The sequence below is a fragment of the Halichoeres trimaculatus genome, unplaced genomic scaffold (assembly GCF_033239565.1).
Source record: "Halichoeres trimaculatus isolate MK-OKI-2021-1 unplaced genomic scaffold, fHalTri1.1 fHalTri1_scaffold_5, whole genome shotgun sequence".
Lineage (NCBI taxonomy): Eukaryota > Metazoa > Chordata > Actinopteri > Labriformes > Labridae > Halichoeres > Halichoeres trimaculatus.
Genome location: NW_027437183.1, coordinates 10,544,659 through 10,665,607, shown reverse-complemented (window position 1 = coordinate 10,665,607; position 120,949 = coordinate 10,544,659). Strand labels below are relative to the sequence as shown.

General features: G+C 39.5%; 2 protein-coding genes across 3 annotated transcripts; both read left to right on the top strand.

The window, feature by feature from the left end:
- The first annotated feature begins 8,660 nt into the window (after positions 1-8,660).
- Positions 8,661-24,128, top strand: mccc2 (methylcrotonyl-CoA carboxylase subunit 2). The gene is made up of 17 exons (XM_074671394.1): positions 8,661-8,879; positions 10,374-10,440; positions 10,632-10,716; positions 11,035-11,136; positions 11,642-11,769; positions 12,117-12,229; positions 13,129-13,242; positions 13,801-13,865; positions 14,427-14,526; positions 14,629-14,724; positions 16,038-16,110; positions 17,475-17,551; positions 19,734-19,800; positions 20,992-21,148; positions 21,774-21,888; positions 22,571-22,656; positions 23,730-24,128. The coding sequence occupies exons 1-17, from the start codon at positions 8,748-8,750 to the stop codon at positions 23,845-23,847; spliced, it is 1,695 nt and encodes a 564-aa protein (XP_074527495.1). The 5' UTR covers positions 8,661-8,747; the 3' UTR covers positions 23,848-24,128.
- Positions 24,129-25,330: 1,202 nt separating this feature from the next.
- Positions 25,331-96,404, top strand: tmem8b (transmembrane protein 8B). Of its 2 annotated transcripts, none has more exons than XM_074670874.1 (13): positions 25,331-25,439; positions 36,231-36,420; positions 36,928-37,135; positions 43,434-43,567; positions 45,299-45,567; positions 53,000-53,382; positions 67,800-67,896; positions 69,565-69,688; positions 73,722-73,864; positions 75,329-75,507; positions 78,315-78,461; positions 87,382-87,498; positions 94,147-96,404. In XM_074670874.1, exons 2-13 carry the CDS (start codon positions 36,338-36,340, stop codon positions 94,480-94,482), a joined length of 2,220 nt encoding a protein of 739 aa, XP_074526975.1. In that variant the 5' UTR covers positions 25,331-25,439; positions 36,231-36,337; the 3' UTR covers positions 94,483-96,404. The 2 variants fall into 2 exon arrangements, with proteins under 2 accessions (XP_074526975.1, XP_074526974.1); XM_074670873.1 differs by lacking the exon at positions 25,331-25,439 and adding an exon at positions 30,056-30,263.
- The last annotated feature ends 24,545 nt before the right edge of the window (positions 96,405-120,949 follow it).

Below are 120,949 nucleotides of genomic sequence, written 5' to 3'. Positions count from 1 at the left end.
AAATTAAAAAACAAGCTCAAGTAATTTAGTATCACTTTTTGTACTTTAGAGCACTAAATACTTTAGAAAAGTTGACACATACCTGTGTCACCACCAAGGCTTGTACAGACTTGTGAGTTCACTTTCATTGGCTGATTTCCCAGTGAAAAACAGACAAGTGTGTAACTCCCATGAAAAGGACACGAGTACCACACAGTCTGCCATTTGTAAGGTATTTTAGTGCTATTATGAATTGCCGAGTGAAACTGTTATACGAAGAGGACAAGAAGCATTAAAACGCTATTCCACAAACCAATGGGTGACATGTTGGCTTCTCATTTAAAGCATGTGATCAAATCATTAATGTCCACAAAGGGCTCCTGAAACCACAATAACTCTTCTTTTTAACCATTAAAGTAAAGTATTAAAAACATTTCAGCCAAAAAAAGCTTCAATTTGATTCTGAGTGTGTGGCCGGCTTAGTCCACATCCATATTAAGTAAGCTAGGAAACAACGGCTTTGAGTGTCTTAGCCTGGCATTTTAGTGCAAGCTGACGGGTCACCACTAGTCTCCGTCTAACCTCCTCTGGTGAACGTGCTGTGCTCACACAGAGCTCAGCGCTGCACTGCTCGAGTGGATTAAGTGATGTAAGTGAGGACTGTGGAGGAGGACGCTCCACCATTACAGTGAATGATACTCCTGTTACAGCTCTCCAACCAGCACTTCAAACAGCCCAAAGTGGGAGAGAAGGAGGAAAGGTGGGGATGCAATGTGGGAACGAGCCACCCTACTTCAACATTTTATATTAAGGGCACTTGTGAATTGCAAATTGCCCACTTTCCTGACAGACACAGAAGATGGATTAAACAAACAGGCCACAGAATGGAGAGACTACATTAGCATGCATGCTCTCATCACATAGCTGGTAGAAATGGCTCATAAAGCCAAAAAGAAAGAATGAATTCACTTTAAAATGAGACCAAACACTTTGATGTTGAACGTTTGTTTGTAACTACTGCAGCCACATGTGTTGTCCAGCATGACCGTGTGAGTAACCTCACAGTCTGTTGGCATAATGTTTGCAAAGTGCCACTTTACAGAACCATTACAATACTTGGCTAACTTCAGAGCACTGTCACAATCGCTCTCCATTAATTCACTTTTGAAGCACTGACATGCAAGCTTCTGAGCCTCCTGAAGAGGATTACAGATACAACAGAGGGAATATTTACTGCAGTTCAAAACCAAGAATGTAAAGAAGCTCTTCTTTTGATCTCAGGTCAACACTGAAGCATTGGACAAGAGTACACAGCCACACTAGCAGCTAGAGAGGCTAAACTGTGATAACTTGTTGAGTTAAACGCTAGTGTCAAAATGTTTGCATGGCAATGCTACTGTGCAGATGTAGTAACTATAACATCCCATCATTTTAATAACCAAATAAATTTGCCTGTAAACAATTGTATGTCTCTACTTTGAAGTAAATTAACAATGTCTGCCAGAATGTAGCTTGGTAGCTTGAAGCATACTAGTATGTTAAAGCCTGTATTTAACCTGTTGTTGAGCTAAGGCTGCTGATCTCACTTCTTTTTTAAACTATTCTGTACATTTAAATGAATAAATAAATAAGTAGTCATATTAGCAATCACTCAAACTGGATTTACAGAAAACTATTTTACGCAACAACAACAAAAAAAAAGTTTAGCCCACCAAAATTAATATAGTACATCAACTAATAACATGGTTAAATAAAAGTACAACATCCATTAATGCCTTGATAACGTAATTTTAAGTCACTGAATACATTTATGGTAAAAATGATATTAAAAGTAGATTGAGTAAAAAGTAAATTTTACCAAGGTAACTGAGCAACCTCTGCACTCAAAGTCTGCTAACTAGCAGCTGCCTGCCAGCTAAAGTTAATGTTAGCTTGAAGCTTAAGTCACCTTACGTCTTTTTACCATTTTTATCAAGAGTGCTAGGCTAATTTTAGCTAAAGAGTTAGCAAAATCCCCAAAACGTCCGTCAGACCTTAGAGATAACCTTATATTTCTTTCCAGCACAGTGACAATATGCTGTTTCAAATACTAAGTCAGCTTACCTTGGAATAGATGTGCACATCCTTGTTCGCTGTATTCACGCTAAGTTGATGTTGTGGTCTGCCGCACTACTTAATCGAAAGAAGATACTTTTGACGTTTGTGGCTTAGGAAAGGGTAAACAACTACATCCCGTCGCCTTGTCTCCCAGTGTAACTTGTTTTAGAGTTGTATTTTTTTCCCATGAACACAGTCTGAAAATTTTTAAACTTTAAATCTCACAAAAAAAAAAAAAACTTAATAAAACTGAAGGTAAAGTGGCTTTCTGCAATGCACTTCCATGGACGTCTGGGCAGAGAAAGTCCGAGTGCATGGGAACGGCTATACTCACTGTGATTGGCTTATCGCGTTTATGGGCGGGGCTAAGGTCAATTTTCTCTAATACTGGACCACAAATCTTGTGATTACACTGGGTTTTTGTTGAGTTAGTTCTGACAGCTGCACCTGACTGATTTTTGGGTGTGGAATCCAAAACTGATCTTAGTTTTTCTCTATCACGTCAAGCTTTTGAACTATAAGATCCCCATTCTGATAAAAAATCTTCAAATATTGACATACCATGAAATATGAAAGAAACAGGGATGAATGCAATGTTTATTTAACATTATTATGTTTTTACAAAGGATATGGCTCTGGAGGAGCTACAGGAGCAGGCATGATCTGGAATAAAGGAAATATACCTATGTAAATAAAACACCAAGATGAAATAGTTACAAGCTTGGGAAACTAAAAAAAAACAAACAACAACAACAACAACAAAAAACCCCAGCATAAAACAAAATAGAACTCATGACAGTATGCTCATGGTTACAAGGTTAAGAGAAAAGCCAGCACAAATCCTTCTAATTCCTACTATGCTAGCTCCCTGTTTGTAGATTTTGATAGCACTGACCTATTGGGAGCTGCACACCATGCTGTCTCAGCTGTTACTGCACAAACAAGTTGCCATGTAGCTGTAGATGAGTCCAATTGTAATCAGCTGGAAAGTCCTCCTACAGTTATCAGTGGAATTTTGCTTATCTGGAGGGTAAGCTGTGGAGGAAAAACTTGACGAGCAACAACTGAAAGAAATAAAATAAATAATCTGACTGCAGTTTTTGAATCGGCATGCCAATTTTAGTTTTAATCAGCATAAAAATCTAACTCAACAGCTTTTTTTTTTTCAAATTGTTCCCCAGTGTTATAGCTGCCTATTCAATAATCTTTGGTTTAGAGCTATTTCCCTTTTAAATCATGAATTATTTTTCCAAAAAACATTTAATCAAAAGTCATCAAAGGGATGGGCACATAAATGTCAGCAAGAATCTGCTATCCCTGAGTAAGAATTTACATAGCTTGAAAAGAGAAATGACAGCAAAGAATCTTAAAAATGATCAGCCAAATAACTAACGATTAGTGGAAGCCAAAGGGGACAAAGCATGAAAGAATCCAATGTGAAACTGTAGTAAAGCTCCTGTGAGTAAAGCTTGTGCTCCCTCGAGCAAAGTGGTGCCCCTGTCAAAATAAACAACAACTCACAGTTATATATTTTCCATAAACAGTCATTATGATTCAAATGCTACATCAAAACCAGTCATTGCCTAGTTAGTTATATTTTTCACCCAGTGACTTAATCAACAGAGCTGAGCTGCCCCACAATTTCTCTTTTCTTTCAGCACAAAACCAATACTGGCTTCCAAGAGTTTTTAACACCTGATAGAGGAGAGGTTAGTGAGCTGCAGTGTTTATTTTTTTATTTTTCCTTTTATTCTATTTCATTTTCTTTTCTTTACAGCTACAGTGTTTTGATCATGGAACCACAGCTAAACTTAAAACCAGTGGTCAATCTTTTGATGGGAAATACAAAAGCCTGGGAGCCAGCGGTGGACACACTGCTGCATGTCTGGTGTCCTTTATTGCCTCAGAAGACACATCCTGCACAAAGGGGACAATTACCTCTGGAAATGCTACTATTTTTCTTGTTCTTTGATAATGAATGTAGATGAATTGGTAGCATTTGACCAGCAGTAATGGACGGCTTTTATACTCCTTTATTACTCACAAGTATTACCTGTGAGCACAAGAACACTGCAGGACATTTAATAACTCTGCCAAGTACAAGATGTTATCTTATAACCTGGGATCAGAGAAAAACTGCTCCAGTAAAAAGAAGCCATGGATACCTACGGCTAATATGCACCAAAAGTATTTTCCACAAAGAGAACAAACAAATAAACAACTAACGAGCAAGACAATAACTCAGCGTGGCATTCTGCAGCAAAGTTTATCTCTGTGCAGAAGTTTCTTCTCATCTCGATCCACATTATTGGAACACTATAGGATAAAAGTTAATTTCCTTGAGCGCATGCCCCCCACCAAAATATAAGAAAGATAAAATGATACTTCCTGTGCTGCAGAAATATTTCTTCTTTCAAAGGAAGGATATGAAATGCATTGAAAAATGATGTGATTGTTTCTTTGGTATTTAGAGGGACAGGGTTTGTATTCAGGATGTGCTCTCATAATCAGATAACATCACAGCTAAAAGGCTAATAGGATTCCCTTTTATATCATTGTATTGCATTTAAACTCACACAAATCCATTCTTGTTATATCTGACTTACTAATTTTACCCAGCCGGTCCTATCATGTCTGTGAAAGAGAGGGAGCACGTCCATCAGCATATCTGCAGGAGTAAATCTGATGCTGATCCTCTAATAAGATGAAAGATTTGTAAGGAGCTTTATCCTCTGGAGTGATTCAAAGGGGACATTTCTCACAACAACTGATGCCGCTAATCATTTCTGGCCCTATTACAGGACGGACTGATGATTAATTCATGTCTCAGGCATCTTAACGAGGTTGTGCCCAGTAGTGGGTGAGGAAGGGATTGGAGGTAAGGTGGAAGGGGGGAGTGAGGGGGGGACTCTGAAGCTCTTTGATATCCTTCGTTCAAGGCAGTGTCACACATTAATGACTTCTTTGAGCTGAGAAACGAGCATCATTATGTCCTTTCAAAAAAGGCAGGAGGGGAGATTTCAGGCAGGGGAAATTGGTCACTGTGTGTGTGTGTGTGTGTGTGTGTGTGTGTGTGTGTGTGTGTGTGTGTGTGTGTGTGTGTGTGTGTGTGTGTGTGTGTGTGTGTGTGTGGTGTAACTGAATGACACTTGAGAAATACCCTTCATTGTAACTAGCAGCTCCGGTATGTCCTGTCAGCCAGCAGGTTTTGTTTTAACAGGTGTGACAAACTGAAACAAGTCATGACAGAAAAAAAATATGTGAAAGATTTTTTTTTTGCGTTTTATTTTACAACCTGATAAAACTGGAAGATATGATACATAGTACAACATTAAATATCAAAAACTATTGTACAGATTTCCTGATTGTCACTTTAAGAACAGCTGGGTCCTACATTTTTCACAATGAATGCTGGCGGCATCTTATTACAGTGCACCTGCCTCCACCTCCTAAATAAGAGGCCCAACCAATGACTGTACATCAAAAACAACACTGCCCCTCCATCTCCTTCCATGTTATAGCTTAAATTAATGCCTCCACTGACTTTGCTCGTGTGGAGCATGGACTATATAGAGCTGAGGCATAAGAGACCTGGCTGTTAGACCTGACACAACTCCCCTTTCCACTGACTAAAACATACTTTCACTAATAAGGTGTCACCGATCCCTCAGGCAGTCCACAACTGAACAAATTCTTGCATTGGCTTGAAGCAGACACTTAAAGTTATGACTCCAGTGATCATGTCTGCTCTGTTATTCCTACTCAACCCCAGTAAAAAACGCTGCTGGAGCCCACATTCATCAACAGGACTGTCCTCTTTTTAAAATTAAATAAATAAATCAAACTAAGCTTCCTGGGACAAAGTGCACTTGAATATAAACCACTGGGTTGAGAACAAACTATAACGAAAAAAAAACAAAACAAAAACATTACTCCGGGTGAATTTTCTGTATTCTCAATTGTGTCATGTTCTATCTGTGTTATCTTTGTGTGTTGAGGGAACTCTTAACATTCCTGCTTTCCTTCAGAAAGAAGTTGTTCTGTCCATGTTTTAAAGTTGTTTAACGCAACCATCTTTAAGGTGTGTTACTGCCACCTACTGCAAGCACACTACATCTCCACTGTCTTTCAAAATAAAAGTAAAACAAGGACTCAGAACCACTGGTTTTCAAGCACACATACGTAACCCACTGAAAATGGCTTTGCAACTAACTTTTTGGTCGTAACCCAAACTGAGAAGGTTTTATTACATCTTTCTTACCTTGTAAAAGCTTTTGAGACACAAGGATGATAATCTATTCCACAGTAAGGAAGAATGACTTAAATTCACTCTATGTGTAGAGTGACTAAAGTGCCTGTTTGCTTTAAACAAATCTTAAAGCTAAAGAAGTATTCCAGTTTTTATACATAAAAGTTTGATTTTAAAAGTGTAAATATTAATGCCACATAAATTAATGCACAAGTTTTAAATTTTAGATTGAATAAAAATCATAATAGCATGTAATTCAGCAGAAAATCACATTGAGCCTTGGTGCTATCCTTGACATGACCACCAAAGACAATAAATAAAGAACACTAGTTGCACGCTAGATAAAAGTCACATTATCACGTTATATGCAAAGCACTCAATGGGTAGTTAAAGTATGCACTGTTGAAAGTGGCTGCTTGATACTCCTTTATTTTGGGAGGTTTTAATAAATTCCTTTTCTGACCCTTTGATTTTTCACAAATTTCAGGATTATTGCTTTTCTCTCTCTGTCTTTGTCATCGCCCCATGTGTGCTTTCCAACCACTTTCCTGCACTCTCCTCCCAGTCATCAAATACTTTATTTATTTATTTACTTTTAAGAGGCTTTTGATACCTCTACCTCTATCTATTCTATCACTTCACACCAGAAGCGGTGAGAAGGGGTCAGGGGTCAAAGCAGAGTAGAGAGAGCTGTATGAGTGAGAGGGGTGGAAGTTCGTGCAGAGAGTGGAGGATGGTATATTTCCTAAGAAAACAGGAGCAGTCATTTGAGTGCAGGTCATGGACGTTTCTATGCATGCTGATAGAATAGGTGGAAGCGTTGGAGGAGAAAGGCCTCTTAAAACTAAATGAACTAAAAGCTCTTGGTGTGAATGCTCTTCAGCACATACTCTGCTAAATGTACTCCAGCTCCAATAAAGCACTCGGGTCAGAAGGGAGATGTACTAAAGCTTTTAGGCTAACTCTGATTCCCACTTAAAACCTACTTTAGTTCCCATTTCTACACGAGACAAAGGCTCTTCATCTCCAACAGTTTCAGTGTAAAAAGAGACATTTTCTTCTGCCTATTTTAAGGCACTTGTGACTGAAAGGACAGGTGAGTTCAGTGTGAAACATTCAACTCTGAGAATTTTACACAAGTTTTATACTGAAGCTCCAAACCTTTGTATATGATGAACAAAAAAAGAAAACATTTCTGCCCTTAAGTTAAATTAAGGTAGAGTCAGATACTTTTTAAATTATGATCTAATTTTGTCAAATAATGTTTTTTGTAAGCAAAAGTAAAATTATAAACTCTAACTTGAATACAAATGACCCTCTGCATACTCCAAAATACAGCAGTAAAGCCAGAGTGGTTATTGCTTGATACGTCCACAGGATGGCAATATGGGTCTGAATTTTCTTTTGTTTCCTTTTTCTTGTTTGAATCCTTGGTTTCAAGCCAAACATAAACTGTGACCAAAAATTTGAATAATGTGCTTGAAAAGATCATTTTTCTTTATTCAGAAGCTCTCACTCATTTTATTCTATACAAAATTCCATAGTTAGGCCACAAAAAAATCATAGATGATTTTTAATTTATTTATTTTAGTCAGAGAAGGGGAAACACGTGTTTGATTCTTGGTGTTTACTTTTGGGAAAAGCATTTTTTTTTCTCTTTGGGACTTTATATCACACATTATTGCCTTCATTTGCACAATTCAGTAGGTGGCTGGGATTAGTTGTATAATATGAATAAAAAAATAACAAAAAACAACAACAACAACAAAAAGTATTCTCTGTTTTTAATAGAGATAGGTATACCAAGGGTTTATTGTCTAAACACTGTATTAAATTTTACTACATACATGCACAGTATATTTAATACATACATACATACATACAATTAAAAAATTAAAGATTAGAGTTCAGTTTTTCATACACCACCCCCTCCCCGGTGTATGCATACTTAGAAATATGATAGACAATCTGCAGCTAAAGACAATCCAACACATTGTTTCTCTCGCTTTTATATCAGTTGGAAGGAAAAAAAATCATGAACAGGAAAAGTTTCAAATCCGACTGCTACACCACATAATTTGGCTTGCAGAATTTTTTTAAACTTAATTTTGATGAAAAGTACATTTTAACTCACTACAACTTAAACAAATAGGTAATGTTTGGGTTTTTTTTTGTCTGACTAATACAAATAAGACTTGTTTTTCTTCCCCACTAGTATTCATTTAAAGTACTTTGCTAATTTGTGTTATTGGGAGTTATGTAAACTTCTATTAACTGGAGCAAACTGTAAAACAGAAACTTGTATCTCCCCTATCAAGACAGCAGGTGGCAGTGTGAAGCTGAACTTACCACAGAAGAAGATCACTGCTAGAGTAGCTAGTAAGTTAGCAAACTGTTCGTTTAGCTCGGCGTGAGCATCAAAATGCTTCTCCAGAAAGCCAGACCGTGGTTGCTCCGATGCAGGAGTCTACCTTTAGCTGCTTCAAGGTCTTACCACGCCGATAAAGTGGCTCGACTCGGCTCTCAGCCGGATAAACAGTCCTCTGAATATCAGGTATGCTAGCATTTTGCTCATTACAGCTAGCCAAACATCACCCTCACAGCTTCTCTCGCTGCTAATGTCAACGGTTACTGACAGCCAACAATGTGAGGTGACTCACCTGACATGCAAGAGTAACATTACGGATATGTCGGCTAATGTTCACAAGCAGGCAGGCAATTGATCATTTGGTGATTGTAACGACTTTACTGGCTGCAGGAGGTCAACCTTGAGCTTTTTCTGTGGTTAGCATCAGCCAAGGTCTGAGCATCATCCTGTTAGCCTGACAGCTGGATACACACCTTCCTTCTTGCTGACTGGAGCTCGCTACAAGAGCAGCTACACAGAGCTTTTACACAGCACTGGTAGAGGGAATAATTTTTTAATTGTTTTATAATCAAGTCCTTTTTTATGGAGTTGATATGCAGTTTCCGAGTAATGCAATGCCTCAACTTTTGATCAAATGTGTGCCTTTCAACTATTGGGTTCATTATTTTATTGGTGAAAGATAGCATAACAGGTGGTCTCGAGTTGATTTCAAGTGCAGCCATAGCGGGGATGTAACATTTACAGCTTATGTGGCGTTTAAGGTGGAAAGCTTTGCACAGCATGTGCGAAAAAAGGAACAAAACAACCCTTTTCTTAGTTACTGCCTCTGAAAATGACTTGTTTGTTGTCCGCATCACTTCTCAACGGTGAATTTGGAGAACATATGCATATTATTTCTATGTAAGCAGGAATTACAATCTATGATTTTTTGATCCACTCTCTCAGAAAAGGTACACTGTGTTCAAAATCAGAGTACAACAAAATGCAACAACAAAAAATGTCACTGGATGGCACTAAAGACCCGTTCTCTTCGTTGTTTCTCTTCAACCATTTTCTTGAGACAATTGTGTGAAACACACCAAAATAATCCCTTTTTTATGTCCACATCAAGTAATTATTACTGCAGCAATATTCTACCTTTTTATTTCCTCTTTATTAATGCAGGCCTATGAGAGCAGGAAGGATAAACCTTGTCCAGATTTGTTCTGAGTGACAAGAAAACAGTCTCTCAGTCCTTGTTTGCTCTGACATTGATAAGAAATTATTGCAAGTCAAGGGCACTGATGTATTTGTGTGCTTCATAAATCTTCTTAATGAGTAAGTGGCCACATCATTTAGTACATGAAGAAACTTGATGTTGGGCTGGGTTAATGTAAGGGCTGAGTGGTGTTTTTATTATGCAACCTGCAATTAAAGTTTACTGGACCTGCTGTTAAAGAAATGTCCCTCTTTTTTTTCTTAACATGCTTTTTTACACTTCTCTGCTCTTTAAAAAAAACTTAAGTACTTCAGCACTCTTTATGACTTTAACACTTTCCTGCCAGCTGTTTGTTTGAAGCTACAGCAGCCAACCTTAACTTGATCATCATTTTCTTGATGGTGTGATAAAGCTGCCCCAAGTGGAATATCATACACAATGGCAAACCATTAACATCTCCATGTCCTCGTCTTGTTTTTCAGGAGAATTATGATCGCATGAAAGCGCTGGTTGATGAGCTGAAAACTCGGACAGAGAAAATCAGATTTGGTAGGTGTGAGCACAGAACAGATCTCACAGGACTATAGTGTTATTTTCTGTTTTTGAGGAGTTGATACAATATAGTAGAGATTTTCAGTTTGAGAAAAAATTTATGCCTTTGATTCTTTCTACTCAGGTGAAAACAAATCGATATGCTGCCTGTTTATTTCTTAACATTCTTTATGTTTTGATGAATCTAGGAGGAGGTGAAAAAGCAAGAAAACTTCACACTTCACGAGGGAAACTCCTGCCCAGAGAGCGAATAGACAGACTACTTGATCCAGGGTACTCCCAACTTCTTCTTTTTGTCTTTTTACAGATCATTCCTTCATCAATGGCTGATACTCTCATATCAGGCAGACTAGATTCAAAAGCTTCATCCACCATGTCTTGGTGTCATTACATAGGGCACAGCTTGGGTAGATATGCTGTAAATTATTCACTCTACACTGAGAACAGTGCAAGGAGGACATCATTGCTGTCATCTCCAGATCAGCTAAACTGAAGCACAGCACATTACTGTTTTGTTTATGCCGTGGGGCTTTTCTCTACATTTGAAAGATAACCTTGTGGTATGATTCTTCTTATTTCGTTGTCTCACAGGACCCCTTTTCTGGAATTCTCCCAGTTTGCTGCATATGAATTGTATGGGAAAGAGGAAGTTCCTGCAGGTGGTATACTTACTGGGATTGGTCGAGTTTCAGGGTAAGCCTTGTGAAAACCTTCTTATCTCTTCAGCACTGTGTTTAATCGTGTGTACTCAAAAAAATTAATTAATTTTGAAATTAAATATAACAGTTTTTCTGTGTACAAAAATGTGAATTCTACTCTGTGTTGCATGTTGCTCATTAAATTAAATGAGTCAGGGTTTGGACAGTTGGTTGGATGAAGCATGATATTTTAAGATAACACCTTTGAATCAGTTAATTATTCCTTACATTTTAATGACTGGATGGTGACCCAATTGATCTAAATACCTAGATGATGAAAAGAGTCATAATTTGCAATCCAACTTAGTTTGAATCCTTAATGGATGCCTTTCTTGATACCAGATAAAGATCCTGAACTGGCTGCAACAAAATGGAACAATGATAATAAAATTGTGTTTTAACTTTATCTTCAGTTTCAGTTAGGGTTTTTATCAGTGTTATTTGAATGTGATTGCTTTAAGCGCTTCAAATCTTAACAGATTGTGTTTTTTCTCATGTAGAGTGGAGTGTGTGATTGTTGCAAATGATGCTACTGTCAAAGGAGGGACGTACTATCCAGTTACAGTCAAGAAACATCTTCGTGCACAAGAGATAGCCCAACAGAACCACCTGCCTTGCATTTATTTGGGTGAGTTCTATTCTTGTAGCAGAGCAAAAAGGGGGATTTAGCCTTCGGATATAAACACCTAAATGAGAAAGTCATGCAGGACAAAAGGAGAGCAGTAAGATATCAGCTGCCATATATTATGCGCAGACTAAATTTTCACAGTGTTTTATTAAATCCAGGCAGTTTGTTTACAAGGTCTGCAGTTATTTCAAAGTCAGAGGGCCCTTGGGGAAACATATTTTTAAGTGTCAGTGCAGACTTGAGGCTTTTTGCACCTCAGTTAATGGAGTAAGAAAATAAAAGTTTTCTGTACCAAGGCCACATTTTAATAACAATCTCTTTTTTTGAAATATTCTTGTTGCTTTTAGTGGATTCTGGAGGAGCCAATCTACCCAGACAGGCTGACGTCTTTCCTGACAGAGATCACTTTGGACGTATTTTCTTCAACCAGGCCAGGCTCTCTTCAGAAGGAATAGCACAGGTGATGCTTATGTTTGGTTGTCAGCGTAGTACTTCACATGATGATCATATTTCACACTGATTGTCTTTGTCTCACAGCAGCCTATCAGTGTTTTTCTGGAGGGTTTATTTGATGTATTTCCATGACTCAGAGTTGATTTATGAATCAGTTCTTAAAAGCTGAGAGGGTTGTCTGAGAAATGACACCAGAGAGAGCAGAAGTAGTAAATTTAAATGAACTGCACTGCTGTGGGTTATTCATCTTTTCATTGTCTGCCAGCAAAATAAACCCCATCTTGCTATCGACTGCTGAAGGAGAGACCTCCTTGTGTTTTGAAAACAAGTCAGTGCATATGAGAGCTGATAAATGTGATGGGTAGTAGAAGAAGTCGGGTCGTGCTCTCTTGTCTCTCCAGTGGACCCAGGAGTGATAAACACGGCTGAATATATTCTCCCAGCTTCATCAGACTGAAAGCCCTTTAATTTATGCTAATATTGTCTCTGCTGATTATTTAGATGATTCATTATTCAAGGCTTTTCATTCTGTGGCACATTTTCTTTCCCCTCTAGCCATATTTAATTTTGCCCCTGGACTTACCTCTGGGTGGCTGTATTTCAAATTAAAGTCCAAGTTGAGTACGGTCATTATGTTGTTGCTAATTGCATTGACAATCCAGATCTTTATTCATAAGGGTTTTTAAGGACAAATGCAAGGTAAAGTTTGAAAAAGGAACCCTTAATCTGAATTTCTATTGGATGAAAAACTTTCCAGAAAGTTGAGCAAAGCTAAAAAGGTTTTTGTAATATTTCTTTCTGCACCCACGCCATTATCGAAACCTGCTTTCTATTGTAAATCAAGGTTTCTACGTCTTTCTAGTCTTGAACTTCCATTCAAAGCTGACCTTTTTAAAACCCTTTCAGATTGCTGTTGTGATGGGCTCCTGCACAGCTGGAGGTGCTTATGTCCCGGCCATGGCAGATGAGAGCATCATTGTCCGGAAACAAGGGACCATTTTCCTTGGAGGGCCTCCGCTGGTTGGTTTAGTAGTTGTTATAGTGTTGTAAGAGCGTTACATGAAATGTTTGAGAGGTAAATTTTCTCTGTAACAGGGATAACGCTTCAAATAACACCTAAAACTGTTAGCAAAATCCCAGAGTAAAAAGGAAGAAATAAGAAATAACTGTTATACTTTCTGAGAGGAGTGCAACAATTAGTCTGTGGTGTTGACAAAAATGGATGACAAGATTAGTTGGTTCATTAGTTAGTTCATTAAACATGTTTTCCATGCATTAACATCACCATGAATCTTGAGAGGATTTGAAGAGAAAGTATGTTAGATGTCACTCATTTCAACACCAACTGTGACATTTTTCCTAGAACACTTCATCTTTTCTCCCCTTCAAATCTCCTTTTCTCCCTCGCCTCCTGTCCCTAAACAGTGGCGCAAACTCAGACTATGTTACTGTAGTAACCGTGTTGGAATAAAAATACAAGGTCATCAATCTCACTTCTACTTTATGCTGTTTAGAATTCAAACGGCAGGTTTTGAGCTTGAAAGAGTGATGTCTTGAGGTTTCATCTTGTATTTGCAGGTCAAAGCTGCCACAGGTGAAACAGTTTCTGCAGAAGACCTTGGTGGTGCAGATCTTCACTGCAAGTATGAAATAAACAAACTTTTATATTTCATTGTATGCTTAGGTTTCTGACAATATTTAAACTCAAAGTCATGGAAAAACATGCGTTTTATATGCATAACCAAAGCATTATTCACAAACCCAATGCAGAAGCTTAATATCATATTATATATGTAATGTGAGATGTTGCGTTATGAGATTAGGTTGTTCTTACACTTTAGTTGAGTGGTGTCACAAAAAGGCAGCACTTTGGAATTGATTTCCTTTATTCAGAGGATAATTATCAGCTCTAATGAAAAGAAATTTTTCAAATGTGTTGAACCTGCAAATACCTGAGTAGAATCAAAACATTTATTGAAATTCAAACATTAATTGCTTAGTGAAGTCTGTGTGCAAAAAAAAATCTGGTAGGTTAAAATAGAGTTCTCATTCTTTGCGCTGGTTTAAATAAAGTGTAAAACTTGAGGGTAAAAAAAGAAACAAGTTTTATTTCATTAACATCAATATAATGTTTGTGTATCTGTTTTTACTTTTATCTCAGTTATTTTTTTTACTTACCCGCATTTTATGTTTTTTCTCGGCAGAAAATCTGGAGTGACAGACCACTATGCTTTGGATGATAACCACGCTCTGCATTTAGCAAGAAAAGCAGTGAGAAGCTTGAACTACAAGAAAAATATTGAGGTCAGTTTGACGACACCTACCATAAAGAGTCACCTTTAATTCTCTGAGTGGAGGGAACCTGTCAGTGCTTTCTGTTGACGTACAGTTTATTTTATATTCAAGGTCACCACAGAACCAACTGAGGCCCCGCTGTACCCTGCAGATGAGCTGTACGGCATCGTTGGAGACAATCTGAAACGCAACTTTGACGTCAGAGAGGTATCAGTCCAGTTTCCAGTTCTCTGTGAAGTTATGCACTTAGGAAAAAATGCTGTTATTGTTCTAAATGTTATTTGAATCATAAAACCACACATTAAATGTATGTGTGTGTGGTTGTTTTCAAACTACCTGACCAGTTTTAAGTTCCTCTTGATTATAACAGTTTTATATTTCAGGTTTGTCTAGCAGGCTATTGCCATAGATCAAGTTTCTTTATTCTAACATCATCGCACCTAAATAAGGTTACTAACCACCACAACCTCACCACCTCTAGTTCATATTTGAGATGCACAACTGACACAAACAAACCTCTATAAATGATGTTTACCTGTCAGGTCTCTGTCTTTAGAGCTGAGTCAATCGACAGGTGGTATCTGCCACTCTGTTTTGTTTTCTGGCTGTCTTCACCAGGTGTTTTTTTTTATTTTGTTTTCAGCTTTGGATTCCTGGTGTAGACCTAGGAGTAAGAGTAACTGTTTGCTGTCAAAGCATCAGAATAGTGTTGCTGGCTTTCCATGTAGGGTGCAAGGTCAACTGTCTGCTCCCTCTTTACTCACAGAGACTGAGCTACTAAAGTAACAGAAGTAAAGAGAGTAAGGCGGTAATGAATGATCATGTATTTGGAATGATTTCACCTCTTTCTTTTTGTGAATATGTATTAAGTTGTTTGGACTGTAAAATTTAAAAGAAGGAAACACTCCACACACCCTCCCAAAGCACAAAGTGACAACTGTTATTTTGTCCAACATAAGAACTCCTCATTTGATGTTAGAAATTAAAGAAAAACAACAAATCTTTATATTAGAAGCTGGAAAATATTTGACAGAGTTGCTGAAAAAAAATCCTTACTAGAATAAACTAATTATTAATACTCTAAACTGAAAATAGTTTTCTTTCAAATAAAAGACCAAAAGCAATACTGGATTGATCCTTCCAACAGCCTTTCAGTGCTGTCAAAGCCTTATGCTAAAGCACCCTGTTATAAATCTCCACTGATGTCTTAAAGCTGTAAAAGCCCTTCACTGAGTTGCTGATTGATGTGATTTTCTATTACCATGGATGTTGTGGTTGAGTTTCTACTCTCCTGTAGCCACACATGCTCACATGCTCACATATGCTCATCAATAATAAGTGCAAGTCTATTAACAGTTTGTCTTTTAATACTGGTTAAGTAGAAACTGTAGTGCCTGGTTATTTGAGGAGATCACAATCTCACTGCTTCAATCAAAGAATTAATGATCATTAGAAAAAAATTACCTCCAGCCTTATCCAGTAAGAACAAAATAAAGAAATTAAAATTTGTATGATTGCAGGTCATCGCCAGAATTGTTGATGGCAGTAAATTTGATGAGTTTAAAGCTTTCTATGGAGACACCCTCGTAACAGGTATGTCATAAAACACATTTGTCCATTTCTGTTTGTGTTTGTATTTGTGGTTCATTTGTTAGGGACAGAGATAAAAATGTGTAATAAAATAAAATAAGCATCAGGTGAAAATATTGTACTGTTTATCACAAATGCTACCCTGCAGCACCTGTCCAAAGACGGGCCTTTGGGAGAAAAAAAGAAGAACACAGAAAGCTAAATAGAGGAAAACTGTCAAACTGACTAAAGTAAATACATGAAAGTAGAGGTGGGCGATACTGGGAATTTTGATATTGATCCGGTACTAAGTAAATACAGGGCCAGTTGTCGATACTGATACTGATACTGATACTTTTCAATACTTATACTGGATGTATCATCAAACTGCTGAACTTAAGGTGTTTTGTGATTTTTTCTTTTGGTATGTTGTTAAAACCTTGGACAGAATTTGGGCAAAGTTAAAGGTGATTACAAAAATACTTTAGGGTCATGATAAACATTTATGTTCAGAAACAATAGAACAGTAACAAAACACATTTCCCTAAAACATTGTTTTGTGTGGAATTCTTTTCTTAAGAAAAAAAAGTATCACTTTACGGTAAAATTAAAACAAAATCTTTTTTTGAGGTACAGAGTTGAAGACTGCAATACGGAAAATAAATCAAAGTTCTCCCATGATGACTATTTTTTTAATAATTAAACATAAAAAATTACCACACCAAAAAAAAGTGTTTTAAAATAAAAATCAAACAAATTTCTATTTTCAGGTGAAACTGCTTATTGAAACAATTAAAGAATTAAGACTTTTTTTTTTTTCATCTAGTGCACTTCTGTTTTTTCTTAAATAAAGGGAAAAATTATCACTTGAGAAGAAAATAAAAAGAGCAGACACAGTCAGGTTGCCACATTAATAAAACCGCTGCAGACAGTGCATGCAGGTGAAAAGAATAAACAAGGAACCATCTTTTTACACTGGTATCATTCAATATCAATACCAACGTTGGTATCGATATTATTGATATTTGGATCAATCTGCCCACCCCTACATGAAAGTAAACATGAATAGAAGTTTGTTACTGTTTGAACCATGATTTTGCAGCTCTCTTGAAAGGGTTTACATTTGCAGTAATTTTAAGTGATCAGACAGTAGTGAGTTTTAGGACTTTGCTTGTGCCACACAAAAAGTGGTTTGAGCAAAAGATGTTTTAGACTGAAACTTTTCAACACTCTCTTGAAGCTGCAGCAATGGATCGCCTGCAGCTCTAAGGTTCTTTATGAATTCGCAGAGAGGCTGAGGGTCAAGTCTTTTTAGACACTGACACAACACACTTTCCTCCTGTACAATGAATCTACTAACCATACACTTTCAATGTCTACCCGTCCAGGATTCTCCAGAATATTCGGTTACCCTGTTGGAATCATTGGCAACAATGGAGTCTTGTTTTCAGAGTCTGCCAAGAAGGTAAACACCCCATGTGCACAAAGATATGTGATAATATTGGAGCACTTATGAACATTTTTGTTATGTTACGCTGACAGGTGTACAGGTAGTGAGTTATCAGATGATAATGTTGTGTCCTTCACACCTTGGTCCAGCAGGTGGCAGCATTCACTTCTCATAGTGTTGGGTTTTGGCATGTTCATGTGTCAATTAAAGGAAAACTCTTTAATTTTCAAAGTCATTATTCACACTGGAAAGCATTTTATGTCTATATCCGTACAAAAAGTATGATACAAACCATTTAGCTCTAGGAGTTTGATTCTTAAACTTGAGAGTCTTGAAGTTCCCTGTAATCTAGTGAAAGTGAGTAAGTGTACCATCAAGAATATTAAAATTATAATGGTATGATGGATGTTGACAAAATCCACGTTGTGCATCCCCAGACTGTTCTTCAAAGACTAAATATGGATCTCCAAAGTCTCTTCACAGTTTATCCACAGTTTTATAAGCTAACCTAAAAATGCCCTCCGGCTGCATAAAACATTCAGACTCTCTGCACAGCTTCAATCCTGTCATCTCATAAGCAGCCAGGCAACAGCTGTGTGAAGTGTAAAAAGCTAAGCATCCCAGTCATGTAAAATTTTTAAAGCAGTAAGCATTGTGCTGGCAATGTGTCTCTCTAAATGTCAAGGACTAAAGCGCTACACTGAAGCAGTTCACAAATGATTCTCCTCTTGAGATTTGCAGCCTACAACAGCAGCAACCAATATTTCTCTCTTGAGGGAGCTTTAGTCTTCGTTGATGGTTATTACTGACCTTCCGTATTCAAGGTGCTCTCATACAATCAGCTCTCAAATTGCACTTGTCAGGGCCAGCTCATGAGCGCTCTGATGAATGGCATCGTCATAAGGTAGCATTTAGAAACCACGGGTGAGAGACAATCTTGGTTTTCATTCGATGTAATTCACTTAATTTGCGAAGCGATCTGCTGTGAACAGGGTTGAACTTTACGCAGGCTCAGAAAAGATGAATTTTTGATTATAGGCTAATACATTTTTCAAACACATTTTAAATTAGATTACAAGCTTGACCTGATAAGGCTTCTTTGATTATTTTTTTTCTGTGAGATCTCAATGTTACAGCATGAGCATTTGGTATCGGAGCAGTGAAATCAGTGAGATGGGGCTTGATGCTGCGATTCAGACAGACTAAGATGTGGAACAGACATGCTCAGAGAACATATCAAAGAAAAATCAATACAGCTCCTGCATTTTGAGAAGTGTTATTCAGACACGCCATCACCACTTGAGGATTGGGCCTGGGCTTCTATTATGCCAGCTGTTAAACTGTAAAAAGCCTTCCTTAGGTATTTGTGTTAGTCAAAGGGAAAGCTAACAGAAACAAGATTGGCTTTCTCTTGTTGTTCTCCTTCATAGAAACAAGCTGATGGATTATTTCTCACCTTGCAACGTCTTCCAATAGACATCCATTGTACACAAAGTCTCCACATTCTGTTTACACTTTGCCATGCAAGGCAGGAAGCTCGACTGAGAGAAAAAAGCAGCAGACGTAACTGCCACAATAAAGAAAACACCTGAGTAATTCATCAACACAAAGTGTATGGAAATGAGATGTCTCCACACAGGACACAGCTTTTGTACTTGTTTTTCTATGCAACAGTTTTCTGGCAGCTTTCTGTTGTTGTGTATCTTTTCCTGGAGGCTGGAGGCCATTCAGCTCCTTCATATTCAAAGTCCAATCTAGCAAACACAAAAGCCAGAGTGAAGCCTGATAATCTTCCAAGTTGATAATTTTCTAAAGCGTCTGGTTTTGACTCAGAAGAAGGTGAGGCCAACAGCTTAGAGTAACACTTAATGGCTTTCAAAACCAGCCTCTCCACAAGTTTTAAACTTCATACACTGGCACAAACTGCAGACGTGACCAAGACATGTTTGTTTGTATGCAGCGCTGCAGACTCTTGTGTGGTACCCCCAACAAAAGCTCTGCCTGTGTGCTCGTTTTCTCTCTCACATATTTATACCTCGACAGGAATAGTATACTACCTGGTCCACAAATATAAATAATTCCCATCCTGTCATTGTTTTTTTATGGTAGTGATTGTACGTGTTTTCATCCTCCGGGTAGTTATTCTGCAGGAGCTGCAGAAAAACAGATTCACTGAATATTTACTTTTTCTTTTCAGGGGACACATTTCATTGAACTATGCTGCCAACGAAACATACCACTTATTTTCCTCCAAAACATAACAGGTCAGTGGGATTTTTTTTATATCAGAAGTTCAGGGACCTGTAACAGTTTGTATTTTCTTTGGTTGCTGTGTTTTTATTTTATGTCTACATTTTCACCAGAGTAGCTCAGAAGGGATAAAAAGAACATTGAAGAACAGTTTCCAAAGATTTATGAACCAAACCCAGATGTGTGTATGTGATCCACAATACGCTTTATAATACCTTATTTTAAGAACATGAAATGTATGTTTAACAGTTCTCTGGTTAACCCCTCCAAGGAGATTACATTTTTGGGAGAGTTTGTTTGTCTGTGAACAACTTAACTGAAAAAGTTATAAACAGATCTTGATGAAATTTTCAGGAAATGTCCAAAATGGGATAAGGAAGAAGTGATAAATTTTGGAGGTGATCCGGTTCACTGTCTGGATCCAGGATTTTTTAAAAGAATTCTTTATCATTGTGAGATAGGGCCATTTTCACTTGATGTATTTGACAGATGTTAAAGTGTGATCCAGATCCTGGCAGTATTCTGGATACTAAGATCCAGAATATGAAATACACACTTGGTCATCATAATTTTCAACACTGTCAGGTAACAAATTATCATACAAACCTGCAACTAACACTAAATTGTAGCAGACAGTCTGCTGAAAGGGAGTATAACATTAAAGTAGGACTAAAGTGTTGCGTGACAATCACAATATGCTTGGCGGAGGTCTGCGCTCTCTGAGTGCTTTTCCAGTTGATGTGATGAGGTAGTCCTCAGATCAGAGGGTGAGGGTGTTTAAGAAGTCGATATATTCCTAAATAAAGTGAATATCTAAGAAGACAGCTCTCTGGTACCTTGGCATTACCATAACTGAACAAAATGGGTGGATCATCCTTGTGTCTACTTTTGTTCCAGCTCAGAAGTTCCCTTTGTTGACTGCAACATCAATAATCTGTTCAGTTTTCCTCTTTAAGACTTTGTGTAATTGATTGGTGCCAATTGATGTGGGATGAAAAGCAAAGTAATAACACAGTTTACATCATAATCAGTTTATAATCTGATTCATATTTAGCTTATATGAGTGGACATGCGACACATTATCATCATCTGCTGTACATTGAATACTCTTTTACTTAAAAGCCTCTGCAGCTGACTTTGTGTTACAGGGAGAAAAACAAAGTAAAGTTTTTGTTTGCTGTCTCCTCTCTCCACTTTCATCTCAGGCTTCATGGTTGGCAGAGAGTATGAAGCAGGAGGAATCGCAAAGGACGGAGCCAAGATGGTGACTGCAGTAGCCTGCGCCAATGTTCCCAAGATAACAGTCATTATCGGCGGCTCCTACGGGGCGGGAAACTACGGCATGTGCGGCCGAGCCTACAGGTATGCAGAGGTCAATGAGCAGTCTGTGTTGACTACAAAGTTAACATCTCGAGCAGACACCTGTTACACAAATGAGAGGATAATTAACTTTGTCTGAGTTGTTTTGCATCATGTTCAGGAGGCAGAATAATAAACTTCAGGCAACCATTTAGGTGGAAGTGACCTTTTGTATGCAGCAGACATTCAGATTTGAACCTTTTCAGTGCTAAAAGCACATTTTAGAGCAACAACAACATCCATTTTAATTAGGCACACAAGCTAACTCAACACGAGCAGTTGTCAGAATGAAGGATTGAATGAATTAAACTTTTCTCATCTTTCTCACATTCAGCTCTTTCTCCTTTTTGTTTTCCATCAATTTGCATACATTTGGAAAAATAGTGGGAGCGTTCACTTGTAAAATTCAAATACAGAGAGTGTGGATGTTGCTTTTTGGGTAATTGATGCTGTTACTCACCTTTGGCTGGACTCTCTGTTTAAGTCATCCTCAGATTGTTAAACTGTGACCTCAGTGTTAGATCTTAGTTTCCGTATTGTTTTACTTATCATATCATTAGTAGTTTGCCTGTGATTCAGCAAAGCATTCTGATGCCAACATTTGCACGGCTTTGTTTTCCTCTCACAGCCCTCGGTTCCTCTACATGTGGCCAAACTCGAGGATCTCTGTGATGGGTGGTGAGCAGGCAGCCACTGTTCTGGCCACTATCACTAAGGATCAGAAGGCTCGTGAGGGAAAGGAGGTAATGATTTACATATAACATCTACTCTCAGCTTCACAGGCCCTCCTGCATTCATTTTGAGTGGATTTAACCTTTACGTAGCTGCCATAAAATGGCTAATGAACTGTTAGTAACCTAAAAATGAATCCTCACATTAACGCCCTGATGGCAGAAAGTTCAATCAGGAGTGTTTTGGTTATACAAGGAATGTAAAAAGATGCAAATACTTACCTTTTAATTTGTTTTGAGCATCATGATTCTCCTATTTTAAGTCTAACAAGCAGTTTTAGGCAACATGACCAAGCAAAAATAAAACATAAAAAGCAAAACATATGCCGGAAAATTAAATTAATCTTGACAAACTCCATAGTGTCTCATTTTTCCTGCCAATGCATCAGCTGAAATGAAAGTGACAGTAAAACAGCAGTAAGGCCATATTTATCTTCCATAATGTGATATATTTCTGAGTAAAAATAGAGGGAAGGGGTTGTTACCAGATGGTTTTAAATCAAATCTTTTTCATGATTCGATCAAATGTTCTCAGATAGAGCTAATACAATGACACAGCGGCCCTGCGCTGACTCCAAACTTTACAGATTGGACATCTTTTAAAATGCTGAATGCACACGTCCTTGTCGAGTGTAATTTTCTGTTTTTGGCACACCTTCAATAACAATTCCTGTTTCCACAAATTAATGCACAGTTCACAGCCGAGCAAGAGGCCGCCATGAAGGAGCCAATAGTGCGTCGGTTTGAAGAGGAAGGCAGTCCTTACTTCTCCAGCGCCAGGTGAGGATTTGTGTGTCTCAGGCAGGTGTGGGTTTGAATGACTAACTGATGTCTGATGTATCATCACTGTGAGACACAGTTTTTTGTGCAGTGACAGTTTGATTTGTGCAGGCTTTGTTTTCTATTCATGTGAAAAACATCATGTGATTCAGCTTTTCTAAGAAGCGAGAAACCACAAAAAAACCAAACACTCTTTGTGTGCGCTGTAAAGTGCTTTATCTTCCATTAGTTGTCTTGTTGTTGTTCAGAGACATCTCTGCTTTTATGTAGCTCTGTGGGCTGTTTTCTTGGTGTGTACGATGAACAGGAGACGCCTGCGTCATGTGGTGAAGAGTTGTAGTTTATGATTTTCAAAGAGCAAGAGTAAACATTGAGGAGAAAATCAAGACTTGTACAATAAAAGTGTAAAACATGCAAAACATGGAAAGTGATATCAGTCCTCCTCATGATTGTGTGAGTGACTCAACAGTTGGATGATTTAACAAACAGATCCCTGCATTAGTGAGCACCTCAGGAGTCATTTGTTTAACTTTGGTGTTCTAACAAGCTTTGGAGTCACGATGTGAAAGCAACATGGGAGCTTTAAATAAGTTGTTTTGCTTAATGAGTGTTAGTAACAGAGACATAAAATCATAGCTGATTTTACATTTGAGAAATAAACTCATGAGTAACTGAGGATGTGTCCAGTGTCTTAACATCAACCAACCATAAAGTTTCCTGCATAATTTGACATTAATTCTGCAAATTTGGCTTTGAATTTTAGGTTTATTGTCCAGACTGAAGAGGTGTTAACCAAAAAAATGTTACTTTCGAAACTTCGTTCAAAATAACATGGATTCATGATTGGTAAAGAAGTGATCCAGACTGAGACAGTGATGAGAAGAAGAGTCAATCTGTCAATCACACCACTGAGCCGACAGACTTTTCTTTGTTACCCAGAAGAAAATGAGCTGAGAAAAGAAAAGAGGAGAATCTCTTTTTCGGGAACACATAATCTAGATCACAAACTTTCACAGGTGCCACAAAAACGTCAGATGTTGAATTGAAATTTGCTTTTCTTTGTTTTTACACAGACTGTGGGATGACGGGATTATCGATCCTGCTGACACACGACTGGTTTTAGGTCTGAGTCTGAGTGCAGCGCTGAACGCACCGATGAAGAAGACACGGTTTGGAGTGTTCAGGATGTAACTCACACAGATGTGGGCCTCACACCTGTCTGTCAGAGTTTTAGATGTACTGTATGAAAAAATGTGTTTGTAGTTTTACTTAACAGAAGTGAGAAAGAGGAAAAACACTACAGCTGAATCACCTGGCTTTGGATCCACGTGATTGGATAGTTTGGGACATTTCCACCTTTAAACTGTGCCTTAACTGTTACTACTCCAGTGTAAATGCAAACTGTGGTGAACTGATTTTTTCAGAAATCATTTGCTGTAAATGATAAAATAAAAAAAAAGTAAAATTAAAAACGGTGGCCGTGTTTTGTTGTAGAATATTCCAACTATTTAAAATTAAAACATCACTTGACGGAGAAAATATCACTGAGAAATGTCTTCATTAGGGGGTGCTGTTTAGCTTTAAATACCTTCATGTTTAAAGGATTGTAGACACACTCTTCTATCCTAAGTTTCATGCCTTAGACGACACAGAAAAATACCAGAGGAACGTTTTTGATGAAATCTTAAGAAAATAAGTTTGATGAAGAAATAAAAGTTGAGTTTGTGCACATTTAAGTCAAATCTAGTGAAAATAGAGAGTTTATTTTGTCCTCTGAGCCAGCTGGCTGTTTGCTTTAAATGTTTACAGTGTATAGATGATATACATTGTATTGTGTTAAAGCAGGTGGGGATCAGATGTAGAGTAATTCATGGCATGCTGCAGACAGAACGTACTGTGTACCAACGCTGAGCCACAGAGGAGGAGTGTTTAACTTCACCAGCTGGCCACTCTTCTCTGTTTTGTCAGTTTATCTTTTTAACCAAACATGTTGCACACAGTTGGTTTGCTCACATCCTGGTATGGACCATCTGAGTTTTCTCTGGCGACAAGTTCCACTTCTCCCTCTGTAGGACTCTAAGAGGGCCCAGGATTAGGAGCAGCAGTGGATTTAAATGTTTGAATGTCCTCCTATGAAGCCAGCTGGTTAAAATGCTTAACTGGAGCTCTTCATGCTCCTCTCTGTGTATGACCGTGCAGCTGGTGGAGAGCAGAAATAACTCGGGTTGCAGTGTGCATATGTGTGCATGTGTGTGTGTGTGTGTGTGTGTGTGTGTGCACCACCCACATACACACATCCTCCCACCACCACCAATTTTTCAAACTGGTTGCTGGTTTCGCCTTCATCTTCTTCCTCCAAATGTGACTGTGGGAGGCATTACCAAACAGTATGAAGCAGATTCAACAGTCGAGATTTTAATGAAGTAAGCAAAACGTGACAGAGATGCTGAGATTGAATCATGAAGAAAGTTTTCAAGGTCAGGAAAGAGACACAGGGAACTGCTTTGTGTTGATTTGTCAGGTATTTGAGGTGATTTATGCTTGAGTTCTTGTTAAATCTCTTTCAGTCTTTCTTGCTCAACATGATTGCTCTTAATTGCTGTAATGACCGGTGTCTGGGCGGCTTCCAGGTCTCCTTTTACAGAAGGGTGAGCTTGTCTTGTTGTCTGGACAGAGTATCTGGCAACCTTTCCATCGGATGTCGAGTATTTTGGCTTTGTGGTTGGACAACGCTTTGTGACCTGGAGGATGACAGCCTTACCCTGGAAACACTGGACTGAAAGGTATTTGGATGCTGTTGCCAGATGCACAGACAGTCACTCTCATTAACACCTACGAGCAGCCAAACCTGAGCCTCTCCGACCTTTTAGAGGAAGCGGGAGTCACTTGATAAAGCTTAAAAGAAACTCAAATCAGTAATTCCACAATCAAAAGTGTCCATCCTGGCTCAAAGGTAACTCTAAAATCCATTTTTTCTCTGTGTGCTCTGACCGCTGTGCATCTTTAAAGTGTCATTAAAGGGATAAATTGTGCCTGCAGCTGAAAGGACTCACCAGGCCGTTTCAATTAGACCTAGATAAGCTGCATTCTAGCAGAGCTGATTATTGCAGCCCAGCAAACACTGTGGGTTGCTATGCGTGGGTCGTGGGATCAGGGGATCTGGCAATCTTTACAACTTTTAATAAAACTTCAACTGCTGCCAAGAGTATGCCAGCTATTCCCTGAGTTACAGAGACACAACAAAGGCTATTTTCTGATGTATTCTTGGTGTATTCTTCCACATCCACTTTGAAAACGGAGGAATGCAACACTAAACAATCCTCAAAGCCAGGATGTTCACTTTGTCCCCCCAGTACGTTTATCTTGATTTTTTTAGCAAGACTACAGATTTCTATTAGCTCTAAATCATGATTCCCTAATCATCTACAGACATGCTGCAGCCTCCAGTTTCAACCCCTCAGACACAGTTTATCACTCTGCTCTCAGACTCATTACTAGTGATCCCAATGGATCTCATCATTGTGCTCCTTTTAACAAAGTTGGTTTGTGTTCTCTGGCACAAAGATGTGATAAAGCCTTTGTGTTTTTATATCAATCCCTTTAGCATCCCAACAACATCAATGCCCAATGCCCAACCCAAGCTCTGATGCTCCAAAACCTGCAAGTTAACTTTTCATTCGAAAAACCTGCCTGTAATGCTCCTGCCTCAGACTTATGGAAATACATACACAAAACAGTCTCACTTTTAGATATTTGCCTGTTCATAAACAATGATTTAAAACTACATTATCAACACCAGAACTGTTTATTTCTAAATGATATTTCTCAGTATTTGTGGTTGGTTTGGTTGGAGTTGGTAGATGATGCTAAATTAACAAAGTTTGCGTGTTGTCTTATTTCAAACAATAGCGCTACGTAGCTACAAATATATGCATCACCTCACTGATTTGTCTTGGCAAGAGTCATTTCCTTAAAACAGTGGGTGATGGTGCTCATGGGAAATGGTGTCTTTACCCCGGACACTACAGATTCCAGCCAAAGGTTTTGCTGCAAAAAACTGAAATCTCATCAAGTGATTTTGTCTTATTTTTTAGTAGAAAATGTCTTTTGAGACTTAGAATGAGCCGCATTTACCTGACAGTTTTTGAAAAATGTCTTATTTCAAGTTATTTAGAGACAAAAATGAGGTCTGAATTAGGGCTGCACGATTATCGTATTTGCAATCGCAATGTCAGCACATGCAATTACGTAATCGCAAAAGACGATATCGCAATCGCAATTGCAATGTCAGCACATACTATTCAGATTTTTCTCCATGATAACCAAGCAAGTCTGTAGACACATCATGACACAACTGTTTTTAATAAATCGCAAGCACAATCGCAATATTGTCCACCTAATCGCAAATCGCACCTTTTCCCCAAATCGTGCAGCACTAGTCTGAATTGCTTATAACAAGTTTAAAAAAATCTGCCAATAGAACAAGAGAAAAGTGACTTTTATTAAGACAATATTCTAGTTTCTAGCAAATTTTCCCCATTCCATTGGCAATTTTTTTCACTTGTTACAATCCATTCAGACCTAATTTCTGTCCTCGAACAACTTGAAACAAGACACTTTTCCGTACTAATCAGTGGAATGTGGTTCATTGTGGTTTAAGTATGATAAGACAACTTTTACTTTACTTATCAACACAGTCTTTTATTTCCTATACCAAACCTTTGTTGTGCATGTGATCTTTGTGGCTGTCACATTGTCTTTTCTTTCTTTTTTTCATGTAAATTAATTGAAATTCACAGGCAGAATTGATCGTGCTAAAAGTATTCTACAGTCTGTGGTTGACTGGTCAGTTTACCTGGCAGACAGATGGTGTTTACTTGAGGTTAATATCTTCATCTAACTGTCCTAGTGTGAACTCGGGCCTCTTTATCGCCTGATGCTTCTTGGCGTCTCCCCCCTTCCACCAGTCATTAGTTCTTCTTTCCAAGCCAGTGTTTCAGTATAATGATTCATTAATGTTGAATAAATCATACCCAACCTGACTCAGGAGCTCATTCACTGTCTGACTGATCAGCTCGGACAGTTATGACTCATGTTGAAGTCACCCGCAGCCTAAAAATAATCACGTCTGAGAATTTGGGTCAGTCTTAATGTCCAGTTCCTGAAGGGAAGAGGATTAAAGTGTGATACGGAGATTTGTGCAAAATCTGTTTGGTTTTTTCTTTTCTTCCCAAATGGGTCTGCTGTCACCTGCTGAACACGGGAGGTCCTGTTGATAGCTGTGCGTTCACTTGAGAAAAAGAAAGGCTTGACTTCTGCTGTTTCAATACCACCAAGAAAAAAATGTGGTAAATTTGATTGTCTTACTTTCTCCTTGTTTAGGCTCAACAGACACCTTTCCTGTTTTAGCAGAGAAATGTGAAAAGATATTGAAGTGGACAGCTGTGCCTTAGCTGGTAGAGTGGGTCATCTCTTCTTGGCAAAGTGCCCAAAGGAGGACATTGGTAGGTGAAAGTGAAAAAGCCTCAAAGAGTTGGATTTTGAAGTGCCTTTTCTATGAAGCTTGACTTAGAAATCTAATCAAACTGACGAAATATGAGAAAAGGAACCGTTAAACAATGTTTTGATCTGATCTTATCTGTGTTTACTTAAGCTCTAAAGATTTGTGATACAAAGCTCCTCCAGATTGCATGTCATAGTGTTTGTAGTGTATGTTATGGATGCTGATGGGATAGCAGGCCCATCAGTGTATGACAACGCAAGTTCATGATATTACTGACACATGTATGAACTTGAAGTGGACCAGAAAGATGCATTGTAAACTAAGTTAACCATTTGTTTTGCTCAAGTCAGTGAAGTCAGTCATGCTGGAGTCCCAGATCACTCTCGCTACACTTATGCTGTGCTTATGCCGCACTCCCATATCACTCATACCACATTCATACTGCACTCGTGTCGTAATCACGTAGCACTCACGCTGCACTCTCAACTCATTGAAATCACATGAAATGGCTGCACATATGGGAACTTGAAGTCTGTAAATGAAGACCCCTATAAATTTGAGTTGGAGACCCAGTTCTTTGCTGAAGATTCATCAAAGAATTTAGCTCTAGTCTCAAACCAATAATTTGAAGTTTTGCCAACTTAATTTATGAACTGAGACCAGAGATAACTAATTTGAAGTATTTTTGCAGTACAGTAGAATATTTTGTGTTTACTTAAGCAAAAAAAATTACTTTCAGTCCAGTAATTTTAAGTTATAATTTTTACAGTGTGGAGATTGAAGAGTTTATTAAAAATATTCCTTTAACAACCCCAACTCAAAAAAGTTTGGACAAAATAATGAAAATGATAAAGTTGATAAAGAGATGTTCCTTTGATTAGTCTTTGAATATTGGCTCATATGAAGTTTCTGACAATCAAAATTTATTTTTTTACGAGTAAAAACAGCTTCCAGGGGTTTGTAAATTCTTGAAACCCTTTATCCTCCAGATAATGAAATCCCCATGAGCTACGCACTTCACACCAGGGGACATTATTCTGAAAGTATTGAACTTTTTACTGAAGAAGTCTCACAGAAAGATGAACTTCTCCCTACTTGTGTCTTTTTAATACCTTGTCATACCCCCAACCTGTCTGGGTTATGTATCTCTGGGTGTTTGTATGCCCTTACACAACATCTTAAGTGTTTTGTTTACCTTGCCCTAAACTTTTATGAAATAACTTGCTCACATCAATCCAAATGTGAGCTTATATTTTTCATATAAGCTAACATTTTTTTCAGTTTCAACATTTGATATTTAGTCTTCGCATCAGGGTTGAAAATAAAATGCACCTACTTACAGTTACAGTAATGCAACACTTAAACCAGTGGGATTAAGTTAAACTTAAAACACTAAAGAGTCAAATAATAAGAGCAATTCTCACAGAAAAAAATGTTTCAGAGTGATGAAAAGAAACTGTTCTGTGTCAACTTTTACAGAGAGCATGCCGGGTTTTATTAAATGCTTGTGTTGAGAAAAATCTCACTGATATAAATCTGAGTCTAAACACCAGTGGCTTATCAGTTTAGTTGCACATGAATCACACTGCAATGCAGATAGCAGATATCTCTGTGCACACATGTGTATCCGAGATCAGATCAGGTCAGCTGCTCTTACTCCCCCTCCAGCTCCTCTGTCCCGGGTCCTGGTTGTGGACCCTGAGGGGGGTGCAGCTGCAGCCTCTGTGCGCGTGTGTCGTGTGGTGGCCCGGACACCCGAAGTGACGGAGCCTTGTGCTGCAATCTACGTCCGCAGCGTCCGCGGACTGACAGGGCCGGAGGTCCAATGAAAAGCAGCCGACATATTGAGGCTGTCAAATCAAAGCCAAAGAGGAGGAGCTGCGCGGTCGTCGTCTCAATTACGTCATGCACAAACAGCTGGTCGTTGGCAAAAAAATCCTGAAAAAATGTAGACCAGCACAGCGACGGAGAACTGCACCCGGGCTGGAGCCCCTTCACTGAGGATTTTGGCTTTTAACGATGTGGCAGCTGGAGCGCCGGGGCTCAGGATGTAGCCCTCCGAGGCTCCTCTTGCTGGTTTACACCTCTGTGTGCGCGCTCGGAGGTGAGTGTTTCCATCCAGTGTGTGTGGCTGTGTGATTCACGGGGAGCTGTTCCTTTTGTCGAGGTGCTGAAATCCTCCACCAGCGAGAAGCAGCATCGAGTCCAGAGTCCCTGTAACATCCACAGCTGCTGCTGCTCCAACAGAACCGTTTTCATGAGAAGTCTGGCTTCGGTTACGTGACGCATGGGGAAGGTTGCTGTTAATAATGGCACGCGAACACACTGACAGATGCTCCTGTAGGTTGTAAGACAGGATGCTGAGGGGGTGAATGTGGAAAGCCATCAGGTTGGATGATCAGGATGTTGTTGCCTCTGGTTGTTTGTCGTTGTTTTGATTTGTTACAGGAGGTGGAGACAAGTTGGCATGATTCAAACAGAAGCAGAGAGTTGAGTTTACCCTCAGTGTTTCTTGTTTTATACACAGCCTAACTGAATACTGAGTTCAATGAAAAATGTCATCTGAAAATGTGACAACTTAAGCCAAATCATAAAAATCTTTTTAACTTAATCTTGTTTTGTTGAAGGATACACTCAGAAAGTAGAGTATCTTCTTTCTGTCTTTCTTTCTTCAGGCAGACACAAAGAGTGTTTTTCTTAAGTCCCATCCTCAATGATACCTCTGCTGCTTCAACACAGAAGCGTGAAACAAAAAAACCTCAGCTGTAAATTGTGGGACAGTAATGAAACCTTACCCTACAGCACACCTTGTACCAGCTGTGGTCATGGAACAGCTCAAAGGTCCGTCTCAGGATGTTGCAGTCCCCTGACAGGACTTGTTGCTGTTTTGCTCCATCAGTTCTGACAAATCTTAAAGCCTTGGATGAAGTCAGAACGATCAATTTTCTGTCTCTAAGCTCTTGTTGCAGACTTACTGGGGATGTTTTTTTTGTCGTTTATGTCACAAAGAAGAGGAATAAAGTGGTGTTATTAAGAGGGAAAATGCAGGACTGGGGTTTGTGAAAAAGGAAGGATTGTTGTTTTGATGGGTCATTTTCTTTGTTCAGCTGGAAGTCAGTTTATCCACTCGAGATGAGAATGATGCTCCGTGTTGTATTGATCTGTTAGTGTTTCACGTGACAGCTCTATTGTTGACGTCTTTGTGGTTGGAAGAAGAAGGTTCATAGTTTTCACGAATGTGTTCGATTTTTTTGTTCTGTTCGAGGCTGCGAGGAGCACAAAGCAGATGATTCCCTGAGTGAGATGTATACATAAATCACCCTTTCTTCTTTGTTATTACACATTTCCCTTTTTTTTTACATCTGTTTCATGTTAGTAGAGGAGGCATTGTGGTGTGTCCCTCCATAGAAATATAAAGTGTAAAGAGGATCCAGCTCAGCGTTCAAGGCTGAATCTGTACTTGAGATGACAAAAAGCAGGATTATGTCTGTATTAAGCCTCTCACAGAGTAAAACAGTGGTTAGGAGGTGCTCATTGAAGAGATTACTGAATTCAGAGTTGTGCTGTAAGAAAGCCTGTAAGCATTCTGCAGTTTTTATCTCCAAATGAGAATGCCTTTATTTAGCTGGCAAACAAACAAACATATTTAGATCAATTGGCAGCTCTACACCTTCACAATAAGTGCAGTTGGAGTGTGAAGGCTGGTTTCACACTGAGATCTGAGCTGGTGGATTTTTTGTTTCATTTGCAGAATGTTTTTGTTTTTTTTTCTTTGCACAGCGGGGATATGAAAATAGATATGCAAATGTTTTATTCAAATTAATGACTTAGCATGTGGGTTTCAGACTTGTTTTTCAGTTTGTGATAACAAGCTAAGGGCTGATATGTATGAAATGTACCATGTCTTGACAATTGATTGTGACTGTTTCCACCACATGTATATTTATAAGATTCATAAAGATCAATTATGGACTGATTAATGTGTCAAAACACAGGCTGTGCAGTTACCATTTAATGTTTTTTTTTTTTTTTACATTTAAAAAGCAGTGATGTTAAAGAAACCTTTGCATGAATGCAGACAGGTGTGTGGGAAGATAAATGGCTGAGATGTAGTCCAGTCTTTGGAGACCTGGCCTAGGCACTGGAGGGTCATCAGAGTAGATCAAAGAGTGGAAGTTGGGGTGGCGGGTGAAGAGGTACGCTTCAGCAAAAACCTCAAAGCACCTGAGTTTATAAACTGAACTCTCTCCGTAGTATGTTTTCTTCTTTCCCTTTTAGCTAAGCAGCCTTTGTTGCTAATTTTGATATAACAAAACAGCTAATTAGACCATTCATGCCTCACTCATTTTTGTTTTGTTAACCCTTTGTGCAAAGCTATGATGAATTGCAAACTGCACCACATTGTTGGTTAAGCTGTTGAAGGAAGATTTTCCCTTTCTTGAATATCGGAGGCATTCTATGAAACCGAGGAAAGTACAGCTACAAAAAAAGAAAGCACACACTAATAGCAAAGTTTTAAAACAAACATTTTGTTATAAAGATACACTTTTGAGACAAATGTCTGAGTTGTTTTTCTGGAATATAAACACTGACCTGCTGATTAGTCTGAAAGGTAAAATTGAGATAAGTATAGGCAGAGCTAGCAGTAACAATCTCCTCATTGGTCATGTGCTGGTTACACATCGCTCCAGTTAAGTGGTTATATTCCAGTTCAATCAAACGCAAGCTTTACACAACTCTGTCTCCATTTCGATCATATTTGCCAGACCTCAGTGCGCAATATGGTGCTAGCTGTTGTCTGTGTTTGTTTACATCCATGTAGTAGAGATTTGTGGCAGTAACCTTTGACTTGCTTTCAAAAAAACACAACACCTACATTTCGAGCCTTCATTAATAAAAATGTGAATAATTTGTTGATCCCTTAGCAAAGGTGATGACCTCTAAATGTTCCCATTCCTGATTTTTTATATTGCTGGAATGTTATTTTCTTGGTTTTTTGCCCCCAGTTACATTTTAAGACCCTTACGAGTGTAAACCACAGCTTTTTCGGATGCTGTGCAGCTGTAAATGTTGACCTTCTTGTCCGTGAGGTCATGATAATGAATTAAAGGTCTAAGGTCAGTGAGGTTGTCAGTTCAGCCTGAAGTACAAGCTGCTAAACAGGACAAAGATTTATTCTGAATGCTGTTGTCGGGGTCCAAAACGAGTCTAGTATCTTGACCTCAAGGAGGTTTTGTTGCTTGTGTTTCTCTTTAATCAGTCACGCGGAGCATACTGTATCAGCAGTATTGGTGCCTCAGTCAATAACACTTCTATCAGTGACATGTGACCAGTTCTCCTCCCTGCCATTAAGGGCAAAGACGACCCTTCATGTGAGAGTCGCTCACACGCTCCACAGATAGAGCACCAGAGGAAGGAAAGAATGAGAGTAAAATCTTGACTGGGAGCTTTTTGTGTGTTCAGGCTTTACCTCCTGACAGCAAGATTGCTTCATTCTTCTGTCTCTCTGCCTCCTTATTCTGCGCCTTTAGTATTCAAGGTTGCTTCCATAGGTGAGAGGCAGCGCGAGCTTCGAGGGCTGGTAATAGCGTGGGGGGAGAAGAGCAGAACAGAGCCATTTTTCTCTTCTTCCCTGACGCACATTGGAACATAATGCACATTGAAGAAAAGCTTTTTGGCTTCACACATCCACGTCACAGCACCCCTGTCACTGTAGAGGCCACTTGGTTTTCTTTACTCTGTGCCATCATCAAGGTGAAAAGAGGCAGCAGTAATAAAAAAGAAGGTGTAAATGACAGCATTAACACAGTGAGCTCGCTTACTGCCTCGCTATAACTCCTGGATGGATTGGACCCTTGCTGTTAAAGTGGCACAGACTGTTCATTGCAGCCTTGGAACTGTTGTGTGAAATGTACTATTTTTGTACAAATTATAGTTGAGATTAATTATCCCTTACACAAGAAAAAAGCAGTGAAAGACATCGCCCCAGGTATCCGAGGTACAGATGGTGGAAATGGTTATAAAACAGAGGAAGGTTTGTGTGACAAATGGAAAACATTCTCCTCGAGTAAAACATCAAAGTGCCTCCACATTGTTCCTGTGAAATACCGCTGCCATCTTTCTTATCTACTTGTTTGCAGTCTAGATAACTCTTATCTAACAGATTCAATATGTTCCAGTTTAGCAATTATGTGACTCACACACAATTTCCCCCAGATTTTGCCCACCTGCTGTGTGTGCTGGATGCCAGCAAAGCTCATGTAGGTAATATGAGAGATTACACCTGTCACTTGTTCTGCAGCTTTTATATGCAGAGCCTTCGGTGGATGTAATCCAAGGATTTAACATCATGCAGGACGTGAGTGAGCCTGCATACATACATGCATCTCACTCGGCTGCTTTAAAAGGAGCTGAAGTCTGTGATCACATATTTAGATGATCTGGCTCTTCAAAAAACAGTTGGTGGGGTTCAAGGAGAGGCTTGTCTGCATGGGATGAGATGGAGTCTGTTTGTGCCTTCATTCTTCTGGGAGACGTTAGGATTTAGTTTTTCAAAGCAAAAGTCGTAACTTCTATTTCACAAAACAGCACTGAAGTGTTTCCTTAACTGTTTTAAACATACTCTAGATCAGGGCTATTCAATAAGAAATTTGGTCGGGCCAAATTTTCAGACGAAGGACACCAGCTGGGCCACACATTTATAGCAGCAAAGTGAAGCTGCTGTGGCCCTTTCCTGCGCTATGCAAGTCTGCTTTATTGTAGTGCAGCTCCAGTCGTAAGGTGCTGTCAAACTCTGAATTTTAGCGGCCCCCTCATGAGATCCCTCGGGGGAGTTTGTCCAAAACGCGACATGTTTTTTAGTGTGGTGTCTTCTGACATTACAATCTTTCAGCATTGCATCTCACTTGTTGCAGAGCAAACCAATATATATCCTTCAAGTGAATTTTTAAGACTAAGATTTAATTTTGACAGAAATGAATGTATCTTTTGTAAAAATGAAGTGGAAACCATGTCATATTTTTTATGAATGTAAATGTGTTCGAAACTTTTGGTCCCAGATCCAGCTATGGTTGAAGAGAAAGAATATACCAATTAAATTAGAATCACATGTAGATATTTGGTATTTTGGTTTTGGAAAACCAATCAGACAACTTGCTGGTTAATGTAATCCTTATACTGGCAAAACATTACATACATAACTCTAAATTTTTCAAAATTTTTCTAAATCAAATACAAAATTATAATGTAATTGACCCTTGAATTGAATAAATGTTTTTTTCTTTTTTTTTCCTCCTTAATTTATTTATTTCTTTATTAACTATACACTGTTCTGTATAATGTTTGCTTAATTTTACCTTTCCTACTCAACCGAAGGTTCACAATGTGATTGGATATGATCTGTTATGTGCCTTACAGTTTGTAACTAAAAATATATCAATAAAAAAAAAATGTTGCAGAGCAAACACATTGGTTTGGTTTCTGGACTGGATGGTGAAAAAAATAAATACTTTCCAGTCCACCCAAGATTAAATTGACGATTTTCCTTGCTAATTTTTTTTTGTTTTAAGGTACACAGACATGCTATTTTCACTGCTAATGCTTAATGGCACAATGCATTGAGTTATTTAATAGGTTACGATAGGTGTTGCAGTCAATATTTGTAATAACATTGGAATTTTTGTAAGAACTTGTCAGAATTAGTAAAAGATGGCAGCCTCTTTCGGGCCACTTGGGGGTTACTTTTTAGTTATTATTCATTACCCAGCTTTCTTACTTATTTTCTAGGTGTGTAAGATGCTTGATTCTGATTGGTCAAAACCCACTGACAACCCCGGTTATTACCTTTCAGTATCTTGGGCTAACTCAACCCCGTCTGCTTTTTTCTAAGAAAAAAAAAAGCCTGCAAAACAATTTACACCTCCTAAACATTTTACCATCAGCGTATCCCACTGAGCATGTCAACTAAATATAGGCCTAGGTGCAACTTTCATGCCCTAAATAAGAATATATTATGTATTACTTATTTATACATCCTTAAATATTTCAGAGCCTGCTTTTCTGCTTCCCACAGATTGCCTTTTTGTGACTGAATACTTCACCCGCACGCCTCGTAAGCTGAATGCTTTCAACTCCTTTGCGAGTGTGGAACTGTTCCACTTCAATGTGCCTGATGACACCATGATGGCCGTATGGAACCTCATCACCTTCAAGGAGCAAGGTGGCACGTTTGGAGACAGCTGCCCCAACCGCAATGTGACTGTGTAAGACACTGAGTTCTCTTCCCTTAAAACTGTGTTTAATTCAAACACTCTCTTTTGTTCTTCTTCTGTTGTCACATTTAAAAGCTACAGTCTGCTAATTTTTTATAGGTGTTTATTACATTTTTCAGCAGCTGGTTAACAGTGAGCTGCATCACCTATCTGCCATGTTTGACGTATGGACTGAGTGCTGTTGAAGCATTAGCTGCATTAAGCTTTTAATTTAACCTGTCTATTTTTATCCCAGCAATGAGCAAAGAGCTGCTTTCTCAGGTGGCTCCTCTGTGTCTCTGTGATATTGTGATTGATGTGAGCATGGTTATCACTTTGAAATGTGTTGGCTAGATTATTAATGTTTGAATCTGAATTTTTCACATTTGAAATAGAACCAACCATCTGTGCTCAGACTGTCAGCTGTTCCTGTGGGTGAATTTTATATCTTAGCAGATGCTGCTGTTGTTTATGAAAATATTAGGACTGAGGATTGTGTTTTGGCTCTTTGTGAAACAGGTACTTCAGGTCCGGGGCTCCTCCAGTAATAAATCCTCTGTACACCCGCTTCCCTCGGGATACAGTCGTCCCAGGATCCTTTGCAGTAACTCTCACCTGGACTCTTCCAAACCGTACAACAGGAGCATTCAATGTAACCAGCCCGCTCCCTGGAGACTGGTTCCTGGCAGCACATTTACCCAAGGATGAAGGCAAGATCTCAGTCAAGGTGAGCCACGAATAAATGTCATTCTTTCATTTTGATATCAAAATATGAACATTTTTCAGTAAAACTCATGGTACAATAACTTTCAAGTGGGAATCATCAGCAGCGTTGACTGTGAATTTTCACCTTTTGTCACAGTAACTGTCAAATGCAGGATATGTGATTTTGCAGAAAGTTGAGAAATTTCACATCATTGTAGAAAGACTTTGGGCAAAAAAACTCAACAAAATACAACAACACAGCGAGAGTAGTCGACACTAGATTGGTTTCATGTTAGTAACAGCATAAAGGGCAAAATGACAACACCCAATGTTTGCAAAGATATTTCACTCTTGATTAGGGATGTTTCTGAGGCTGTGAATGTCTTTGACATATAAAGAGGAATTTTAAATTCTGCATACATTACTTCCTGAAAGTAAGAAAACAGTAAAATTGAGAAAAATATACTTTCATAAGGCTAAACACAGGATTAAAAAAAACCTGCTGGTAAACAATGCCAGATTGGTGGGCAGAGTGTAGCTAACATCAGCAGAACTTGAACCGTCTGTCTTCCTTGCAGGCTGTTTATGCTTTTACTGAATATGAGCAAGAAGAAATATTGGTAATAAACTAAAAGAGGGAAGAAAAAAATGAAATATTGGAACAATGTGGGATGCAGTGTGAATTATTTAAATACATGACATGATATATCAGGGGTCACCAGCCTTGTTGAGACTGAGGGCTACCTCATGGGAAATGAGGAGTACGATGGGCTGCTTATCTGATACAACCTTCCTGAACAAAACTACACAGCTCATTATTTAATAAACAATAATAGTCAGAGCAGTACTACTATGTGAAGAGACTGCTCACATGTCAATGTTAATTATTCCATGCATATTATTAATGATTCACACAACAATGATGGTAGGAAACATAACAGTTTCTGGAAGGAGCTCCTCCTGTTTTTTTGGAACGTGCCTTTTGGGCGCCATTATATAGTGGTTCGTCCCTGCAATATATTGAAGAAAAGCATTTAGTGCAAAGTGCTTATCCCCTTTGCACTAAATGCTTCATCTGAAAATTCTTGTCCAGATTAGCTTTAGCTTTGCAAAGTCAGATTATTGCATTGACAGTTTACTGTGCAGGTCTAAACTGGACTGTTTTAAGAATTCTTTACAGAGATAGTGGATGTAAATAAGTGTCAGAGCTGATACCGATGTTTGAAATAACAATTTAGAGGATAGCCATTTCTACCGTCAGTGTTGTTCATTACCTTGTAGAGGTCCTCCATGTCTGTTTTTCAAATGAGCAGTTGCTAGCAGTCCCTCCTCTTGAAATGTCACTGGAACATACCCGACAAACGTCATGCTGCTGATCTCTCTCAGAGACGATGTAATACTTCCACACTGCTGACATTTTCTTTGAAGTTTCACCATGACAGCAAATCATGTGCACACAGCACCATTTGCTCTCTTATGTAACACCAGAGTTCATTCAACAGGTGACTTTTCAGCCCAGTAAAAATAACCTCTTCTCAGAATAAGCAGGAGGGTAGTTTGCAAGAAACTGATGAGATATCACAGATAAACATCAGCTACTTACATTGATGCATCGCCATTGGATGAGGTTTGTCAGTAGTGCTGATAATAGCTGATGCTGACGTTAAGCTGATACATCCTTGATAGAAACACAGATTTGGAAACACCTGGCATCAGTGGTGTGGAAATACTTTTCTAGATCAAACCTCAAAAGAACTACAGCTACCTGTTTTCAAATTCACAGAAACTTGTGAGATGAGTAAGCACAAGGACACATTGCTGGAACAAAAAAGGAATGCACTAGATACAGAGTGGAAATGATGCCCTGCTTGTAGTACAAAGCCGAAAAGTGAGGGGACCGTTTTAGTCTTTACGATAATTTTTTTTTCATGACTATTTAGCCAGTAGTCCAGGAAATGTGTAAGACAGAACCAAACAGTCTCACCAACACAACCAAGATGAGAGCAGGAGCTGCATGTGGGAAAATCTCACCCAGCCTGAGCTGTTTAAAGCAGCCAAATGGGAGCTTTGATCTCTGCTTTGTTATACATCATTCTGTAATAGAGACTGGTAAAACGGAATCTTATTAATGTGAAAGTGTTACGTAATGTATCTTAAATGAGATCTACATCCAACACATTTTCTTCATGGTTACTTAGCTGGGAAATGATGTAAGTATCTGCTGGGATTAGTATGCCGGCTCGTGCTGCAGAGCTCAAAGAGGCAGAACAGAGTCAGAGTTTTTCCTTCATCTCGTCACGTTTTCTGATTTGGCCACATAAACACCTGCTGATTTTCATTTCAGGTAATTGGTATGTCGCTGACGTGGAGTTCAGTTGTGCTTCTTTTGTGATTTCCTCTGGCAGGAAAAAGGTGTAGCTGGAATACACAACAATCAAAAGTATCATCAAGAGTTGCTGTCAAAATTGCATGTTTAAAAAAAATGGCTTTGCTTTTGGCAGCAGCTAGAATAAAAGCTGCTGTGGCTAAAATGTGACCCTCCTCCATCGAGGCACTGTGAAGATGAAAATAACACACCTATTTCAAATTATGCCCTCTGAAGCCATTCTCTGGCATCCAAGATGTGATGTTTTCATTTCAGAGAGAAAACACGGGGAGGAAGGAATGCAAGCAAAACAGGGAGAATACAGACTGCGTTTGTAGAGATCTGGAGTCAAACGCTGAACTAAGCTCACTGAATATTTAACAAAGGAAGGAGAAGAAGCTCATAATTCGGTGACTTTTTATTTTCTGACATTTCATAAATACTTGTGGGAATGTTATGAATACTGTGCGCCTCCTGTGGACAAAGTGGTACGTCTGTTCATGAACCAACAGTCTTTTCATTCCAAAATGTCATTCTGCTGTCATTAAAAGTCAAATCTGTCACTCACTCATTTACGGTATTCCCTATGAAAAATATAAACAAAGGCTGTTTTGGCGATGCCTTCGTCTGACACCTACGCCATGACAGCAGTTCCAGGCTTTAGAAATAAGCAAATAGAAATGATCATTTTTGCTGCTGATGGTCTTGTTTGCTTTTGTAGGTCATAAAGAGGCATCAGTGTGGCGCTCAGTCTGTTTCATTGGCAGCTAAAAGCTCGGGCAGAGACAGACTTTTGGCCTAATGGTAGTTTCATTTACTTCGGAGGTTGGATGTTGGAGCTGTTATTAGAGCAGTTGTTTAGCCATTAGCTCCTGTTGTTGTTGGCATTGTTTGCTAATACAGGCAATGACAACAGACAATGTGATAGTTTGTCTGGAAAAGCAACATTTCAACAGTAACACTAACATTAATGCTGTCAAATAATTATCATTTTTTACCAGATTAGTCACAAGATTGCTGTGGAGTGATTTTAATTAATCACAATTAAATATCATCCAGTTTTAATCTCTGTTAATTGTGTTCCATTGTGCATAGGCAAACAGACTCAAGAAGGAATATATATATATATATATATATATATATATATATATATATATATATATATATATATATATATATATATATATATATATATATATATATATTCATATACTTAATGTGTTAATTAAACACCTGTAAATTTTCAGTTTTGTGTTGTGGTTCTAGATGGAGCCTCATACAATGTGTGTTGAGAGGCAACTTGCAAAACTTTTGTGATGCCAGTGTCCTCCTGATGATAATAATGGGTCTGTAGTTTGTGGCATTCCACTTGGTAATTGTATCAGTCAATTTGTCCAAGGTAGACTTACTGAGAGCCTGATGTTTAAGGATGGGTACCTTTCACATTTGAAACAATAGGGTACCCATGCCCTGCGCCTTGCAATTGGTACTGGTACTCAATGGTACTCAACGGTACTAATTTTTGGTATTTTTTTGTGTTTTTGTGTTACAAAATATCAATTTGTTTAATAATTAAGTAAAAAAAAAAACAATTTAACATATTTATTTTTTGACATATAAACTTGTAATGCTGTGTTCTTGTCCAGCATGGAAAATCACCTATTCTTCCATTCCCTCACAGTCACAAGGATGCATTCAGGTACCTGCACATGGTACCTTTTGATTTTATGTGAATCGGTACTCAGTACTTTTGACAGAATTCAGTCTGTACCTATAAAAGTATCTTATTTGGTACCCATCCCTACTGATATTCCTTGAGGATGTTTTTTTTTTTTTTTTTGCAAGCTGGGCAATGTTCTAGCAATGTGCTAGCCAGTGTGTGGAGAATCTCCAGCTAACTTATGCTTCACATTAATGTGGTCTTTTAAGCTGGAAGTGCTTCAATGAAAAGAAAACTCCTCCCTGCAGAGTGTGCATAATATTTTATGTTGGTCGATTGTTCCCTCTTGGGTTTTTGTTGTTGTTGTTGTTGTTGTTGTTATTTTTTGTTTGTTTTACTCAAATTTCCCATCGAGAGGGCCAATGTGCTATTTAGCTACCAGACCAACTGCCATTTGCACATGCTGGGCAGAGGCATGTGCGCTATGTGTGGCGTTTACTCTACATGGACAAACTGCCTAAAATGAACTGCCAGCGACATCTCAGGGATTTTGAGTCATTCTGCGCTACAGATGGGTTAATTATGTTTAAATGTTTAATTAGATTAATCATGATGGTGGCTTAATCCGTCTTAATGCATTAGTTTGACAGCCTTAAATAATATAAGTTAACAGCATATCTATGTTGACTCTGGTGTTGAATCTCAGGCTGAAACACAGAGAGATGTCAGAGTGAGTGGGCTGCTGACATCTAAAGCTGTTGAAGGTTTATGCCTTGCTCGAAGGCATCTTGGCAGTTCCCAAAAAGTGAACTGGCTCCATTCCAGCTACTAGCTCCAGCTAGCCAAATTCCTAGACCTGGTTTGCAGCTAGATTCAGTGACCCTCTGGTTTCCAAGCCAAAGTCCAATGAACTGAGCTACACTTCATATCATAAAATGGCACGGTGGTTTGTCTGTGTCGTGTAATTGCTTCACCGTATCACTGTTGACTGTCAGAACAATAAAGCTACTAAATCTGCAATTAATTTTTTTTTACACATAATTAACAAATTAAAATGCATTTTTCCCATTGGTTTTGTAAACAAAAAGAATGTGGGTATTTAAGACCAAATATATAACAAGTAAGCCAAAAACCAACAACCCCTAATTAACAATCTGATGCTGTTTTGTATAATTCTGCAATAAATAACCTTACCTGGCTCTGTACCTGAGCTTTAAAAGTAAACAGTGAAGTATCCACTTGTGTCTGATTAGTGTGTGTAAATAGTATTCAAAGTATAACACACAGTAAAATGCAACTCAACTAATTACAGACTCAGAGATGATTATAAAGTTCAATAAAGCTGCACAGAAGCGCTCAGGGTTGCATTCATTGCTGCAACATTGCAAACGATTGCATTAGATTGCTCAGGTGTAACTAATGAAATAGAAACTTATTTTATGCCCCAGAGTTTTCCTTAAAATTGTATTTTCTCAGTGCGTCATTCTGTCTGAAGGAGCTAAATAAAGCAATTAGTCAAGGTTTCAATGGGGAGTTTCAGTGCACTATAGCCTAAATAGATTTTCAGAGGCTTAAGCATCCTGCCAAGACTGAAATTCTGGAGGAAGTAAATTAATGCCTATATCTTTCTTGGCATGAAGATTGTTAAATTTAAAGCTACTGAACGTCATCAAAAGCTGTCTGCAGTTATAATGTAAAAACATTGGCCTTCAAAATCCCATTCTAGCTCCACGTTAATTAAAACCTAATTTGCTCGACATGACGCATGTGCAGGTCCGACTGACAGGCTGTAATAAATCAAAGGGTCACCTCAGCAGCTCCCAGACTAATGCCACATGTCACAGTAATTGTGCCTGGAGCAGGAAGGGTTGGGGGCTTTTTGACAGAAATGAAGGGGCTCATTTGGCATTCACACCTGTCCCTTTGAATCAGGTGCAGAAGGCTCCGGCTCCTTTCTAAAACAAATTTCACAGCAGATCATGCGCAGGAACAATTCACGGCCTCCTGCCTCTCAGTCGTTCCGTCTGCTCGGCTCATCTCACAGAGTAATGCACATCAAGCATTAATGGTTCAGAACAACACGAGTGAAATAGTGGGTGCATGTTACGCTGTGTGGCAGTCAGAGTGAGGACAGAGTGATATTAATCCAGCAGGGCGACAGACTTTGTGCACACAGCCCATTAGGATTTCCAGCCAGTCTGCGTGATATCTAATCTCCTCTTCACCGGCTTTTAAGAAATATTGCTGAGTTAACCACTAAAATACCATCTGAGCCCCTGCTGTGTATCTGTGCAGGGTCTGTCTGAGGAATGCCAGTATCTGTTCCAGCCTCAGCTCATCGTCCAGAGGCTGATCGGGATTTCGGTGCTTTACCCAGGATACTTCATCGACCAGATGATCCCTGCCCATAACAGATCTGCACTTTACAAGTAAGTGCTCCCAAAAAATAAAAGTCAGGGGGTGCTGGCTTCGAAATCACACACCCTTTTGTGTAAAAATAAACTTTAATTTCACAACCTTAGTCCACCCATTCATCTGTATCTTAAGTTATGATTTTCTTACAGTTTTCTTCATAAGCTTACCTCAGATTTTCAATTTCAGAATGATGAAATTTTCAGGTGTGTGCTTCTGGTCTTTGCCCCTGTATTAATTCTCTCTCTCTGGAAGTCACCTTAATATTGTGAGCTAAAAGTAATATGATATTTGGGGGGTTGTTTTAATTCCTCCACCTTCTGTTGAAACAGTTTTATTAAAACAAATGATGCAAAGGGTATTGAAATGTTACCTCATTAGTTTCTTTACATATGAAGTAAGTTTATCACTCAGTTTTTGGTCTCTATTGTGTGGATATGATATGTTAACTTTTTGATTTAAAAGGGCTGTGAGGAGTTAGAAATTGATCTTGAAAGCCTCCCTTTTAGAAATATACCTGATCATAATCCACACTTTAAAATGAGAGTATCAGCACCAATATTAAAGGTTACAGGTTATTTTGAATTGCTACTTTTTAGCTTCCAGTTCGAGTTGTCCAGGAGTCTGGATCGATCTATGGCAGGTTTAGTTCTCTATGACAACACCACGCTGGCTGACGAAGTTTAGTAGCGAGAAGAGATAAAACACAGAGATCAGTGTTTTTCTCTGCTAAAAATGAATCCTATGGCTAATTTTGAAGTAATAGTGGACACTGGAGCCCAACTTTCAGATGTCAAAAGGACAGAAGAGCAGAAGAAAGCTTAACAGGAGAGTGATACAGCCAAAGCTAAAGGCTAATTAGCCTTAAGCTCGGGCTGTATCACTCTATAACACTATGGCTAAGCTGTTTGTGCTAATGTTGATTCCAACCCACAGTCAGCAGTTGTTCTGCAGTGGTCTGTTCAAACTTGAAATCTATCAATAAAATGAAAAGTAAGGTTACGTTAGCTCTGCTTGGTAGATGACTGGCAGGACATAGCTAGCCAGGATTTACTGACATTACACATTACGGACTTATCTTAGAGCACCAGACTGCCTGCTGCGCTAAATATAGACAGCTACTAAACTACTCATTAGTTATGACTAAGTTTACAAACTGACATTGTTTACTCGTCACGTTAAAACAGTAGCACCTTACCTCCGTGCATCATAGCCAGTAAAAAGTTGTCTTGAACCAAGAAAGTAGTTTTAATCTGATCTCCATTTATTTCCAAAACAAACACACGCCTTACTAAACGTAATTTACAACAGTGTGTGGGAACCCCAGGCCACAAGGTGGCGAGGGAGTGTAATCAAAACAGATCCTGCTTAAGCACACAACTATGCAGATCACATTTTTAATATCAAAACACAGGCAAAAAGTTAAAAAGACTATTAATGTTAATGATACATCTTCAATATTAGTTATCAGGTGACAACAAAAGCAGAGGCTTACCCGCTTCAGAACAGCAAAAGATGGGTTACATTCCCATAACAGGAGTTTAAACTATCAAAGCAAAGGCATAATAACCTCCTCTAGGGACAATTATTGGTGCTCTCCAAACTGTTTTTGTCCAATAACCATAAATAACCCCAACAACAATGGCTTTTTTCCTCTTTTATATTCTGTATTGCCTCAGCATTAGGTATTATCACTGCTTTAAACGTCCTTCTTTCTGTGTGTTTTGTCTGTGTGTGTGTTTGTGCAGAGTGTTCATCCCCAATTATATATCAAAGGTGAAGGTTCAGCTGGTAAACTGCAGCACGAGGAACAAGAGTAGTGAGAGCTGTCCCGTGGTGCTGAAGATAAGAGCCCGGGCGCCTCCAGTGCATAACTCAAGTGCCCTCGACTGCAGGGAGTGGAACCCTTGTGAATTAGACACCCTTGTACCTGCCTGGGAACAATGGTACTACATCCTAGTGGAGAGATATCTCAGCAACTCTAACGTCTACTTCCGCATCGGGGTGCAGGTCACAGGTGAGTTTGTTTAAAAGACGGAGTGTGATGTTTCTACTCAAACACTTATTCTCCTAATACGTGAAATAAGCCTCCCCAGACAAAAGTGGCAAATTGCATCTTTTTATAACAGAAACACAAGCAGGAATGAAAATCAAAAACACTTCACACATTAAAAACAATGATCTTTCACAATATTGAGTTGGCAGTATCAGTCTAGACTTGTAGATAATGGTCTTTCATATCTTTTTGTTCATTTCAGTCACTGTGATGAGCAGCATTTTGCAAATCAAATAGATTGGATTGAGCATGTATAGCTTTGTTCAAACAGCAGCATTTCAAAGCAGCTAAAGAGCGAGATAAACAAAGTGTAAGAGCAGCAGAATTAGAGAGGAATGATAAAGTAATTACACAGCACATAATGTGTAACTGAAGTATGATAGTGTGATCAAACATGAGCCTCCGTTAGCTTCAGGTCATGGAGTAAGAAAGGTAATGAGGTTGAAGCCACTGGAGGGGGGAATGCACAAACAACAAGTAACAGCTGATGAGTGCACCACAAATTATGCAAATATTTAACAAATTTAAGGTACTGTATTTGAGAAATTTATGGCAAACAGGTTAAAAAATGTTGCAGTTTTGTGCAATTTGCCGATGTTGCAGTTACCCGTGCTGTAAATTAAGCTACTGCTGGAATGATCAGTGGAAAGTGTGAGCGTGACAGCAGCAAACATTCAGAGGATTCTTGTATACTAAACGTGGTGCTTTTTTGCTGGACCTTTGTGTTTGTTTGCTTATTTATTCATCTATTTTTTTATTGTGTTTTTTTTTTTATAATCAGACTTTATTTGTTCATTTAGCATCACTGTGATGTTTTGCTCAATGCTTTGCAGCAGCATGTTGTATTTTGCTCATCAAAGATCATCTCTGTGTAAGATGCTCTTCACTTCTCAATATTCCGTGACTTCATTTCTAAGAAGTGCCTCAAAAGGTCAGTAATACTCACCGCTACGGAGGCCCTTAGGGGAGAATTTTAAGGTTGAGCCCCAGACAATTTCTCAACAACCCAAAAAAACAACAATTCTAAAACACTTCTCCCAAGTTTCTGACACCGGTACTTATCCAAGCACATCATTAGCCCGTGGATGTCTTCTTGATAAGCTTCATCACTTCTGAGAGGCTGCTTTCTTAGCTTTATCAAACTGCTGAAGAAGAGGCCGCTGACAGGTTTTCAATGATGCTGACATTTTTCATTCTTTCTTTTCAGAAACTCTCGGTGCTGTTCAGAATGACACTTTTTGAGATGAATGATGAAATTAGTTGAGTCAAAGGAGAGATATTTTTCATCACTTATGTGTAACAATTATTGCAAGTGGCTTTTTTTGCTGTCAGTATCTCAAACTTGAGAATAATTCAGCTTAGCAGACATGTAAAAACTTGTTGTTAGAGTAAGCTGTGCACATTATGAATGTCAATTTATCAACCTTAAATATGGGGTAAAATTTACCATTAAAGCACTTTTTGATATTTGCTGGTAACCATTCCAAAATAATTCAAAGATCGTCGCTGCTGTCCCCCACAGTTTATTTTCTCAAAGGAGCTCTCGCACTTCCAAATCCATGACTGAGCCTCTCCTCGTTCTCGTTTGGGCTGTAAAACCTCAAACCTGTTGCCTCATGACCTGGCTGCGCTCATTATGTCTGTTTGTTGTTGCAGTCAAGTTAAATACGATTTGGTTTGGGCATGTTTTGCTCATTTTGAAAGTCATTGGACGTTTTTAGGTGGTTTCCGTGCACACTTCCTGTCCTGCTTGATCTGCTTTTCTGTTACATTAACGCGTCACAGCCACAGCATCTGGCAAAAATGGGATCTTAGCAAAATATCGTAACCTGAACTGAACAAAGCCATGAACTGTTTGATTTAATTAATGTTAATGACAATTAGACTATTCAAAAACCATTTCCTATCTCTGAAACCCAATGAACTTTTAATTTTTTGGTAGCACTTTAGATTACAGCCCGCGTCTTACAGTGTAGTTTCCCGTCTCTTACAGTGTAGTTTCGTCAACTGTAGGGGTAACTCTCACACATGTACCTTGACATTTTGCGGTACCTATCGGGTAGTTACGCTCTCGTCTTACAGTGTAGTTTCCCGTCTCTTACAGTGTAGTTTCGTCAACTGTAGGGGTAACTCTCACACATGTACCTTGACATTTTGCGGTACCTATCGGGTAGTTACGCTCTCGTCTTACAGTGTAGTTTCCCGTCTCTTACAGTGTAGTTTCGTCAACTGTAGGGGTAACTCTCACACATGTACCTTGACATTTTGCGGTACCTATCGGGTAGTTACGCTCTCGTCTTACAGTGTAGTTTCCCGTGTCTTACCATGAACTTGTCAAAACAGTGTAATTTTCCTGGGCATATGCTTTTGCTGTAAATGTGCCACTTCCTCTTAACAATTAGTATGGTGAATAAAGTAGACCAATGATGAACCTAAACACTGTAATGTATTGATGAGTATGTGTTTCACACAATAATGATAAGACTTGCAGATGTAAAAAAAAAAACAACTTTATTTTTTTAAACACACAGAGACCCCACATAGTAATTCACCTTTTAAGCAACCCGGCCATTAAGTTAACACTAGCCACTGCTTACTGTCTAACTGTCCAGTACTTCCACTGCGACAACCCACTACTTTACCTGTAACTACTGGTCAACAACTGGAACCGGGCTGGATTTTAAAGTGCACACTTGTTGGCTTTACTTACCGTGCAACTACCCACTACTTTACTGTAACTACTGGTCAACAACTGGAACCGGGCTGGATTTTAAAGTGCACACTTGTTGGCTTTACTTACTGTGTAACTACCCACTACTTTACCTGTAACTACTGGTCAACAACTGGAACCGGGCTGGATTTTAAAGTGCACACTTGTTGGCTTTACTTACTGTGTAACTACCCACTACTTTACTGTAACTACTGGTCAACAACTGGAACCGGGCTGGATTATAAAGTGCACACATGTTGGCTTTACTTACTGTGTAACTACCCACTACTTTACTGTAACTACTGGTCAACAACTGGAACCGGGCTGGATTTTAAAGTGCACACTTGTTGGCTTTACTTACTGTGTAACTACCCACTACTTTACTGTAACTACTGGTCAACAACTGGAACCGGGCTGGATTTTAAAGTGCACACTTGTTGGCTTTACTTACTGTGTAACTACCCACTACTTTACTGTAACTACTGGTCAACAACTGGAACCGGGCTGGATTTTAAAGTGCACACTTGTTGGCTTTACTTACTGTGTAACTACCCACTACTTTACTGTAACTACTGGTCAACAACTGGAACCGGGCTGGATTTTAAAGTGCACACTTGTTGGCTTTACTTACTGTGTAACTACCCACTACTTTACCTGTAACTACTGGTCAACAACTGGAACCGGGCTGGATTTTAAAGTGCACACTTGTTGGCTTTACTTACTGTGTAACTACCCACTACTTTACTGTAACTACTGGTCAACAACTGGAACCGGGCTGGATTATAAAGTGCACACATGTTGGCTTTACTTACTGTGTAACTACCCACTACTTTACTGTAACTACTGGTCAACAACTGGAACCGGGCTGGATTTTAAAGTGCACACTTGTTGGCTTTACTTACTGTGTAACTACCCACTACTTTACTGTAACTACTGGTCAACAACTGGAACCGGGCTGGATTTTAAAGTGCACACTTGTTGGCTTTACTTACTGTGTAACTACCCACTACTTTACTGAAACTACTGGTCAACAACTGGAACCGGGCTGGATTTTAAAGTGCACACTTGTTGGCTTTACTTACTGTGTAACTACCCACTACTTTACTGTAACTACTGGTCAACAACTGGAACCGGGCTGGATTTTAAAGTGCACACTTGTTGGCTTTACTTACTGTGTAACTACCCTCTACTAGTGTGCATTTTATAATCTAGTCCAGTTCCAGGTGTTGACCAGTAGTTACAGGTAAAGTGCTGGGTTGTTGCAGTGGAACTGTTGAAGCTACTGACATCTGTGTTTCTATGATGAATAATGCTTGGACACTTTATCCATACAGATACTCCGGTCAGAGAGTAAAGGCAGATACACAGTTCACAGTCCAGTCTTTTATGTATCCTTTAAGAAACAGCATTACAGCAACGGCCGGATGGATGGAGATTGAATGAACGAAGAGGATGAATAATGTGTGTGACATCAACGTCCAACAGCCACTTATCAGTAGTGCATCTCAACAGGGTTGGCAGTGTATGGTATCTGAAACAATAAATAACAGAAGGTGAATCAAAGACAGTGTCTACCAGACGTTAATGATGCGCCCACTAGCTATTTAGCATTAGCAGTGCAACGTAAGGGAAACAAGAGCCAAAATTCCTGCCACATAAACAAACAAACTAAATGTTTATTCCCCTCTCAACACTCCTTAAAGATAACTTGTAAGCTATTAAAGTACTTACTTCCTCAAGAATGCATCACTGATAACTTATAAGATGTTTTGAAGATGCTTTTAAACAATCGCGGAATCCCCGTTCGGGATATACAACTTTTAGGACCCCAGGCTGCCCGCATAAAGGCATGAACGCAAATACGCAAAATCCTAAGGACCCCGGTCTGCCCTCCAAGTTGCCTGAATAAAATTATATACAAAATGCTTACAACACATCAACGAAGAACAGAGGCAATTTATAACAGAAAATACTGGATAGTTAGCCAGTAAGCAAAGACAAGTGTGATCTTAATGGATCAGTAACTTAAAAGGAGAATTACAATGTGGGGTCTCTGTGTGTATAAAAAAATAAAGATATTTTATACGTCTGAATATCATTATTATGTGAAACCCATACTCATCAATACATTACAGCTTTTAACTTTATCATTGGTCTACATAATCTTTATCCATGCTGATTCTTAAGAGGAAGTGATACATCAAGGTTTGCATAGTTAGAGCATATGTCCAGGAAAATTACACTGTTTTGATAAGTTCATGGTAAGACACGGGAAACTACACTGTAAGACTCCAGGACTTACACTGTAAGACGCGAGCACTACCCGATAGGTACCGCAAAATGTCAAGGTACATGTGTGAGTTTTACCCCTACAGTTGACGAAACTACACTGTAAGAGACGGGAAACTACACTGTAAGACGAGAGCGTAACTACCCGATAGGTACCGCAAAATGTCAAGGTACATGTGTGAGAGTTACCCCTACAGTTGAGGAAACTACACTGTAAGAGACGGGAAACTACACTGTAAGACGCGGGCTGTAATCTAAAGTGCTACCAATTTTTTTATTGGCTGATAGTGATATTATCCTGATGTGCTTTTCCAATGTATTCCTTGTGAGAGAGGGATGCATCTAATAGGGCTTTAGCTGATGTAAAGTTTTGAATATCATCATAGCATTAATGTTTTAATGTATGAATACTGATGTACTGAATTTTAAGAAACTATGACAGACAATGTCAGGCTAATCTCATCACATTCTTCCACATAATCAATAAAGGAGGACAGTAAAGCTTAAAAATGATGTGCTATGTAGCTGTAAAATAAAAAAACCGATGAATTTTCTACATGTGATTTCAAACTATAAGAATTGTATTTATGTAAAACAGTAGCTTGAACTTTGCCCTTTTACTCTGACCTGTAAAAAGGCTATTTACACTTTTTTACTATTTCATGTTTTTAAGATTCTGTCGTCCAACAGTTAGTTTGGCTGTTGAAACAGCAACATGCTGTATCTATAATAATTTGTTTTATTCATACAGTGATGTGAAGCTGGCTTCTAAATAGAAGCGTTTAACCAATTTATAAAATTAAACTTAATTATTGGATAATTTATTGGAATAAAAGGGTCAGATTTTATTTTTTTTAAATAAATAACGTTGTTCTAACATTTATCACCACAGTCTGTTTGTATCCAGCGTTCCCCGTGATTCTCTTCTTGCTGTTTTTAATGTTTAACAGAACCCAGGGTGGTTTTTGTAAACCTAAAGAATCATAAATTTGGCCAAACAAAAGCATATCCAGTATCTAAAATTATACAGGGATAGTGTAAAGGATTTTGGCGTTCAAGCTGCACAGGTGCTCTCTAAGAATGCGCGATTCCTCAAAGCTAAAGCCCCCAACTGTCTCCTGAAGCATCTCCAAGATCCCCCTGCTTCTCACACATATATGGAGCAGAAATTGAATTTTGGACATGTGTTTTGATGAGCAGAGGGAGGCCACATGCTGTCAGTCCATTTAGAGGCTTGTATGTACATAAAAAGAGATTGCTGTGCCCAAACTGAGGCAATGCATTCAGGGCTCCTCCTCAGAGGCCGGAGATGCCACGCTTAAGTGCTGCATGCTGTTTGGAGGTTGAGGAAAGCTGAAATGTTTTTTTATGCCCGCTCCACAGGGAGGGCTCACAAATCTGCGGGAAGTCTACTCCCATGAATCGAGCCCCTCCTCCTGTTGGACACTATACGGTGCACTTTGTCACCATGGCAACGCAGACACTAATTATTCACACTCTGTTTCTCCCCCCGCGCCTGCCAGCCAGATCCAACTTGACCTTTTGTGGATTTAAATTGAAGAACACCTCAGGTTCAGGGACCATCTGGTGTCCTCACCTCCTCTTATTGGCAATTGTCAAAATGAGCTGTCTCGCAGATATGTGCCTTTATTTGAATTCAGAAAGCAGACAGGAAGTGGAGAAACTAGGTTGCTGTTTATTATTTATTATTGTTGTTTATACAGTATTTTCTCAGCAGGTGTCTTGCTCTAAATAGCTCAGCGGGCATCAAAGAGACTGAATGTATGGAGCCGTGTACGGATGCAAACCGAGGCAAACCCTCTTATGTGCATTGTGAAATATTTCATGTGCTATATATTTTACTTTTACGTCTCAACCAAAGTTACATCTGCAGCGAGCCAGCAGTGTTTGGTGTTTCAGTATTTTTAGGAGTGCTTCAGCTGCCTGAGCGGACATCAAAATACTTCAAACCTTTCAGAGACAACACTATGCAAACCAGGCTGAGCGAGAAAAGCCTTTGAAATCCTTTCCCGTCGGGGATTGGCGGTATTTGATGGTACTTTGCCAGTTGCCATCAATGACCATTTTGCAGTGAGTTGCTTTGTGTTGAGTGAAAGCATGCTGTTTGCTTCGACTGTGAATCTTTGTCTCATTAATAAGCAGTGTTCAGTGCTGAAACCTCGCTGTTTACACGACGGGAGCCAGCCGAGGGGGATCGTTTCAAACATTTGCAAAAGATTTGGTTTCTAACACTTATAGTAAAACAGCTGACATGATTATCGCAGGTTTGGTTGATTCTACAAAAGGGATTGCATTTTAAACCAGGATTCAGCTCATGTGGGAATCAGTTTGATTGATTTCCTTTCTCATTTCATTTCTTCCTCCTCTGACCAGATTGCTCCAAGTCCAACCTCTCAAAGGACCAATCCCAACCAGGCTCCTCCATGAACATGCCTCAGTCGTTTGGCACAGCGATGGGCTTCTCCCTCTCTGACACCATGTCGATGGCCACTCTGCCCGGTCCGTCCCAGAACGACAGTCACCTGCACACCTCAGAGGACAGTATCGTGTACCTTCCTCCCACAGCTGACACCAACAAGTGCTGGCCTATCCGTCCGACTCTGCGAAATGAGCTGGACACCTTCTCTGTGCACTTCTACGTCTTCTTTGGACCCAATATATCGATTCCACCTGACAGAGCCGCTGTGTTCGCCATCAATCTGATGCCTGTTTTAGACAGCGGAGGAGTCCTCAACATGGAGCTCAAACTCAACCTGGTGAGTCACTCTGGTTATTTTTCTGTTTGTCTGAATGATTGTACACATCCTGTTGTCAAAAAACAATTGATTTGCCATCACTGGAAAGGATTATTTCATGAAGGGTTAACTTAGTACTCAATAAATCTATCTCCTTGCTTTGGTCATGCACAAAAAGACACAAAACTAGCCAGCAGAACATTGGGAAAAGGGGAAACTGTGTGACGTAGAAAAGAGCACGAGGAGAGGAGTCAGACTGCGACAGAGTTTTATCCTTCTCTACACACAGCATGGCTTTTTCAGGTTTCCTAATCATTCTAATTGTTCCGTAACTTTAAGCAAGTTTATGTCTGTTACTAACAGTGGGCAGTGTACAATCCACCTTGTCTACACACACACACACACACACACACACACACACACACACACACACACACACACACACACACACACACACACACACGCACACACATGCACACACACACACACACACACGCACACACACACACACATACACACACACACACACACACACACACACACACAGAGTTAACATTCCCTACTCGCCTACAGTGTTGCAAAGCACCCAGCAAAGCTCACCATCCTCCTCCTGTCTTTCTTGATTCCACATTTAGGGGTGTAAACGTCCTCTTTCCTCTTATACACATCTTATCTAACCTAAAATCTTCTAACCTGTCGAAGGTGGCGGCATATTTGTACCGTCTTTTCTCTGAGATTGGTTAAAGAAACAAGTGTGTGACATTTCTGCACACTGAAGCTCCCTCGGGAACTTTCTGTTTGTGTCAATTTTGGCACCCCCTGTGGACAAAGCAGTGCCTTTTATATTTTTGCCAAACTTGGACATCAACAGAATCCTTGATTATTTTAAAAGCCCAACACTTTGTCACTAACTTTGAATCACTGCTGTGAATGTTACCACAGGTGGTTGTTTTAGCAGCACGCTGTGAATCACTTTGACTGAATCCTACCCACTTACAGGCATTTTCGATTACCAAACCCAGTACAAAGAGAAGGTTATTTTTGTTTGCTAGATTTGCTAGCAGTTTGGATTTGATATGTAACTGTGCAAAAGAGCTCATTCTTCCATTAACTGTTATTTTGAGCTTCTGGTACCCCCAGGTGCTGCCAATCAGGTGCCTGATTTGCAGCTGATTGGCAGCACCTGTGAGCATGGGAATTGCTTCCTGTCAAGGATCTACATTTTGAATCAATGGCTGTTTTCCAAACCGCCTACTGCATACCATATGTGGATGTAGTATGTAGTAGGCACTGCATACTGCGTACTGCTTTTGCATGTCGTATCTAGTATGACTGTTCTGTTGGGTCTGTTTTGTAGTATACTACTCTTATTTTGTAGTATACTACTGTGGTTGTCAGTTTCGGCAAATTAAGATCCAGGTGATGGATTTTATTTTTCCTTTATTATAAATGTTCAACACAAACTTTGGGTAGATCTTGGCATTTGAGTCAGTTTGTTACTCGTATCATAGCAGAATAATCATACTTGACTTATATCATTTACTGAAAACAAATCTTGAATGGATTTTTAGTTTTACAGCTGATGGAAAAACCACTTCCATCTAATCAGGTTTGGTTTAAAAATGAATTAGCTTTTTATATGTGCTTTAATTAACTTGTAAAAAAAACATCTCCTTTATAACTGGAAGTAGCTAGATTTTCTCTTGTTTCTTTTGCATCACTTCACTTCTATCTCATGGACTGTGTAATGTTAGTGTTGTTGTATTGTAGCTGTGATGCCAACTTATCCCAGTAGGTGGCGGAAATTCACGAAAACCTGCCACCTACATTCACAAACAGCGTTAGCGCCGTGCATTGTGGGAAAAAAGTATGCCAGGACTGGTCTGTTGAATACTGACAAATTTTCCTGGATCAGTAGGACATCCAGGGATTTCTGGCATACTGCAGATTTTGCAAGTTTTTGAATACTACCTACAACATACTGAATTTTCTGTGAAAAAAGAAGACCCTGCTAGTGTAGCACGTAGTTTGGAAAGCAGCTCTTATGTTAGAAAGCAGCAAATATGCAGTAGTTATCAAAGGAAAGGGTTAATAACTGTGCCAACAGTTGCTGGATGCGTGTCTGGTCAGAGGCTCTGATGTGGGAGCTGAAAAAGTTCACAGTGAAACCTGTGCCAGTGTTTGGGCTTCCGACATATGACTCTAATTGAAAGTTGCAAAAATGCAGAGACCAGCCAGGCAGGATTTGAAACGTCTTTGTTAAGCTGTCCTTCATATTGTGATGGCATTAATATGCACCTGCAGCCACTCGGGAGGTCTACAGGGAGCCAGTCACTGAAGAGCTAAAGGCTGGCAGATGGACTTTAAAATGTTCCAGCGCTAACAGAAAGCGAGCCAGCCAACGTTGAAACAACTTCAGTGAAGAATAAAACTCAAACAAATGTCTTTGATTGTTCAGTTCAAAGGAATATCCTGACATTTTTGGGAAATATGCTTTTTTCGCTCTCTCTTTGGGAGTTGGATTGATATCTTTTTCATCTCTCTGCATCCAGAAAACATATTGGTCAGGGATATTTTTAGCCTACAAAAAAAAAACAGGAGGAGAAATCTGCTCCAGCCAGCTTCAAAACAGCCACTGAACAGACTTTGTGGTAGGATTGTTTTGTTGACTACTGCCTCAGTTTTAAAATGGCCTTTTTAAAATGTATGTATTGTTTGCCAGCAAGCTCACCATTTATACATCCAAGAACCCACCAAGGGGTTTCTGGATTGAGATCAGTGTGCAGGGCTGGTGGTGCAGAAGCTGCATGCGGCACTTCAGCTGCAGTAAGCTCACGGCTTTTATGAGTTATTAAAAGAGCTTCAGGAAATCTTTAAGCTTTTCATTTCAAACAATGCACAGCTAGTGTGTAGAGCTGAGAAGATTCATCAATTTATTGATCGGAAAAAACTAAAGATTCTACTTTCTAAAACATGAATCTCCTGGGTTTTTTCTTTTGTTTTACACTTTTTGGAACTGGGCTGCAAATAAACAAAACAGAGTTGATTATGATATTCGCTTTGGCTCTGAAAGCCTGTAATGGAAGTTTTACTCAACTGTTTTAAGGGATGATATAGAGAATTGATTCTTTAAGGAGGTATTGTCAGGTTCAGTGCTGTTAAAAGAGAGACTCTCAGTTGTTAAAAAAAAAAAAAAGAAAAAGAGAGAGAGAGAGAGAGAGCTTTAAAGCCGTTTTCAAGAGGCCTCAGAGCTGTTTCTACCTGTCAAGTCAGATAGGGTCGAAATTCCAATTTGCCTCAGTGGGCTCCACAGCCTGTAGACAACAAATCCAAGACCCTTGAGTCAAATAACACAAACCCAAGAAAGCATTTATCCCAGAAAAAAAAAAACGAAAGCCTGAAGGAGCACCAGAGGAGGGATCTTTCTCTCTGAGTCGACAAAGACGCATCAAATGCTGCGATACACAGAGGGTCAAACAGGGTTAAAAGACGCTTTTAAAACTTCTGGAAAACAAAAGTTTGGATGCATGGAGATTTCATGTACTGAGGGGATCTGGAAAAAGAACATAACAAACAAACACAAGAGAGACATAGATCATGAGACAGATACAGTACACAGTACAGAATGACAGGTTTTAGAGCCGAGAGGCAACCTCTGGTGTTAAAACATGAAGTTATTGCAGCTGCACTGGAGTCAAGTTACCCAGTTTGGGCTTAGAAATGTGCCTCTGCTAAACTGATCATCATCTTGAATTTGAAATGCTCAGTTTGAATAATTGCATCGAAATAAAATTTGAGTTGCATGATTTGAAATTTAATGCAATACTTTGAAACTTTATTTATTTTCTCAAAAATTGCAATTTAACCTACTTGAACATTCAGCTCTCTTAAAATTAACATTCATTTTCATTTGGCACAGTTTAGATTCAGTTTTTTAATTTAATTTCAGATCACAGATTTCCAGTTCATTAGGACAAGTAGCCCAGCGCACTCCTTTTCACATCTATGAAAAGTCCTTTAAGATCTGTGGCCTTACTCCTCCGCTGGTTCTCGAACCTCTCCCTTCTCACACACACTCATCTTTTGAAGAACCTTCTAAATAAAGGGTCACTCATAGTAGTGAAAAGCCCTACCAATTGAGGGTAAGGCAGTGTAAATAAACAGCCAGCTGTGGAACGTAGACTCGACCAAAATATGGAAATCACTGTTACTATGGCAGTACTTATTACTCCATTACCTTTGTCCTAGTCCTAATCTGAGTCCACAAGGTCAAATCTAAGCCAAGATCTAAGATGGGCTTCAGTGCTCCAGTAATGCTCAGCCCAGGGGATAACAAATGAAGGAACAAGTAGTAACAAAACAAAAAATGTGTTTATCATCATATCGATGGGAGTTAGTTGACTCTATGTGAAGGTATAGCCAAAAAAATGCACATTGCACTCATGCATGGAAACCAAGTGGCAACCTCCGGTCTAAGAGTATGAGACAATGCAGAAGTGCTAAAATCTGCTGTTTCTCAGTTGTCCACTCGAGGCTGGCTCCAGAAGTGCTGGGAGTCATATACACACCAAGCCAAAAAAAGCAGTTTTCAAAACAAAAATTAATTTTCAGCCTGTTTCAAAAAAACGTCTCCTGCCCGAGTCACTAATTCAACTAAATCCCAATCAGAGACACAGCTCAGGGTCATGTGATTGACAGGCGCCCTATAGCTGTACATGAATCCCTTGCCACCACCAATATGGCCTCAGTAGCCAATGTGCTTCATTTTCCGTTTCAGAAACAGACGGGTGACGTTGGGGAGACTACGTCCATGTTTTATACAGTCTATGATAGAAACTAACATTGTTTGTGACCCCTCTTTTCCATCTTCTGATTTTAAATGCAGTCACTGATTGATTCTAAGGCCCTGTTTACACAACATCCAAAAACTCTAAAACGCAGTGAAAAAAATCTTTGTTTACACAGAAACGCCGAGGGACTGAAAACGCTGTAGTAAGCATGCCAGATCTGTAGTTTGCGTTGTAACTGTCTTGTCCAGAAGCAATTTTTGGTAGATCTCCACCGAAGTAGAGTTGAGCCAATAATCTGAGGAATTGGTGAATGCTAAGAGCAAAAGTGGAGCAACAAGTGCACATTTTGTTGAAAGACAGTGAGCATGATTGTAAACGGTACGGTTGTACTATTGTACGTGCTTGCGCATAGTGAAGCATGACATCAGCATTTTCACTTTTTACACAGCTACGGTGCTGGGAGCGTTTCAGAAAAATTCCACTCTCGAGGCAGTTTTCTAAAGTTTGTGTTTTAGTCGGCTAAAACCCTGTTTCTGTGATAACGCGAGGCCAAAACCCAACAATACTTTTGCGTTTAACCCTTAAACTTGTTGTGTAAATGGCCCATAAATCCACAACAGTGCTATGCAGAAATGGAAAACTGCAGTTCCTCTAATAGCCACTTGGGGCTTGTTCCAAAAACCAAGAAAGCCCCTTTGGAGCACATCATAAAAGGTCATTTTTACAGCAGAATTCAATGTGCGTACAGACTGGTACAAACACATCAAAGGCCTCCTTTAAAAACTCAAGCATTATAATCTCATTAAGGGCAAGAGTTTTTCATAAAATAGCAAACGGTGTGGCTAAATGGACTGTCAGGTGGGTGCTTTGTTTTCCAGGTGGTCAGATTATGGCCTGACCTCCACTTTTTCAACACTCTGTGGATTAGCAGGTATTTAGTCGCTGTCTGTGAGCTTAATTATGCCTCTCCAGAAACCAGTGAGTGATGACGCTGCGACCCTTTAACCATGTTAGAGACAGAGAGGATTAACATGTAAAATAGGTAGATAGAGAGGGAGAAAAACTGGAAGTAGCATCTCCTCGGGGGGAGATGATCCAGATCAACATCAGGATAAGACTGCGACATCCAGGAGAAAAAGAGAGAAGTCCCTGCTGTTGAGACTCTATGATAAGCCGGGCTAAACACACCTTTCATCTCCACTGAACACACACTGATGTAATTGATAATCAATCTGCTCATCTAACCGCTGCTAAGATAGCAAACAGTCTAATTTCCCCAAATGTCAGAGGAGGGAGCAAAATATTTGTCTCTTAAGGAAATGGAGATAATTGACTGGAGTTAATTTGATGGATTATTGATTGATTGATTGTTTGCTGTGGTGCAGGATGGCTTATTGGAACCGCCTAGCTCACTGGAAGATCTTCAGCACAACCTCTTCTCTCATGTTTGCCATGATCAGTGTATAAAGTTGGTCATTTAGACCCGGTGCCTCCTGCAGATGTCACAGAGGCAGCATATTGTGGTGAAACCTGGTGTGTGTGTGATTGTCGTCTGAGCAGAAAAAATGTATTCTACAGAGATTCTGTCATATTATATTATTCTACGGACAGATTTCTCCCCCCTCCGCGGTGATCTGTCACTTGCTTGTCACAGGAGCAGAATCCAGTCAGCCGCTGCCGGTGGGGGACTGTGGAAGATTTGCAGGGCTTTAGGAGACAATAGCTGGAGCTGCTTGTCTGCCTCGCATCACTCTGTGTGAAAGATTGTGAAAGGAACCCGTATGGCTTTTACTCGTACTGATACCTCAGCTGGCACTGGATCAATTTAATCGCTTTAGATCCACTTTTATAAGTTTTCTGTAGGTAAGGCTCATGCAGAGAGAGGAAATGTAAGCTCTGTGATGAGCGTTAGTCTGACACAGTATCACTGTATGCCTTGTTAGCTTTTGTATTTACACTTGTTTTACTTAAAGTGATTCCACACTGGTCTCACTGAGTGGTTTTTATATAACGAGCCAACGTCAAAGTAATTTGATGTGTTAAACCAGAGCTTTTTTGGATTTTTGTGTCTTAGTTTCTTCTCTCCATATCATTTTCAGCTGCTCTTCCTTCTAAGGGATTTATTATGTATGTCGGTAATTTAGTTCTATTTCATATCTGCCAGTGTGAGCTATGTCACCCCTGAGTGACACCCTCTCTCATTATTTAACTTAAACATTTGGCAGTTGGTGCATAAAAAAACAAGTAAATACATGTAAAAATATTCTAAAAAAACAAATTACACATTGAATAATCTCTCTGGCGTGTTCAGGATTTCTGTTGGGTCTACCAAGTGTACGTGCCCAGAAAATCTCATCAAGAAAGCACCAGGGAGGCATCCTAATCAGACACCTGAACCACCTCAGCTGGTTCCTTCCTGGTGTCTGATCTCTTAAATGTCGTCTGATTCCCAGCCAACCTGAGGAGGAAGCTCATTTAGGCAGTTTGTGCTCTCTGTCTTCTTCTCCTCATCACTAGCACACGGCCATGGGGTGAGGGGTGTTGGATGGATTGGTTGCTCAACAGAAAGATTTTCCTTTTAGTTCATCTTACTCTTCAATATGAAAAATTCAGCATCAAGCTGGCTTAACTGCTGAAGCTGCAGCAATCTGATGATCCCATGTGCAGATTTCTTGGAATTTATTTATTTATTCATGTAAAGTGTCACACTGAGGCCCTAAAGTGGGGGAAATTGTGAGCGTTTTGATAAGGAAATATCACATTGAAGCCGGATAAGGTACTTAAACAGTGTCTGAGTTTTCTGTTAGTAAGAAGTTTTATGTTTCCTCAGAGGCAGCCTCTAAAAACCTCTTTTTACGCTCATAATGCCAATCAGAGGCAAAACATATAAAACTAAAACTCATCATGGACTGCTTTATTTTCATTAGTTTGTACACTGGGATGTAGTTGTGCCAGCTTACTCAGTGTTTTTTTTTCTGCATTGGTTGGCAGTGTGTCCTGCTGGCACATGTAGTCTGTACAACTCCAGGGAAATATAGCAAAGCCACACGAGGACACGCCAAAGACACCACAGTATTCTTCAAAAGTTTGTCTGTTTGCTCCAAGTGTGAGTTTTTCCAGATGAGATTAAAAAAAGAAATCCAGACCGACAAAACCACATTTAAAATCACAACATCAGAAACTAGAGCAGAGATTTCACCCTGATATTTTTCTGCGCTTCATTTCAGTTGCTAACCTTGAGTCTCGTTTGCTGGAAGATCACACCCCTGATTGATTGATGCATTCGCCACTCACGTTCCATAATCATGACTAACAGCTGCATAATAAATCAGGCACATGAATCACAATATTAAACCTGATTAATGCAGCAGTATTCACAACAGTGTTACAAAGTGCTCTCTGAGTAAAAACAATAAATTAGAATCCAAACAAAATCAACATTAAAATCTCAGACATTAATTTAAAAGCGGGCCACAATACGACAGGGGAGCAGCAGAGGAATGAAATTAACAACAATGCCCTGACAACAGAGAGGCACTAAAAGCAGGTTAATGGACAGCAGCCATGCAGAGTGCAGAGGAATGGTCAGAGGGTTTTTATATGAGAGCTGGGAGACAGATTAAAATGAGGGAGTTATCAGTAAAATCTTAATTTCAGCTTCACACACTGAGGATAAAGAGATTTTCTGTTATCTTCAGCACATGAATGGTTGAGTGATAATATTGAGAGGGTTTAGGCATATCACAAAATAATCATCCTTATTTTAAGAGCACCGGCAGTCCTTAACTTGACTTTTTCTGCCTGAGCAAGGATCCCCCTCATGGGCTCTAGCTTTAAGGTGTCTGTCAATACAATTCTAATTCTTTTGGTTATTTATAATCTATTGGCATTTAAGTATAAAGAAAATCATTTTTCACTCTTCACTTCAAGAAAAGAAATGTTTAAATCAAATCAAAATATAAGAATGAAATCAAAATATGGTTTTGTTTTAAACCTGCTTTCTCGTACCATGTTTTCAACACTTTTTTTTTTTAACAGATTTAATTTAAAGTGATCTCTATATTGATATCCATGAGATGAAAAAGGGACAAAGAGATGACTGAAGATGATATTTCAGTTTCATCTGAAAGTGGCTGCAAGGAAATATCTATTAAGCTTGCTTTAGTTAGCATGTTAGCTATGGGCTAATGTGTAATAATATATAGAATAGAATAGAATAGAACAGAACAGAATGGAATAGAACTTTGTCATTGTAACAAGTACAACAAAATTGAAGTCACAGCAGCAATCAAGAAAACAAAAATAAGAAAGTGTATAGAAAGTGCAAAAAGGTCCACAAGAAAATAGATGATGACAGCTTGTCCATGATTCTCCAGTTCAGCCAGCCTCCACCTCCACAGGGTCCAGGACTGAGCTTCTTCAGTCATGCTCCATCTCTGTCTCCTAGATCCTGTCTGCTCACAGCAGGTGAAGCTCTTCCAACATGGCGTTGGTGTCCGATGTTAGCTCTGTTAGCCATATCTGTGACTAGCATGATGCCACTCTGCTGTCTGGTATTTCCTCTGTTGCTGGGTTAGCACAGCTAGCTTGTCCATCTTATTGGAGATAGATCTTACGCTCCCAATAACCATGGATGGAAGGACAGGTCCATGTCGTCACTTCTTAGCTCACACCTGAGAACCAGCACGTCGTCCTCACCTCCTTCTCCTCACCTTGTGGGAAGACATCAGGCCTTACACCAGTTAGCATTGATATGCTACAGGCTGCAAACAGCTGAGTTCACATGTAAACAATGCAGCCATGGTTACATGTAGGATCTCCAAACAAACACAGGAGAAAAAGCAGTAAAAATATCACTTAAGCCACAAAAAGTTTGGAGTCTATGACCAACAAATGAGCCGTACAAAGCAATGATCCACTCCAAATACAAAGATTACGAAAAAGAGATGAAAAAATGACAAGCAACCGACAAAGAAGAGAGAGCTATATATATATATAATAGCAATTGCAATAGCAATCTATGCTAGTTGCAGATGCACCATTTGCTGATGTGCATGTTGAAGTCACAAACGATTACATAACTCTAGTACTCTGAACATAATGTTACAAATAACTGCAGTAAGATACACTGTTGTGGTGTAAATAAGCACAGATCACAGTCTGTGTCCAGTTCTCTCTGCTGACGTGATTCACTGCAAGCTGGACAGGTACAGTTAGCTACAGTTTGGAGGAGGAACTGGTGTTTCTTTGACAGTTAACAACCTGTTTCTTTAACTGGATTGAAATGAAATGCAATGAAAAATGAAATGAAATGAAAAATACTTTATTTATCCCAAAGGGAAATTCAGGAAGGAGCTGAGAGGAGTAGCTGTGTTTTTTCATTTTTTTCTTGACATGTTGACTTTTCTCAAAGTGCATGAAGAAACATACATCTTCATTTTCTCATCCAACACATATGGTCTAAGATCATTAAAAAAAATAAAAAATAAAAAGTGTGACCACTTGGTCCAAAGGGGGCACCAAAATCAATGCAAAGTGGATGTTACTCAAAGAGCCTTAAGAGATATTTGCTTTATAGTTTTTCCACTGCATCAAATAAATGTGCGTCTATAAGAATAAAGCCTAGGGGGGTAATAAGGTAAATATTATTTGGACGCACCAAGCATGAAACACACACTGTCTCAAGTTTTAATCTGCGTAAACCATCCTGGATCTCAATGTTCCTGCAGCAGTTAATCTCATTTTGGGGGATTTTGGGGTGGATTGGCGTAAAACTGATCCCGAGCTCTCTCAACTGTGTTGATTTTTATAAGAGAAATGGTATAAAATCTTTTATCTCTACCTTTATTCATACCCCCTAGCCTATCAGTTAAAGTGAGAATAGGCAGTTGTATTTATTCGTATTGCTATATTGATATTTCTGGCTGTATTTCTCTTTTTGTGCCTCCTCATGCACAGTGATCTTATCACATAAGCCTCTCTGTGTGCCAGGAGGAAAAAGTAATGAGTTTCTGAAGCGCAGCAAAAGAAAATATATTTCCTGTTTTTTATTTGTTTGTTTGTTTTTGGCTCAGTTTCCAAATAGGTGGCAGCCAATTAAAGTGAAAAACACAATGAAGTCCTGAAAGAGGTCTTGAGTCACTCTGTGGAACTTTATCTGGGGCAGGAGGAGGGACGGTTACTGTGAGGGAATTTATTTCCTCCTATCTCATCACGTTGCACTCACTCAGGCAAGGAGGCGTCATGGTGTCGTCTTTAAAAACATCAATATCAATACAGCTGTTGGGACTATTTGGGTTGATTATATGCCTGAGCAGACTGTGAGACAATGACCATCTGGGTTAGCACTAAACAACTCCCTGCCACAAAAAGGCCACAAGCCAGAGACATCCGTGACTTTAGCGACAAGGATTTGCTGCCTGAAATCTGACCTCAAGCAAAAGGGTCGTAAACTAGACGCGGTAACGTTCATGAATTTTTGGAAATCAAAGGTATTGCAAGTTATATTTGTAGAGACTATTCTGGCATGGTTTTAGTTAGGGGTGGGAGAAAAAAATAGAAATACGATATATTAGGATTGCTTTGACAATATAAAAATTGGGATTGTTTGTCAAGAAATCTTTTGTTTTTTTCAAATTCAAATTCTTCATTTTAGTTTTTCAGTCTCGTTTATTAACTGGACTAAAAAAAGTTACCACTTTTCTCCGGTAGAGGGTGAAATGTTTCTCTCTGACTCACGTGATGTGCATTTTATGGGAAATTTAGCTCCTGATATAGTCTGGAGACATCATCATCATCATTTAACTTTTACACATGGTCTGCGGTAAAAAAGAAAAGAAAAAAGAAAATCACAAAAATTGTTAATATTGAGGAATCACAATTTGAAATGAGTTGTAATAGAATCAAATTGTGAGAATAGCATATCGTCCCAGCCCTAGTTTTAGTCACTGTCTGGGTACGGGAGTGATGTGTTTTTGAAGCGCTTCTTCCTCTGCGTCCAATATCCAATCCAAAGTAACTGTTGTATCGTTTCTTTAATTTATTAATCCACAAGACACTTAGGTACAGACAACTTACTTGCATAAGTGTGGAGCGTGATGACTAGCATTAAAAACCGCGTGTGCTTCCTGTTGCCCAAATCACTACTTCACCTGTGCCCTTCTTGTGGTATCCACCGGCCAGTTTACCTAGAGTGTCCCCCTGTGGTGATTGTGTAAGTTACCAACACAAAACAAAAAAAAAAAAAAGAAGAAAAGAAAAACACCCTAAGTAAAATATTTCATACAATACACTTGAAATCATTGCGCACCTAATGTACAGCAATTCATTTCAGTTAGTGCCTGAAGGCTGATTTATGCATGACGTGTCTGCCGGGGTCCGCGCGGCTTCATGCGGACAAATGACATCATTTTTGCACCAATGCCCTGTCACACGGTCCCTTTCTCCAGGCACACCCAAAAATTTTTTAACCTGATTGACTGAGACGCGCAGACAATCAATCAATCATCCATCCATCCATTTTCTTAACCCCTTATCCTGTTCAGGGTCGCCGGTGGCTGGAGCCTATCCCAGCTGTCATTGAGCGGGTACACCCTGGATTGGTGGCCAGCCAATCGCAGGGCTGACACAGAGACAGACAACCATCCCCGCACACACTCACACCTAGGGAAAATTTAGAGTGACCAATTAACCCGGTGAGCATGTTTTTGGACAGTGGGAGGAAGCGGGAGTACCCGGAGAGAACCCACGTATGCATGGGAGGAACATGCAAACTCCACACAGAAAGGCCCACTGGCCAAGCTGGGAATCAAACCGGTGACCTTCTTGCTGTGGGGCTGCAGGGCTACCCGTTGCGCCACCGTGCAGCCCCATCAATCAATCAATCAATCAATCAGTCTTCATTTGTATAGTGCCAAATCATAACAAACAAGATGGCGGAAGAACGGGCTCTCCAGGTAGTTGAAGTGCAGAATTACAGGAATCTGTATGACTCTTCACACAGAGACTACCTTGATAACCGAATGGTAAATAAGTCATGGTGAGAAATTGCGGCCACTCTCAGCATAGAAGAGAAATCGCTTAAAAGAACCTGGAAAAATCTCCGGGACAGATGTGTCATGTTGTAAACAAAGGCAAACTTCTTCAACTCTCATTTAGTACCGCGGTAGACATACGTTTGTAATACACCGCCCCCTGCAGTTTGGGAATGGACACAAATGGACATCATGTGGGTTGTTAAAAAGCATAAAAGCCTTGCATGTTCTCTCGCGTGGATCTCATGTGTCTGATTTCCATGCGTCACGTTTGTGTGGAAAGAATAACACAGCCTGAAATGTCCCCACATCAGGCTTTCGCATTCCACATGGGCACATTGAAAAGCAGGGAGCTCCCAGAACAGAGCATATAGCCAAGTATTACTTATTATATGCAAATAATCATCTTTAGGAGAGTGGTCCTGAGTGAATTTTGATAGCTCTTGAAACACTTAACGCTTAATCCTTAAGTGATAGACAAACGACATTATTGTACAAATAAATCTGCTTCAGACTGAGTGAGAGCTCTCACCTTTCAAACACAGCTTTAGAAACAGCAACACTGAGACAGTTTCTCATTCGGGACCCTGTGACCTCGATGTGGTTTCTTGGCGCTGTGACTGGTTTGCCCTTCTCGTAACCAGTCCATAACTGTGTCCTCAGTCTTCATCTCAGAGGGAGAGTCAGGACAAAAGTGTGGAGGAGGTTTGAGGGAGGGGACTATATCCTGAAATGCCAGTGGGCGTGATTGAGTCTTACTACCAGGAGAGGGCCGACCAGATGGTGAGTTTAGGAAGCTTGAAATCTCAGCACCTGGCAAAGTGTTTGTTGAGTCGTCACATTAATCAATGACTTTGCCAATTCCCTGCTATACATTATGTTCTGTCTGTGCTGGAAGGGCTGAAGAAGTTGTTCTTATTCAAGAAATAATTGCCTAAAGTTATCCCTTTACCAAGCCCTTTCCCTCCGGATGTGATGCAAATGACCACATTATGCTACATGGTGTTTCGTAAAGTTGTCTGGAACAGAATGACTGTTACCCTGTTTGACTGACAGTTTCAGTTACCTTAATTGGCTATTTTTGTGTTGTTGGTTTTTTGTGTTTTTTTTCCTCTTCAATGCCGAAAACAGACACTGTGAATAAATTAGAAGAAGTCTGAAAGTGTCAGATTTGGTGCCTGAATGCACACTGATGCTTTCTGAACACTTGCAGTAATTCCTGTCTCACATTTGTCCCCCTCGCTTTTTCTTTACTGATACACCAAATTGGTCTGTACTACTCTCCTTTCACCCCTCTGCAGAATGAGCTCATTTGTATAAGCATATGCAGCTCCCAACGCTTGAATAATTCCCTGTTTTTTTTCTTTAATGTATGAGTGTGTTAATGTATAATTGATGCTTTAAGGAGATAAACTGCCAACATCTTCATTAGGAGCCTCAGGCAGACAGGGGGAGAGCAGTTTGACTTGATTTGTTAGTTTTAAAGTTTACTACCTCACAGCTGAGGGGGAATAAGTCGAGGTAATCATGGACGGTTTTAGCTCTGCGGTGTGATGGCAGCAGATGGCTGATGGCTGGATGGATGAATGACATTTGCTTGTGTTTCTTTCTGCAGTCCACGCTGAGAGGGGCTAATGTCACAGTGTTTGGCTGCCTGAACCACGGGATGCCTCTTTTCTTACGGGAGAACTCTTCACTAAAATGTGAATCAGGTAACTCAACTTTAAAAAATACACCGACATATCATTTTTGTCCTCTCATACTGCTCCCAAAGAATAACTCAAGTACCATTAATGCCTCCTCTGTAAAATTGATCCTCACCTTTTGACAGAGTAAACCCTTTTCAGCTCTTTCAACTCCCAAAGACTTGACTATCATACACAATAGGCTCCAAATGTTTGCTTTAACTTCAGCTCACACTGCCTCTGACAAAATGTTTCAGTCTAAAAACTTGAAACTGCACAGATTTCTTGACTTAAACTGACAGTTTAAGGTCAATTTATCAACTCCAAACAGCTGAAGAAACTCAGCTGTCCAACTTTCACAGAATCTGTAACAAGTTTTTAAAACTCAAACTTTAACTTTACCTCTGTTCTTACACCTTCACTCGTCTTCATATGTTGGCACAGCTTTTAAAAGAGCTTATTCTAATGTTTTCAGTATTCCTTCACCTTTCCAATTATCACAGAAACAAATATTTGAGCTGCAAAATGTGACAAGAAATATAGTGTCAGTTTTATTTTGATGAATAAGCTTGCTGTGAATACTTTCCACTTAAATCATAAAGTCTTCCTGGTTTTTAGTTTTTTGTTCCACCCTTAGGCTGAATAAAACAAAGACAACAAAACAGAGGCCAAAACTTTTAATTCACCCACCCCTGCTGACTAAATGCAATATTGGTCCCAAGGCCCAAAACATGGTAAACAATAGAAAATTGAAACACAGGTCACAATTTGATAGAGTCAAGTTTTAATTGGTTACTCTTCAAAAGAGAGCTTGTAAATATTGGCTCCTGTAGCCTTCTTTTCCTGGTAATCAGAGTAAAGAGTGAACACTGATGGAAAAGTAACAAAAAGCACACACAGGTCACTTAACTTTCTATCAACACAAGTGTCTGCTTCAAATCACCAAATATATCTTTCTGGCTACACTAACCTGAGCAATTTTTGAAGTTTTATTGGTTGGCTAAATGTGACTTTCGATCAGTGGTAGGTGTGTTACATAAAACCAGTGGCTTCACCTGCCAGAGAGCGTCACTGCATACCTTGGTTCCAAAATCTGTTCCCGACTCAACACCATACATGCCAACCCTCCCGATTTTCCCGGGAGACTCCCAAATTTCAGTGCCCCTCCCGAAAATCTCCCAGGCCCACAATTCTCACAAATTTCTCCCGATTTCCACCTGGACAACAATATTGTCACACCATCCTTCTCTTCTGACTGGGCGCTGTTTTAATAACGGTTACACCTCGGCTCGAAGTCAAGCACGGCAAACAGAACAGAAGAAGAAGAAGAAGAAGAAGAGGCAGAAGAAGAAATGAGTAAGAAGAGAAAGTATTTGTGTAAATCCCAGAATGAGCGGAAAAGAGAATTCCCGTTTATCTGGGACAACACAAAGGGGATATGCTACGTGCACATTTTGTAGATCTGACTTTTCGATTGAACACAGTGACAACACATCAATATGACGACCCCCCCCGCCTTGAAAATCTCCCGAATTCTGAGGTCTCAAGTTTGGCAAGTATGCTCAACACACCAGCTCTGACCGAGGCGATCTTTTGGCTTCACTCTTTTGCAGTGAAAAGGGATGGAGACGCACCATCCATCATTTTGTACACACAGTAATACTGTAGCCTTATCATCGTTTCTTCCTCTTGCAGAGTCAGTTGCTGGGTTTTTCCTCACTGTGAATGCTTCGGCTAATATCACCAAACTGAGGATTCCTTACCCACAAACAGGCACCTGGTACCTCAGTCTGCGCTCTCTATGTGCCACTGAACACGGGTAAGAGATGCTTCCTGCTTCGCTGCAAGCAGTCCTTTATCAGAAACACACTGTTGAACTTCTCTCAGCCATGATTACTTTTATTATTTAGTCATTGTTAATTTTTCTCAGAAACCAATCAAAAGATATGAGTGATGCTGAGTATAAAAACAAGTTAAATCCTGGTATTTGAGTTTGATACTCCAAAAAATGATTTATGTTTTATGAAAGTTTGAGTGAGTAGCTTCATAGATTCTCTGGTGGTTGGTTTGTAACTGTTGTTTTGTTCATCAATACAAAAACAAATGAAACAATTGAAGATAAAAGATAAAAGAAGGCTTTTTCTTGTGATATATAATTTTGTTTTTTGTCTCCGTCAGACTAAGCTTGATCATAGACTACATAAAACATGGACATAATCACAGTGGCTTCACCCACTGGTGTCTGAAGAGAGGTTATGAAGCTGAATCATGATGGTGCTGGACTTGCTGTTTCTCTGTATAGCACATTTTGGAAATAAACTCAGTTAGGTCTTCCCATGTCACTCTTTTTCAATAATTGAACTATCTTTTTCTAAATATGATGAACTATTTCATAAAGAAGGAAAAACATGATGTAAATATCTCAGGAACTCGACCCAGAAAGTCCCCAAAGCATCATTTACAAGCAGAACTTCACTAAAACTAGCTGAATGGATGTTGCTCATAAATTTTTGACAGCCTCATAATCAAGTCTTTGGCTGGTTTCCAGCACCCCACAGCAACCTCTCAGAGTCAATATTTGCTGTCAATTGTAGAAAGACAATTGCAAAATAGGACATTCGATATTTCTCAAGAAGTCCTCCATGTATTACAATTGCTGGTTTGTTTACCTAAATTAATAATTTAGTGCCGCAGTGAAGGCTCTCTGTTTAAGCAGCGCAGTCTTCCTCATTCAGACACATCTCCTCCCATCTGTCAGCCACCAGATTAATTTAGAGTTGGCTTCAAAAGTGTGTTACTGGTTCACACCTAACATATGACATGGAAGGAGGATAGTTTTTTGGGTTTAGGAAGCAGATTTTGCACATGTCTTATTTGCATATTATGAAATGTTAATACAAGTGTTCAAACAAGTCAGTTCTGAAATAGGACAAAGGCTTACAAAGGGAAAAAATCTAGCCTGAAACAAAGTTTGATGTTTTTGTATCTTGGTATTTATATATTTCATATTATGTCTGGTGTTTGTTTGGCTGATCCAGTTGTCTCATCTGAAACATTAAGCAAGATCTTATTGTGTCAACATTTTGTGCCAATTTCCATACGAGTGAAGCATTCTTGTGAAACAAGTTGGGATAGGATTTTAGTTTTTATCTTATCTTTATCTCCAGCTAACAGCTAACAGCTACACCTTCCCTCTCTGAGTTTTGTTTAAAACCATTGTCAGAAATGTATTTGGAGAGAAAACACGTCCACCTAATTGTCCAATGCAACATTTTTCTCCTAATTTTCAGGAACTATTCAGCAGATTGAGCTGTTTTCAGAATCCCTAATCACGCCAAAATGTGAACAGAATGAAATTAAGCAGACTTTTTTTTTTCTCAGACCTCATGGGAATCCCAATTGAATTTGAATAACAAATAATAACAGATGGTGTGGGACACAGTCTCATCCTCACATGAGAGCACTGCTGAGGTAGGGAAATATGGAAAAACACAGACATAGCTATGTGTCAGTTTCGCTCGCATTTCACACATGTTAAATCAATCAGGGCTTGTTCGTAAGATAAGAGGTACTGTGCATGAGAGGTACTCTTCAAGGCTGCAATTAGGATGACTGATATCATTTTGAAATGGAGCAAACAGCTGTGACAATTAAAAAGAAAAGCTCTTGGAAAAAAAGGCGAAGAAAGACATTCATGAGCTCTAGGAGCTTCATTCTCTGTGACTGACGGTGCAACAAAGCAGTCAGGAAAGATATCATTTTAGCTGATATTCAAGGTTTTTTTTTCCCTCTCTTATGCCATGTAGATGCAGATAAAAGAGCAGATAAATATAGAATAGATAAAAGACTCATGTTCAAAATAAAGTGTACATCAACAAAACAGCAGAAGGACAAAAATGGAAACATTGTATATCATAGTTTAAGTTCTGTCTTATTTAACGAAGTGTTAAAAATTCCCGGTGGAGGACCTGGTAGAGTCACCTGGTGAGGGTTCAAGTTCACAGAAGAACTCTAAAAGCACAGACATCAATCGCAGAAAAATCACTCTTATATTTGCTTTTATAAATTTGAGATTGCACCAGCCCCACAGAGTAAAGGTTTCAGACACCTGGAAACCTGGAAACCTGGAAATGACCCTTAAACCTTTAGAGATCTGTGAGGAGCCAAAACAACAAGACTGAGAGGCTGAAGCTACAATAGCAGCTTCATGAGGCTATAATTGTCTTCAAAAGAAATGTCAGCATTTTAATCTGCTGACACGGCATTGTTAACATGCTTAACAATGATAATATCTGACCTGTCAGCTACTTTAATTAACTTGTGTTAATTGCCAGTGTGGTCCAGGCCAGTGTATGTAGCTTGTTGTTCTTGGCTATGGATCACACATTTTTCATATCAACTGAACAGTGGTGCAGCTCAGTCTGGTGATCTGAAGCACATGCAGTGATTTCCACTACAGAGTCCTGTCTGTTTTTAATGTAGAGCTTCTTGAAGGTCCTAAGATAACAGTGATTCGGTGATGGTTTTCAGACTTGTTCCTTTGGTACAGAGTCTTCTTTGGATCCTCTGAGTCTTTAAATGTCATTATGAACTGTGGGTGATAGGATTCCAAAATTGTTTTCAATTTCTACTCTGAAAAACATTAATCTGAAATTGTTGAACTATTTGATCGGAGTGGTAACCTTGTCCCTATCTATTCTTCTGAGAGACTCAGCTTTTGAAATGCATTTATTATGACACAGTTATGTTACTAACAAGTTAAAAATTCACTTTCTGATTTTTGGGAGAATTTCCACCATGTTTTTCAAGTTTTTGCTTCACAAAACTTTTCAATGGTTTTGAGACTGGCATCAAATTCAATTTAACATTTGATATGTTGTTTTGCAGTGTTTTCAGTTTTTATAGGGTTATACGGTTTGAAAACCATCCAAATCTGTGTTTTTTTTTTGTTTGTTTGTTTTTTTGAGACACAAAGGAAATAAAATGGTATAAGTCCAAAATATACAATGTTCTCCTTTTTATTTTTTATTTTTTCTTAAACAAAACTAGGGATGGGTACTGAATTCGCTACTTTTATAGGTACCAACTGAATCCTGTCAAAAGTGTATTGATCCACTTAAAACCAAGAGGTACCATGTTTAGGTACTCAAATGCATCCTTGCTAGAGCTAGAAATGAACTCAGCATTGCAAGGTTATATATTGAAGAATAAATATGTTAAATTGAAAAAAATTATAATCCATTATTAAACAAATTGATATTTTTTACCACATGAACACAAAAAACTTGGTACTGTTGAGCACTGGTACCGATTGCCAGTTACCGGTCATCGATACCGTACCATTTCGAATGTGAAAGGTACCCATTCCTAAACAAAACCATAAACAATGTCTCTGCATTCAAAGATTATAAAACTTAAAATCATAAAATCAAGTCCACAAAATAATTCAATTAAATATATTATTCTAGATTTTTTTTAAAAAAAGGTAAATCTGTTTTTAATAACATTTTACACAGCATATAGGCTATTTGTAGGAATGGAGCTGTAATTTGAAGGCGATTCATCTAAAAGTACTGCACTTTCTGTACTAATGATTTGAGCCCTAATGTGACATCAGAGAAGTCAGAGGATCACCAATTTCAATGGGATTCATTATCTGGGAAGAATGAATCAGCATGAGGTTTGTTAAAATAATGCCCCTTGGATTCAAACTGCAACCCCTGGTGTTAGATAATGACGTTAACTTGGAATGCAAAAACTTTGATGCTTAATCGGGGCCAGCTCCATCCATGTTAAATCAGATACTCCTAACTCCTCCTAATTCAGCGTTGTATCTGGTGTTACTTTTCCAGGTTTGAAGCCTGCTCTAATATCACTGCAGAGGTGTACATGCGAGCATACCTGACTCCATGCATCAATGACTGTGGGACATACGGACAGTGCAAGCTCCTGCGCACCAACAACTACCTTTATGCTGCATGTGAATGCAAAGCAGGTAACTACTTCCTTTGATATCTGTCACATTTTCCTCTTCGTCAGTTAATTTGTATTTGTAGACAAAGCTGAAACTCGCTGGTCTGAGATTAAGTTTGTTCTTTACACAAGTGTTGTTGGTGTTTAGACTCTTTCAAAAGTTGCGCAAGTGTCCTTTTTGTACACAAAGTAAATTTTGACTTAATAAAAATGATAAGCTGATCTACTTAAGTCTTCAGCACTGACAAAAGAAAAAACAAACCCTTTCTGAAGCCAATCAGTCAAACAAGGCAAGCTGTTTGTTGATGCAGGAGACATAATTGGATAAATAGGGTTTATGCACAACAAAGCTTCCATTATAAATCAGTGATTAATAATTACCCAAAAGTGTGATAATGAATTAATAATTCTAAGTGACTTTCAGCAGCCAAAAGCTTCTTTAGCATGCAAGATAAGATAAAAGTTTCTGGGAGGAAATTGGGTCATTACTGCTGCTAAGAATTTCTAATTTGTCCCAAAATATATCACACAGAGTGACATGAAAAATGCAAGATAGCAAGGTGGGATGGCACAGGTTCTGAACTGACTGTGCAGCATTCAAAGTGTACGTATAGTGGCTCAATGAATCACGCAGCCGCCTCGTATTAATCCTCTAATAGAAGCCATTTGGATAAGACAATAAAACAGGCTCTTAATTACGAACAGCTTTTCAATAAAAGATGAGCTTATGAAACTAAACAAAGCTTGTCCTCTGAGGCTTTTTTAAAATCCTGCCTTTGATCTTCCTTTATCAGAGCCGCTTTCTCTTCAGTGAAATTCATTGTCATACTTCATATGTGTGACTGCTTCCTGGCAGGCGCTTTGCATTCAGCGTTTGCCCTTGGCCCATCTCACACACTCAAACTCTGCATATAACAGGGCTCACGAATACTTAATACACACTGTCTCATCCAATGAGGCATTTGATAAGGATCCAATTCAAGTGGAGAAACAGGGAGGGTTAACAGAGGATGGAGTTCACACCAGGAGGCTTTATTCAGCAGGATAAACAACTTCACAACAATCTGTTTTTTGGTTGCTGTTTCACTGTGAAATGTGTGTTTATAAGAAAGGGTTTACAAAGCATTCATCTTGTCAAGAGAGAGATATTTGCTCCGTTTTAAAAGATATTGTTAATTCAGAAGGGCTGAACTTTGGGAACACACTGATTCATCTGATTTGGTCACAAGGTTTGAAAGCTTTTCCAAAGTTTGTTAAGAGTTTAGGAAAGATGAATGCCTCCTCAAGTTTTTCTCAAATAATAGATCCTGCAAACACAAAGGCTCCTCTTTCAGACCACTTTCTTTTTAGATCAGCACAGAGTACAGTACTGGCACTCTTGCTTTGTCTCTTTCTCTGTGTCTGTGTATCTCACCATGTGTGTGTGTGTGTGTGTGTGTGTGTGTGTGTGTGTGTGTGTGTGTGTGTGTGTGTGTGTGTGTGTTAGGTTGGGAAGGCTGGGGGTGCACAGACAACTCAGAAGCTTACTCCTACAGCTTCCAGCTCCTCTCCACCCTGCTGCTCTGTCTCAGTAACCTCATGTTCGTTCCCCCTGTGGCCATCGCCATCCGGAGTCACTACCTGCTGGAAGCGTCCGTCTACATCTTCACCATGTTCTTCTCCACTGTGAGTGATAGTTATGCAAAAGAAAAAGCGTGGTGCAGGTTTTATCTTCCAGGAAAACAAAAAACAGTTGACCCATAAAGTATTTTTAGGTCTCATGCAAGGACGAACAATCTGGAAGCTGCAGCACTTCCTCACATGCAGCTAAAATTTCTGATATTTCATTCATTGATGGAAAAACAAATCTTTTTTTGGGGGGGGGTTGCTGATAGTTGAGCTCAATAAAAGCACATAAGGATGCTCATCAATGTGTGCAAGCAGGGGGTTGACAGGATCCATGTTTCTGCTACTGGTTCCTTGTTTTTTGTTGGTAGTGGTAGCATATAAGCAAGAGGCTAACAAAGTAAGCAAGCAAGCCAGTGTGGATGCAACCATTATACAGCTGAGTAGTTTTCGAGAATTGTTTTTGTAAATGTGTGCTGAGGAGGAGAGGAAATGCACTCTGCTGTAACACGTCTGTAAGGCTGCAGTCAGTCTGACTTCAGAAGGAAAACAGCTCTCTCATTCATGGGAAAGTGGGGCAGCCTGTCGGTAAAGCAGGGTTGCCAGTGTGCGAAGATTCAGCAGAGCAACACGAGGTCATCCAGGGAAAAAGAAGAGATCTGGTTCACCTTTGGCTGCAAGGAAACGTGTGCTGCCAAGGCTCTGTGTTTGCCAGAGAAACAGAGGCTAATACACAAGCCATGCTGACTGCTGGTTTACTGTGAATCTGTACTTTTAGTTCAGGAATGTTTCAACTCCTGACCTGCTGATTATCATTATTAAGAATAATGTGATAACTTTTTACAGAACACATTTTTGGAGTTTGGACAAATGTTTAAAAGCACGACTTTGTTTCACCAAAGAAGACTCACAAACCAGACTCCCCAAACTCTAATCTGTGAATTCAGCTCTATGGGCTGTTTTTCTTAATTGAGTCAATAAGACAGCTGCAGATAGACAAGGAATATTCCCATTAAATGTCATATGTCTGATGGACATGCAGATTACGCCTATCACGTATAATGGTTCAAATTAGGTCTGCTATGTGGATGTCTAACCACCACTTGGACGTCAATATAACATTTGAACATCAGCTTTTTGGACGTCAAGTGGACGTCCAAACAGGAGTCAGTGATTGAGCCCACTGCACAGAGAAATTCAAAAGATGTCCTTTTAATGCCATTTTTGGATGTCTGATTTTGGTTTCCTGAGGGCGCAGACTGTTACTCTAGAGCAGTGGTTCTCAAATGGGGTTACGTGTACCCCTGGGGGTACGCAAGATTCAAAGATGTATATTCAAAAATTAGCAACCAAGCAAAATTCCTTTATCACCATTTATTTAATCAATGTTTGAATCCAATATAAGTTTAAGTTCATAAATTTAATATCATATTCAATTGACAGTAAGAGTAAAGTGCTATGTTCTTTTTTTTTTTCATCCAAAACTGCTTTGTGCTTGTTACGGGGTACTTGGCGGAAAAAAAAAAAAAGTATATATTATAGGGGGTACATGACTGGAAAAAGTTTGAGAACCACTGCTCTAGAGGATGTCTTTATATGACATCCATAGTAATTCCCCCACACCCCACTGCACAAACAGACATACGAAGGAAATCCTCTCAATGTAATTTTGACATCTAATTTTAAACATTAATGTTGAAAAAAAATGAATATTTTGTTTGTTTGTTTGTTTACATGTTCTGTTTTCCATTCTGAAATGGTGATTTATTGTCTTGTACTGGTTAATTTACCTGTAGAACATTTTGCTCAGCAGCAGGTTTGAAGTGGAAATGTGTAACGCCTTTGTTTGTATTTCCAGTTACCATTTGCTGCCGAAAAAATTAAATAAAGCTATAGCAAAATGAACTGGAACAATACGCCACCTTCTGAAATCGGAGTACAAATAAGCATAGAAACTAGAAGTAGTATTAAAACAATAAGAATGCCTAAAATGGCTGCAGCACACTGCAAAAAAACTGAAATCTTATCAAGTGCTTTTGTCTTATTTTAAGTAGAAGTTGTCTTATTGGACTGGTTCCAAGTTGATTAAGGACAAAAATGAGGTCTGAAATGCCTGTAATAGGTGAAAAAAATCTGCCAATGGAATAGGGGAAAAATTTGCTTGAAAATTTGCTTGAAACTAGAATAATGTCTTAATACAAGTATCTTTTTCTCTTGTTCCATTGGCAGATTTTTTTTTTTAGTTATTACGAGCAATTCAGACCTCATTTTTTTCTTCAAATAACTTGAAATGAGATATTTTCCTGGTCTAGTCAGGTGAATGTGGCTCATATTAAGTTTAAAAGACATTTTCTACGGAAAATAAAATGAAATCACTTGATAGGACTTCATTTTTTTTGCAGTGCAGCAGCGACAGTTGCTCAGTTGATAGGGTCTAGGCTTTGTAATTGGAAAGATGCTGGTTCAAGACCTGGCATGGATAAAGAGTTTGAACATCTCTTTGCGCAGTACGCAGGTTTCATATGGAGGTACTGTGAAAGTAATCAACATTGTCTGGAGTAACACTCTGCACTTTTAGGAGACCAAAGTTACACATTCAAAAATGAGGTTGAAAGAATGTCCTTTGAATGTCTTTGTGCTCTGGGTGTAAAAGAGAGAGTGTGGGATGAGCTACAGCAAAAGAGGAGGGGTTGTAAACGATGTAACCACTGAGCCAAACCTACGTCCCTTCTTGATTAAACCAACCAGAAATACCTATCACTATGCCTTTAATCTTTGCTTAAAAATTCTTGAGTTTGTTTAATGGCAGCAGTTTTTAAAATTTGATTGTTGGTCTGAACCCTGCTTTTTTTCCTTCCTTCTCTTAGTTCTACCATGCATGTGACCAGCCTGGTATTGTGGTCTTCTGCATCATGGAGTATGACGTCCTGCAGTTCTGTGACTTCCTCGGCTCACTCATGTCAGTGTGGGTCACTGTCATCGCTATGGCTAGACTGAAATCCATCATCAAACAGGTAGGTACCTTCTGGAAATCTACCCCAAACTTTTCTAGAAGGAATGTGAGCCTCATGTCTCACAGGGAGATGCATAGTTAAAGGAAATGTTGTTTGTGTAAGATGACTGTTTTCATTCCTATGAAACTTTGTGGTTTGTTTCTTTAACTGAACAGCATTCAAGTGGATTAAGTCATGACAGACTGTAGGAGCCTGGAGCTACTCTTGCAAAGCTGTGAACTTGTCTGTATGTGTAAAAATACACTTCTCTTAACACATTGTTATACATGACACAACCTGTATGCACCATCTCACACAGCTTAATAATTAGTGCCCTGGAAATCTGTCACCGCGCTGTCTGTGCTCTCTGGATCCATCCTCCACACAGAAAAGCAAATACCACTTATGTCCTCCTGTATTGATTATACTGAGTGAACAAGCTGCACAAGAACACACAAATTCATCTCATTAGTATTTGTACATGTGCAAGAAAAGCACGGTTTTGATTGCACTCCCAGAATTATGTATTGGCGCCATGAATCTGCAGTCAGCATGAAAATGTTTAACCTCTCACATGGAGCACAGGATTTATGGGCTGTGCATCCATGCTGCCCCCAAAGAGCTGTCAGCTGGCTTCAGATTAATTGGTGACACTTGAGTGGAGAAAGTGACAATGGCTGGCATGGTGGCTGAGGAAGGAGAAAAGAGTGAGAAAATACGGTTGACACGGAGCTTGTTGTGTGAAAGGGTTGTGTGTGTGTGTTTTTTAAATTATTTTGGAGTAAGGACAGATGATTGATTGGAGTGAAAAGAGATGAGCGAAGCCAAACGTCTTGGCTTTACTCTTTGGGAGCTGTCATGTTGACTATCTTTTGTTAATTCTCCATTGCGACCTCATACATAACTTGCCTCTATTTAATTTGTTTCACCAGCCTTCACACAAGCACACTTCCCATATTTCTGCCCAGTTTCTTACTAAGTTGTGTCTGTGAACAACTCCAGACCTCTTTTTAAGTGTCTCTTTAAGCTGTAACTTTTGAGCTGTGACTCAGACGTCTGGAAGCAGCCATCTTCACAACGCGTGTCCACCACCATGTGTTGCAGTCCGGCTGAACCTAAGCTGAGAGCTCCAACATGCTGGTGGTGGACAACTTGAGATAAGCCCTGAAGCAAAGAGGGATTTAGGGAATGAGAAGTAGAGTTGTGGAGCTGTGGGGGAAGAGCTAAAAATGACTAAGCCTCAATTTTTGTTATAAATTAAAAAATCAATGTGTTGGAGTAAGCGGTGCGAGGTGCTGGATTCTCTGGTTCTTGACATATTGCAGTAAACACTAACAGGTGCACCTTCTCCCTGGGTCACTCCCTGGCTGGGCACCAAGATGGAGCAGTCTCAGTGTGTGTGTGTGTGTGTTAGTTTGTGAGAGTGTGTGTTCATGTCCATAAATGAGACAGAGCGAGGGGGAGAGGGGGTGGAGCAGTGGGAGGGAGGGAGAGTCTACGAACATCTGCTGTCCTCTAGAGTTTTTCATTTTTGCTGAGCGCTGCAGTACACAGTCACTAATCAAATCGCACATGTCAGGACTGGCAAGTGGAATTGTGTGTGTTTGTGTACCAGACAGAGACAGTGTGTGTGTGTTTGTCTTTGTGTGTGTGTTTGCTTGTCTGTGTGTGTTTGTTTGTTTGTGTGTGTGTGTGTGTGTGTTTATGACCACAGCAGCAGTCAGGGTGAAGGACCCAGCAGCACCTGTCTGTGGGTGTTTTTTGGAAAGGTCTAAAAGTCATCAAAAACTTCATCTTGCAGGGCGGGTGTTGTCGGCTTGCCGAACAAAGTGGTTTCTGGAGATTTGTTCATTTGAACTTGCTGAAGGCTTTTGCTAAAGAATCACATGAATAAGTTCAAAGGATAGCTGTAAGTGGGATCTCATCTTCATGCTTTTAACCCTTTTTAATGAGCTGTCTTGCAGCTTTTTGCAGTTTTTGCTTAGCCGCTGTTTTTGGAGGTTAAACCATAGGTGAGCACACATGATAAGCCTGTAGCACAAAAAAACTGTGTGTGCACAATTACAGCCGCTACAAAAGGTCAAGGTGGAACAAGAAAGTCTGTGGGCGTTAATTCTGATGTTTGCTGCTATAAAAACTTTAGCTTTCTGGCTTCAGACATCTATCTGAGAGTGGGGCTGCAAGTTTCTTGCCTCCTGGGAATTCATTCCTAGTAATGCAGCTACTTTACCAAATTAAAGTGAATGTACTGATGTGTTCAGTGTGAATAGCCAAAGGTTCAATTGGTCAACTCCAAAATTGTTGGTCAACAATTGTATTGATTATAACTGTGTATCATCAGTTTAAGATTGTCCTTTGTGAATGGAGTCTGATCTTATGACACCTTGCAGATTAAAGAGGAAGTATAATGCTTTCAAATATTTTAAATGTGGATTTAAAATAATAATGATGGATGTGTGAACATGTTAAAACTGCTACATATTTATATTTTGTATTTGTCCTCAAACTGCTCCAAACAACTTGTTCTGAAAAAGGCCCACGATCCTCACAAGATACGGTGAAATGATGAAGTCAAAGGTCAAAAAATCCTGGCACAACTTCCCCAACTTCCAAGGTGCTTGGAGAGAAAGAGTCTTGAAGAGGTCAGAAAAGCTCCAGCAACACTTGTAGTTTTAGGAAACAACTTTATTTGACCAACACGTTTCAGCTTGTGGCCTTCATGAGGGTCATCAGAAATGAATTAAAAACAACACTTAAAAAGGGTAGGGCTGGAATCGAACAAATAAGAACAGACAAACATTTTCATGGATTGTCCAGTCATATTTAGCTACATCTGATTCAGCTAATGGATTGACTGCAGAGGTGTGTCACTTTAGCCACTATGTGATTTTTGACCAGTGAGGTGCTGGTAGAGGGTGAGGGGAAATGTCAAAAGGGGAAGGATCATTGGCACCATTTTCGTAGAGGGCCTGAAAGACAGCTTCAATTGGATGGTGCTGGCACTGGCAGCCATTATAGAATGTTAATCGACCAGAGGATCTATTTAACATTATACATAAAAAAGGAACATAAAGAAAAACACAGGGATATACAAAAATTGTTGATAAAACAAATGCATACATATACATACATAATTATATACATACATATATAGGGCTTTAGAACACATAAAAAAATATTATATTGTGAAAAAAAAAAAAAAAAAGTAAAAAAATAAATAGGAAAATAATAGCAATAACAACAACAACAACAACAACAACAACAACAATAATAATAATAATAATAATAATAATAATAATAATAATAATAAAGTAATGTAGTAGTATAATTTTTATAGATAGAGAAACCAGAATTAAGTAATTGGCTATAAAAAGTAATTCACTGAAAATTCTGCATTTATTCCCCTTGGATATAAGCTTTTTAAGTAAACAATTCAAAATGCTTCTCTCTTTTTCCTCATGAGATCAATATTTGAAATGATGAAGTCATCACATTAGGGTCTCCCAACTGGTTCGTAACATGTTGAAAGGCCGGGCCTCAAACACCAAGGCCTGCCAACCATAGACTGAATATAGAGTGGACAGCGTGGCTCCGCCATTTACCATTGTACACTTTTGAAGCCAAGATTCCTCCGTCACAGGCACAGCCAGTGTAGCAGTTTTGCAGCCAGAGTCTGCGAAGTAGAGACTGTGAGGGATTCTGGGAGAATCTGAGTGGAGCCAGGTGACAAAATTAATATATTTTTTTTCTTTCAAGAGTTTAATCACTTCCTGACTCTACTTCCCGACATATTTTACAGTCCCTGAAAAAATACACAAGCTGTCAATCATCGTTAAACGTGACGTAAAACCTTGATTTTAACTTCTTACAGCTACTGGAAACAAAACTTTTCTGAAAAAAGAGGACTTGAATACAAGACAGCCAAATAATATCTTAAAATCACTACAACAATCGGACGTAAGAAACAATTTTTTAAAGTTTGACCACAGCCCATCTGGATTGAATGGAGAGCTACATATTTTGACTTATACTGCAGCCAGTCACCAGCAGGGGGAGCAGTTTCCCAGGTGACCTCACTTCGAGCTAAGCAAGATGACGTCCATTTTTTTTTTTTTACAGTGTATGCTGCCAACAGGCCAAGAGGGGAGGGTGTTCATGGAGCAGGGAGCCTTAAAGAGACAGCAGCTAAGATAAAGTGTTTCAGACAGAGGCTGAAATAAGGTTTTCAACAACACCAGTGTGAGAAAAATGAGTTTGTTTGTTTGTTTGTTTTTTTAAGCTGTAAATCATGCAAAGCTACTAAGGGGGTACCAGAGGAAGGGTATACACCCAAGAGAAAAGTACAATACCCCCTTAAACTTTACCTGTCGAAATCAAAGAGTGAAATCAACCAACTGTGTTCAGCACCACATTACAATCAGTGTTATCTCAAGATGTTTTACTGGAGGAGCAGGTCTAGACTATATTCTGTTTTATTTTGAACAAAGATCCAACATCAAAACAGGATAAGATCGAAGCTCTGAGTATGGAACGCCTGATGAATAGAGCACTTTGCAGTATTGTCAGGTTACAGTAACAAAAGGAAACTTCCTTTTGACTGGCAGAAACCTCAAGCAGAACCAACCTCACGTTTAAAAGCTAAGTGCTGAGACTGGGTTGGGGTTGAAAAGACGATAAGGGGGATATGTAGGAGGAGAGAGATGAAGAAAGACTAAAAACAGCAACAAAAACATCACATTCAGATTCTCAAACACTACACTGATAATGATGGTGACAGTACGTGTGCTATTTGCAGGAGCTTTTAATTAATGATATTAGACTGATCATAATACTTAAAGCTGTCACACTGTTGATAAGAGGGGTAGGAATGACAGTAGTCGGAGCCTGCAGGTGGATGCTGGAGAGGTGGTGAAGCAGCTTAAATTGATCACTTAATTGTAAAGATGTTTTGTCAGGTGGTTGTGAGAATGATGCATGGCATGAAATTAGTGCATCTGCAGTTGCCAATTAAATGTGATGTCCATTATTTTTATCTCTCCTTTTAAAGATAAAGGCAACTTAATTTAATTTATTTAATTAATATAACAATATTTTCATCAGCACTTCACTGATAGTGTTAAATTAAAATAAAGGTCTCTGCTTTGGCATTGAGCTACTGCTCCTGTGTTTGACTTTTGACAAAATTAACCCAGGCCACTTCAAATTATCTATCTATCTAGCTAGCTAGCTTTCTAGCTAGCTAGCTAACGCAGAACTATACAAACATCATCTATCCATACTCTTGAGTCCTCCTTTAGCTTAATGAGTTCCCAGTGATCTTGGTTGGCAACTTTGACTTCCTGGCTCAAGGCAAGAAAAATGGACACATTTGATTGGCGCATTTTTGTGGGAGGGGCTTAGATGTGTGGGATGAGGTATCTTTTTGATTTTTCATGCTGCTTAGAAGTTTGGATTTTTTCTTTAACTGTATGACAGACTTCGGGGTCCATCCACATTTTATATTCAGTATTATTTTTCAAATAATGTGTCACTGCAGCAACACTGTTATTCTAATTAAGCATCTAGTTACACACTCATGCTAATTAGTCGGACGTGGGTTCAACAAATGATCACAGGCTCAAAGGATCAGCAGTGCATGGGGAAATTTGAACCTCATTCGCAGCCAAACATACAATTATATTTTAGAAAACTCTTCACTGCAGCCTGTGAAAAAGATAGGCAGTGAGTTTAAAATCAGACATGTCTATAACCAAACAGAGACACAAAATTATTTGGATGATTTTTAAAGAGGGATGACTGTAGAAAACATGTTTAGCAGAAGAAAATGAAATTAATTCAAGCTGAAAGCAGGCAGGACTCAAACTTTTCAAGAATACCGATCCTGAAGTCAAGAATAAACTTTCATGCTTGATTTATTGGAAATATTCAGTGAATTTCAGCTCAGCACAGCCTTTGTGTGACATCTTATTATCGTGCCAGCATTAGTCATGTGGTACCCTACCCTACACAAGTACAGTATAATTCTATATGAGTGCATATTGTTAGGCTTGGAAATATATGTCAGATAAAAATAGACTCCCTCTGACTTCTTCCAAGTGGCTCGTCCATCACAAAGACGGATAATGAATCATTACAGCAGAACCCCTGCATGTGAGCATGCATGCATTCATGCCTTCACATAATACATTTTCTGCGTGTTATAATACATGTATACATGCATGTTTGGTGCTGCTGTGTGATCCAGTGGTGCTGTATGACTGATGACTGGTGCTGCACAGAGTCCTCGGGCTGCACCACGCTGCTCCTCTCCTCTATGCTCTGTGCCAATTAGTCGTGTTCTCCTGCAGACGGGTCATCCCTTCCCGCTTGAAAAATCCCAGAGTCTTCCTCCCGCTCCCTACCAAACTCAAGAATGCAGACCTCAGGCATCCCAGACAGGCAAAAGTTCTCCCAGAGCATGCAGAGCACAACGTATTGATTTTTTTCACTCTCACTGTATCTTTTTTATATCCTGTGGCTTTATGTCAAATTGTGAGCTTGACAAAAAAAGCTTAACCAGTTTTTTATTGATAGCCTTGGCCTCTGCTCTCTGTGGTTTATTGAAGTTATTATCTTGAAACTTACACGCTGTATCTCTCAGTCCTCCATTTAAAAGACCAAACCTTTTTTTTCCTCCAGCTTATTTTGGTCTGTGCTTACACACCGATTTAATTTGCTTTCCTTGAGTTTTGTTACACATTCACAAACACACACCCATAGTTTTACTCTCTTAGTACACTCAGCCCTACCTCCTTCCATTTCTTTTCTCTGTAAGAATCTCATTTTTTGATAATATTCTTGTAGACAAAAAGATGCCTGAAAAACAACTTGGACTTAGAAATATTTCACTTGATTTTCTGACAGCACAACAGGTGAATCACATATGGACGAGACTTCCTAATGACATAGTGGTTTGCGGTGATTCAAATCAAAGATGGTGCAGAACAACATCCGCAGCAATCAGCTGTATATAACTCATTTGCATAAATGGTCCATGTTAAAGATGAGTCATCACATTGCAATCAGTGCATCAACAGCAGGGATGTATTGGACCGCTCTCTCTGTGTCTTGTACTGATCACCTGCAGAGCGTGCAACAGGCACTGCAGCAGAGGTGTCAAAAACATTTACACCCATTACTCAAGTAGAAGTATAGATAGTAGGGTTTAAAAGGCTTTTGTAGAAGTTGAAGTATCAACTCTACTTTTTTACTTAGATAAAAGTGTAAACCTACTGGTTTCAAAAAGTAAAAGTAATGTTAGGGGAAGAAATGCCATTAAGGACAAAAGCTAGTGACTATGAAGTTTAGTTAAAATTTTTATGTTGAAAAATTTGGAGCAGCTGGTGTTGATCAGTCCAATCCAATTCACTCTCTCCCAATGGTGCAATTTATTCAAATAGTTTATTGTTTGTGTATTTGTGTTGATTTTTTTTTTTAATGACAGGCTGTAATGAAAACAGGCCAAAATAAAAAAGGGAGTGACACGGTTATTTTTAAAATGTAGGGAGCTGAAAGTACAGATATTTGTCTTATAATGTAAAGAGTAGAAGTAAAAAGTCAGCAAAAAAGTAACCACTCCACACAGTTAAAGATTTTACTGTAAAATAACAGTATATTTAACTGTTATTTTACAGAAACGTAGTTTTTGTTGTGACAGTGATTTACAACAGTGAATGAAGAGGAAAGGCAGTGGATATGACACCTCGGTGTATATTACAGTGCAACGGGCACAAGCTGTCTTTGCTCCACATGGCTTGGACTGGCTATCTGTGCACCACAAGCATGGACAATGTACCCAGTAAGTCTTACATTGAGGTTTAGATGTTAACAAATGAGTTGTGTTGATGGGGCATACTATGTAGGCCAAATTTGAAATGAAGTATAAGAAAGAGTTTTGTCTTTTTTTCAGTGAACTTTAAATTATCACTGTATTCTGTACTGTATACTTGTAGTTTGTAGCACAGACAGCCAGTCCATGCAATGGAGCGCAGACACCTGGTCATGTGTGGAGCACCGACAGTCTGCATTTCCAGTTCATGGGCTGTAAAATATGGTAATCCCAGTCTTTTACTATTATTTTAAACTGAATTTTTTTTACAGTGCAGTAAAGTACAGATACCCAAAATTTCTACTTAAGTAAAGTAACGAATATTTTTACTTCATTACTTGATACCTCTGCACTACAGGTTATCTTACACAGGGTGTTACAACCAAGCCCAGATATTATCTGTATGTGGAAAAACTCTGGATTGGTTAACACAGCAATAGGATACCTTTCTAGCCTCAACTTTTAATACATACATTTTCCAAACAGGACTTGTGAGCAGCTACATAACACACCAGTATGGAACCACTCACAGTTTCCAGGCCACAGTTTACGGTTCATTACCTCGCCCACTACTGCCATACAACTACACAAAAAAAAGATGTCAGCTTTCCCCACTGCACTTTTAGGATTTTAAACTCACTGATCGGACTTACATCTCATCTCTTCAAACACCTGTTCTTTGTTTCCGTATCAGGAGTGTCACTCTTTTTTTCCTGCCTGGTTTTGTTCACTTTCTTCCTTGAATGCTGCAGCTGTGTGAAGAAAAGTAGGACTCCTAAATCCCCTGAAACAGGACACAGGTGCAAAAAAAAAGAGAAAGTAAAAGAGCTCCACCTGCAGTAACTGGCACTTGTATCACAAAAAGACTTCTTTTATGTACCTGTAAAGCTTTTAGTGGCATTTTTTTTTTATCTTTCTTGTGAAGGGAAAATGATGATTTCAACTTTTTTTCTCTCATAAAAGCAGGATTTGTATTTGTTGCTGCCACACAGATATCTTGTTGTTTACTGGGGAAGTAACTCTGTCGACAGTGTTTATGGGGGGCTGTTATTGATCTGTGTGTTTCCTGTCAAGGTGCTGTATCTGCTGGGGGCGATGTCTCTGTCCATGGCTCTGCAGCTTGACCGTCACGGTCTGTGGAACCTGCTGGGACCCAGTCTGTTTGCTCTGGGCATCATGGCCGTAGCCTGGGTAAGGATAACACACATATTAACTGCACAATACACCAGCATAGTCTGAAGCTAAAAGAAGGTTATTCTGTGCAGAGTGTAACTGTAGCTTCTGCAATTAACATTCAGAGTTAAAACTTAAGCTAAATGAAGGAATTTAATAAAATTAGATATCAATTTCAGCCTATTAATCCTGTATTCTAGAGATTAACTCTCCTTTTTCACACAGAAATGGCTAATTCTTGCAGTGTTTGAACTCCCGGTCAGGACAGGATGAAGATAATTAAATTTAATACATAATGTGTGTTTAACATTCATAGACAAGCTTGTTCAAACATGCAGATGAAACGTGTCAGCACTGCCCCTCCATTGTTCCTCACGCCTCTAAGTGTAAAGAGGACTTAATCCATCGTTTAAGCTCAGGGCTGGAACATGGGGCTGGAACATGTGCATGGCTAAAAACTGTGGCTTTCTGACCAATAAAGCTATTTTACATTAGCATGGAAGAAGCTTTAAAAGTTTTGCTGCCTGTGGGTATTAGTCATGGGTTGTAGTTCCATTATAAGTCAGCTTGTACTTTCACTGACTCTTCTCCCAGTCATAATGTGCTCCCTGAACTGAGAAGATAAAAAATAATAGTCTTTCAGGCAAGGTTCTTGGAAGGGAAGAGGAAAAAAACCTTTAACACCAAACCACTGACATGAGTTTGAAAACAAGGTTTGTGGCTTCCTCTGAGAAGTCTTTGAATAAAGTGTGGGAGTAGTAGCTCTGAGAATTATCTTTGTGTGAGCTGGAGGATCCTGCAAAAAAAAGTGAGGAAGATGAAAAACTGTTTAAATCCACCATGTAAAGCATCCAGTTTTAGCAACAATAGGAGGAGACGGTATGTGTTAGAAAGGACGAAATGTGTTTATTCCAAGCTGAACAACGGAGCACATGAACTGTTCTTTCAAATGTGAGTGTACGTGAAGCTTTACATAAATCTGGTTTCTCTCAGGCTTTGAAGAATATGTAAATAAATCATAGATGCTCGTTTACGTACGTTGATTCATAAATATGTATGTGTTTTGTCACAATATTTCAATAGGAGCTTCAATCATAACCCACCTTAAATGATACTATAGGAGTCAGCTTGGCAGTAAATAAAGACTTTTTTCAAAAGAAGGCAAATAGAAATATAATTAAATATCCTGTTTCTTCATGACATAACTGACCCAGTTCTTGTTTGTCCTTATAATAGCCACAAGGCTGGCAACAAGCAGAGTGGCCACACACAGATATAACAGTCAGAGTATCTATTTTACTGAAATAATGATGCCAAAGTGGGAAAAATCAGCATGAGAGAGAAATCTGTCAGTGTGTGAAAATATTGTTCGACAGTAGTAATCAGTTTCAGGCAAATTACTTTAAAACAGTAATTAATTATAGAAAAGGATTTGAACTATTAATGGAATTACTCCTTTGTAAATCTAATGAGTTACCAGGGAAAGTTATTATTCCATTACTTTTTTTTTTTTTTTTTTTGAAAAACCTTCAAATATGTTCAAGACTTCAGATTTTAAGCAGGTTTTGCTGTGGGACAATAAGCACACTACTCATGTCTGTTCTTGCTTTTTACATCAATGTCACTAAAGCAGTGTCTGGACTAATATTCTGTAAACGCCAGCTTTAACTTGACACACTGCTCCGGTCTCACTATTGTTGCATATTGCTCTCTCTTGTATGGCTGTTTGCAGTGCGTTGAGGTTTGTAACAACAACATCCATCTACCTGAACTCTGGCTCTGATTGGCTAACCATGAAAGTGTACTCTACCCTTTAGCCAATCATCATTACTTGTGTGTCTGTGGCCGAGCAAACCAGGTGGGGTAACATTTGTCAGATATCAATGCACAATAACAAGCCATATTTCATTCGATAATGGCGCTGTAACATTTGAAAAAGTAACTATAATTGGACTTAAATGAATTAGATTACCTGTTTTTAGAATAACAACCATGTTATTCCCAACACTGGTAGTAATGCCTGCAACAAACCAAAGGAAAGAAAGGTCGAAGCCCAGAGCGACTGCTCAGACAAGCAGGGCTTAATGCCTTTAGGTGGGCCCCTCTCTGGAGGGCTCACCTGGCTTGCTAGCAGCAAAATAATTTGCTCTAGCTCAGAAAGTGAGTTGAATATAAACTGTGGAATTTGTGTCACATCTGTCATTAATTGATTTCACAAATGGCAAAAACTTCTTCTGCCCCTTTAGTTCATCATCATATATGTGTTTAGAATGTGATGCTATCAGGCTGAGAGCACAGTGCAGCTCTGTGCAGCACAGAGTGGAGATGCTGAAGCTCATGTTAATTATAACAGAGTTTCTAAATTTAACAGCATTTTTGCACTAGAACCTATTAAATGCTGTGAATTAGACCTTGAGACGGAGTAGATACCAGGGGCAGATGATGTGCAATTCTTTATGCTATCATGAGAAGCCACAGTCCATTCTTAGTGAATTCCCCCCTGAGAGAAGAAACAAAAGAGCGTGAGAGGCAGACAGAGCTGGAGGGTTTATCTCAGTAGAGACACATCCTGATCTGATCTTTAGCACACTGATTCATTCTTGTTTAGTCACATTTCATGTCCTATAGCTCTGTGAGCTTGCTGGAGACTGAAGCTGATAAGTGCACACTCACTCATCTTGATAATTAGCTTCCTTTGATTTATTTCCAGGACCAACAACTTCAGAAAAAAAGAAATCCTCAGTTGTAATTGGTTAATCATATCAGGAACCACTTCCTGAAACTTTGACCACATCACATTAGCAGAGAGAAACTCTTCCTTTGGCAGTGGAGCATTGAAAGTATGACATTAGCAAGATAGTTTTTCTGTATTTTTCATCAATCCCTCACATTTTCTATACTATTTTTTTCAGTTCCGTATGCTTTCTTCAGTGTTAAAGATTTCATCCTTTTTAACCTCTTCTTCTGTTTCTTTTCTTGTGTTTTCTTTACTGTATACAAATCAATGTTACATTATCCAGACTTGATATGAAAACAAATAATCCCCAGAGTCTGTGAGCAGAGCTGTATCTCTATTGATCCTGACTGCAACACTCTGCTACACTGCAAAAGAACTGAAATCTTATCAAGTTTTTTTGTCTTAATTTAAGTAAAAAATTGTCTTATTACACTTGATATGAGCCACATTCTACAGATCAGTCCAGAAAATGTCTGGTTTCAAGTTGTTTAAGGACAAAAATGAGGTCTGAATATCTTGTAACAAATGAAAAAAAAATCTGTCAATGAAAAGGAAAAATTTGATCAAAAATTTGCTTGAAACTAGAATAATGTCTTAATACAAGTAGCTTTTCTCTTGTTCCACTGGCAGATTTTCTTTTAACTTGTTACAAGCCGTTCAGACCTCATTTTTGTCTTTAAATAACTTGAAATGACATTTTTCTGGTCTAGTCAGGTGAATGTGGCTCACATTAGGTTTAAAAAGACATTTTCTACTAATGATAAGACAAAATCGCTCGATAAGATTTAGTTTTTTGCAGTGTATCAAAAAATAATAGAGTGCTGCAATGAAATAGTGCTGAGTACTGACCAATCAGAATCATAGTCATATGATAAAAGCCTTAAAATCTAGGTATTGTAGCAGCTGTAGACAGGTGTTTGAGACTTTTGATCGGCATATGTGAAACATTCGTGATGCAAGTCTTGCAGGAGATAGCCCAGCAAACTTCCCCGTAGGGTCTCAGTTTTAAACATAACCTGGGTTCATTTTCTGATTACTTCACCCTTCATAGTTTATTATCAGCTGTTCAGAAGCGTACGTCTGCGTCTCAGCATTCTCTCCTCACTCTCTTTTTGAGCGCTTTCTACAAGAGCCCTTTTCATTTCAGCGTGTCATGTTACTGCAAAGCTTGGCATTCTGGATGTTTCCAGACACAACCGAATTAGATCAGTCAAGCGGGAGGGCACGGAGCGCCTGCTGCTTTGCAGGGGTGTCATGAGCAGTGAGAAGAGGGGCAGAAGTTCAAATCTGTCAATGCCAAATATCCCAAACAGTCTTCAAACTAAATGAGGTCCCTGCATGAAAAGACAGTCCTGGTCGGAAACTGTTTATAATAAGCAGAAAAATGTGCAGCTCCAGAGGGAGTGGAGGAGTAGAAACACATTTCATGTTTTTCCTCACTTGGCTTCACATAGATTATTAGTCTTTAACTCAAAATGTATTCAGCAGAATAACTCAATCAGAGCTATTTCCCTGCTAGAGTACATGTAATTAATTTTGTCATTCATGACCAGCTTACATTTCCCCTGACAATGTTGGGATGCTTTATGGTAATGTGTTTTTTGGGGGGAAAAATATAATCCAGGCAATCAGTGTTTATGAAGCCATGAAACAGAGAGTGAATGAAATAATGAAGCACTCTCTGAACACTGTTTAGGAAGAAATGAAATCTTCAGTCTCACTGTGCCACACATTCAGCAACTGTGGGCCACTTTCAGAAAAAAGGAGCTCATTCTCCATTAAACAAATCGAGACATCATATCCAGTAACTGCCAAACACAACAAGAGCATCAGCAAGAAACAGCCAGAGCAATGACGGACCAATCACTGATGGCCAATTTAAAACATCTATCAGCTGATTATGATCAGTGTGATGGACTTTATGCAGCAGCAGTCAGCATGAATACAAATACCAGACAATAAAAGTGGATTTATGAAGAATTCTGTCCCTCTGTTCCTGTGATCACAGCAAACGCCCTGCTGCTCCCGCACTAAAGTCCCATTTGTCTCCATGCATGAGTGACTGCTGCCTGTATGATCTCCCACTTCAATATCCTGTGTAGACATGACGTGCATTGATAGAATTACGGAAATGAGAACATCAAATTGAGGGCTTTGGAGATTAATTGCAGAAGCAATAAGAATTAGAATGCTTTATTCAAAGGATCTCTTCACTTTTTCAATTTCATCAAAAGAAATTGGTGCTAAAATGTCTTTCTTATCAGGTTTCATGGAAATGACAGTTTGATTTTGGAGTAATTACAGAACAAATTAAGTTGAAATGAAACTGTACATTTTTTTAATTTTCATTTTTTTCACAGAAGCCAAGGCAGCATTTTAGGCTGAAATCAGATGAGGAAAGAGATGTAGAAAAGTCATCAGGGTGCCGTTTACTTAGTGGTTTAAGCCAACACCCTATAGAGGGGTTATTTGTTTATCAACAACACTGGATGTGAGCGCAACTTGTGTGCAAAAGCACTGCAGAGTATAATGGTTTGTCAGCTGACATGGAGGACTCAACCACAAAAAATGCATTTACTATGTATCATCACTTTTACGGATGGGCTCCCAGGTTTGGGAAATAGCAGTGAGAGGACAGATGAGATCAGCAAGTCAACAGATATTAGGTGGACAGACATTTTTAGCTGAAAAATCCAGCGTGTACCCAGAGAGGAATTTAAACACACAACTGCCACTTGATGCTCATGACTGCATTATCTGTGGACATTTACCAGACTGTGACATAGCAGGACGTCAATAAATCAGAGACCCTCCCAAACTAAAAAGAGCACAAAGACTGCCGAGTCTGAGACCCGGTTCATAATAAAAGAACCAGAAAACTACATCACACATTTAATTATTTCAGTGCTGGTGTTTCAGTGTAAAGTGTGACCCTGTTAACTGGTGACACTCTGTCATCATCACTGGTGCTGTCCAAGGGGCAACATCCGGTTAGTAAAAATGAAGCCTATGCAGAAGTGCTAAAAGTTGCTGTTGGTCAAGAATCCACTTGAGGCTGGCTGCAAAAAGACCGGGTGTCACATACACACCCAGCCATAAAAAAACAGACCTTTACATAATAAAAAAGCACATTTACAGCCTGGTTCAAAAAACAGCTTGGGTCTAAAACACTGATTTCACTATGGGCACACGCTGTATGGTGAGTGAATTTTTTTCCATCTCTGTGGTTTAGAAGTTATTGAGATCGTTTGATTTTCCAACCTGAGGCACAGCTCAGGTCACGTGACCACCGGGGGTCTTGTAGCTGCTCAAAGAAAAACTCACAGCCGGTGTCATAGCACATGTGGCTGCGTCCGCGGATCGGCTTCATTTCACGGTTTCAGGAACAGACGGGTGACATCGCGAATGCTTCGTCAATGTTTAATACAGTCCATGGTGCTGTCTGCTTGGAGCCACCAGTTAGCATGGTCGCTATTAACTCCAAAACATAGGTTGCTGTGTGACGCTCAAGACTTGATGGACGTTGCCTCTCTTGTATTGCATTGTTTCTAAAAACTGACCACAGAACAGCCATACATTTTTTGTGCTATGGGGAAAACCCTTATTTCAGCCTCTGTATGAAACACTTCGTTTAAGCTGCTGTCTCTCTAAGTCTCCACGCCCACAAACCCCCTTCTCTCTGATTGGCCAGCTCTCTGGAGGCCTGTCAGGGGCAGGATTTTATGCAGACCTCAGTGTTTGTGGTCCTGCTCTTTGAACATGTCATGAACAAGTTTCAGGAAGCAAACTGCTGTTCTTTCTGACTTTATCAGGTATGTGTTAAAAAACTGAAGGTAGAAACAAATTAACTGCAAAGTTTGCTCATTTAACTTTTAAATATAAGAGGTCAGAATGTTGAAGTGTAAAGCATTGTTTTCTGTGTCTTTCAGACGGTGCGCACCATCCGTAGGCGGCGTTGCTACCCGCCCACCTGGAAGCGCTGGGTGTTCTTCCTCTTCCCGGGAACCATGATCGCCACGTCGGCCGTTGCCCTCTACGCCTTCGTGGAGACAGAGGAGAACTACTTCTACATCCACAGCATCTGGCACATGCTAATCGCAGGGAGCGTGGGCTTCCTGTTGCCACCTCGTGCCAAACCAGACGCCAAGGTGACCCCGCTGAAGCGTAGGCGGGGCTGTGGCTATCAGTTGTGCGTGAATGAGCATGAAGAGCTGGGCCTGGTGGACCCTGGCATCATCTCCATCAACAGCATCTGCACCAGCTGATAAACTCCTCACCCCCCACCTTTTACCTTACAGACACTTCATTGCCTTCTTTTACTTGGGAAATTCACACACGGGAAACTAAGCCACAGAACTTGAATAAGCAATGTAAATACTTTACTGCAGATGTAACACATTGGATTTCTTCTCTTTTTTTGGTTGTTATTGTCATGTAAGTATTATCAGTACAACTGTAATTATTATAATCTATAGTTAAAGTGGTTCTGATGAATTGTGGGTGTACAGTGACACACTGGTGTTTGTGAATATGTATTTAAAGTCAAAGCTGAAACACTGCTGCTATCTGACGGTGACTGTAAAACTGCTTCTGTTGGTTATTTATTGTTGGTCTTGTAAACAGGCCAATTATTTTACGGATGGGGCACAGACCAGGGGGAGACGTGGCGAGACATTTATCAAGGGCACGGCTTTTCTGAAATTCTTTTGAAATATATATCTTTTGCACTGAGACACAAAAATGTTATTCTGTACATTTTTATAACAATATAAACTACAGTGGGCATCACAAATGTAAAACCTAGTTGTCATGTGGAATGTTAGACTGTCTTTTTGCTAATGCAATGTATCGCTTTTACACGAATGTGCTGATTGTTCTTGAAGGGAACAAATCCAAAGTCCAGCTGCCTGTCGAAAGAGAAGAGGGGGAGGCACGATTATTTCTGAGACCTCAAACCAAGACCTCACCTCCCTGTCCTTTTCTGACAGGACCATGTGTGACACCACATTCATAAACAATAAATGTTTTCTTTCTTTGCCTCAGTATTACTTCTGCTTTCCTGGCTTCAAATGCAGTGAAATGGCTGAACTTCTCACAAAGACATCACATTGCAATTCCTGCCCTAATGGAAGCGTGTGGTAGTCAGACAGTGAGATGAAATGCTGTCAACAGCATCCTCCCAGGAATAGAGCGAGGGATAAATAATTCTCCTTAGGAGCAGCAGCATGAAGGCAGCCTCAGAGCATACTGTAGTCTCTCTTCTAAGAAGAAAGAGACACTTTTATGACTCTTTGCTTTAGGTCTTATTGGATGCGATCCATCTACAGGTCTTCCGGACTTATCATCCTGTGAGCCTGCATGATCTTATCAATTTATGTAGTAAAGAAAGATGAATTACTTGATTCTGTGAGATTAGGTTATACCTGGTTTTAAAACTGTGCTTCAAAAACAAAGGCACCAAAAACCTTGGCTGTACTGAGTCATACATGTTGATTTAAAGTGGGGTCATTCTTTCATTGTTTGATATTTTTTGGATGCCTTAGCTTTACATCAAATGAGACTCTTGATAACAAGCACCAAACATAACACAACTAAGGCTGAAGGGAACATTCTGTATAGTGTAGTGACAGTAATCTTCCAAGAGCCATTATCGTATAACCCTGATTGCTTCAGAACAGATATTCCAAACCACTGACTTATTGTTGGGTTGTTGGATTCAATAGAAAGAGTGGAAGTCAGTAACATGGTACAGTTCTGCAAAGTTTTCTTTTGGATGCTAAGTTATTTATAGAAAAAGAAGAGGACTTTAGGCTGTTGGTTTTAGTGGAAAAGTCAGGTCACTGTAGTTTAAAACAATCCACTAGAGGCTATTATGACCGTGTAAGACTCAGTCCCTTCACTCCAAAGTGGACCAGCTTTTTTCTTTGACCAGCTTTGTCATCCTCGAAGCAATGCAGCTGAATCGGCCCAAAAACAATACCAGCTTTAGTGAAGCGAAGACCTTCAGTGATGAAAAAATAAAGCCTAAAAATGGAGCCCCTCAAGTGTGCACTGTGAGACTGGCTCCAGAAGCTTAAGAAAACCCAATAACCCCAATGTTTAAATACCTCTTTCTGACTTTAAACTAGGACAGAGCCAGCCAGAACTTGTCACAAAACCACAAAAATGTTCATTGTCATCCTGTAAAATCTGTGCACTGTACAGTGTCAATAAACAAGATATAATCTGAGGATGCTGTTCTTAAGAGGTGCTGGTATGTGGATTTTTAGATCCTTGGACCGTGTTAGGCTAGTTTTCTTCACACATTAAAAAAAAAAAAAAAACTTGATTAGTTTGAGGTCATTGTAATGAATCTATCAATGATTGGCTAGTTATGGAGGAACACACCATCACTTTAAAGACTTTATCAGTTTCTAGTAGAGTATGTTTTAGGCCATGTCCACATGTAACCAAGTATCTGGGAAACAGCATATTTTTTTAAGTTAACGCCTGTCATCCACCTGAAACCCCAGCTTTATGTTGTTAAAAAAAATGTTTTCTGAAAACCCCGGCCAAAGTGAAGACTTTGAAAAACTCTGGTTTCATGGTTTCGTGTATAAGAAAGAGAGTTTTCAGTTCTCAGACATCACAGCTGATGACAGGGGCTTGTTCTGATTGGCTGGCACAAGTTTTACACCTAGAAAACACCGCCATATATGGGCGTGGCATGTCTTGAGCTGCATTTATCAGCGGACTTGCCCGGTGCGTGTAGACAAAAGCATTTTTAAAAATGAATAAGGGGGGGATATTCATTTCTGGAAATGCCCGGCTATGTGTGTACAAGGCTTCAATGTATCAACTCTTTCTGTGAGCTATGAAAGTGGTGTGGATCCAGGTCACTTGAGGTCACTTTAAGTCCTCACATCAACTTCATCAATCCCTAACATTCCTAATCTCTATATACAGAAAGAAATACGTGCGAGACAAGAGGTCCACAGTCAAAAGAGGCTAAATCAGTGTACTCCTCATTTACGAGGATGTAGATTTTGTTGAATGATTCACTTAATTTACCCTTTATACACTTTCTGAATCACTATGAATCATATGCTCAACTGAACAAAGTACAACCTGTGAAAACTGTATATTAAAAGAAGCCCTTTGTTGCCTTTTTCCATCAAATCAGAGAGAAATAGAAATTGGTTCCACTCTCCATTTTCAGCACAGGCAGATAATTCAAGGAACTTTTAAAAGGATTGGATAGATATTGAAAAGAAAATTGAAGTGCCATTGAAATGCAAAATGAAACACTGGTGAAATCAACACAAGACTTTTTCAGGCTCTATATATTTCAAGGCATTTTTCCGTCACTCCCTGGCTACTTCAATAAAACCCAAATAATGGGAATTTGTGTAATAAGAGACTCAATATTCTAAGTGCAGAGTGCACCCCTTGGCGGAAATAAAAGGCCTGTGACTGTACTTAATGAGACAAATTAGACCAAATGACAAGGTCTTAGATACTGAAATTTCAAACAGTGAATATTCCTGTTCGCCAGCTACACACATGAAATCAAAGCAAGTAGCCTCTTTGTATTCATGGATTCTTGGTGAACATATCTAACAGGATTATTACTCTGACACACCATAACCTACAGCACTTGAGCAATTTCAGCTTTGCTTATTTGCATGGCTGTTTTCCTTGTGTAAATCCTTCGGTCTGAGTGCAGACTCAGTGTACTGTGATGAAATAAGATGAGCAGCACAAAGCCAAAACAAGACTCTCACAACCTCACAACCTGCTGTTATACCTCGATCTGGCTTAAATCAGTCTTTGGCCATGCTAACCGCACTGTGAGGCTTTCTTGGCAAAGTGTAGTTTGAGCTAAATGCTTGTTTCTTCATTCCGTCATGCCCACAACAAAGCTGGGCAGAGCAGTGTTAGCATGCTAGCATGACAGAAGCAAAGCAAAGTACTGCAAAGACTTACAGATCTACTGTTGCAGGTTTTCTTTCTTTCTTTCTTTCTTTCTTTCTTTCTTTCTTTCTTTCTTTCTTTCTTTCTTTCTTTCTTTTTATATCAAAAGCCAAACCTCTAAGAGAAATTATCCCTTTTGTTCACTCCAAAAAAATATGGGGGCTGTTAGACGGTACAAGCTGCAAATGGTTATGAGCATGGCTTATCACCAAAGATAGAAGGAAGCACCAAACAACAATGTGTTATCTTATTTATTTGTTTATTTCATTCATTCATTCATTTTCTGAGCCGCTTATCCTTTTCAGGGTCATAGGTGGCTGGAGCCCATCCCTGCTGTCATTGGGCAAGAGGCAGGGTACACCCTGGGCTGATCACCAGTCATCACAGGGTTGACACATAGACAGACAACCTTCAGGCACACACCCACGCCTATGGACAGTGCTCACTTAACCTGATGAGCATGTTTTTGGATTGTGGGAGGAAGCCAGAGTACCTGGAGAGAACCCACTGGGAGAGTATCCAAACTCCACACAAAAGTCCCACCAGCCAAGCTGGGAATCGAACTGGTGACCTTTCTGCTTGTGACCATTGCGCCACCGTGCAGCCCTAGTTATTTATTTATTTATCGTGATCATGAAGAACATTTCTTTTTCTCAAAATTGTTCAAATGAAATTATCTGGATAATGCTAATGATTGAGTCAACAGTTATCCAAGTTAAAGCACCTCACAGGACCATACAAATGTACACGTCCACTCTATTTACAGTCATATGCTAGCAGACCAAGACAAACAAAGCAGGTGCATTTTTCAGAAAAGAAAGTAAGAATTGTACTCTTTGAGGAGAAAATACTCTTGGAGTTGATAAAATACACTGACAACTGTCCACTTTCCCTGATAAAAATCCCATTTTCACCTCAGTGTCAATAAGGATTAACATCCTAAGTGTCTTGAAGCCAGCCCGTCCCCTAACAGAAAAGCATTTTCTCCACAACGTAAATCGAAGGTCAACCAACAAACATGTTTCAAGTGGTCCAAGGAGCCAGAAAGCAGAGGGGGCTAATGGAAAACTAACGATGAGTCATCTCTCAGCCGCTTTTCATCCAGAACAGTTTGGATTTAAGGAATGCCAAAGGATGCATTTAACCTAGAATGTCCGCTGCACGTTGTTGAACATGTTGGTCAGTCTGTAATGGGTTTGGCATCCAGCTGGTGGGAGTCGGATCTGATGTTTGTTCCACATGAATGCTCCCCAACCAGAAAATATTGGTATATTTGTATGTCCAGAAGGACTATAGGGAGCAAACATGTCCGAAATGATGCTATTGCTCAATTTTATCTTGTTTGATGGGTATAATTAGAGGAAATAAACACAGATACTTGTTTATTTTTCATTTTTCTCTCTTTTCTTTTTCTTTTTTTTTCTCAGTGTGAGGTCAAAGCTTCTCAAACTGTCCCCAAAAAGTCATCAGGGCCAGAAAAATTGGCTCATCATGTCTTCATCTTGCTGTCACCCATTTAATTGAGCACGCCACAGCAAAAGGCCTCATTTGCCTCATGAGCCTAGCATGCTGAATTAAGTTGTAATTTAAATATAAATGAGAGATTAATAAATGTCTAAGAGGGAGCTTAAAAGTTGGAAAAAGAGTGTAGAAATGACAGAAGTGATGCTGTTGCATCTACTGTTGCTCTGTCAGTTCAAAGAGGCACAGAAGATTTTTTGCAGCAGCAGCAGAAACAGCAGCAAACAGCACAGAGACAGAGGGGGAAGAAGAGACTCTTGAGTTTATCTCATCCACTGAAGTCGGGGCTGCAGGTTAAATACTGTACAGGGGAACAAGCCCAGCAGTGAGCCGGGCAGATAAAGAGAGGAGGAAGAGGTCTGGAGTGTTAAAAACTCTGACAGTAAGTGTGTCAATGGGCTTCAAGATTCTGAAGGTGTTAGAACTGATACTGTGTTAGGAATTATTTTCTTGAATTTTTTTTTTGTTTAATTAATGGTAGAAATAATTGTGTTTAAAGGATGTTTAATGGAACCACAGACAATGAAACAAAGTCACTGAATGGTTTCATTTAAAGGTCTCATATAATGCAAAACTCACTTTGTTAAGTCTTTTAGTGAAATTTGTGGATCTTTGGCTTTCCTCCCAGTCCACAAAATGTGATATTTAATGACAAAACCTGTACTTAGTCGTGCTTGTGAATGTAAAATCCTGACATAATAGGAGCTGTTTGGAATTTCCAGGATTTGCTGACGTAACGATTCCCTTTTTTGACCAATCAGGAGCAAGTCCGACCTGATTGGTCCACCGGAGCAGATACTCCCCCCTCCCCGCCCACTCCCCTCCCCGCTGCTGTTCAGAATACCAAAGCTGAAGCTCAGCGCTGTTTTTGGCTGTAAACAACCACATAGTTCCATGCACAAGCTTCCCATCTCAGAGGAAGACAAGACTAAGTGGCTAGAGTTCATTTATTAGGGAAATGTGCCAGCTAAACACAGTAAAACTGTACATGTGTGTGCTAGTCACTTCATGGCCGACTGCTTTTCCAACTTTGGACAGTGCAACAGAGGGCTAGCCAATAGACTGGTCCTGAATCCAGGCGCATTACCAACTATCCGCCAACAAACCTCAGACCCTCGAAATGTGAGTATTTTAAATGCTGTGTGCTGTGGAGCAGATGTAAAAGCTTTTCCTCAGTGTCCCCCCTGTCTCTGTGTTAGCTTCAGTATGCTAACTGTCGCTGCGGTTAGCCTGTTGTTTTAGCCTGTAATGTTACGGTAAACGAGCTTCACTGTCTTCTAAACATTGTGCACTCAGAGCTTGTGGCGCCGCTCTCACGTGGAAGAGCGGGGCGGTTCAGCTGTGGCTCATTTACATATGAAGGTCACGCCCACTAAATCAGACAGTTCTGAACAGAGGGGCTATGAGAGCCTGGAAACAATGCTGCTGTGCTTGATTTATTGGCTTTTTGGACCAAAACATGTCACTGCCATTTCATGAAGACATCAATGATCCATATTAAACTGCAGAAAAGGAGCATAATATGAAACCTTTAATAGTGATTGCTGTCTATCGAATGGACCTTGCATGAACAAACTGAAACTGTAGCCTCCTGATCTGCAGACACTACTTTCACCACTACCATTGTGTTTTGAAAAGTAAAGTTAAGATCTATCTTTTTAACACCTTACAGCTTGAATTGATTGATATATTTAGTTTTAAAAAAGTTGTTTTTGTGATCCTTATTCTCAGACAGTACCTTTAGGACTCTTGATTATTTCAAGTTTAGTCTGTCAGATTAGATTACAAACTTCAAATGCAGTCCTTGGTGAGCATTAGGTGGCGTTATCTCAAATAGCAAGGGTCTCAGATTTGCAGTCACAGAATTGTAGACCTTTATCTGCAGCGTCTGGGGCTGCAGACGCATGCTGCTCATTAAAGGAGTCAAGCTTTATTCGCCATAAGTCTAGGAACACGGTGCCTTTTCTTGAACTAGTTTATCATTTTAAATCAGACTGAAACAAGTTAAAAAAAGGATGCTGGGCTCACATAGCAGTTGCAAGTTAGTTTGCTAGCAGAGGATACAAGGTTTTCCTTCTCTTGTATTCATATTCAGCTGCAACTGTTTGTGCAAATTACATCTTGTGCTGGAGTATTAATAATTCACATGGCCTCTGGATTTTGTGTACTGGAACAGGGAGCACAGCAGCTTCAAATGTATGACCACATTACAATTATTATTTTAGAGATAATCACATAAGGCTTACACAGAGCCTATAGAGGGAAAGTCTATAGTAAAGAGCAGTGTAGTGTCCATTTTAAGACTTCCTAATGTTTTTACATGATACATAATTAGGGTGCTTCACAGGATTTAGGAAATAGCCTTTGAGCTATAAGTTTTAGTAACTGAAATAAGAAAAGTCAAACGTGTCATTGTGTGAGTTTTCTGCGTTACCTCATGAAAATGAAGCAGGGGTCTAATTATGTCGTCTTATCTGACGTGTGTGTGCTGAGTGTTTATTATCCATGAGCACTTTGTTCCTGGTACCCTGAGATAAAAATAAAATTACCATTTCAAGACTATTGCTGGCAACAGAAAGTTCATTAAATATGGAAAGGTACCCAGAGTTCTGTATGTTCTGACATGCTGATCATTCACTGTCTGATGTAATTTGAGGTGAGGAGAGCTTTAAATTGAATCCTAAATAAAGAAGTATAGACAGAGACGAAACCTGTCAGAGCAGGGCAGATGTGAATAAGTAGCTTCACATCACAGATTTGGCTGCGTTCCGCTCCTCCTCCAGATTTCTGTCAGCATACACTGGACCCAAACACATCACGCAGACAGCCTGGCAGTCTGATGGGACCCAAAAGGTCATGCTACATTTCAGATGCTGTGTAGAGAGGGATCGTCTGAATGTTGGAGCTGGGAGATTTAATAAGGTCTGTCGTGGGTCTGTTAGCCCCCACGCAGACATCTGTCACAAACAGGACGACACGATGGCAGTCTTTGGAAACAGTGAGGGCCCCGGGGTTTTGGAGTGCTAACAATGCTTGCTTCTTAAGATGTAATGATGTTAGGAGTTCAATCTTAAGGGCTCTTGTCCTTGTAGTTTAGTCTCAGATATGTCTGCAGCTGATCACAGGGACGAGTGCTCTCATTATCTCTCTTCTCTGTCCACGCTCTGGTTTTAGGGTTGAGAGGCCAAATCTTTGGATGCATTTTAAAGTTTGCCATGAATCAATGCTGATTAAAAAACAAAAACACATTTTGGGTCTTCTTAAAATTGATATACACTGCTTTCTAAAAAGTTGCTTGCAAATAAATCACATAGGACTTAAAAATGATGAGACAGCCAGTCGTGTTTTAACCAATTATAACTACTTGATACATTGTTTGCTGGTTCTATTTCTAAAATGTCATCACCATTTCCACACTTTGTATCTACTTTGTTTTTGAAAACATAAGCTACCGCATATTGAAATGTATGGAGCTGAAATAGGGCAGTAACAAAACACTCAAATCATGCACAGTAAGATTCAGAATTCAGGGTCACAATGCTGATTATTTTGCCCTTATAAAGAAAAAGTTCTTCAAAAACTGCTCTTTTTTTGGTGACTTAAAGGGGACATATCATGCTTGTTTCTCCTTTTCACTATGCCAGACTAGGATGCCTGTAAAGCATTTCTGCCCTCAGTACAAGTCATTTAGTTCCTTCATTGCCCCACAATAGCGTTCTCAATATCCTTATTTTAGGCCATTCTGAAGATCTCATTGAAACGCTCGGTTTCGAGAATGACCTCCAGTAACCTTGCAACGTCACAGCCCTTTGTGCTCTGATTGGTCAGTTCTATCAGAGGGGCGGAGGGGGTAGAGCCGGGGGGGCGGTTTTTGCAGCATGGCAGTATTTACAAAATCGCCATATTGGATGGGGCAGACCGAGCGAGTTTGCTGTTTGCCAAAACTTCACCGTAAGGCATTGATAGCACTAATAAAACGGCAGAGTGTAGGATACGTCCTTTTGTATCGGACCCCGAGTCAGACCCGGACGGTTCTGCAGCTCAGGAGGAAGAAAATCCACCTCGACACAGATCATCTCAGGACGCTTCAGTGTGGTGAGTCAAACCGGTACTGTAACATGTAGAGTTTATACGTGGAAATATAGGCCGACTTCACCAATAAACTTTTTCTATAACAGGGCCCCATCCTACTCCTTCACTTTTCTCTGTCTGTTTTATCCATCATGCTGAAAGTGTAGTCTAAAGATCGCCTCTACTGTCAGTTCGTCACCATGTTATTACCACAGCATTATTGTGGTCCAGGTTCACAGTGCATGTCAGAACAAGCAAGCAAATATCACAGTCTCACAAGTATTACGACGTCTGCTAAAACTACAGTGTTTTAACTTCTAACTCACCATGTAAAGCCGAGCTGCTCAGCAGAGCAGAGTCCCTGCATCCAGCACTCAGTCAAGTCAGCCAGAGCTGGTAGGGGGCTGTATTTATACTTGGCTCTTGGTGGGTGTATCCCTCGGTGGCAGTTGTGTGACTAACTGGCATCACAGAGGAGGAGCTGCTTTATCAGATTACTCCAATAAAAAGAAAGGTACCTCGTGTCGTCACGACGTTTGAAATCTCGCGGCCATCTCGCATTGACCTATTTTCAGAGGCATCAAATCTCGTTCTAGGATATCAGAAAAAATACAAGATCTCATTTTTTTTTAAATTCAGGGGGTGTAAGGTCTTGTTTTCAAATTTATTATGTTGTATATAAGTATCAAATCAGGCATCAGCATGATATGTCCTCTTTAAAGTTATTTTTTTAATCTCTCAGTCATCCTAAAATCCTCTTTGTGGATACCTGCAAGATATGCAAAGATTTCATCGAGAAGAGCAGCTGAGAATAAAAAAAAGCAGAATGGTTGAAGATGTTTTTGACGTCTTCTGATAACTGTAATTTCTGCTCTCACTTTCAGAAAAGACATATAATCTAAGGCACCATCCGTCAAACACCTGCCCAGGGTGCAGTTTGTCTTGATTTCTTTACATGGACCAACATAAAGAGAGGCTGTTGAAGGCTCTGAAAATACTGACCTTTATCACAAGTCTCCAAATTGAAACTCCTCACACAAATGCACAATCTAGCTTTTATCTGTGTTGCAGCCTGCTGGAGTACAGGAGGATGTAATTTAGCTCCGTGCTAGCTTTTCTGTTTAAAAGCTTCTCGCTCTGAGAGGATTGCGGCCCCAGAAGTTCTCTCACTTTGTAATTGCAGGCGAGTCAAAAGCGTTTCCCTCTGGTCTGTGGGAGTTATTTCATATCATGAGACACATCTGGCCTCCCTGTCAACTCCAGGAGCTTCTGCATTATGCTAAACAGTCAAACCTATCAGCTCACGGCATGCAGGCCTGTGCCAGCTGCTGAGTGTCATGAAATTATGAAAATCACTTTAAATTACATGATTAAAACAAACTGAATTATACAAACTTTGTTAACAAACTTCCTACATGCTGAGGCTGTCAGATGGAAACGATTGATGCATATCCTGAACAGTGTGTGGGGATTATTATTAACCCCTTCATGTAAATGTTGGAAACTATAACCTATCCTTTGATTGTTTATCCATACTTTGATGCATTAAGTTTTCCCATCAATCTGTTGTGACTTCTGTCACACTTTAGGTGTACAGCCAGTTGTGCTCTGGTTCACCTGGTCGAAGCCGCTCCTGTTCATGTTGTCATAAAAACAAGCTCCTCTGAGGATTAAAGCTGATGTGACAGACAGGCTTTTCCTCCTGCTCATCATTCACTGCCTTTTTTTGGACAGCAGAGACTGATGTGACCTGTGCTGTGATCTTCTCACAGGTTGTCTGTCACTCATACAGCAGGCTCATATCTCAAGCTTGTGACCACTGAAGCTTTGCAGCTCTGTTAATCCCTGTTTTTTTCTCCTTTTTATGTTGACTTAATACGGGTTGTTTTATGGCCTGCTAAGGCTGTCATTTGGCCCAGACTGAAAAATCTCACCGACAAATCACACTACCACCAAGAGGTCAAAGAACTTTAATGGCACATGAAAGATTTCAATTCTATTAAGACCACATTTTCCCTTTACTGTTTTCCTATCATGTTTTCCCTGGAAGCTCTACAAGCTATCATGGCAAGCTGCTGTACAAAACCAGTGTTAAATGACCCAAAGTTAATAACCAACCAATGGACAATGTCATGTTGCATCTTAGTTGAAGTTATGCTTGGACCGTGTCTTCTACATTTACATATGACCCCAGCTCAAAATACATACGCCTGAACTTTGTCGTTGTGTTAGCATGATGCTCTATTCACGCCGGTGACAGGAGCTTGTCTGGATCTTAAGAGACACACCCCAAAACCAGCCGTTTTGAGAAAGGCAGTTTAGAGCAGGTCCAAAACCTACTTGTCGCTTGCTTCGTTTAATACTTAGACTGAAAAATATTAAAGGGGATGCGACGAGTTTGAAAGTGATCTTGAAAAGTCTCCCTTCAAGATGTATGCCCAATCGTAATCCACACTTCAATATGACATTATCAGCACCAATATAGGTTATTTAGAAATTCTACTTTGTAGCTTCTTCATAGCTTCCCAATAAGGTCGAGCAACACTGGGTTGATTTATGGCAGGTCTAAGTTTGAATGACAAATGACAAAGTTTAGAAGTGAGAAGAGAGATCTGCATTTTGGTGGACACAGGAGCCTAATTGTCAGACAGAAAAAGGACAGAAGAGCTGAAGAAAGATAAAGAAGGGAGAATGATACAGCCTGAGCTAAAGGCTAAAAGGGCTAAAATGTTTGTGATAATGTTTATTCAAACCCACATGCAGCAGTTATTCTGCAGTGGTCTGTTCCAACTTGAGAGTCTATCAATAAAATGAAGAGTAAGGTGACGCTAGCTTTGCTTGGAAGATAACTGGCAGGACACAGCCAGGATCCATTGACGTTACACAGCACTGGGCTGTCAGTAACATGAACAGCTACTCAACTACTGTATGGAACGACAATTTGCTTGTTGTCACATTAGCCAACAGATACATCATAACATCAGGCTGCTAGTAGCGCTACACATAGCCAACTACTGACGTACGGTATAAACTTATGTTACCTTGTCACACTTCAAACAACAGCCCTATGTAACTGTACTGATAAGTACCTTAGCTTGTTGCGTAGTAACCAGTAAAAACAATGTCTTGAACAAAGAAAATTGTTCCAAAACAAACACAGACCTGGTTGGTTCGATTTTAACCTTATAAAACCAAACGTATCATATTTGATACGTGAGTTTCAAAGACCTCTATCTCATCAATATGGTAGTTTACTTAAAAGACAGTTGAAAATGTTTTCTACCCCATTGAGGATTACTATTTCACTTTGGGCAGCTGAAGTTGTATTTTGGCCCTTTTTTAAAATGACTGCTCTCAAGAAATCATCCACACACCTTTTTTTCTCCAGAAACTTGTTGCTTATTTTCAAGAAGTTGAGTAAAGAATAGCATCTCAATTGCGATTAATTTTCTAAAAAAAAAAAAAAAGAAGGTATTTTCTGTATTCAAAGAAAGCATATATACAAAAAAAAACTTGCCAAAAGAAAAACAAAGTTACCACAACTGCCCAATGTGTCAAATGTGAAAAAAAAAAAAAAAATCATAAACAAAATGATGACACAATAATTTTTGTGGATTTTGTCTGAAGGGTTATCAGCATCTCAGTTCCAAAAATACAAATTTTCTGGCTATCACTGATGGGTTGGGCTTTACAGGGTTAAAAGTTAATTTTTTCAAAGTATAACGTGAGCAAGAAGTTGACAAAAAAGACCATTACTTAATAATAATTTAAAACAAAATATATGACGGACGGTAGAACATCTGACAATAATGGTATGAACCCGACACCCAGTTTTGAGAAACTCCTACGGATGCTCCCAGACACGCCCTAGAAGTTTCAGAGCCCCCCCGGCTAGATTCTTTGGTGTTGCAGCTCATTTGGTGACAGGTTTATTAAAGGCTTTTTTTTCCCCAAAAAAATGGCTCGGCAAAAAAAAGCCCCTTTTTCCTGAAAGTTGGACCCGAAACCAAGTTTTGAGAAAACCCTCATGGTACGCTCCTCACGGACATGCCCTAGACGTTTTGGAGCCCTTGGGCTATGTTTTATGGAGTTATGGCCCATTTGGTGAAAGGCTAAAAAAGACCTGCTCTCCCCTGAAAAATGGCGGAGCCAAAAAAAAGAAAAGAAAAAAAAAAGCACAAATTTCTGCTAACAGTGTAGGGGGAGGTGAGTTTGAGTAACTGGTCAGTGTGTCTCTCCTTGGGTGTCCATTGCTTGCTCCCATGACGCTACAAGTAACTATGCCTTAACAAGCTGCACAGCCAGTGTGCAGTTCCACTCCTGTGGAGAGGCAGACATCCTGATTGGGTCATTTTCTGCTATAAGCTCACAGTCCTCCCAATTAGGGGTTCAGAATATTGCTCTGGGAGTTGGGACAGGAAGCCAAGCAAGTTTGGGTCAATCACTGGGTTGAGCCTGAGCTCTGCCACTGGGGGAAGATGGTGTGTAGCTGTTACTCAGGAAATGTACAGTGTTTTGTAAAGCAAATTTCAACTTAGTTTGTGACAGTAAGGAATGTGCTGCTGTCCTGGAAATCATAGTCTTACTTCCTACACATTTGCAGTTTTAGAAAAGTGGAAATGTGCCAGTGCTGAGCCAGTAGCAACATTTGCTTAAGCTGCAATATGGAGCTCTTTGGCATTGAAACAGCAATAAAAAGTAAACTGGGTCCATTGCACATTATCATCCCAAGCAGGTCCTGATCTCGTTTTTCACCTGAAGGGGTCCTTTGGTGATTTCAGGGTGTTTTGTGGCATGGACGTTTGCTGAGAATTAAACATCTGGTTTGGATGAGCAGGTGGAAATTATGTTGGAAGGCAGCCAGAAACAAATGAAAAAAGTCAGACGGGTGGCATAGGGAAAACGAGGACGAAACAAGTTCATTATCGACTCAGTGTGACAGCTCACATGAAACTGTTGAAAGCTGCAAGTAAAAGAAGTGTGATTTTTTTTCCCTTTCAGTTGTCTCCCTGCAAACTCTGCTCAGTCTTTTTCAAAAAATATATCACTTTTTTGATCCATTCTCTGAACTTCTCTGTTTAAAGTTTGCATTCCCTCGCCAGGATTTCAAACCTCCTTCACTTTTAAACCCTTAAGTAAATGTGTCTGAACGAGGCACCTCCGCACAAGGATATGCACGCCAGTCAGTCACAAGCAGTTCAAGAGGAATCCTTAGAGTGATGAATTCATTTTAGTAACAAAAGCTGAAGGCGCTCAATATTCCAGGAATTCCACAATGTGCTTCTGCAAATTACTAGATATCCCTGCAGTAATTATCCCCCAACGGGACAGAGATGCACTTACTCCCTCATTAAGAGGGAGACACATGCTCTGTGTCCTTAAAATTGCCATTACTTGTTAGTTAACACAACTTTCAAACTGGGCTCCTCCTCCTTGGCACAAACCAAAGCTACATAGCCTAGCAACCACCTGTAGCATCTTGTTTCTAAGTGGGAGATACTCCAGAGCCATGCACCTGACATGGTATATTAGCACAAGCTAATCACACGTATATGACACATACCTGGAAGAAAGCAGAAAGCTAGCCTACGCTCTCCAAGTGCCTGAAAGTGGGTGAAAATGAAGTTATGCTGCGTTCCAGGCAAATTACGACATTGGTTTGAGTGCAAGGAATTCTGGAATGTAAACAAACCAACATAGCAGACATTAAAAGCATAATTTTCAATCATTTCAGTCACTAAAAGAGCCTACAACTTGCTCATCTGAGTCAAACAGAGGATGGAAATGACACATAAGGTAACAACAGCTTATACTTTATATTTTCAATATTTGTTGTTCTATTTAACCGTATTTTGTATTGACTAATGCACAGAAAACTCGCAATACCAGAGCTGTTATTTTATCAAAATATTATATTATCAATATTTATTTCTATATTATTATAATGTTTATGCATTGATGTGACATCACAAGCCGTAACTCTGTACAACGATCTGGTAGGAGTTCATGGGTGGGAAATCATGAGTTCAGCTGCCATTCCAGTGCACTTTTACCAGTTACAAGTGGGAAAAACACGTGTTTCATTTCCCTTTGGTTGTGTTTTTCTTCCTCCGTGCTACATCCACCACATAGACTGTATATAGAGAGGACAGTGCGGTTTCGCCATTGTACGGTTTTGAAGCCAAAATACCCCCGTCACAGACGTAGCCATTGGTAGCAGTTGTGCAGCCAGAGTCTGCACAGTAGAGACTGTGAGGGATTCTGGGAGAATACGAGTGGAGCCGAGTGACAAAAGTAATTTTTTTTTTCTTTTGAGAGTCTTATCACTTCTTTACTCTACCTCCAAACATATTTTACAGTCCCCGAAAAAAATACACAAGACCAGCAGTTGTCAATCATCGTTAAACATAACATTAAACCTATTTTTTAGCCTCTTTTAAATCAAATTGAAACCCTTCAGAAGAAAAGAGAACTTGAATACAAGGCAGCCAAATGGTATCCTCAAATCACCACAACAACTTCTACGAGGTATATTAATTTTTTAAGGTTTGACCGCAGCCCATCTGGAATGACTGGAGAGACGGATTTTTTGACCTGTACTGCAGCCAGTCACCAGGGAAGCAGTTTTAGTGGTGACCTCACTTCGAGCAGAGTAAGATGACGTCTATTTTACAGTCTATGGTCTACCATCGTAACTGTTCTGAATATCTACTTCCACTCACAAATCAACACGCTATGGCACTAGCCCACTGGGCGTGCTTTGATTAGCTGATGTAACCATGTCACTTTCCACCCAGAAACATCACGGCACAACCAAAACATCAACATACAGGCAGAGAAGAGGGTTGAGGCACACACAGACACTGACACACATGTATAGAGGCTCATAGGGGACAACTAAGCAGGATTATTCCTGTAAAAGTTGACATGCAGTTTTCTGCAGACTCTACCTTTAATATTCAGGGTCGTTGTAAACGAGGGCAGAGTAATTAGAGAGGGGGTGAAATGGCGGTTTACTGAGATTAGGTAACATGACAACAAAGAATGTCCCCATGGGCTAGTAATATCAAGTGTTAACTTTGGTAATTAATCCTGTCCTGTCAGAAATATTCAATCTTCATTTTAAAGTACATGAAGTCCCATCTCTTTTTTTTTTTTCTTTTTTTTTCTTTTTTTGCCAAGCTGATAAAATTATCCCTTATCCAATTTCTGAGACAGTTCTGCAGCATGTTCGACCATCATCACAGCAGCAGCAAGAGATGTTAACAATGAAAGATGTATTTTACCAGGGAGTAAAAAAAAATGCTTCAGTAATGTCTAAAAATGATGTGGATGAGAGTGAAAAAATTGTTTTCCAGCATGGAGTGGTTCTGCTGAACCTGCACAGCCTTAATGAAATGAAATAGAAAGTCAGGCTGGTTTTACATTACCATGTTTCACTCTGATTTACTTTGAGAAGATGCAGACATCCGCGTTTTGCTAGAACTTTTAACAGCATCTGCCATCAAATCAGAGAGTGAAACATGGTCATACGAACATAATCATCAACTATTGTGTATCCCGACCAGTAATCACAGCATGCAGACATTTTGTCAGCCTTGATTTCAGCCTCTTTTTTTATTGGGAATGAACAAGCTGTGGGAACAGATAATTCCACTTCATCTGCAGTGGTAATGAAAGCAGGTGCACCCCAGAGGTGTTTCCTTTTTTCACTTCTATATTCGCATTTCACTCATGACTGCCCTGCACAATATGATAGGGACCACATCATTAAATTTGTGAGCAGAAAAGTGATAGAGGGAATTCAGAATAATGATGAGTCTTGTTTTAAAGAGAGGTGTTTGACTGTGACTCACGGAGTGGTGAAGTGAAAATAAAGTTGACTCAAATGTCACAGAGATTACAGAAGTTATTTCTGAGTTTAAAGTGAACAGCAGGGAGAATGTCCGGTTATCTCGGCCATGCTTGGTGTGAGGAAAGTCATTTTGTTCACATAACTGGCTCTTTAAATATCCTCTGTCCTCACATGTTTTTAATGCACTGACATTCTCAAACAGGCTCTGGAACAACTGGTACCTACATAAAGCGTCTGCTGTGACATTTAAGATCTTCACGTTATAGTCTAGTGAGAAAGCTGTGCTGATGAGGGGAGAGGATCACAGACAAAGTCGCAGCAACAGCACATTAAACAGCTCTGGTGCCATCTGTGGGTGTCATTAAGGTGCCCTGATGGAGAGATAGTCACAGATGTAAAGCCAACAGGGTGACAGACTGATCACTGAGCTCTCATCAGGTGGAGGCAATCACTGCAAGTGCTACTCAGACTGAAATGATAAGTATTTTGTGCTACCAGTTAACAGCTAAAACTACTCTGCAGGCATTTGGTTAAGGTTTCAAACACTTTTTTAACATTTCATAATAGATATTTCTCAAATTTTTTGCTCTGCTCCATTTCCCTCTCATGTCAACATCTTTTTCTTGTCATGTCTATGAAAGCGGCAATCAGCACAGTGTTTTGAAAAAAGGCAAAAGTAGAAAATGTTTTTCTTTTCTGCACCAAACTGGCATGATAGTTAAACTTGTTTAGAAATTAAAATGTGTGTGGTAAGTTGGCAACATGAAAGAATTAAAGGGTTGCACTCCTCATTCAGCTCATTAGAGATCATTTCTGCTGAGAGAATGGATCCACTTTGCTTGTCTGAGCAGATTTTTAATGTGTTTCTCACCTCAGGTGTCGGCTTGATTGTAAAACCTGAGCCACAGTCAGCCTCTCCCATGTAATACCTCATATTGTTGTCCTGAGCTCACAATGACTCCGCTGCCCCCGCAAACCTGCTCAGAATAAGCAGCTACGCATCACGGACACATCCAGAAATGAGAGCCAGCTGACAGCACTAGATATCCACAATTATGAAACATGATCAATAATGTTGAATTCTGAGTGTGTGTGGCCAGAAGCAGAACATTGACGTGACCACTCAGAAATAGCAGCTCTGCTGTGTAATTTATGCAGTACTTTATCTCCTCTTTGTTGGAGAACCACATCGAACCCAAATTTCTGTGTGAGTCACAGTGGATTTTCACTTTAGAGGAGGGCATACATCGCTGTTATGAAAAGAGAAACATTGCATGCTTCACTGGGGACTACATTATATAAGGGTGATTGAATCAAATCAAACTATTGTGGCCCCGCAGCCTGTAGTAAACACATCAGTGAAAGCCAAACATCTCATTCGAAGGAACAAGCCTTAAAAAACGTTGCTCCAGAATTCACAAACTGAGGGAGTGTTTTTAGTTCTAAACTTGAAAAGTTTAAAGGCTCAACAGCCAACATCTTATCCAACAGCAGATTCACTAATCATGAAGAGTTCATTGCCTGGTCGAAGCATAAAGATAAATGTGCTTGTTGTAACATTTGGCAGACAGAGCAGTATCTGTTATGGAGCAGTGTGGCTGTGCACCTATTATTTAAGAGCACTATAATCCTACATGTTTACAAGTCAGTGAGGATACAGATTGGTGCTTCAAACAGATGCTTACATTTGTATTTGGCTGATGAGGTTGCAATAACCATGCAGATATATGGTCATTTGTCAGGTACTTGGATGTTGGACATATTAAGCTTTGACCTGCTGTTGGCACTTGTTGGAAAGTCAGATGATCATCAAAGTTCCTAAAGGCTGTCCATCTGGGGTCCAAATGTTGTTTAAAGGGACTGTGAGGGGTTTGACAGTGATCTTGAAAAAGTCCTCCTTCCAGATATATTCCTAATCGTAAATCACACTTTTAAAATGAGATTATAAGCACCAATAATGCTGGTTACAGGTTATTTAGGGTCCTCAGCCTGAGCAGAGGGCACCTTCTAGCAAGCTAGTTTAAATCGCTACTTATTAGCCTCCAGTTTGGGTCATCCAGGACTGGATTGATCTACGGCACATTAAGGTCTCTATGACAACACCAAGCCGGCTGATAAAGTTAAGTAGTGAGAAGAGATAAAAGCACAAAGATTTGTGTTTTTCTCTGCCAAAAACAATTTAGGCGATTAATTTTGTAGTGATAGTGGACACAGCAGCCTAACTGTCAGACAGAAAAAAGACAGAAGAGCAGAAGAAAGCTAAACAGGAGAGTGATACAGCCAGAGCTAATTAGCCTTTAGCTCGGGTTGTATCACTCTATAACACAGGTATAAGCTGTGCTAATGTTCATTCCAACCCACATGCAGCAGTTATTCTGCAGTGGTCTGTTCAAACTTGAGAGTCTATCAATAAAATGAGGTTACGTTAGCTCTGCTTGGAAGATGAATGGCAGGACCAGGATTACTAGCGTTACAAATTAAGGACAAGTCTTAGAGCGCCGAGCTGCTAGCTATAACTAACTATAGACGGCTACTAAACTACTTACAAACTGACAGTGTTTACTTGTTTTCACGCTAGCCTACAGATACGTCGGAGCACCAGGCTGCCGATGCCACTACATATAGCTGACTGCTACATTTTCTTGATGTCACGTTTCAAACCGTATCGCGACGTAGCTGTACCGTTAACTACCTTTCCTCAGCGCATTGTATCCAGTAATAAGTTTGTCTTGAACAATAAAAAAGAAATTGTTTCGATCCCATCACTATTTAATTCCAAAACATACACACGCCTCACTGAAAGTAATTTATGACAGTGTGTGGAGACTCCGGGCCATAAGGTAGCAGGGGAGTGCAATTAAAACAGGTCCTTCTCATAGCATCTTTAAGTTTATACACTATTTGTTAGATGGAGCAAAAACATGTTGTCATACAGTCTGTCCACCAGAGGGCACTATTTCTTTTACTTGTGCAATGCTGAAATTATTTTAAGTTGTCTATGAAAAATAGAAATAATCAGTTTAAAAAGAGCAGCCAATGCAGCAGTGTCTTGAATGTACTTTCTTTATAATGGTCAGCAGGGGGCGACAGCAGAAGCTGTCCTGGGTGGTGATCCTTTAAAGAACCCAGCCTTTGTAGTCTGCTTTGGTTGCAAGCCACTCTAATTGAGACTGCCTGGTCTACAAAAGATGTCCTGTCGCCTGGCATCAGGTAGCTCGCTTGCTAATCAGCTAACACAGTGAGCGTCACATTGCTTAACCATCATCACCATCAATTAGAGATCATTTTAAGTTATACAGTGTCTGTATTTCTCTAAAGCTAGTATAAATCCTTGTTTCAATGAGTTGAAAACTGAGGCAAATATTTGATAGTTTTTCACTGAGTTGCTTAAATGTCCTCCATATTGTTTAAGTTGGCAAGGAAAGAATTGCAGGATATGTTCGGCCAGAAATAATGCACATGATGTATCCTTCACATCATAGCAAGGACACATTTGTCAGCCACATTTTAAGGAGACTTTGAGTTGCAGATTTTGTACACGGCAAGTCCAAGGCTGTTTTTCAATCAGTAGTATTATATCTGGATCCCTGCAGTCGCTGCTGAGATATTTCATTTCCAACCAAACACCCAACATTGATATTCATAACACCATGCTGCTACCACTAAAAACCACATGGTTGCATATTTGTTGGTAATGTGGTTTGATCAAAAATGTCTGACATCAGCAACAATTTCGTGCCTTCTCCAAACAATTTTACTCTAGGTTGTTCAGTAGTTTGTTTAAATCGCCATGGTCATCTGTGATAACAATCTTGCGTAGATCTGCCACATCCATGAATCGCAATGAATAAATTCCAACACAGATTACCCACCAGAATTCGCCAAACAGAGCTGGATTGATGATATTTGTCTCATGCAAATTGACATCTGTGAGAAATGGGCGCAGGTTTTCCCCCTGCACACTTCCAAAGGCAGGCAAGAATTTGGGGGGCTGCATTTGCAATTATAAACGAAAGTTTTGACAAGATTTTGGATGCAAATTCGGGAGGCTCATCTTGCTGCTCAGCATGGAGACCGATTTGCACAGAAGGAGCAAACTTAAATCCATCAGAAAAGTTAAATCCTTGAACGATAATGAGATGGAGGGTGACAGCTTGTGGTAAAGATTTTTTCTATCTCATAGAGGGCTCAACAGTTATGACATGATGAGTAGTTTCTTATTAATATTAACCATAGGAAGATAATTTTATGCTTGAGCTCTCAAATGGGCGATAATGGGGGCAAATATATAGTAAAAAATAGACACTTTGCTAAATCTGCAGGAAAATGTGCTGCACGAAACACAAACACGAGTTCCTCTGGTAATACTAGTCCTGTGGGAGTAGAGCTTAAAACACACAAATCACCTCACAGCCTAAAACTGAAACACACAACATTTCCCTCGCCAGTTACCCTGTGAAAGCCTTCAGCTGTGAGTGGATGAAATAGGTGCAAACGTTTAAAAGCACTTTAAAAAACAGATGGTTTTCAGGTTATTTGTGGACAGAAGAGGACCTGCTTCATATTAACTGACGTTTCAAACCAACCCGAGAGTGGATCGAGCGTGCGGATGAGTGGGAGTGACGGGACTTTCTAGGTCAAGCAAAGTGAATCCCAGGAAGGCTTTTACTTAGAGCAACACGATTTGCTTATCTTGAGTTGCCAAAGCCATAATCACATTGTCACTCTGCAGGGCTGCACTATTTATAGGCTTTTCTATTCATATAAACAGCAAATTACCACGAAGGAGTAATCATCCTCCAAAGCCATAAAATAAGCCAGACCATTAACCTTGTTGCTCGTCCTTCTTTGGAGAAAGCTTACTGTATTGTTTAATTATTTAGGTATATGTCGACTGCTGGTTTTGTTGTTATAAAGCCATGTAGATGTCTGGACCTGCTGCTTGGGGAAAAAGGTAACGTGGATTTGCATAATTTTTCTACCATTTCATTCCTGTGGATATCTTTTGGATTCTGTCCAAACACACGCAGGTCTTTTGAATGTATTTCGTCCAAAATGAAAGTGTGAGTGGCTGTCAGGCTGTGTTAACCCTGTTATCACTGTAGTCCTGCCTTGTGCATGTTCCGAAATACTTCACCCCCCCCTCCAGCAGGCGGAAAAGACAATGAATAATTTAGAGTATGGAAAGGTTTACCACAGTCACGCCACCAGTATTTGGTAAATACCTTCACAGCCGTTCCTCTTTTTCTGTCTGAGTCACTTGTCATTCTGTATTGTTATGAAATGCCAAAACGTCTGTAGGTTGGGTTTTTTTTTTGGGCATTTATTCATTCATGCACACCCTCGGTCTTAAAATTGTGATGAATCTCATCACACCACCTACGCTTTCTATTATCTGCAGACAGCATGCACGTTTCACTTCAGTGTGTTTTGTTTAGAAATCATCCACCTCCTCCGGCCTGTTCCACAGAGCTGGATGTGCGGTCAGTGAGGTAACTGCGGGGTTAAATCAGGGTAAATTGTCATGGTAACTTATGCTGCATGCCTAACCTGCAGCGGTGGGTCGTATCAGAGATAAGAGATGGGCTCAGATAAAAGCGCAACCAACTGACTAATCTGTGCTTTTGATCATGTGTGGGGAGGTGGGCAAAAGTGAGCCTAGACCTGCTCTGCTTTGGCTTACCCAGGTGATTTTTGCTTGGAGTATTATTTATTGTGCTTTAACTGATATCAGTCCATAAAAGACAAAATGCTTTTGCCTTTTAGGTTTTGAATTATGTGCTAAAATATTTTAAGCATTTCCCTTGAGTTTGTTTGACACACTCAGGTTTGTAGCTCAAGCATTAATACTATAACTATTACACCCACTGTAAGGATTCATTTGATAAAACATTGATTTAATGGAATACGCTGTTATAATAGTCAGATCTACTCATGCCCTGACAACAGAGCTGTGACACTAACAGCTCTAATTAAGCACTCAGACAGCCCCGGATTTTTCGCCTGCTATCTAGCTCACAGCTGTGTTCCTATTAAACTGAATTATGTGTTTAAGTTGTTTGCAGTTCTCTAAAATTTGCTTCCAGTTTGTAAGCACTTTGAGTGGTCGGAAAAGTGCTGTACAAGAACAAGTCCATTCAAAAAGTCCATAACAAAGCTGCTCCCCTGCCTCTACAGCTGTTTACATTTTTAGCTGACAAGATTCTGATCATGTTGGTCATATTTGGAAAACTTCACCAAGTATTGTTGATATTAAGAACTAACCAGATGTAAACCATTTAGTTAAAAAATAAAGCCAGTTGATTAAGATATGCATTCAAAATAAAGATTTCAGTTTGTAGTTTTGAGTTTATTTTCTTATATTTGTTTATAAGTGGTGGCTTGAATTTCCTGAGAGGTATCCCATCATAGAAATGAAGTAGGTATTGTTTTAGAAATGGTTGTGCATGGTAATACTTTGCACCTCAAGGCGGGTACACACAACAGGATAATTCGGCTGATTTCTGTTCTGATCTTCCCCTTACGATCAAAGCCAGCAAAGGCCTGATTGTCGGATGACATCATGTGTGATTTTCCTGTAGTGTGGGGTGTGTTAAGAGTGATTTCTCCTGGTCGGGCCACTTGGAAGGCCTCCGATTTAGTGATCGTAGCTAATGAACAATATTTGAGACTAAAAATCCTGTAGTGTTTGGGGCCCTCTGAGAGGAGTCGAGCAGGTGCAGCATGTAATGTCACGCGTACCAGAGCAAAGCGAATCAAGACGCAAGCTGACTCAGCTGACTGACCAAAGAGGAAGCAAGAAATCTATCTGTAATAATAATAATAATAATAATAATAATAATAATAATAATAATAATAATAGTAATAATAGTAATAATAATAATAATAATAATAACAATAATAATAATAATAACAATAACAATAATAATAATAATAATAATAATCATTTTATTTATATAGCCCCTTTCAAGAACAGCAAAGTCACAAAGTGCTTTACAAAACAAATAAAAACAATACAAGCAATTTTTAAAGGTACAATAGATTATTTGAAACAACATTACTCACCATTGTTATTCAAACAGCCCACAACCCCGCCGTCTCCACAACCTTTTCCATGAGCCCTTTTGTTTTGTGAGTTTTTTCCAAATTCAAGAGTCCAAAAACAAACATCTTTGTTTTTTCCCGTACGTCCGTCATGTTTGTTTACACCAAAGTCAAAATTTTTACGCGAGATTTGGAAAGTTTAGCGTGAAGAAAGTGAAGCTCTGCTGAAGAATCTGTTAGTGTGTGGTGTCCTCGAGTGCAGACCACACACTGTAAAATCAAGAGAGAGAAATCTTGAGCAATCTGTCTTTTGTTATCATCAAGTGTGTGGTCTATAAATGTGTGAAGTTTTGGAGAATCCTGTTATGTGTACCAGCCTTTAGTTAAAACTGACAGTTGTTTTTTTTGACAGACATTACAGTGCTCTTTACCCTTCTTATCTTGGATAATTGCAAACAGATGGAATCTTCCCCCCAACTCCACTAAGACCTTTTCCCATTAGCCAGCCCAGGAAAACTTCTACATGAAGTCAGGACAAGCTGCTGTTAGAGGGCAACAGGTTGAGTGTGGGGAAATTCACAGAGAGCAAACAGGAAGGGAAATAACATTTGTATCATACAGAGGGTGCTGTGTTGAGTTTCGCTGCTGTAGAAGCCAAGGATTCTGGCACAACTGCACTTCCACCAACACTTGAAGTAACAAGAACAACTTTGATTTGGACCAACTTGTTTCAGCCTGCGGTCTTCATCAGGGTCAATAGCAGTAAGTTTTAACATGACCCTGATGTAGGCCATGAGCCAAACATGTTGTTCGAAACATGTTCTCTTTGCCATAGTTGTTCCTGAAGTTATGACCCTTTGTTGAGTTTTGCTGCTCTGTCAAACTTATACGATAATGCAAAATTGATTGCAGAATCGGTTTGTGTAGTTTACCAATGTTTTATGATATCACTAAAGGGTAAGTGCTCTGTTAGAATAAGTTGAGTAAAATTCGGGGCTATAAAACTATTTTCAAGATTTTAGGAGAAGTGTAACAGGGCACACTGACATCCTCTACCAAATATTGCTCTTAGTACTGCATCACTTCAAACCACAACACTGCTCTCCTGAGTACTGGAGCATGTTTTGATACTCTTTTACAAAATCCTTATTTGAGATTTGAAGAAGCTTGTCTGGATATCTGATATCTTATATCAAATTATGCTCCCAGTGGGGACTAGTGCCCTGGATTCTGGCGCTATGCATGTGCAGAGCCGTTCGTAGGAAGCACTCTTCAGTAGAAGACCAAAATAAATAAATAAAATAATGGAATAACAATAACAAACATAGTGTTGATGCATTCAGTGACTCGTGGCATTGATGTAAAACCTTATCACCAAGTCGTACTCTTTGACACTCTGCCTGCCAACTGTTTCAGATAAACGTTATCACAGTTATTTGCAATAACACTTAACAGCAGTGAATGAACGAACAAAAACATATGCCATGGGGTTGATAGAGGAAGAAAAATAAAGAGAGCAGGAAATAAAGAAAATTAAAACATATGGGAGAGTGAAATAACAAGATTAGCAGTTTAAATCCCATATGAGATTGTAAAACATTACTCTGATGTCACCACAGTGTTTTGACATTGTATCCAGCCTCTGACCCTCTGTCCATCTGACAGTGGCTGAAATACTGCATATCTGAAAACAGCTTTTCTTTAGACAGGCATAAAAAATAAGTTATTATGCTGAATTTTAAACATGACTTCTGAGTTTTTAGACAGCTGATCATATGAGTACAAAACCAAGATACTGTCAAGCATGCATCCTCTAATTTGTGATAGACCATTCAAGGGCTCATAAACTGTGCATGCATTTGGAGTAATTCTCTGATAGAGTCACTCACATCAGGTTTTCATTCTAAATCTTTGGAGCATGCTTTTCTTAGCACTTAGTTTCTCTTTACGATCTGATAACTTTTAAACAACAACTGCAGAGCTCCTTTCTGAGCCTATAAGAGCTTCAAGGCTTTCTTGCAGTAAATCAAACTGCTTTCCTCCCATTTTGGGCTGTCAGATCGGTTTGAGTTTTCAGGAGAACAACAAGATAACAGCACTTAGCAAATGTTCTTGGAGTGCTCTGTTGTAGACTTGAATGGACAGCCTGTAACCCTCTGCTTTATTGGATTCTGTGAGTGCCTGTGCCAGACATTAGGCTAAATGGGCTTCTATTTCCACCCAAACGCTGTAATGGTGCTTAAGGACCTCTGTCCAGCAAAAGGTCAGAGTACGTCAAAGACACTGGC

Excerpts from the sequence above, each read along its gene's own strand:
- mccc2 (XM_074671394.1), top strand. The coding sequence starts at position 8,748 with ATGCTTCTCCAGAAAGCCAGACCGTGGTTGCTCCGATGCAGGAGTCTA. Across the intron at positions 10,441-10,631 it reads GACAGAGAAAATCAGATTTG|GAGGAGGTGAAAAAGCAAGA; the intron begins GTAGGTGTGAGC and ends TGATGAATCTAG. Across the intron at positions 12,230-13,128 it reads CTTCAGAAGGAATAGCACAG|ATTGCTGTTGTGATGGGCTC; the intron begins GTGATGCTTATG and ends AAACCCTTTCAG.
- tmem8b (XM_074670873.1), top strand. The coding sequence starts at position 30,179 with ATGTGGCAGCTGGAGCGCCGGGGCTCAGGATGTAGCCCTCCGAGGCTC. Across the intron at positions 45,568-52,999 it reads CATCGGGGTGCAGGTCACAG|ATTGCTCCAAGTCCAACCTC; the intron begins GTGAGTTTGTTT and ends TCCTCTGACCAG. Across the intron at positions 73,865-75,328 it reads TGCATGTGAATGCAAAGCAG|GTTGGGAAGGCTGGGGGTGC; the intron begins GTAACTACTTCC and ends TGTGTGTGTTAG.